General features: G+C 37.8%; 2 protein-coding genes, 1 long non-coding RNA gene and 1 pseudogene across 12 annotated transcripts in view; 3 read left to right on the forward strand and 1 right to left on the reverse strand.

Moving 5' to 3' along the window:
- The first annotated feature begins 2,570 nt into the window (after positions 1 to 2,570).
- FNTB (farnesyltransferase, CAAX box, beta) lies at positions 2,571 to 84,549 on the forward strand. The gene is made up of 12 exons (XM_001378056.4): positions 2,571 to 3,537; positions 21,273 to 21,337; positions 39,397 to 39,469; positions 40,498 to 40,589; positions 54,582 to 54,728; positions 54,835 to 54,918; positions 68,098 to 68,184; positions 69,346 to 69,475; positions 71,828 to 71,960; positions 80,423 to 80,534; positions 81,707 to 81,821; positions 82,900 to 84,549. The coding sequence occupies exons 1-12, from the start codon at positions 3,391 to 3,393 to the stop codon at positions 83,023 to 83,025; spliced, it is 1,311 nt and encodes a 436-aa protein (XP_001378093.1). The 5' UTR covers positions 2,571 to 3,390; the 3' UTR covers positions 83,026 to 84,549.
- LOC130456325 (polyadenylate-binding protein 4-like) lies at positions 3,548 to 32,229 on the forward strand (annotated as a pseudogene).
- A 13,783-nt stretch (positions 84,550 to 98,332) lies between the features above and the next one.
- Positions 98,333 to 130,753, reverse strand: MAX (MYC associated factor X). Of its 10 annotated transcripts, none has more exons than XM_007473044.3 (6): positions 129,921 to 129,945; positions 129,488 to 129,559; positions 128,706 to 128,732; positions 120,906 to 121,013; positions 101,112 to 101,241; positions 98,333 to 99,896 (listed from the first exon to the last, which is right to left on the reverse strand). In XM_007473044.3, exons 2-6 carry the CDS (start codon positions 129,521 to 129,523, stop codon positions 99,709 to 99,711), a joined length of 489 nt encoding a protein of 162 aa, XP_007473106.1. In that variant the 5' UTR covers positions 129,524 to 129,559; positions 129,921 to 129,945; the 3' UTR covers positions 98,333 to 99,708. The 10 variants fall into 10 exon arrangements, 6 of the variants coding, with proteins under 6 accessions (XP_007473106.1, XP_001369674.1, XP_007473107.1 ...); XR_008915000.1 differs by lacking the exon at positions 129,921 to 129,945 and adding an exon at positions 100,531 to 100,615 and having other exon boundaries at positions 99,672 to 99,896; positions 101,112 to 101,235; positions 129,488 to 129,797; XM_001369637.4 differs by having other exon boundaries at positions 101,112 to 101,235; positions 129,488 to 129,956.
- LOC103095107 (uncharacterized) overlaps positions 130,017 to 144,179 on the forward strand; it is a 22,643-nt gene continuing 8,480 nt past the window's right edge. Inside the window, exons 1-2 of the long non-coding RNA XR_001626224.2 lie at positions 130,017 to 130,184; positions 132,323 to 132,413. This is a non-coding gene — a long non-coding RNA (uncharacterized LOC103095107). The remainder of the gene's footprint in view (positions 130,185 to 132,322; positions 132,414 to 144,179) is intronic.

Below are 144,179 nucleotides of genomic sequence, written 5' to 3' on the forward strand. Positions count from 1 at the left end.
AGAAGGTATTTAAGCTGATTCAAAGGCTTTTGAGAGGTTTCTCTTGGCTCTTTTTGGACTTCCATTTTGGAGCAGGCGCGTCTCTTGCATGATGTGAGGTTATTTTGTCTAGGCCTCTGGCCTAGGCACATGTTTCTTACTTGTATATTCTTTAATCTTTAACCTTTAAAAAACCTCGAGAAACTAATTTCTACCTGCCTCAGATGCCTCAGTCTCCTAGTCTCCCCTAAATTTTAACTGTTACACCGTAAGAGCATTCATTGTCTCCCTTGTTCGGATAAAAGACATGTTCTTTTATAACTGCTTTGGTGGTCCTGTGTTTCTCTAGATTGACAAGTCTAACTTGGGATAGGAACCAAAAGGAGAGGTTATTGGGGTGATTTAAAAAAAATTATACATAGACTGTACTAGATCAGTGATATTGAGCTTAAATAGAAAAGGGACCCCTAATTATATATAATGATCCTTGAAGGCTGAATATTAACTTAGAAAACCAGGTATTAGATTGAACTATGTTCTATTATATTTTTATTTATTCTGTTAAATATTTCCCAATTAAATTTTAATCTAGTTTGGGCAGCACTCAGAAGTGTTAAATAACATTGAGACTAATACTTCTAGATGAGGTGACCTCCTAGATTGTTTAGAATTCTGATTCTACAATAGTAAAATTGGGTCAATTGGGCAAAGCCAACTAAAACAATGCTAATTGTTCAATTCATGTATTTCCCCCCCTTTAGTCATAACTGCATTGTGCATACAGGGGAAAGTACTGATCTTGCAGTAGGGAGACCTAGAGTGAATACTAAGTCTAAAAATTACTAGTTGTTTGGCTATAGTAAAGTCACTTAATCTCTCTGAACTATTTCCTTTCTCTGAACACAGGTTTCCTCACTTATAAAAGTGGATAATAATACTACGCTGTGTTGTAAAGTATGCCTTACAAACCTCTTTTAAAAACACTAAATATGTTTTTAAAAATCATTGTAGTTAAAATCAGAGGCTAATATATGGATTAGGAAAAACTTCGTATTAACTATTCTTGATATCCATACCACATACATAACCTTAACAGTTGTTCTCTAGAACACAAACGGTTAAAGTACATGAACAGAAATCAAAAGAAATGATCAACAACTTGAAAAATGCTCAAAATCACTTATAATCAGATAAATTCAAAATCAAGTAACCCTAATGTGCCAGATGGAAAGTGCTTTGAATATCTTAAAACATATAAAAATCTGTTATTTTTGATGATTAGCCTATAGCCATGATGGCAAACCTATGGCATACATGCCAAAAAGGGCATACAGAGGCCTTTCTGTGGGCATACCTGCAAGTCACTTGCTAGAGTTTGTTACTAGAAAACCAGAGGGTCTCAGGGTGGAGCTGTTCCCCTTCCCCTCTCCATGTACCTGAAGACATTCCTCACTTCATTCACCCCTCTGCCTAGCAGCCCAATGGGAGCTATACCTCCCTCCCCTGTGTGAAGTGAAGTATAAAGATTAAGAGTAATATTGAATTAATTTTTTATTTTGCTCTAAGTTGATTTTAATAATAGTATTAAAGAATACTTGGAGTATTTGAATATTAATCTTTACAAAAGGGCTGGATGGGGTGCATATGGCACTGGTTCTGGGGGGGGAAGGGGTGAGGCACAGCACAAAGTCTCTAAATGGTTCACCATCATTGATCTATAGTCACTGGTGATAACTTCATTCCCTGAGCTTTTTACTGTACTCCTGTTGACCTCAAGCAATATTTATAGAGCAACATAAGGGTGTGCTGGTAAGTGTTTAACAATTTGAGCTCTCCAGAAAAAAATATAGGCAGACATGTTTAAGTTTATTCTGCATTAGCAACACTTTCTTAAGTCTAGACAGTTAATAAAACAATAAATTGAACCTTCATTTGTAGTGATTACCAATTTCTACGGTTTAAATAGTGACATTGAAAATTTAACAACCCTGAGAGCTGGCACCAGAACACCCCTGTTAAACTAAATGCTGGAGTCTAATTCCCTTCTGATGCAATTAGGAATTAGTTCAACTGTTCCTGAAACAATTTGGAGTTAAGACAACAAATTATTAAATTGTTCATATCCACAAATTATTCATCACATGGAGCGTGGAATTAGACATGTTAGAATTAGGTATTACACAATTCCATTTCTGGAATTAGGTAAGAATAGCCTCACTCTGGAATCCATTAGATTGTAAATTTCTTGAGGGCAGGAACTGTCTCAAAAGAAAAGAAAAAGAAGGGACTTCCTTCTTTTTGTATTCTGGAGTTTAGCACAATGCCTGGAAGATAGTAGGCCTTTAATTAATTTTTATTGATGAGTGTGGTTTTAAATTCTACCTCTGATACTTGCTAACCATGTGACTTTGGGTAAATTGTCTAACCTATTGTTGCCTCAGTTTCTTTATTTGTAAAATTAGTGTTGGATTAGTTTAATTCTGATGTCCTTTATACTTTTAGGGCTAGGATACTATGAGTTGATGAATTAAGAAAGTTACTGACAGTCAGACAAACAAGGAAAAAAATTCACAGTAACATTATTTGTAGTAACAAAAACATGGAAACAATATGTTCCCTGTATTTGGAGAATTCCTTAACATTTATATGAGAATCTATGGAATGTAAGGTGAATTACATAATGTACATGAAGGTAATCGAATACTACTGTTCCATAAAGAACAACAAAGATGAAGAATTCAAAGGAACATGGAAATAATTGAAAGAAGTGATGCGGAGTCAAAAGAACCAACTTTACAAAGATTGCAACAATGTAAATGAGGTCAGCCTGGAGAGGTAACAAAACTCTGGGTAAGTATTCCTACCGTGTTGTTGAAGTTTAAAGACACAACTCTTTTTCCTGTTAATAGAAGACAATCAAATATGGCTTGGTAGGATATTGTTTGGGAAATATCTGTTGTGTCCAAACAAAAAGTATCAATACTCTACATAAAGAGACCACTGTCTAGGTATGTAATAAGTATTATTGTTATCATACAACTAGGTAAAGATTAGATCTGGTCCGGTGGAAACTGAAACTCCTCTTAGCCAAACCTATTTGAAACGCAACTCTAAAGTAAGTGGTTTTCTTATCCAGACCCCTCTTAGCTCTAAGCATATATTGCAGCAGCTTCCTCCCCCCTAAGGAGGGCGGTAACATCCTAGCTGCTCGCCTAGGGAAAAAATGTGTAACAGTATGCTTCTTAGCGGAGGAGGGTGGGGAGAGAGGGAGGGAGATTCGCCTTCGGTACTTTCTGGCTGCCTCCGCTTGCCGTAGCTCACTCGGCCCGCCTGGGTTTCAATACGCTACGCGTTGCAGTTTGACGAGGTTGGGTCTTGTCCGCCGCCAGCTGTTTTTTTTTTTTTAAAGCCATGGCTGCTGCAGCTGCTTCTTCCTTTTCCTATTTCCCTTCGCCCCTTCCCCCAGCCTGGTCCGAGTCTCTGTACTGCCTGAGCCCGGAGCACGTGCAGGAGCGGTTGCAAGACGACGCGGTAGAGACGGTCACCTCCGTGGAACAGGTGAGGCGGTCGGGTTTGGGGGAAGCTGAGGCCCAGAGGCTTCTGGGAGCAGCAGTTCGGCCTTCCGTTGGTGACCGCTGCTGAAGCACTCCTAGGGACTACCATTCCCACAGTGCATCGCGGTGGCCCTCTGCTTGCCATCTGCGGGGAGCGGGTTCCCAGTGCCTGGGGCCGGGTGGGCTGGGGGAGGGGGGGTTGGCATGGGGTGGGGAGTTGGAAGACGACTCAGGGCTACCAGGAGTAAGAGGTTAACCCTCCTTGGAGTCCCCAGAATGAGGTTTAGGCGAACTCCTAGGAAGAGTCAAGGGTCAGATTCCCCCCCCTCCCCCTTGTTCCCATCTTCTGGAAGCACCTGGAGGGTTTCTCGGGGTGTTCGCACCCGTCTTCCTCTATTCCTTCGTACCATTCTGTGTACCAAAGGTGGTGGTGGAGGCTGGGGCAATCAGAGTCCTTTTCTTCCGGACTCTGGCGAATTTACTTATATGAACCACATGTGCCTGACCATGGCCCTGTCTCATCCACCTCAGTCTAGTGACCCTGGTTTGGGATGTTTTATTCACGGGACTGAAGGCTTTGTACATGACTTTTTGTTTCTTTGTGTCTTATCTTTCCTCAAGTTGGTTATTACTAAAATTTTCACCATCTGGTGACCAGGAAAAACAGACTGGTTGATTCACTTCAGCAAGGACAGAATAGCATTAGGCTGCTTTCCAGAACCAGGCTTCTCAATACCGTCGGGGAAACCTTCCGGATGAACCTTAGGGGGATCAGCTTTGTCATTTAGATCTGGGTTTGGGAGCCTGAGTTGAAGTGAAATTGCCCATTTGCAGAGACCTGAAATCTTTGGTGAGTACACAGGAAAATACTTTAACTGAAGAGATGAGTCCAAGTATTTTAGTGAGAGAAATGAAATCCTTCCCATTTGGATTTCAGTTGTCTAGAGCACTTAGAGGATTGTAAAGATTAAATCTCCCAATAATGACAGGTTTGCCCATATTTTAAAATTTCCCTAAGTAATGGATTATTGGAACTGATTGTTCAACTCTTTTATATACATACAGACATATATGTGTATGTATATATATATATACACACACACACACACACACTTTAGCTTTTAGACTCCAATACCACCTTTTTGGTGTTGCAAGAAAAGGATTACAAATGAGAGGGAAGTCCATGAAGGTTGTGGCCAAAAAGTAGTCTATAGAGAATATAGATAAGATAATAACAGAGAAAAAGAGATCAATATGTTAGAGCACGGAAAAGAGATATTAGGGGGAAAAGATAACAAATAATAAGATTTTTTCCCTCAATTGATAGGCATTTTCTCTCCTTCCCACCTCTCCTTATCCCCTGTGGGTGTGAGAGAGAGAGAGAACCTTATAACAAATATGCAATGAGTATTTTGTTCTGTATATTTAATCTTTTCCCTCTCTTTCTGGAGGCTAGTAGCATTTTCCATTATCACCTCTGGAATTGTTATTAACAGAGGTTATAGTAATAATTTTTTAGATTTATCTCAATGAATCCTCACCGTGTTTAAATGGATAAAGGGACCTAGGAGTCAACATTTGAGTTAATTCTCACATCTTGATACATTTTTACTTTGTTGTCCTGGGCAAGCCTTTTCAGGGCCCCAGGTAACTTTTTAAGAACAGTGTTACATATGTTGTCGATCTGCACTGTGAAGGGTATATCATGAGTTGGTATTTTAAGTCTGACCCCAAACATAATAAGATCTATGTTTCGAAGTCCAGTGGTCTTTTCACTAAACCATGTTTCTTCTAGGTAGATACATTATTGGTCAGTGTTCTCTCAGGTACATTTCTATTCCTGCTGATTGTTTGAAGCTTCTGCTCATCTTCTTAATATGTTTAGGCATGTTTTTTCTCAGTTCACATATGTGGCTCCTACATAGCAAAGGCAAGTTGGTTCTTTTGTTACTTCTCATTTTATTTCTGCTCTAACTTGAAGGAGTTGGTAGGACAAAAGAATAGCTCTAGTTGTAAGAGAAAGAATGCTAATGGGGAGGGGATGGTATCTCACCTTTGTGGATGGCTTTGGTCTTTTGATTGCAGATCTTCATATATTGACATTAACTGAAAATTTACTCAATTTGATGCTCTCGATGATGGTAACAAATTGGTGCTTATTAGTAGTTCTCTCTACTATATGCGATGCTGTATTTTACTAAGAAAATATGATGTTTGAAGTGAAACCAAATAATGTTTTCTAAAGGCTGTCAGTACTGATCTCTCCTTTTATTCTTTTCCCCTCCTTTTATCTTTGCTGATAATGGCTCCCTTCTTAATGTAACTATCTGGAATTCATCCCTTTATAAATGCTCTGTGACCCAGGGACATAGGCTCATACTAGGACATTCACATTCTGAGCCAGGTATGAAACAATCAGTCAAATAGTTGAGTGTTTACTCTGGGTAGTGTTAGCCACTTTAGGGTCCTTTTAAAAAGCACAGAAAGGCTGTTATGGGATTGAGGGATTAGGTTTGTTTAGTTTGGTTTTATAGGGCAGAATTAGGAGCACTTGGTAGAAGCTGCAGAGGGTCATTTTTGTTTGTTTCAGATCTACCTCATGATCTGGCTGCCTTAGGAGGTATCAAGTTCCTCTGTCACTGCAGATTTCAAGTAGAATCTGGATACTCCTTTGTTGAGAATGTTCCAGAGGGTATTTCTGTTTCAGTGTATATTGGACCAGAGGACTCCTGAGGGTTTTTCAATTCATATATTTTGTGATTAGGTGATTTCAGCATTCTAGGAGCTTATATTTTATTTGGAAAGATAAGACTCATACACATAAAACAGTCAGGGATTCTTTCATTGTAGCTTTTTAGAGTTAGAAATGACCATACTGAGATCATCTATTTCAGAGATGTCAAAAAGGCAGCCTGAGGGAGGCATTGAAACCAGAGCCAGAACCAGATTAAAATATAATAAGGTAGTATTTAGCAAAAAATTAGCACATAGGTAAGATTAATAGAGTTTCTAAGTCAGTATGTGGCCCACCAAGGATCCCTATTTATAGCTTAAGGCCCTGTTTCTGATACCACTGATTTAATTCATCCCTTATTTTATGAACGGAGAAACTAAAAACTCAGAAATTTATTCATTCACAAACATTTATTAAGCACCTACTTATATGTCAGATTGCATGCCTGGAATATAGAGACCCACATCACTCCCTCTATTGGTGCAATGACATGTATACATATAACTAAATACAAAATATATACAAAGTAATATTGCTGAAGTTGGGCAGGGCATAAGAACTGGGAGTATCAGGAAAGGCCTTTTGAAAGAAATATCAGTTGAGCAGAACCTTAAAAGAAGCTAGGCATTCCAACAGGGGAGGTGAAGAGGAAAAGCATTCCAGACCCAGGGAGCAGCCTTTATGAAGGCATAGATATGGAAGATGGAATGTCATGTGGGGAGCAGCAAGTAAGCCAGCTTGGTTAGGGCGTAGAGTGTTCGAGGGGGAGTAATGTGTGATCTGCCTGGAAACAAGCTAGAACTAGAATTGTGAAGGGTTTTAAATGCCAAACAGAGGAGTTTGTATTTTATCCTAGAAGCAATAGGAAGCCGCTGAAGCTTTGTGAGCAGGGAAGTGACATAATTAAATTTATGCTTTAAAAATACCAATTTAACAATTCTGTGGAGGATGGATTTTAGAGGGGGAAGCTTGAGGCCAGGATATCAGTTAACAGATTGAATTGCAGGAGTCTAGGCCAAAAGTGTTGAGGGTCTGGTCTAGGGAAGTTTGGGAAGGAATTGAAGGAAGTGAACAGATGTTAGAGATAAAGAGATGGGCTTGACAACACATAATGATTGACAGAGCATGAGGGCTGGGGAAAATGAAAATGAAAAATGTTGACTGTCAGGTTGCTGTGCTGACCTGAGTAATTAGAAGAATGGTGGTGCCTTGGAATAGACAGGAAAGTTAGGCTAAAGAGTGAGTTTTGGGAGAAAAATACTTTGTTCCATTTTGGAATCGAATTGTATATGCCTGTAGGACATTGGGTTAGAAATGAATGAAAAAGCAGTTAAAATCACTTAGAAATAGGCAACTGGTGATAGTAGTGCCCTGGAGAGATTAGAATTAGATATGTAGTTCTAGGATCTGCATAGATGTGATAATTAAGCCCTTGGTTACTGGTGAAAGCCTTGAAAGAAAGAGAAAAGGTTTAGAGGGAGAAAAGAAGGCCTAGGATAGATATTTGGGTGAAACCCTATTTTTAAAGGATAAGACATGAATGATGGATGATCCATTGAAGGTGACTGAGGAGTGGCCAGGAAGTTAAGAGAAGACTGAAGATAGAGTAATATTATGAAAACTTAGGAATGATTGTGGATTCAGGATGAGATAGTGATTAATAGGGTCTGAAGTTGGAAAGTTAAGAATGAGGCCTGAGTAAAGGCTGTTAGATTGAACAATTACAAGATGTGGCTTAGGGGGAACTAGAACTTGTCCGTCTACTTCCTAGACAATACTTTTTGGGGTATTTGATTAAAAAAAATTTTTTTCAAAAGAAGAAAAACAAAATTCTTGTAACAAATCTGTTTGAAAAACAAAAAAAAAAAACAAATATGTTTGGCCAAGCAAAACAGTTCCCGCATTGGCCCTGTGTAAAAAATATGTATCTCATATTTAGACCATCAATTTCCTGCCAGGAGATGGGGAGCATTCTTCATCATCAATCCTTTGGAATCATTGAGTCAATTAGCATTAATCAGAGTTCTTAATTCTTTTTTTTTAATAATTTTTTTTCAAGCAACTAAACTCACCTCTCACTCAATTAGCTAAGAAAGAAAAAATATAAAGCATGACAAATTCCTGCACTGACCAAGTTAAAAATTTTTTTCAATCTTGATTCTTTAAGAAAGGCGTAGTATGTTTCATCATGAGTTGTTTGGAATTGTGATTGGGAATTGCATTGTTCAGAATTCTTAAATCTTTCAGAGTTAATAACATCTTTAATAGCATTTTGTCATTGTATGAACTCTTCTCACCTTACTCTGGATTTGATAAGGCTTCCCCAGGTTTCTCCGAAACCTTCCCACCCTTTCATCATTTGTTATACCACAGTAGTATTCTACACAGGTATTGACCATAATTTATTTGGCTGTTTCCCAATTTATAGGTGCTCCATCTGTTTACAGTTCTTTGCCACCTCAAAAGTAGGTGCTGTAAATATGACTAGCCCATTCCTAAATCTATACCCCTCCCCCCACAAGTACCCTTTTTTCTTTTCTTTTCTCCAGTAAATCTCTCTCTGTGTTGCAAAATGCTTCTTATGTTCCTTCTTTCTAGTTCCTAGTGATTGAGAACTAATTCCCTGTGCCAATATGGGTTGGGAAAAAGACTCATGAATTTTTTTTTCCTTAGACTTCATGTTAATGACTTGGACTGGTGTGTTTTCTAGATCTAGGAGTTATTGGAGAGATCTGAGCTTTATTTCTCCTGCTCTTCTGCCATTTTTGCTCTGACCAAGAGAAGGATTTGTTCCCCCTTCTTAAAGTTGTTCATTCTTACAATGTTGTTATTGTATAACTTGTTCTGATTCTTCTCACTTTTTTCTATATCAGTTCATATAAATTTGTTTTCTGAAACCCTTTTTGGGGGAGCCATTTTAGACATTGTTAAGAATAGAAAGACTAATTAGACTTCTCTCCTATTTATATCCAATTAGTCACTAAATCCTCTAGTCCTAATTCTACATTATCTCTTCACCAGGCCTCTTTCCCTACTATATCCTATTTGAGGTTTTCATTTCCTCTCTCTTGGACTGTCCATATTCTCCTAATCTTTCTTTTCCTGCCCCAAACCCCTGTCTTACACATCAAATTAGCCTTTCATCAAGTTGCTACATTGTTCGGCCTTACTGGAAAAGTCCAAGTTCAGGCCTACTGAATAAAGTCAGGTGCCTTAGCCTAGTCCTCAAAGCCTTTACAATTTGGCTCCAACCTACCTTTTGAATTTTATCTCAAACTATTCTTCCTTTTGTGCTCTATTCTCTAGCTAAACTGAATTACTTTACTATCCTTTGATCAAGTTGCACATTTTCCTATTTCTGTGTCTTGGCCCATATCATTTGCTAAGCCTAAAATGTCATTCTTACTCTTTCAAATTGATTGAAATTAGCAATAGAGACAAGCAGGACAGTTTTGAAACCTACAGGTTAAGCTTATATACTTAAAAAGAAAGGATAGCTGTGCATAATAAATAGCTGCAACAATCTTTTTCTATTCAGTTATGTAAAGTATCTGTTTTATTTGGTGTATATTAAATTCAGAATAAAACAAAAAGAAATCAACTGTCTTTAACTAAAGGCCAACTTAAATACCGCATTTAAATAAAGCTTTTCCTGATCTGAACTAGGAATCTCTCCTATGATCACTCATAGTACCTTGTTCTCAAAGCATGATATACATCTTGTATGCTTATAATGATCTATTTTGTATTATATTTATGTTTATGCACATCTTTTCTTCTTTAATTGTAAGTTCTTAATATTTATTGAATGAATTAGGTTTTTGGGGGGAAGGGCAAGGAAAGAAGCAATGAAATATTAAATTCTCTGAGACTAATGGAGATAAGTTTGTATTATAAAGTATTATCTAAGTGTTAAAAATATATCTGTATTGCAATAGGCTTTCAGAGAGAGGAATAGTCACTATGGGGGAAAAAAGGTAGTTATAACAGAATACTAATAACTAGAGGAATTGGGAAAAGCATTTTGTAGGAAGTGGCCCTTGAGGTGAGACTTGGAGGAAACCAGGAGTTCCAAGAAGTACAGATCATTAGAGAGCACAGCCAAACTGGTTAAATTGCCTGTAGACCATGAAGGTTTATACTCATCATTTCTTAATTATAAGGTTTTAGCCTATTTTTTCCTTTTCAACTCTAGTGAATAGCAAAATTACTTAAAAAAAAAAGATAAACTGACTCTTAGACAGCATCTATGCTTTCCAAAAGAACCTTCAGAAATAAAAAGTAAAGGGGGGCAACTAGGTGGTTCAGTGGATTGAGAGCCAGGCCTAGAGATGTGAAGTTCTAGATTCAAATGTGACCCTAGACACTTCCTAGCTGTGTGATCCTGGGCAAGACAATTAACCCCCCTTTGCCTAGCCCTTACTGCTCTTCTGCCTTAGTAGAATACACAGTATTGATTCTAAGTCAGAAGGTAAGGGTTTTTTAAAGAAAAAAAAGAAAGAAAGAAAAAGTATAGAAAGGAACTGGTAGTTTCTGAGGATGTCAATGACCTGAGATCAATTTAAAATATCAGCTATGAAAGCAGAGCTTTTAGAAGTTGTAATTCTATATTATTTACTCTTTTTCAAATAGTGAAATGGAAAGTATATCATATTCCCATTAATTGGCTTTTCAGAGGAAAACTATTTCACAGACACAAACTCAAGTAGTAAGTTATGCTGATTAGGTATTAATTTACAATTCGATTAGATTTCTGAATGATTTTGAAGAAATCATTTGGATCTCTAATTTTTCAATTACATAGATACTTCTTAGCTTATGAATTCCTAGATATGAGAATGAGTAGCTCCTCCCCACCAAGATGAGCAGAAGCAGTTCTTGCCTCTAGACAAAGGTTTACCTTAACTCATTTTTTTTATCAAATTGTATGTTCACTGACCAAGGGAAATAGGAGCACTGTCATGTATCACTTTGTTCCAGTGGGAAAATGAACTCTCAGTTCCCTTACAAATGAACTTTTATAACTTTTTTCCCTAACTTGAAAATTGTATGTTTGAGATGGGAAAGCTTAGTGAAGAGAAATGAACAAGTTTTATTAAATGCCTTCTATGTACCAGACACTATGCTATGTGTTTTACAAATATCTATCTTATTGAACCTCACAGCAATTGTGCCAGGTTGGTGCTATTATTATCTCCACTTTAGAGTTGGGAAAACTAAGACAGACAGATTTTAATGACTTACACAGCTAATGTTGAGGCTGTATTTGAATTCAGGTCTTTCTGACTCCAGGCCCTGGCCTCTATCCATTGTGCCACTTACTTGCATTCTTGAGTTGTAAGGTTCATGAAATGAAACACTTTGGAATTCATCTATGAAAGGTGTAGAGTAACTAATATAGTTATGTCTTTGTTTATGAGATAATAATTGTAATGAGTCTTGGGACTTCATTTTACATTTGGATTTGCTCTCAAATAGCTTGGGAGTTGTTTAACCTCCTTACCTTTTGTTATCTTCACCTTTGCCACACAGGAATTGTGTCTTCCATGTGTTCCATTCTCACAATCCATGCCTTTGAAATTCTAACCATAACCCTTCTATCTTTCAGTTTCTTCCAGTGCCTCAGGTCTTTTAAACCTGTTTATCTTCACTGTGACCTCCAACTATTCCACCCCCTTCCTGCTTTTTTTTCTCTGCCTTTATTTTCTTCTCAAAATCTTAAACCAGTTCAACTTTATACTGTACTAGATCTTTTTCTTGGCACTGTTTATGCTTTTCCAAACTCAGTCCTGAGTTACGCCTTCTAGCCACCTTCTTAGCTATTAATCTGTTTTAGACGAAGTCCAAAATACAACTGTTCCAACTTGGCTCACTATAAATGTGTTTGTGTACACACACACATATATATATTATTTAGTTTCAACCATGCATGCAATGGTGCATATCAGTACTTTTATTTTGATCTGGTTAATTCTCCACCAAGGGAATCTCTTCTTATCTTTCATCTTTATAAGCCATCTAGATACTCCCTTTTCACTTCTTTTCAGCAGATCAGATCAGTATACTTTACTGAAAAAATTGAGGCCATCTTTAAGTTTCCTCCCCTCTCCAATTAAAATCAGTTTAAAAAAATCACTTTGATACCATTCCTTCATCCTCTGCTTGCTAATACCAACCTTTCTACTTGTACCCTTGATTCTATCATCTCTGGTCTCTTTTTGCCCCCCACCCCCACCCCATTCTTTGTCTTTCCATAATTTTCACCTCTTGTCCACTGACTCCTTCCATATTCCCCTCAAATATGTGTTGATCTTCCTTATCCTTAGCCTTCTTGTGACTTGTTAGTTGCTCCCAAACTATTGTCTTATATCCCTTATCCTTTTCACAAATTTCTAGAAAAACCATCTACATTTCATTGCTCTACTGTATCACTTCCCATCCACTTAGAGAAGACCCTTGAAATTTGTCTTCTCTGACACTTGAATGAGAGTTTTCTCTAAGGTCAGCTGTGCTTTTTAAATTTTTGAGCCAATCTTTTCTCAGCTCTGATTTGCCTTGACCTTTATGTAGCATTTGGCACTTTCTAATCCCTTGTTCAGAATACTCTCTTCTCTCAGGGTTTTGATTACATTCTTGGAGTTTTCTTCTTACCTGTTTGATTCACCTCAGTCTGTTTTGTAGATTTGTAATTTATTCATTCTCTGTTCTTGTGGAAATCCCTAAGGTCCTGTCCTGGGTGTCTGTATGCCTCTCCATTTTCTCATTCTCTCTCCAACTTCCTATTGTGATTCTCTATCTATCATCTTAAATTTAGGCATCTCAACATGCCCCAAACAGAACTCATCTGTCTCCCTAATCCCACTCTATCTCCTAATTTCCTTATTTATTGAGAGTACCACCATTCTTCCAGTCATGAAAGCACATATGCCAGCAAAACTGAAAATTCAAAGGAAGTGTCAACAAAAAATATGAAGTTCTCAAACTAATAAAACAAGAGATAGATCTTAAAAGTCAAATAGAACAGTAATGAACTGAAAAAGAAAAAAATACTGGACTGAGTGGATTTACAAGTGAATTCTGTCAGACACATAAGGATCATTTAATTCCTATGCTAAAATGTTTTTTCTCAAAACTAAAGCCCTTTTATGATACAACTATGGTTCTAACGCTCAAATTAATGAGAGACAATGAAAGAAAACTACAAGCCTTTTATACTGAAGAATACTGAAGGGGGCAGCTAGGTGGCTTTGAGAACCAGGCCATAGATGGGGGGTCCTGGATTCAGATGTAGATTTCCTGTGTGACCCTGGGAAAGTCACTTAACCCTCAATGCCTAGCCCTTACTACTCTTCTGCCTTGGAAGCAATACGCTGTATTCATTCTAAGACCGAAGGTGTGAGCTTATTTAAAAAAAAAGAATGCTGAATCAAAAATTTTAAAATAAAATCTTCAGCAAGAATCTAGAGGAATAAAGTGAGAAGATTGTGACCAAGTTAAAATTTATTTGGGGGATGAAAGAATGGCTCAAAGTTTACAAAAATAATTGGCACAGTTAATCATATTAATAATAAAAGTAAACTCACATAATTTAAACTGTACTTAAGGCTAAATATTAAAGTATATTAAAGTCTGTATTTTATAAAGTATATAAATGAATTAAGTATATTAAAGTGCACATAAATATATATGTTTAAAGTCCTCTTAGAATCAATACTGTGTGTTGGTTCCAAGGCAAAAGAGCAAGAAGAGCTAGGTCCACTGCCATGGGCATGCCCACTCTGGCCACACAAACCATCACCCCAGCAGAAAATTTGACTAGAGTTTATTACTAGAGTCAGAGGGACTTGTTAAGGCTAGGATGCTCCCCTCCCCCTCACCTGAGGACATTTCTTACATCACCCACCCCTCTAAAAGGTTCCTTGTCACTGGGCTAGGCAATGGAGGCTAAGTAACTTGCTGAGGATTACACAGCTAGGAAGTGCTTGAGGCCAGATTTAAACCCAGGACTCCTGTTTCTAGACCTGACTCTCAATCCATCAAGCCATCTAGTTGCCCCAGCCTCTTTAAAGTATATATTTAAGGCTCAAAGCTAGTATTATTTATAATGATGAAACACCAGGAACTTTCCTAATATAAGAGTAAAACAAGGATGTTACCTCTCACTATCATTTGACAATTCTAGAAATGTTTATGATAGCAATAAGAGAAGAAAATCAAAGGTATGAACATCAGTAGAATCATTTTTTGCTGATGGTATCAGTGTATTTAGAAAATCTAGAGATCAGCAAAGAAACATTGAGATGATCACTAAGGTAATAAGATACAAAATTAATATGCAAAATTTTCAGTAGTCCTTTATTTTGAGTGCTAATAAAAATTGAGAAAAATATAATAGAAATTCTACTTTTCTAAGCTGCAGTACATTATATAGCAGTTAAGCTACCAACTATATAATAATTCTATAAATACAACTACAAAACTCTTTTCTTTACAGAAATAAGGAGATTTAAATAATTGGAAAAACAGTAATTGATCATGGTTGGCCTCAAACAAGACAGACTATTCCAAAAGTCTAAGTACAGTTTTAAGCTATTAAAGCATAAAATGATAATGCTATCTTAATTTGCTAATTTTGTTGAGGTGATACTTTTTAGAATTAGACAAGAAAATTAAATTTATTTGGATTTTAAAAAATGTATAATCTCAGTAGAAATTCTGAGGGAGGAAAAAACTAATGAATGAGGCATAGCATGACTGTATCTCAGAGGAATTTGTGATGCAGTAATCATTCAATTAGGGGCAGCTAAGTGTTATAATGGAGAGAGCACTGGTCCTGGAGTTAGGAGGACCTCAGTTTAAATCCAGTCTCAGATATTTCCTAGCTTTGTGACCCTGGTCAAATCACTTAACCTTGTTTGCCTCCGTTTCCTCATCTATAAAATAAGCTGGAGAAGGAAATGGCAAACCAAAGTTTTTAGTGATTCTTTTATTTCCATCAAACAGTGTTTCTGGAGATGATAAAGGCTGACAGAATCTTCTGTGTAGTCAGTATCATTTTGATTAGAATGATTTTTGAAGACTCTGCCCTATAACTGGAGGAAATGGACCTCTCAGCCTTTTCCTATTGGCTATTGTTAGGTAGCTATTAAGTAGTTATTATGTTGCTCTCCCTTAATAACTTCCTTTTGTATGTTTTTTTTTTTTTTGCTGAAAATGAGATTGTACAGAATTTGTAGTAAGGAACCATGGAAATTTATGTGATTTTATTGGAGCCTTAGGGAAAGACAGCAGTTTTGCATTAGTGTTGTAAGAGTTTGTCTTGAAATGTAGATTTGAGTGTTGGAGTATTGTGTTCTAAAGCTTTTGAGTTGAACTTCTTTTGAAGTTAGTCTCTGTGACTTAATTTCCCTCCTGTAAGTCAGCAATCAATGAGTAAATATTTACTATGTGCCGGGTACTGTGCTAAGTGCTGGGATTTACAAAAATGCAAAAATGTAATCTCTGCTCTCTGGGGATCCCTGCTTTTCCTGGAGCTTCAACCATGTTTTTGCATTTCTTTAAAGGAATCTTGTAAAAGGGAGAAATGAAGTGTATTCTACACATTCAGGACAGTCGGTGAAAAGATGTAGAATTGAGAAATGGCATATATTATATGCCTATTATATAAATGGCATATATTATATGCGTATTATATAATAGGCCAGTATTGCTGGATTGTAGAGTATGTGGAAAGATTTTTTTTTAAATGTTGTTTAATTAGTCAATTTAGAACATTATTCCTTGGTTACAAGAATTATATTCTTTCCCTCCTCTTCCCCTACCCCTTCCTGTAGCTAATGCACAGTTCCACTGGGTTTTACATGTGTCCTTGATCAGAACCTATTTCCATTGTTGATGTTTGCACTGGGATGATCATTTAGCATCTACATCCCCAATCATATCTCCATCGACCCATGTGATCAAGCAGTTGTTTTCCTTCTGTGTTTCTACTCCCACAGTGTTTCCTCAGAATGTGGATAGTGGTTTTTCTCCTAGATTCCTCCAAGTTGTTCTGAATCTCTGCATTGCCACTAATGGAGAAATCCATTACATTTGATTGTACCAGTGTATCAGTCTCTATATAATGTTTAAGGAGGAGAATTTTTTAAAAACTAAGAAAAGTAGAAAGGGATCAGGTTGTAAAGGACTTTAAATGTTAAACAGGATTTGCTATTTGATTTTGTAGATGATAGCTTTTAGAGTTTTATTGACTGGGAAATGGGTGGGTGGGGGTTCTCCTTTGGAGAATCTCTTTGACAACTGAGTAGAGGATGGACTAGACTAGGGACAGACTTGAGACAGGAAGACTGAACCAAAAATTGTTGCTGTGTACACACAAGAGATCATGAGAGGGAGCAGCTGGGTAGCTCAGTGGATTGAAAGCCAGGCCTAGAGAAGGGAGGTCCTAGGTTCAAATCTGGCCTCAGACATTTCCCAGCTGTGTGACCCTGGGCAAGTCACTTGACCCCCATTGCCTAGCCCTTACCACTCTTCTGCCTTGGAGCCAATACACAGTATTGACTCCAAGATGGAAGGTAAGGGTTTAAAAAAAAGAGAGAGAGAGATGATGAGAGCATGAAGTATGGCTTGACTAAATGGAGAGAAGGCAAAATATCCAAGAGATATAAAGTTAGAAAAAACAAGATTTGGCAACTTATTGGATATGTAGGGTAAGAGTGGAAGAATATGACATGACATGTTATGGGCATACCAGGTGACTTTGTGGATTGGATTGTTGTACTCTTGATTGTTATGGGGAAGTTGGGAAGAGGAGAAGACTTGGGGGCAAAGATAGAGTTCTGTTTTGAACTTAAGATGAATATGTCTATGTGACATCATATTTTAGATGTCTAGTAGGAAGCTAGAAATGGGAGACTGGACATAGGCATAAAGATCTAGGAGTCATCTACATAGAGATGATAATGGAACTCATGGAAACTGAGGAGATTACCAAGCATAGAGGGAGAAAAGAGGATCCAGGATAGAGCCTTAGAGAACACCCACAGTTCAATTTGGGGTTCCCTCCATTGGTATGATACGAATACTGTCTGACTCTTATTTTAAATAGTGTAAAAATATATTATAAGATAATAGAATTTAAAATATGAAGATCATCTAGGTGCTTCTCATTTTATAAATGAAGAATCTACTCTTCAAAGTTTCTCATTATCTGTTGCAGTTTGTTCACAGTCATGCACCTCCCCATTATCCTCTTTGTCATGTTTATTTTTAATTCTTTCAAGATTATTGTGGTTTATGTCTGACAGCCATATAAAACACTGGTAGGCTATTAACATTGAAAATATATCTATAATATACATCTATATATCTATGTAGACCTTTCCCATGACTTGTAAGGTCATTAAAGGAATATTGAAATTTCCTGGAGGTATTCCAGGCCACCTTTTCCTCTTGTTTTAACATTGGACCAAATTCATTGTCCTTTTGTACTGTCTAGAGGTATTGGTGGCATAGTGGATAGAATGATAGGCCTAAGGGGAAGCTGGGTAGCGCAGTGGATTGAGAACCAGGACTAGAGATGTGAGGTTCTAGGTTCAAATGTGACCTCAGACACTTCCTAGCTGTGCAACCATGGGCAAGTCACCTACCCCACTTTGCCTAGCCCAGGGGTCCCCAAACTATAGCCTGGGGGCCACATGTGGCCCCTTGAGGCCATGTATCCCACCCCCACTGCACTTCCGGAAGGGGCACCTCTTTCATTGGTGGTCAGTGAGAGGAGCACTGTTTGTGGTGGCGCCACAAAGCATGGCCTTGCTCACGTACAGTGCTACTTCCAGTGACATAATAGGCATTGACACAGGTAGACCAGAGTTTAAATCTGGCCTCAGACATTAGCTGTGTGTGTGATCCTAGGAAAATTATTTAACTTCTGTTTGCCTCAGCTCTCTCAACTATAAAATGAGCATAACAATAACATCTACCTCTCAGTATGGTTGTATCATATGAGATAATATTTGTTAAAAAGCACTGAGCATGGTGCTTGGCTCATAATAAACACTATATGCATGCTTATTCTTTCTATGTTCCCTCTTCTTTCCTAAGTATTGTCAACATGGAATCTAGGAATCCCAAACTTGTGGCGTAATGGGATCTGATGAACCCCAAGTTTCAGGACTAGCTTATAGGTTGGAAACCTCAAAGCTTGTCCTTGTTCCCTTTTCCCATGGGAATCTACCCTGAAGGGAATCCCAGGCTAGCAGTTTCAGACTGAGTGGGGGGGACCCTCAGGAGAATGACAGTCTACTTCAGGTGGGAGCTAAGCCCAATCCAGAAGACTTTTCCCAGTATATCACACCCTCCTTCCTAGGATCGAACTTGGGACCTTCAGCTTGCGAGACTGACAAGCTGCCTATAGTGCCAAAGAGTCACTGGACTTCAAAGAGTCACTGGACTTCGGATTGGGCATAGGTCCTGCCTGAAGTGGATTGACATTCCCCTGAGGGTGCCCTACTCAGTCTGAAACTGCTAGCCTGGGATTCCCTTCAGGGTAGATTTCCATGGGAAAAGGGAACAAGGACAAGCTTTAGGGTCTCCAACCTATAAGTTAGTCCTGAAACTTCGGATTCATCAGATTCCACTAGGCCACAAGTTTGGAATTCCTAGATTTCATGTTGACAGTAAGTATACTTACTGGTGGACAAGCTCCATAGGTGATCTATCTGATTGTATGTCATAATATTGGTAGTAGATGTGTTATATGCTTGGCCTTGCCTGTGTAGATGGTTAGGCTAAATTGTTTTAGTGATTATAGATTTTTTTGAGGAGACTGCAGTGTGACTCATTTAAAATTGTTTAAAGGCTAATGTAAAAAGATGAAGTAAAAGTAAGGATTTTTTTGTTCTTTCTAGTGAAAAAAGATTAGTATATAGTAACTTTTCTGAAATGCCTTTATTGGATTGATTTTATGCTAAAAATGAGTCCTGTTCTTAGGATAACCATGAATATATAAAACTTAAGAGAAAGAAGAGCAGTTATTTGTTCACAACAAAGTATAAATATTTGTTTTGAACTATAGATCTAGAATATTCAGGTTATTGTTGTAGTTCAAAGCTTGAAATACTCAAGTGTAAATTAGTTACAAAACTGTTTTGAGTTACCACTAGCTTGTCTTGAAGAAAGAAACAGAAAATCTTAAAATCTTCAGAGAAGGTACACAATGTTGCTCAGATAAATACTACTAGACATTTTCTTCTTTGAGAGATGAAATATGTTTGTATAGGTATGTACAGCTATATCTGTATAGCCTAGAAGTAAGCATCTCCTTTATTTACCTGCCTTTGGGTCTAATGTTTGACAGAAAGGTGTTTTTTTTTTTTTGAAATTTTATTTAATTAATCAATTTAGAACATTTTTCCTTGGTTACAAGAATCATATTCTTTCCTTCCCCTCGCACCACCTCTTCCCATAGCCAACATGCAATTCCACAGGGTTTTACATGTGTCCTTGATTAAAACCTATTTCCATGTTGTTGATGTTTGCACTAAGGTGATCCTTTAGAATCTATATCCCCAGTCATGTCCCCATCAACTCATGTGATTAAGCAGTTGTTTTTCTTCTGTGTTTCTACTGAAAGAAAGTTCTTAATGAGGGAGAGTTTCTTATTAGAGAATTCTAAAATGTGGGCTTTTTATTGGAAGCTTAGATATGTTTGAATGTAGAGCAATGTAAAGCTCAGCTGTTTATGTCAAAGGTGTCACTTTGGGCCCAAGTGTGTAACTCAATATATATATGGCTTTAGGGACCAATTTCTATTTGAATTTGACTATTTTACACTAGCCTTTGGATGGTTTTAAATGAGTATATAGATTCAAGTTTTTTCTTTTCTACTTAGTTTTGTTTCATTCAGTTAACATAATATGACCTTGTAATATATACTAAGCAAATTTTGCTTTTGATCCAATTTAGCTGAATAACTGCCCAAGACCTTTGTTCACTCATCGGTATTTCTTATTTTCTTTTCTATATCATTCAGCTTAAAGCCCCTTGGGAACCCTTTGAAGCCATATCTAATTACTTTTCCCTACCTGGGGAAGTTATAAATTAGAGAAAAAAACTTAGAGAAAGAGAGCTCCATTTAGGTTGGTGCTTTATATCAGTCTGCGAGGTGCTTTTTTTTTTTTTTGCTAGATAAAATTAAGTAAATGGGAAATTTAAGACTGGACATCTCTAACAAGGTCAGTCTAACTTACTGATGTTTTTTGAAGTGTTTTGAGTTTCTGACACATCAAATAGGTGCGTGTTCAAGTGATTTCAAAACAACTCCAAAGCTAACTGTTTTAGACAAGGAGTATCAGATAGAATTTGGGACCATTAACCCATGTATAAGGATCCCCTATGGTGCATAATGACTTGAAAAACCATATATTAACATTATGTTATGTTTGTATTTTAGATATTTCTTAATTACATTTTAATTGACTGCACTCTGGAATGTTGATAGCAGTATTATTTGACACCTCTGTTTTAGACTATTCATTTCAGAATATTCTTGTTGTTCCTCCCCTTAACTCAAAGGCAATTTGTATTATTTAAAGCAACTTGAAAATATATTTTTGAAGTTACCCTTAGATAAACTACTACATTGTAGTTTTTCTAACTACATAAGTTATAGTTAGCTTTGGAATTTGTAACATTTCTTGTTACAAAGATCTGAAAAGTTAATGTTTAGTAGGAGTATTGTCCTAAGTGGAAACGAACTCTTTATTAATCAAGGAATGTTTGTTATACCATAAATGTACGTGTTGTCTCCCCAGCTAGAATGTAAGCTGCTTGATAGGGATTCTTTTACTTTTGGCATTTATCTTCAGCACTTCTACATAGTCCCTGGCACATAGTAGATTCTTAATAAATACTTACTGATTGATTGCTATTGGCAGGAACTCTCCGAGGCAATAGGATATTGACTTCTTATGTTTTCTTTCCTCCATCTCCTGTCTCTTTACTAGGCAAAAGTAGAAGATAAGATACAAGAGGTCTTCAATACTTATAAGATCAACCATCATGTGCCAAGGTAAGATATGCTGTTGGATCTGGAGAGGAAACCCAGTGAGTGATTCCTCCTTCTTTATAACTTGTCCTTTTTGATCTGGGGCAAGGGAGGGACCAATGTCTCTGTTATCATTATTAGTTCACTAATATTTATTGACCCCGTGACTACTGGATGACCAAAGCCTCTGTAGTTCTGCTGGTGCTAAGGATATTTTCATATTTTTCTTGTCAATAATATGTTTGGAATCTAAATCCAGTAGTGGGTTAGATGTATCAAAGGACATGAGCAATTTTGTAACTTTTCTTGCAAAATCTATATTGTTTTCCAAAATGATTTTCAGTTTCTATGCAGTGAATTTGTATGCCTTTTACCCCTATATCTGCAATGAGGCTGAGTTTTTGCTATTTTTATTGATGTGAAGTAATCTTATGGTTGTTTTCATTTGGGCTTTTCTGCATTAGTAGAGATTTTAAACACTTAAAAGAGGTAACTGTTGATAGTTTGCATTTCTTTTGAGAATTTTATGTTCATTTCTTTTGATCACTTATCAGTTGGGGAATGGCTTTTTTCCCTACAAGTTGGTGTTAATTCCCTTCAGATTTTATCAGAGATGTTTAATTCTGATACTTTTCTTCTTGTTTTAGCTGAATTTATTTTATTTGTACAAATTTTTTTTAATTTTATATGATTGGTAGGGTCTGTTTTGTCTTTTAAAATATGTTCTATCATTATTGGTTATAGATTCTTTAAGCCACAAGAGAGAAGGTTATAGAATCTTTAAGTTATAAGAAGCTCTAACTTTTTCAATCCTGAAACTTTACATTTAGCTTACTTACTTCTCTGGAATTTACTATAGTATGTGTTGTAAAATGTTGGACTAAATCTATTTTCCAACAAATTGCTTTCCAGTTTTCCTAGAGGTTCTTATTGAATAATAAAAAACCTCTTTCTCTAATATTTTATGTTTTTGGATTTATTGAAGACAAGACTGTTGTATGAATTTCCTTGCGTATCTGATCTATTTTATTGATCAATGTTTCTATTTTTATTTAGTATCTAGACCCACATCACCTCTCACCTGGACTATTGCAGTGGCCTCCTAATTGGTCTCCCTGTCTCAAGTCTCTCCCTACTCCAGTCCATCCTCCACACAGCTACCAGTGACTTTTTAAAAGTGCAATTCTGACCATGTCACTCTCCCACTTAATAAACTCCAGTGGCTCCTCATATAAATTCTTCTCTTTGTTTTTTTAAAGCCCTTCACAACTTAGCCCTTAACTCCTTTTCCAAGTTCATTATATAGTGTTCCCTTTCTAGCACTCTGTAGTTTAGGAAAACTAGCCTTTTTGCCATTCCTCCAAACAATATTTTTTCCTTGATATTCATGCACTCTCTCTGAGGACTGCATTTTTTCCTTACTACCGCTTCATAGAATCCTCTACTTAAAGAATTAGCTACATGAAACCCTTTTCTGATTCCTGCAACTGCTAATGCCCTTCCTCTCTAAACTATCTTGTATTTATTTTGTTTTTATTCTGTATATACTTACATATGTATATATTGTCTCCACCACAAGAATGTAAGCTCCTTGAGAGTAGGGTCTGTTTCATTTTTGTCTTTGTATCCTCATCGCCTAGCACAGTGCCTGGCACATCATAGGTGCTTAATAAATGCTTGTTGATTGATTGATAATATTGCATATTTTTGATAATAAGTGTCTTATATAATTTGGGATCTACTTATGCCAGACTCCCCTTAATTTCTACTTTTTTCATTATTTCTCTAGGTGTAGTTAACCTTTTCTTGTTCCATATTAATTTTGTTATCACTTTGTTCAATTCCTTAAAGTATACTGTGGCAATTTGATTTAGCATTAAAGCTGTAGATTAATTAATTTAAATAGTATTGTTACTTGTACTATATTAGGACAGTCTAATCATGACCATTGTATATGTATTCATTTTATCTCTGTGAAAATTGTTTTGTACTTCAATTTATACAAATCCTGTGTGTGTGTGTTGGTAAGTTAATTCTTAAATAATTAATGCATTTTGATCCTATTTTAAATAACAATTCTTCCCATAGATGATCTTAGTGGTAATATTTGGAATGCTGGTGATCTTTTCTGTATTTCTATTATATGCTGCTAAACAATAATAGTTACTAAAGATTTTCAAGGCCCTTGCTTTACATCATCTCATTTGCTGAAGAAATTGCCTTTTTTTTCGTTTGCTTCTCTGATTCTAAATAAACTGTCATCTACAAATAGAGATAATTTTACCTCCTTTTGCCAAAGCTTATTCCCTTAAGTCCTTTTTGTTTTATTGTTATGTCTCATATTTCCTTTACCATGTTCAATAAAACAGTGATGATGGCCAGCTCTATTTTATTCCTGATCTTATTGGAAAAATCTTCCAATATTTTCCCATTATAATGGGAATGGTAGCTAAAGGTAGCTCACAGTTTTAAGAGAGCCTCTTGCCTTTTTTTTTGCTTTTTATTGTTTTAAACATAAGTTCTATTTTATAGAATTTTTTTTCACTATCCATTGATCATTAATGTGATTTATTATGCTACTTGTTTTCTTAGTGTTGAACCATCATTGCATTGCTGGCATAAATAATTCCTTGTTTTAATGAATTTTTTTACATATGTTACAGTAAATGTTTGGGGGTTTTTTGCCAGTATTTTATTGAATATCATTAGTAGAGGCATTGTGGCATAGTAAATAGCTTGCTGATCTTGGAGTCAGGAAAACCTGGATTCAAATTCTCACTCTTACATTTGCTAGGTACATAATAATCCTTGGTAAATTATATAACCTCTTAGTGCCTAAGAATTGATAGAGTAAGCTCCCATAGGAATAGATTCCCTTAAGTCACAGAATCTATTCATGTTCATTAGTGATATTATTCTACAGTTCATTTTCTGCTTTATTCCTCATTATTTTGGGAATCCAGACTATGTTTGCTTCATTGAGGTGTTTGATAAAGTATTATTTCTCCTTTTTGTTTTGAGAAAAGTTTCTATAACAAAGAATATATTGATTTTAAAAATATGTGATAAAATTCATTTGTAAATCTGTATGAACTGAAAGTATATCTTGAGATTGAGTTATTTATGTTATCTGCTTTGTAATTTTTGAGTTACTTGTGTTCTCTCATGTTTTAATACTTAAATTTTTTGAAGATATTCATCCATTTCACTTATGTTTTTCTTTTCATATAATTTAGTATAGTGGTTCTTGATAATTTTTCTCCTCTATTTATGGTAAATATCTACCTTTTCATTTTTCCTTTATTTGGTTTTTTAAAAATTGATTCATTTTGTATTGACTCAATACACATTTCCTAAAAAATACCCTACAAGACCCCCTTACAAAAAATATTCCCTAAAAACACACAAAAAATGGATATTTTCTTTTTGTTTCTAATATTTGTTCATTCTTTTTGGATTAAGTTATCTGATGTCAATCTTCAAAAAAATAACTTGCATATTATTTCAATTTTTTAAAACTGTCACTTCTGTTTGTTTCTTATTTGTCAAAATTTCTTGTGCTTATTTGCAGATGATTAATTTTTAAAAATAAATTTTATGCTTTCTTTTGTTTTTACATAAGCCACACTTCTTACTATATCCTTCCCTCTATACCCTTATAGAGAACTATCTCTTACAACAAAGAATAAAAAAACAAAAACAACTCTAGTTAAGCAACAATATTTAACACATTGAAGAAGTATTCTTGACTTTATCTGTAGTGTTCCATTATGGTACTGTGGCACTGTGGGAATGGATAGAGGTGCCTTTTTACCTTTCTTTTTTGGTGCCAAACTTGGTATTATAATTTCATAGCATTTAGCTTCAGTTGTTTTAATGGTGTTTTTAATTGGTAGTTTCCATTTACCTTGTTGTAGTCATTGGATAATTTATTCCAGAAGTCCTTAAACTGTAGTCTGTGCTTGCTTAAAAAATATTTTGATAATTATTTCAACATAAATTTCTTTCTTTCATAATCCTATCTAAAACAGATATTTTGTACATTTAAAACCATTATTTTGTGAAGGGAACCATAGGTATCACCAGACTGCCAAAAGAGAATCCATGACAAATAAAAGGTTAAGAACTCTTCCATGTATGTTTCCCTGATTCTATTTACTTCATTTTATATCCATTCATATAAAACTTTCCATGAATATTGAGAATTGTATTCATTATTTTATCATTAAAAAATAAATACAGTAATTTTCCAGTGCATACATATGTTTAGTGATTCCCCTATTGATGGATATCTACATTGTTCATTGCTACAAAAGTGCTGCTATAAGTATTTTGATGTCTAGGGTTAGAATCATTTATTCTTGGCTTAGTAGTAGAATGTCAGGGCCTAGGGATATGACATTTTGGTCATTTCTTTGCATAATTATAAATTACTTTCTAGAATATTTGAACCAGTTCATCACAGCTCTACCAAAAATGTTCATCTTTATATAAGTCCTCCAATATTGAATCTTCTATTATTTAGTCATCTTTGGATGGATAGAATGATATATAATAGGTAAAATGTGGCAGCTTAGACTTATTTTGATTTTCATTCTCTTTGTATCATTGATTTTGAGCATTCTTTCATATGATTTATAGTTAATTTTTAGCTAATGCTTCTTTGGAGATTCATTAACATTTTGGAAAAATGATCTTCTAGGGAATTGCTTTTGTTCCTATATATTTCCATTAATTGCTTATATCTTGAAGATCAAATCAGATCAGATCAGACTTGCTACATACATTTTACCCCTTTGATATAGGAAATCCTATCCTAGGGGCATTAATTTTGTGGCAAAATTTCATGGAAATCTTTTTTATTTTTTTGTAATTGCCTCTGTTCCTTATTTGATTATGAATTTATTCACTATCCAAAGCTGTTAAAGTTATATCATCTGATTCTGTTCAGTTTTTTTTTTAATGGTATGATCTTTAATATGTAAGTCACATAAGAGATTATTAATTTGCAGTTTTTTAGGCTTTTAAAAAATTACATGTACAATTCATTAGTCCTTTTTTCTCATTTATTAATGTTAATGTTTAAGAATAGATATTTTCCTTTAAGTATTGCTTTAGTTGTATTCTACACATTTTGTTGGGTTGTTTCATTATTATTAGTAGCTTTAGTATACTTTTAAAATTATTTTTGTGGTTTGGTCCTTTACCAAGTCATATCTGATGACATTTTCATTTTCCATTTAGATCATCTTTTGTTCATATTTCTTTTGTTTTTTTTGTTCATCAGTTTAATTCAACAAACGTGTTTGCAATATACGAGGTACTGTATTAAGCAGTGGGAGCACATAGACCAAAAAAAAAATTCCCTACAGAGCTCAAATTCTCCCAGGAAAATACAAGTGAATTTGATAAATAACTACAAGACAATTTCAGGACGGGTAGGGTATTGATATCTGCGGGGAATGAAATAAGACTTTCTGTAGGAAGCAGCCCATGAGCTGAATTTTATTTTTATTTTTTTTATTATGAAGATATTTTATCAATTACATGTAATACATTTCCACATAAGTTTCCTGAAGTTAATATGATCCAAATTATCTCCCTCCCTTCCCTCTTCCTTCCCAAATCTGACAGGCAATTTGATCTGGGCTATATATGTATTATCATTCAAAACATATTTCCATCCTGATCATTTTTGTAAGAGAATAGTCATATAAAACCAAAAACCCAAATAAACTAAAGTGAAAAATCTCATGCTTTGATCTGCATTCTTATTCCAACAGTTCTTTTTCTTTAGATAGATAGCATTCTTTGTCTTAAGTCCCTCAGACTTGTTCTGGATCATTGCATTGCTGAGAATCTATCGGCTATTGGCTATAGCTAAGTCTATCATAGTTGATCATTCCACAATATTGCTGCATGAGCTGAATTTTAAAGGAAGAACGTTCTAAGAATCAGATGTTCATACAGAAAGCATTCCAAATGGAATGCTGAGGTAGGATTGTTTAGCAAGAGAATAGAGCACATGAAAGGGAAGTAGTATGAAATGTCTGGAAAAGTTAAGCATGGATTATAGAGAGCTTTAAATGCAAGGCTTAGGATTTTGTATTTTATTCTAGGATGGTATGGGAACCAATTGAGATAAAATAAAAGTTATATTTATTGATATACAATAAACCTTGTAACTTTTTAGCATCTTCACAAAATTTCTTAATGTGAAATGTTGCCTGAAACCCCTATATGCTGTGGTACTAAGGTCACAAGGTTTTGATAAATAATCTTTAATTCTTCACAAAATTACATTTGTTCATATTGAATATTAAGTTTAACTTTGAAACAGTTTTTCTAAGTAGCCTTCGTTATAGTTCATATGTTTTCAATAAGGATGTTTATTCCCATCCCTTAGTTAGGTTTCTTAACTTTTCATGTTGCTTGGTGTTAGGTGGCATTGCAATATTTCATCTCCATTTGAGAATTTCTGTAATTTTAGGACAATTCTGCTTTTCAGTATATTAATGTACATATCAGAGTTCATATATTCCCTCAGTAAGGAAAAATCTTCCAGGTCCAATGGAATTAAAAATTAAAAACAAACAAATAATTTTTGTGTGTGAATGTTATCTTCTGACAAAGGTGACCAGATTTTGTTGAATATCTTCTAACAGTAGTTTTGAATAGTAAAGTAAGATCCATCAGTGTCATGAATATTTTGGGCAGAGTTAGGTTGCATGTCAGAAAGCCATAATAGGATGGGTTAGAGCAGTTTATTGATGTTCATAGACAAGCAAAGCTTAGTAAGTTATGAACAGATAAACAACAGTTCAAGTCAGGGAAAAGTCTGCATGAGATCGCCCTCTCTTCTGCTGTCCTATTTGGCAACATGCCCAGTGGTGGCCTGGATGAGCAGTAGGATAGGGAGAAGGCCCAGAGCTACTGATGACTTTGGTTGACATGGGATTTTCAGACAAGGGGTCTGCTGTGGCAGTTGGGATGGGGGCCATATGGATAAGGGAACATAGATCAATAACCAAAAAAAATCTCTTTCTCTTAAAAAGGCATTTCTTAATGAATCAGAATGACCTAATCAGGATGACAAATGTGAAATAACTGTGTTGAATCAGTAAGTTTGCTGGAGGGTTTCAGCAGCAGTTCTAACTAGAACTGGGTTTGGCTTTAAGCATACTGGATTTTTGGATAGGAGCTAGGTTTGAGACAGCGGGGCTGTCAACTCCTTTGACTATTCAGTCAGTATACCTTTTCCACCGTTTATGTACACCAGTCTTTGCATTATTTTTACCATAACAAGCACTTTTTTCTTCATCACAATGGTAAGCTATCAGTTGTTTTTTAATTGATCTTGCTGTTCAGGAGGATCTGTCCTTTGATGGTCTTTGCTTGATTTTTGAGGAATGATGAGGTCAGAAACTAAATTACAATCAGTTGAGAAGTTTTGGGAGATAAAGAAATGACTAGATAAGAAATAACTTTCTTAAAGTTTGAATATGAAGGATAAGTAACCCTTAAAGATAGAAAATTCTTAGACATGATGACAGTAGAATTCAGAGAAAGAACTATTAGATATAGAGAAATTGAAAATGAGAGGAAATAATTGAAGGAGAAAGATTCCAGTAAGAGTGCCAACTCTAGAACTAAAGGACTTTGATTCAAATCCTGCTTTTGACACTTTAAAATTAACAAAGTCACTTAATACCTTTGGATCTGTTTCCTCATCTGTAAACTAAAGGGGGTTGGACTAGATGGCATCTGAATCCTATCCAATTTTAGTTTCATGAGTCTGAAGTGGAAAAGTAGGAGATCAAGGGCACAAGTAAAGGGAGTTGCACATAGAAAGATAGAGACCCTCTTCTGGCTGTGCCCTTCAGTTTGTTGCTCCAAAGCTCCCCCACCAAAAAAACTAAAAACCCCCAAACTCCAAATGAATGCTGAAGAACCAATGCACAGAGCCCCCCCCCCCATGGATTGGGAGCTTGGCTTGAGACCTCCAGGGCCAAGAAAAGAGACCTTTACTCCACTGCACTTACCTGCCTGTGTCTCTCTCTCTGTCTTGTCTCTGTGTGCTTATCTTCCATTTCTCTGTGCTTGAGTTACTCCTGGTAGGGCTCAGGGTATGGGGGGTGGGGAGATGAATACTGCTATCAGCAGTGACCCCATAGCATCACTGTATGTCAGTTACTTGCATTAAGATGTCACCAAAGCCTTGCCTGAGAAGTTTAGCCCTCTGGGCCTGTGCTGTCCATCCACGTCTGCATGGACATGATTACCTGGTACTCCCTTGGGTATGCCTATGTCATATCTAGAGTCAGTAGATATTGAAAGTGCCCTGGATACATGAACTTTGATATAATTAAAGGCAAACCAATCTTTTTATGTGGTCTCAGTAGGATCCTTCATTGAGGAAGAATAAATCCATAGACAACAAGACACTTTTTGACCCCTTTTCAGCATTTTGAAACATCATGTCCTGCAAGCTGGTGTGTAATGAGAATAGTTTTAAAGGTTACATATTTCTGTTCTTTGAGACCCAGGATTTAGGATGCTACAGATAGGGCCATTGAGAATGGCATGTTTCTCAATGACAGAAAAGTGTTCCTTGGTAGATTCAAATTAAGGAAAATGAGCAGAGTTGGGAGCCAAAGCCAAGGAATTCACCAATGTTTACATAAAAAATTTTGGTGATAACATGAATAATGGAAGCCTGAAGGAACTTTTCAGCAAATATGGTGAAACTCTTGAGTATCAAAGTGATGACTGACAGTGGAAAATCCAATGGCTTTGAGAAACATGAAGATGTCAATAAGACAGTTAAAGAAATGAATGGAAAAAAGACATCTCTGGGGAAATGGTATTTGTAGTGTAGGCACAGAAAAAAAGTTGAACACCAGGCTAAATTTAAATGTAATTTTGAGAGGGAAGCTGGGTAGCTCAGTGGATTGAGAGCCAGGCCTAGAGACGGGAGGTCCTAGGTTCAAATCTGGCCTCAGCCACTTCCCAGCTCTGTGACCCTGGGCAAGTCACTTGACCCCCATTGCCTAGCCCTTACCACTCTTCTGCCTTGGAGCCAATACACAGTATTGACTCCAAGACGGAAGGTAAGGGTTTAAAAAAAAATGTAAATTTGAGCAGCTAAAACAGGAGAGAATTCACTTCTACCAGGGAGTGAATCTCTATATTAAGAACTTGGATGACACCACTGATGATGAAAAATTAAGGAGGTAATTTTCTCCTTTTGGATTTGACCAGTGCCAAGATGATTCTTGAGGATGAGTGAAGTAAAAGCTTTGCCTTTGTCTGCTTTTCTTTGCCTGGTGAGGTGACCAAAACAGTGACAGAAATGAATAGGCTCATCATGGACTCCAAGCCCCAGTATATTGCACTTTTCTAAAGGAAAGAAGGGGGAAAAGCCCACTTAACCAACCAGTATATGCAGTGTATTGCAGGAATGAGAGCCCTTCCTACCAATATGATCATCAGATTCAGCCAACTTCCAGGGGATATACTTCATGCCCCAGGCCAAGATTAGACCTCCTTATTATGCTCCTAATCAAATAGTCCAGGTGAGATCCAGTCCATGATGGCAAAAAGATGGAAGACCTCAAGGCTTCCAAGGAGTGCCAAATACCATTTGCTAATCTGGGCTACACCCAGTCTTCACCACCTGACCTGACTCCAGCCAGTAATGCTCAGGATTCATGAGATCTTCCTACTATATATACCTCAGTGAGTGGGGGTGCCCACTGCTTTGTAAAATTTATCTTCTAGACCAGTGATGGCAAGCCTATGGCATGAGTACCAAAGATGGCATGCACATGGACAACTTCCCCACACACACACACACATTGTTACTAAAATGGCAGAGGGACTCAAACGGAGCTGCTCCCCTCTCCCTCTTTACCATGCCTGATAGCATTTTTTTCACAATCACTCACCCCTCTTGCTCAGCAGCCCAATGGGAGCACCTCCTCCCTCTCCTGTCAGGGGTGGGGGGGCGCAGCACTCCATCTCTAAAAGGTTCGCCATCACTGTCCTAGATCCTCTATAGCTACCCCTGTACCTAGAGTTGTCCCTCCTAACAAATATACTACAAATTTACAAAGCCCCCATCCAGCTATCCATCCTTTTCAGATACCTCAGGAAGCAGTCTATGCACAAGACCAGGAGCCCCTGATAGCTTTCATGTTAACTGCTACTCCTCCCCAGGAACAGAAGCAGTTGCTGGGAGAGTATGTATTCCCATTGATTCAAACCATGCACAATAATTTAGTGGAGAAGATTGCAGGTATGCTGCTAGAAATAGATAATTCAGAACTGCTACACATATCAGAATCTTCAGAATCCCTCTGTTCAAAGGTGGAGGAAGCCATTGCAGTAGTACAAGCTCATCATGCCAAGAAGGAAGTTGCTCAGAAGGTGGCCATGTTTGCTGCTACCTCTTAGACCAGAAAAATTGTATATCTGAAGCTAAATAGCCCCTTCACTCAACATGTGGAGATTAAAATTCACTGGGTTACAACCGGAGCAATAGATGGCAGAAGAAACTGCTGCCATTTATTGTGTGTGTGTGTGTGTGTTTTTCCCTTTGGGAAAAATCAATTTGAAAGGTCAATTCTTAAAAAATTTAAAAAGTTTTTCAGTGGTCAAATACAGGTTTCTTGTGTGTGGTCTGGATCTTGTTAACCCGTATTTTAATTTTTCCTCTTCAAAAAAAGATTTTCATACAGTATTTGTTTTGGTTTCTATTGTGAATTGGTTTTATTTGAAGTATCCAGTTTAAAGAGTCTAAAAAAAGTATTTCTCAATAAAGAATTAAAAACTCCATTAAAAAAAGAAAGATGAAGATGGAGGCCACTTCTCTAGGTACTAAAGCAAAAAACAAGATCAATATTGGTAGATTTTGAGAGAGGAATAAGGAAAAAGAGGGAGTTCACAATGTAAGGCTTTCATTTCTCAGTAAAGTATATATAAAAAGGACTTCTGCTGAGAGGGAGTGGTAAAGTCTCAAGTAAATAAGAGGAAGTTTGAAGCAGTCATTGAGAAGCGAGTACCAGAGAGTAAATCGGAAGAATAGAAGAATTTGTTGTATAGTGTTAAAGGCCCAGGTGAGAAGAGAAGTTAAATATTTAAATTTAAAATGCTGGTGGTATAACTTTTTTTAGCAACTTTCAGCACCACCTGAATTAGGAGCAGAGAAGGTAGATGGTGCAGGTAACCCAAAATTGGATTTGGCAAAGTAGAAAGAGTAGTAGCATAAAAGGGAGAAGAATTTAAGGGTAGAACATAGTAGACAGTTTAAAAGATCAACCTTAGAAGTAAGACTTTAGAATGGAGGATAATGAGGTCAGAACAGAAGCGATGGATTAAGAGGTGGTATGTTTGTGGTAGGAGGGAAAAAAAGGTCTTATGAAGATGAAGAATAGAGAGAAGAATTGCAGAGGTTAGATCACAGAATTGGTATCACATATGACTTTCTGTAGGTGACTGAGGTCAAGTGAATATGTAGGTCATGAAGAAAGAGTTGTTGAATTGGAAAGCTAGGTATTTGAGAGAACATCAGTATGTATATTGAAGTTTCTTATTATGAAGCCATGGGATATCAGTGTGTATATTGAAGTGTCTGACTTCAGTAAATAGGGTCAGATTTCCCAGCCCTTTCTACTTTGTCAATTCTTATGTCTGTTTTCTTGAATTCCTTCAGTAATATGATTTTCAGTCTTTTATGGGATCTTATATATTTATCGTCATTCTAAACCACTGTTATGATTACTGTGCTATGTCCAGCCTGCCTCATTCTCTCTTTCTGGAGATTTCTAACTTTCTTTTACTTCATTGTATTAGATCTTTTTTCAACTTACTCATTTTTTGGTCTTTCAGATAATGTTCCCTCAAGGTATTTTCTTTAACTTTTTTTTCCCTTTCAACTGCTTTTTGTTGTTTTATTTGGTGCATTTGTCATTGTTTTGAGGTGATACAGTAGATTTAGGTTTAGTAACAAGTCTCTCTCCCCAATTCTTTTCAAGCCATCAAAAAAGCAGATTCTAAAAACACTGATAATATGAGTAAATGAGAATATCAGTGAAACAATGGAAGCTCTTCATTTTGGTCTGTGTGTTTCAAATGCACAGAGGAAAACATACTTTTTCTACTTAGTAAAAGATTTTTAAAAAATCAGCCTTAGTAGGATAATATGCAGATTACTATTTTTAAAAAGAGAATAAGTGATTTTCAGATAGAAATAATTGAAGTAACTGATGGGAATTCTTTAACCCACAATCATTGAAATTTTTTTTTTATGTGTTGAAATCTGCTGAGGAATTATCTCTGTAAACTCCTATCAGTATATTTCCAAAGCAGTTTCTAGATCCTCAGCAGGTTTCCTCTGACTTTGAACCTGCCATTGACTTCCCAGCAAAATGTTTGCTTGGAATTTTTACTGAGGGATGGTGAGGCTAATCAATGTAAAGCCAATTGTGTAGGAAGGATTGAGTACATCTTTTTATGCTTTCTAAAATTTTGTATAGGAACAACCCAGGAGATGAAGGAATTTTGGAAAGGTATATAATTGAAATTGACTTAATAAGATTAGATTGTTCAAGTATGGTGATAGTTCTGGGAAGTGTCTTTGGAATTCAAATCTTCACACTTCTTTTTAGTTACAGAATTCTGAGGAGCATTGTGTAGAATCACTCTGGGACCAAGTCTTGATAGAAATTTCCTTAGGTTTTTGATTCATTTGACAGTGACAGAGAAAACCCTAGGCAGATAACTAGTGGGGTAAAATGGCAGAGAATAATGGTTTTTTCTCAGAAGAGGGAGAGTGTACTAATTGTTCTCCTGAAGTATGCTTAGTATACCATGGAAATGCTAATAAAAGGTGTCATTGAAAATTAAATTATGAAGACTTACTTGGAGCAAACACTTTCATCAGTAAAGATACTCCCTCTGTTTTCACTTCTGACTCTTCTTTATCTTTGGGGGGGTTTTTTGGTTACCTCTTAACTTGAAAAGCTATTGGAAGCAGATGTATGAGGGCACTATACTCTCCTTTATGGACTTACCACTTTTGCTGAGATAAAAACTGAACTAAGTTCCTTACCTCTTCCTTTATTATGTCCCTCATTTTGCTCTAGTTAGATTCATAGAACCTTAAACTATGATGAGCCCCTTTGGGATCATTATTTTGAAGATGAATTTTATAATAATATTTGATAATAGGCATCATTTCTCTTTTCTGTAGTCTTAACAATCTAATGGTATGTAGCTCTAATTCTTTTAACAATTTCTATTACAGACACTGAAGGTACTACCTTACAAAAACCTTACATAATTTTATTATTGAAGTAAGAGTTAGATCTTAGTGATTCAGCACCTTGAATTCATCCTTAAAGCTTATTTTTATTTGCCATAAATTCTAGGAATGGAATACTAATCTATTCCATCTGTGAATGGGATGGGACACATTCCAACAGGTTTCTGGTCAATATACCAATATTGATCAGTTATCAAGGAAAGCTACTGGCTACAACAACAAACAAACAAAAAACTTGACTCTATGGCTTTAGGTTAGCAATTAGGAGTTAGGATTCCTGAGGGGTAGTGACAATGGAAACCACAAACCTTAAGGAAATGCTCTTCACTTCTATGAAGAAATTTATTTAAAATGGAGAGAAAGACATAGAAAATCATTAATGGTTTCATCATTGGAATGAGAAAGGAAACTAGAGTTGAAGAGCCAGAAGCCCTGTCAATTGTGGTCTCTAGCTGGTTGTATAGTGAAAATTGTGGGTTTTGCAGTAGAATAAAGTCTCTGAAGATAGGATGCTGTTGACTCATTACCCATATATGTTCTCCAATATGACTTCTAGGTGTTTTTATTCAATTTAACAAGCATTTATTTTTATCATTTTTATTCATCTTTTGTTTTTATATCACCTTCATTTCTTAATGTATCCCTTCCTCTTACTTTCCCCTTAAAGCTATCCCTTATAACTATTTAAAAAGAGGGAGAAAACAGTTCAGCAAAACTAACCAACACACCAATTAAGTCTGATAGTATATGCAATAATTCCCCACCTCTGCTAAGAAGGTAGGGAGGTGAATTTTCTTAATTCTTCTCCAGGCCCAAGTTTGTCAACTAGCATTTATTAAGCACCTACTTTGTGCCAGGCTTTGTGCTGGATGCTGGGGATACAAAGACAAAAATGAAACAGTCCCTGCCCTCAAGGAGCTTACATTTCTACTAGGGGGAAACAACATGTACACAGGTAAGTAAATACAAAGTATGGATAAAATAAATACATAGTAGTTTTGGGCGGGGGTGGGGGGAGGAGGGAGGCTGTAAGAGGGATGTGTTGAGAATACTAACAACTGGAGGAATTAGGACAGGTGTCTTATAGAAAGTGCCTCTTGAATGGGAGACCACTATGTTGTGTATATGGGAAGGAGGAAGTAGTTTATTTGTCTGAAATGTGGAGTTAATGGGGGAGAGAGGGGAGCAATGTGTAATCAGGATGGACACATGGGCTAGACAGGTGCCAGAGGGGGCTATTCCCTTTCCCCTCTCCACATGCACCTGAGGATATTTCTTTCATCACCTGTTACTCTTCCCAGCAGTCCAAGGGGAGTGCTTTCTCCCTCCCCTGTTTGGGGTAAGAGGGTGGGGCTCATTTGTGGACTGAGAGTTACCATTTGGCCACTCACTCTCTAAAGATTGCTGGGCTAGACTAAGGGCTTTAATTACCAAACAGGGATTTTCATTTTGTCCTAGAGGCAAAAGGGAGCCACTGAAACTTCTTAAGCAGTGGATGGCTATGGTCTATATCTATGTTTCAGGAATACTAATTTGGCAGTTGTGTTGAAGATGAAATGGAATCAGAAAGGGCTGAATGTTTGCTGGGAAATGATTGAAAGGGTTCATGCCAGAAGTAATGAAGGTGTGAATTAGAGTGATTGTGAGTATGTATAAAGAGAAGAGAACAGAGTTGAGAGATACAGTGGTAGAATCAACAAGACTTCACAATTGATTAGGATGTGAGTAAGAATGAAAGGTTGAGGATGATTCTTGGGTTCTGAACTTGCCTGGGTGAATGGAAGAATGGCATTTTCCTCGACACAAATAGGGAATTGGAAGGAGGTGAGTTTGGGGGAAAACATAATGAGATATATTTTTGATGTGTTGCTTAAGAATCTGCCTGAGGGCCATCCAGTTGGAGATGTCCGGCAGCCAGTGGGGAGATGGAGGACTGGAATGCTGGAGTGAGATGAGAACTTAGATAGGTAAATTTGGGAGGCTTCTATATAAAAGATGAGAGTCAAACCCATCTAAAGGAGATCACCAAGACAGTAGGATATAGCACAAGGGGTAGGAAAGAGATGATTAGTCTCCAGATGAAATGATAAATGATGGTCTGATAGGAAGGGAACAAGGAATAAGTAAGTCTACAGATGAATTGGATAATGACGGTCTGGTAGGAAAGGAACAAGGAATAAGTAAAGTCATTAAAACTCTGGGAGGAGAGAAAATAGCCATAAGAAGCACTTCCAAATATAGAAATAACAAGAATTTTTTGCAATAAAGAGATTATTTGGTAATTTTGGAGGGAATAGTTTTCATTCTGGTAGATTCAGAAGTTGAAAAATGAATGAGAGGGGGATGGTGAGAAAGCAGGGATAGAATGCAGATAATTGCCTAGGAGTTTGGCTGTGAAAATGAGAGAGATAAGGGACAATGCTTTGAGGAGATGGTAGGGTCAATTGAAGTTTTTTAAGGAATTCAGGTTGGGCATATCTGGCCATTTTTGTAGGCCCCAAAGAAGGAGTCTATTGATTAGGAGAGGTGATTGAAAATATTGATTAGGAGAGGTGATTGAAAATTTTAAAAAGAGAAGAAATAATCAAAGGACATTCTGCTGGAGGAAATGAGATCAAGGGATAAGCAGAGGAGCTTGCTATGTCTAAAGGGTCACATCTGAGATGGGAGAAAAGGAAAGAAGAAAATGCTGAGAGGATTTTAATTTTTCAGTAAATGGGGGGCACAATTTGTTGTGAGGGGGAGAGGAGAGAGAGAGAGAGAGAGAGAGAGAGAGAGAGGTTTGCCTGGGAAAACAAGGAGTAGGTGTCATGACTAGAGATTATGGAGGAGGGTTAGAGAATAATTTCAGGAGAGATGAAGTACAGAGAGACAGGGAAGGGAGTGAGATGTAATGGTAAAAAAATTTATATCTTTTTAATTATGCATAGTGGCAGTCATGATGAACTCAAGGGTATGACCATCTCCATGAGTGTCTGAGTGGAATGAAGTAAATGATGAGAACTGAGGACATTGATGACCTGGGAGTCATACGCCAACTTGTAATTTGAAGCCTATGGGCAAGAATTTTGAAGTGGGTTAGAATATTTTGAGTTCAGCACTGAACTGGAACTTATCTGGATAGACCAGTGGTGGCGAACCTATGGCACGGATGCCAAAGGTGACACACAGAGTGCTCTCTGGGCACATGGCTTCACCCTTCTCCCCACACCAGTTTGTTACTACAAAGGCAGAAGAACTCAGGTGGAGCTGGTCCCCTTCCCCTCTCCACTGTGCCTGATGACATTTTTTCACATGTCCCATGCCTCTGCCTAGCAGCCCAATGGGAGTGCACAGAGGGGAAGGTGGGCAGCTCACAGGCAGCAGAATTGGAGGGGACTAGAGCACTCAAGCCACTCCCCTCCCTATCTCTACACTCACTGAGAATATTTTTCACTTCACCTGCCCTTCTGCCCAGCAGCCCAATGGGAGTGCTTCCTCTCTCCCCTGTGTAGAATAAGGGGGGGCAGGGCATACCCAGCATGTGTTGGTGGGGTGGGCGTGGCACTTGGTCTGGGGGAGTGGGATGGGGGTGGGGTCTGGCACTCCATCTCTAAAAGGTTAGCCATTACTGGGATAGACCAATAGACCTGAGTGAAGTGAACCTCAAGAGAGAAGTTGCTAAATGATGGAGGCTAGGAGAGGGTTTGGAAGTGGCAATGAGGGGTGCTATTCCTTCTGTGCCTATTCCTTCTCCTAGACAGTGTTTGGGAGCCTAAGAGAAGTATTTTCAGTACTGGAGTGGATAGTCTGGGATGCAGTGTTTTCTTAAGAGAACCACATACTTCTGTGGTTATAGAAAGGTGTAAGGTATGTGAGAAGAAGAGGTCTAATGTGAAGGACAGTTTGTTAACTATAGAATGGAGGTTCTGTAGGACATTAGAAAGAGAGGGGAGAGTGATATAGAGACATAAGACAAGTATGATTGCAATAGGTTATGAGAGAGTAGGGAATGGTAGTAGGAGGAGAAAACTCTCCAGCTAGTCAGGCTCTGAATTTCAGGGATTCTAACTGGAGAAAAGAGCTTGCTAGCTATAGGACAGTGGACTGTTTGAGATATTTAATGTTGGTCTTTTATTTTTTATAGTTTTATTGACTCCTTTTATTTTTTATAGTATAGTCCTTTTCCCATAAATGCTCCTATGTCTCTCCCTTTCTTGAACTCTCCCTTGTAACAAAAGAACATAGCTAAGTCAAATAGTAAAACTATCTCCTGATACAACCTGCTTCACCTCTAGTCCTTCACCTCTGTTCTTCTGAACCATGATTGGTCAATCCATTCAATCTGAATTTTGTTGCTCTTTGGTGGTGTTTTAGTTTATATTTTTGTAGTTATTTTATATATCATCATCCTGGTTTTTCTGCCTTCATTCTGCATCAGTTCATATAAAGCCTTTTCTTATTTCTCCGACTTTTTTGCATTCATTATTTCTTGGGCCACAATAATATTTCATAACATTCATGTACTACAGTTTGTTCAGCCATTCTCCAGGTCTTCCCTGATACCACCCTATGATATACACCAACCTTGATGGGCACCCAGTTTATTTGCTTTTTTTTTTTTGCTTCCATTAAAAGGTTAGCTATAAAAGGATTAGGTTATTTACTCTATGAACTTAGTGGGATGAGGAGAATATGTATATGTTTAATTGTTGGGGGGAAGGGTAGTCATGTAAAGCCTTCTGTTAAGGCTTATTTATAATAAGCTCTATCTTTCCAGACTTATTCTGCATCGAGAGAAGCACTTCCATTACCTGAAAAGAGGTCTTCGACAACTGACAGATGCCTATGAGGTAAACACATTTGTTCAAGAGTCCTGAATTTCAAACTTTCCCATTGACCAGACAAGCCTCTTGACCCTCTTACCTACTCATAACCTCCTTCCCAAGGCTGTCTAGTGTACTATAGTGTTCTTTTTGTATGACTGTCACTGTAGTACTCAGATGCCTACCTCCTTTATAAGGTGAAGTCATGTTGGCTATCCCCTTCCTTTCTTCATGTAGCTCCAAAAGAACATGGGTTCCATCTGATCTGGATGTCTTTAGGTGCCCTGGTTTTCAGATTTAAAAAAAAAAAAGGAGTAGGAACCTTTTTGATGTCCAACTAAATTTATATAGCTATAGCTGTATTATAGGGCTTTTGACCCTTCTATTATCTTTTTCTTTGGAATGAGCTTGTTTTATTCTATTAAATATTTGAAATACCTTTCTGAGGTTATTTTTTTTCTGTTGGGTCTGTTCAACAATAGCATTTATTAGTAGGTGTCACCAAATACAGAAAACTTCCTTCTTCCCCCTGCCTCCCAATGCTCCCAACAAGGTTACCAAAGAGTTTTCACCTTCCTTTAGCCCTTTGTTTTAAACTCTTACCTTTTGTCTTAGAATCAGTAACTGAGTATTGGTTGTAAGTTAGAAGATTGTCAAGAGCTAGGCAGTTGGAGTTAAGTGACTTGCCCAGGATCACATAGCTAGGAAGTATCTGAGGTCAGATTTGAATCCACGTACTCCCAGCTCAAGGTTTGACTTTCTATCCACTGAGTCACTTAGCTGGCCCTCCCTTAGTGTTTTGAGTTCATTTACTTACTGTTGGTTGAGGACCTATTTGGATTTAAGGTGGAATCCATTATGACATTATTCCTTTGTTATATTAGCTCCTCATCAAGGTCATACCTCTTCAGAGCCATTCTCTTTCATTCCCTGATTTTTGTCAGTAAGATACTCTGACTTATCCTTTACTAGACTGCCTGGAGTGAGATGCCACCATGTCAGCAGTGTCTTGAAGTAGTTTGAATTAAGAGATGTGTTTTCTTTCTGTCTCACAGTGTCTGGATGCTAGCCGCCCCTGGCTCTGCTATTGGATCCTGCACAGCCTAGAACTGCTTGATGAACCCATTCCTGAGTCTGTGGCTTCAGAGTAAGTTTGGCGTTGGGCTCCCTAAATTTGGTTTTTGGACTTTCTTTTCTGAATTTTATTTAAGTTTGGATTTTTTTTTAAGTGAAGAGATGAAATTACAGAAGAAATTTTTGTCTTCTCCTTGATATTTAGGAACTTTATGAAATTCTCTTCCTTTTCAAAGGCCCAGTGCGAATTTTTAGGTAGTCCAAAACTTAAAATCCAACAGAAGAATTTTGGCTGATTCTCTTGACCATTTGGTGTTATTTGAAAAGTGAATCATCATCAGCTCTGATAATTTAAGTAAAGAGCCATAATCTTAGTTGAAAATAGGTAATGAGTTTCCCTGTCACTGTCAGGGATATTATAATAGAGATTATTATATGAAGGAGATTGAACTGGATGCCATTTATTTATTTAGTTAGTTAGTTGAAAAATGATTTTATTTCCTACAGTAAGTCTACTTCTTAGGAATTGCATAATTAACTAGACATCCACTATAGAATCTACCCATCCCCCTCTTTCTTTCTATTATTAGATCAAATCACCGTAACAGATTTTGTAGCATGGGAGAAGCAATTGCAAAAAATATTTGCATGACCTTTCAGAAATCAGTGCTAAATTTGGGGCCAGAAAACTGCCCCAAATTTAGTTCATTGTGATGACTCAACCAGAAGTAAGTCTCATTCTCTGGTCTTCCCTGATACCACCCTATGATATACACCAACCCTATACTGAATGGTATTTAAAATCAATCAGCATCCAGGACTAGTTTAAACTCAGAGAGGACCCTTTCCCAAGGGAGCTGTCAGAATAAATCCCGCAAATTCCTTCCTGCTCCAAACCTTCAGGATATATCAGGAGCCAAACTGAGCCTTCTAAATCAAGGATCTTTTGAACTTGTGATTATACAGTGATGCCCTACGACTGATAGTATTTTCTCTATCTTCTTCCCTTTGAATTTCTTGGTCAAATTAACTACATGGTGCTTCAAGGTTATAAACTGTTCAGTTTTTCTGTTCCTTAAGAATTTTAAACACTCAGGAATAGGTCCTCTTTGATTTTTCCTTCCATCATTTATGAGATACAACTTTCTTTTTTATTTATGCGATTTTTACATATTCTAATCTGGGTTAATATTTCAAAATAGCTTGAAATTCAAACCAGAAATATAAATATAAACTAAGTGCCAAATTCAGTGATATAAGGTAGTCAGTAATATGCCACAAGTATTTACTGGCTAAATTCTTCCACTCAATCTTTCTCCTTAATCAATTCCATTTAAGAGATGAGACGGAGAGGTTAATGCAATCACCTAGGCTCGGGTCCACTACCTCCCTTGGAAACCCTTTATTAAAGGAAATCATCCTAAAGTCCCTTTAAGATTCACATGGCATTCCTGGCCTTTGCCACATCTCAAATATTCAGAAAGTCAATAAGAAACATAACTGGTCACAAGTTTGAATTACTTGTTGATACAAGACTACTCTGCATTGCCTTGTCCATAGGCTAGACCAACTTTTGTGATTAAATTTCTGAATAGTCTCTGGAGAGAGTTTGAGTTCTTCTCATTTGCAGAAGAATTTTGGGATATTTCCTCTTTTGTTTTCACTGAAGGGCTGGGTTCCTGGTATTAATACTGGAAGCTCCTCTTGGTCTGAATATCATCAAGGATCTGTTGCAATTCTTCATCTTCAAATCTACCCTTTAGGCTTGGAATCAGAGCCTTAGCCTCCTCTGCTGTCTCAAGACAAAGATTTGCCAAACAAGCCAACTCAAATTTATGGAGCTTCTTCTGGAGTAATAAACTCCAAACACTATCAATGTGGTAATAACCTTGCTGGTAACTAAACATAAATAGTATACTGGTGGGCAAACCCCTCTGGGAAAAATTCATTATTCATGATTTTCTTAAATGCTCTAATGCATAATTGGAGTGTGAATTTTACTTAGTGTTTTGTACAGCTGATGTTTGATACTTTTTATTAACATATTCCAGGGGCAGCTGGGTAGCTCAGTAGATTGAGAGCCAGGCCTAGAGACAGGAGGTCCTGAATTCAAATTGGCCTCAGACACTTCCTAGCTGTGTGGCCCTGGGCAAGTCACTTAACCCCCATTGCCTAGCCCTTACCACTCCTCTGCCTTAGAACCAATAGACAATATTGATTCTAAGATGAAAAGTAAGAGTTAAAAAAAAAAAAGAATATTCTCACTATTTGTATTTTGAAGAAGAGATGAATTCTTCAGTCTTGAGAGGTCTTAAGGATAAAAAGATGAATCAGGAATTCTATCTGGTGCTTGCTTGTATTGATCATGGTGAGAAATCACACTTTCCTTTGAAGAACCCTCATAGTTTTATACTTTTAAACTGAGAAAGGACTGTTGGAATCACAATATGTACTCTCTGAGATTTTGAGTTATCAGGCTTCTCAGGAATGGAAATGCTCTACAGCCAGGTTCATTTTTATGCATCAAGTGGGCCAGGCAGCTGTGCCAGGATACATGGAGCCCAGCCGGTGCCCTGGCCTAGGTCACATTGTCATGCCAGAAGAACAAAACTATACATTGTCTCATTCATTCTTTCTCAACAATAACCTCCCATTCTTAGTTTCCTGGGTGTAGGGTGTCTTGTGATGAATGCGGATGGTGGGGATAGTAAGGAATTACACTTTGAACAAATCCTTTCTGAGGGGGAATAAAACAGTCTACATTGTCTCCACCATCATGAGGATGCTGTGGGCCAAATTTCTTTTAACAGTGGAAGTGGAGTTGGCAGGGCTTCTGAAATAACAAGAATTTATTTGTCAAAATAAAATTATTTCCATTTGCTTTTAAAATACCAGGTTGTGTATGTGAATTCAAATGGCAGTGAAGCACTGAAGAGGAGCACGCTACTCTGTATATGAAACAAAAAAACAAAAATAAAGATAAACAAAAAAAAATCTATCAGACTTTGTTGTGAATTTCAGATGGAGTGAGTCAGACCAGAGCAGAGTTTGGTTTGAATTAAGGAGATAAAAGAACAGAAAGAACTATTGTAACAGAAATTTCAAGTATAAATTAGACTTGAATTTTTTTTTCTAGATAGCATACTTTCTGTTCTATAATTAATGTGCAAAGTACTTAGCTCCTCCTAGGAAAATTAGTAGTAGAGATGTTCCTTTGTGTTGCTTCTGTAGCCCAGGCCAACTAGAGTGATAGCAACATCATCGACCTGGTCGAATTTCAAGCCATTTTAGGTTTGGCATCTGGGAATTGCTACCCCACAACTTCCTCATTACCTTTAGAAATGGCTTTTTGGAATGAAAATTACATAGACATATTAAGAGTTGTACACACTTTCCAGTAATGCATTTTGTTTTGATCTAAGAAGGGAGTTACCTGGTTTATATTTCAGTGAATGAATAAGATATGCATTATCCTGACTGCCTGATCTGGAAAATTGTGTGTGTGTGTGTGTGTGTGTGTGTGAGAGAGAGAGAGAGAGAGACACAGAGAGAGAGAGAGAGACAGAGAGAGGGGGGGAGAGAGATTTATTCTCTCCTTATTACTATTTTAATTAGAGGAATGGGAAAATTTCAGATTATTAATTTATGTTTATGATTTTGTATGTAAAAAAATGTGGAGCAATGAATTTAGTTTTTAGTTTTTATTCCAAGTGAATAGTAGCATTGGGATTGGGCTACAATTATACCTATTGGAGAGTGGCTTTTATTTGCAGGATTTGTTCCTGCCAGAAACAGTATTTTTCCTCTTAAGTTTATATTTTGTTCACTATTAAGCTTCTGTTATGTTTTAATAACAACTTGGGTTCCCTCTGGTGGTCAGCATTGGTCTTGTCAGGTCCTGGGTTTGGTGAACAAAGATAACAGGACCTGCTGGTAGATTAGAACATATATCCTATTTTTCAAGGAAATGTTATCAAGTCATAATGCTATTTTATATATATGTATGTATATATAGTTGTTTAGTTGTGTCAGATGCTTTGTGACCCCTTTTGGAGTTTTCTTGGCTGAGATACTGGAGTGGTTTGCTATTTTCTCTTCCAACTCGTTTTACAGGTCTTTTACAGAGGAAACTGAGGCAAACAGGGTTATGTGACTTGCCCAGGATCACATAGCAAATAAATGTCTGAGGACAGATTTAAATTTAGGATTTCCTGACTCCAGGCCTGGCACTCTAACCACTGTGCTGCTCCTTTATTTATATATATTATAGGTGTGTGTGTGTGTGTGTATAGTGCAAAATTATTCATATTTGATTTTTTAATCATTTTGTCATTAAAGAAACCTTTGTGTCACTAGCCTAGGGTTACCAGTTGTGTAGGAGTGGCACTGTTTTGAAGTAGTTTAAAGAACCATGGTCTAAAACCCAGATCAGTCAAAAGCATTTATTAAGCACCTACTATGTATCAGGCACTATTCTAAGCACTGAGGATACCAAGAAAGGCAAAAAAGACAATCCCTACTCTTAATGAGCTCACAGTCTTATAAGAGAGAGTTGGGCAAAGCAGAGAGAGAATATGCAGATAATGATTGACAAACAAGACACAGGGTGAATTGAGAGTAGCCTCAGAGGGAAGGCACTAAAATTAAGCAGGACTTGGACAGGTTTCTTGCACAAGGTGGACATTCAACTGAGATTTGAAGGAGTTCAGGAAAGCCAAGAAGTGTGGATGAGAAGGGGAAGTATTGCAGGCCTGGGGGACAGCCATTGGAAAATCTTGGAATAGATAAATCTTATGTAAGAATAGCAAGGAGACATTGTCCCTGAATTAAATAAAGCCTATGTGATGGGAAATGAGGTGTAAATAGTCTGTGAAAGTAAGAAAGGGTCAGGTTATGAAAGATTTTAAAAGCCAAAAAGGATTTTCTATTTGATCCTGAAGATGCTGGGGAGCTTTTGGGGTTTATTGAATGGTGGACTTGATATAGTCATACTTGTGCTTTAGGAAGATCAGCTGAGTAGAAGACAGATTGGAGAGGGGAGAGACTTTAGACAGGGAGACCAACAAGGCGGTTATTGCCATAGTCTAGGTATGAGGTGCTAAGAACCTGTTCTAAGGGTGGTGGCAGTATCAGAGAAAAGGGAATTATATTAAAGATGTAGAAAGGTTGATTGAATCTGGGAGTAGGATGCAGTGAAAGAGTGTGTGAAATTGAGGATGTTACACACCTAGATTGCATAAAGATACTGAAATAATGAAGGGCAAAACAATATAGCACTATGGACTAAAGGAATAAACTTATTGGTCACTGGAGATATGCTTTTGGTTAAAGTTAATTGGGGACTGAGGAATTTATGTTTGAAATTTTGAAGAAAATATGTGGGAAAAATTAAACAGTTTTATTATCAGTTTGGTTGCTCATTGGTGATTTGTTTTGGTCACATTTCTTGAAGACTTCTCTGTAAGAGAGGGATTATGATATGGGTTTATTGAAGGAGGATCCTCATTAACAAGAATATGGATCCTTGAAGTATTGAAGTATAAGTAAAGTAAAAGTAAAAGACAAAGAGTTCAAGAATTTTAAGTGTGTAATTTTGAGATGCTATGTATGTTCACATTCAACTCAACAAATGTCAAAACATTTAGCAGTTTTCCAAATGGAATCCTAATTGTCACATCTATTATGATAATAGTTAATATTTCTATAATACCTTTAAGTTTCTCATATTACTTTAAAAATACTATCTCATTTTATCCTTACAACAAGTGTGGGAGGTTGGTGCTATTGTTAACCTATTTTTTAGCTGAAGAAACTAAGGTAGTCATAGGCTAAGTGACTTGCCCAAAGGTCACACAATTAGCTTATAAGTGTCTGAGCAGCAGGCAACATCAATAACCAAATAAGACTGGGTTAGTCCAACAATCATTATGAAGAGAGCTCAAAGAATGACTATCTTTGTGAAAGGTCCCTTTGGTTACTTCAGTAATGTGAGTGATTTGATACCACCTTAATTGGTATAAAGATGTTTTGAGAAAGTCATTATTTAGAGAGAGTAAGATGTCTTAATTTGTCTTGAAATTTTGTTTTCTATTTAACAAGTTTGTTCCATTTCATATCAATCCCAATAATTCTTTTATTTTTATTAGAAGTTTTTAATAATAATTCTTACTGGATTATTTCAGTCAGCTAATCTTAAAATCTGTCCATCATTTCTATGGTTCTAATCTACCTCTTCTGATTTTTCTCTATATCACTTAGATTATGGACATAAGATTCAAACACAGTACTACACAACTTCTAGCATCTGTCCTCTCAAGTCTATTCATACCACAACTACCCTAGTTGAGATCTTCATTATTTCTTGCCTTGGCTGTTATAATATTCTACTAAGTTCTTCTCACAGCCGCCAAATAGTTATTTGCTCAAATATAAATTCATATTTAGCTTTTAAATCTGTTCACAATCTGACCCTATCTTATGTTTCCAGTATCATTATACCTTACAACCCCTTCACAGATACTACAGTCCAGCTAACCTAGTCTTCATGTTGTTCCTCTAGCAAAAAATTCCATGTCTTACCTTCATGCCTTCCTTGTTTGGAACACCCTCTTATTCACCTTTACCTCTTGGAATCACTAGCTTCCTTCAAAGTTCATCTCAAGTACCAATTGTTTGTAAATCCTTTCTTACCTATCCTATCCACTAATACTTTTCCCCCTAAATTATCTTGTATTTATCCATCCATGGGTTACCTGTCAGTAGATTATAAGTTTCTTTTTTAAAATTAAATTTTATGTTTTTCAGTCAGTGGAAATCTTTCTCTTTTAACTTGTTTATTCTGATTGAGAATGAAAGATAAAACCCTGTTAAATATGCATATGTGTGTGTGCATACATGTGTGCATACACATATATGTTTGCACTCTTGAGTCCATCACCTCTTTCTCAGGTTAGGTAATAAATTTCATCATGATTCCTCTGGGGTAGTGGTGGTTCATTTTGTAGATCAGAGTTGTTCCCAAGTCTTTCAAAGTTGTTTCTGTTTTAGATTATAAGCTACCTGAGGGCAAGTAATTTCATTTTTTATTATTGTCTGTATTTCCCAGAACCTAGGACTGTGACAGACATACAGTAGGTGCTTAGTAAATGCATATGTATTGATTGGCTGATTGATTCCTTTGCCTCTAGTCCTTCTATAGAATCCATCTTCTATAAAGTGGTGAAATTAATATTACTAAATCACAAATATGACCATTTTATTCCCATGCCCATAAAGTTTAAGTGGCTTCTTATTGGGTCTGAGATAAAATACAAACTCCTATTCATCATTTAAAACCCTATTCAGCCTTGTTCTAATATGTCTTCTAGGCAGATGATGATGTAGTTCTCTTTACACATACCATGTTGTGGTCAGACTAGTCCACTTGCTTTTCCTTCTATATGACATTCAATTACCAATCATTTGAAAAATACTTGTTGGGCCCTTTGCTGGGGCAACAAACACAAAAGACAGTCTTTGCTATCATGGAGTTTGTATTCTATTGGAAGTATGCAACATGTTCACAGATTAATAAATACAACATATATACAAATTCAAAATAATTGAGAGGCAACAACTTTTTACTTGGAAAATTAGGAAAGAAGTTAAGACTTTAGGTGAGCTTTGAATGGTGCTCAGAATTCCAACGGGCAGAGTGGCAAAGGAGACCATTTTAGTCAGTCACTCAGTAAACATTTATTAAGTGCCAACTGTATTCCAGGCACTATATTAATTGCTAGTGATACAAAAAGGCAAAAGACAGTTCCTGCCCTCAAGGAGCTTACAGTCTAATATGGGAGCGACAGCATGCAAACAAATATACACATAGATTGCTTTGTATTAGCCTGCGCTCAGTCCCCCTACTTCCTGTCCTCTTAACCCTCCAACTTCTGACTAGCCAACTGAAATGATCCTCTCCAAAGTTATCCATAATCTCATAATTGCCAAATCTAAATGGCTTCTTCTTAGTTCTCATTCTTCTTGACCTCTTTGAATTATATATTCAAAACAAGTTAGGTACCAAATAATAGAAAATAACTAACAGAGGGAAGACCGTAGAATTAAGAGGGGTTGGGGAAGGCTTACTGTAGAAGGTGAAATTTTATTGGAGATTTAAAGGAAATGAGGGAGTTGTAGTAGAGGAAGGAGATTGTTCCAAACCTGGGGAATACCTAGAGAGAATGCTTAGAGCTGAGAGTCATTTAGGACAAACTGCAAAGGAGTGAAGGCAGGAGCTTCTCAGAGGGCAAGGACAACCCTCAATCACAACCAATAGAGACATAAGGATTCACTTGGATCTTCACAGCAAAAGAGATGGCTCAGCCATGTCATGGGATTTGGAACATTGGCTGAAAAGGTTTTCAGGCCATAGCAAAAGTGGTGCCCTTTGAGAGGTACCCTTATCCCCTAGCATACAACCTGGGCTCTAGGCACTCCTTCCAGAGCATTTTGGATTTAGTTGAGTTCTGTCCCACATATCAGGGTAACTTGATGCATATGGAGCCAGGAATTTTGTAAGAATGGTATGGAATCCCTCATGTTTTAGATTGGTTTCTCAGCCCTGATATAATAGGCAGGAACCAAGTATAATACAGGACATGGAAATTTCTTAACACAGACATATGCTCCCTCTTTGGACCTGTATTCAAAGTCTTTCCATGTTGGTACAAGAGGTTGTACTCCACTGGTAGAGCCTCCAAGAGCCCAGAGTCTTTGCTTTGCTAGGGTTTCACAGGGATGTTCACACATACATGTATAGACACATGCATAAAATATGTATATCTTTATCTGTATGATGTAGATGAGATTCAATATATGTAGACCTTTGTCAGCCAAGCTCATTTAGTGAATTTTATGCCTTTGTCATCCCTCAATAGACCACCAGCTTATACTTATTCTAATTTGCTTTGCATTTGTTTTACTCTGATCATTTCCCTAACCTGTTTTAAGTCTATGTTGGACTTATTTTCCTCTTTTTAGAGGTGTAAGTCATATGCTACTTTGATATTACTTTCATAGATGTTAATGAGTATATATGCTTTCAAGTTTCTCATCCAAAGGAGAGGACCTAAGTCTAACCAGTAATTGTGTCTCACAAAACCAATGCTAAATTATTGGTATTTTCTCTAATAATATGATCTTGTAAGCAATTATCTCCCATTTTTCAACCAAACTCCTTGAAAAAGTAGGCTACATTCAATCCTCCTACTTCCCCAATTCTCAGCCCTCTGATTTCTGACCTCAGTCAACTGAAACTGTCTTCTCCAAAATTATCAATGATCTCATAATTGCCAAATCCAAAGGCCTTTTAAAAATTCCCCTCCTCTCTGAAAAGTTGACTACTATATTGCTTTTCACACCATCTTTCCTACTTAGTAGACCAGAACTCCTTTCCCTGGCCAACATTCTGCATATTTGTCATCTCCTCTGTTAGAATGTAAACTCCTTGAGGACATAGACTCTCACTTTTGTATTTATAGTTTTATTACATAGAGAAATCTTTGTAAATACTATTCATTTATATATTTTTCACTCACATCTATCACCCAAGTTCAGTCATCATTTCTGGCTTAGACTATATACCTGTAAAGCAGAAGTCTAAACATGTCACTTTCCTGTTCATTAATTCCAAGCCTCAAACTCTACCTTTTATCAGGAGTCTTTCTTTCCCCCTCCCCTTAGTGTCTTCATCAGGGTTAGCTTATATTTTTTTGTCATATATATGTAATATCTGTATCTATTTATGTACATGCTATTTCCCCCATTAGAATTTAAGCTTCTTGAGGCAAAGTCAAAATATTTATTTTTTTTTATTTTATTTAGCACAGAATAGTATACATGTCAGATCTTTGGGAAAGGAAAGACTTTAAAACCAAGCAAGAGCTAGAAAAAATCACAAAATGTCAAATCAATAATTTTGATTACATCGAATTAAAAAGGTTTTGTACAAACAAAACTAATGCATCCAAAATTAGAAGGGAAGCAACAAATTGGGAAACAATCTTCATAACAAAAACCTCTGACAAAAGGTCTAATTACCCAAATTTATAAAGAACTAAACCAATTGTACAAAAAATCAAGTCATTCTCCAGTTGATAAATGGGCAAGGGACATGAATAGGCAATTTTCAGTCAAAGAAATCAAAACTATTAATAAGCACATGAAAAAATGTTCTAAATCTCTTATAATCAGAGAGATGCAAATCAAAACAACTCTGAGGTATCACCTCACACCTAGCAGATTGCCTAACATGACAGCAATGGAGGGGATGTGGCAAAGTTATGACATTAATGCATTGCTGGTGGAGTTGTGAATTGATCCATCCATTCTGTAGGGCAATTTGGAACTATGCCCAAAGGGCACTAAAAGACTGTCTGCCCTTTGATCCAGCCATAGCACTGCTGGGTTTGTACTCCAAAGAGATAATAAGGAAAAAGACATGTACAAAAATATTTCTAAGGGGACAGCTGAGTACCTCAGTGGATTGAGAACCAGGCCTAGAGATGGGAGGTCCCAAGTTCAAATCTGGCCTCAGCCACTTCTTAGCTGTGTGACCCTGGGTAAATCACTTGACCCCCATTGCTTAGCCCTTACCACTCTTCTGCCTTGGAGCCAATACACAGTATTGACTCCAAGACGGAAGGTAAGGGTTTAAAAAAAAAAAGTCATAGCTGTGCTCTTTGTGGTGGCAAAAAATTGGAAAATGAGGGGATGCCCTTCAATTGGGGAATGGCTGAACAAATTGTGGTATATGTTGGTGATGGAATACTATTGTGCTCAAAGGAATAATAAAGTGGAGGAATTCCATGGAGACTGGAACAACCTCCAGGAATTGATGCAGAGTGAAAGGAGCAGAACCAGGAGAACATTGCACATAGAGACTGATACACTGTGGTACAATCAAATGTAATGGACTTCTCCATTAGTGGCAATGCAGTGAGCCTGAACAATTTGGAGGAATATATGAGAAAGAACACTATCCACATTCAGAGGAAAAACTGTGGGAGTGGAAACACTGAAGAAAAACAACTGCTTGAACACATGGGTCGAGGGGGATGTGATTGGGGATGTAGACTCTAAATGATCATCCTAGTGCAAACATCAACAACATGGAAATAGGTTCTGATCAAGGGCACATGTAAAACCCAGTGGAATTGCACGTTGACTTCGAGAAGGGTGGGTGGAGGGGAGGGAGGGAAATAATGTGATTATTGTAACCAAGGAATTAAACCCTTGCTTGAGAAAAAAATAAATAAATTTTATTTAGTCAATTTAGAACATTATTCCTTGGTTACAAGAAGCAGAGTCAAAAATAGAAGGGTAGGAAGCAGTAAAATGGAATACCACAGAATTACTTCAAACACATCTAGAAAATGTGACAGGCTGAATACTAATGGAGAGATCCAGAAAAAGTCTCAATTAGTGGTCTGTCTAGGCCAGGTTGAACTTTGTCCATAGACCAAAGAAGTCTGTGGATATTGGGGAACAGAGTTGGTCCAGATCATGCCATGTAAGTATCTAGGGAGAGTCTGTATACAAGGGCAAGAGGAGGGCATAGACCCATGCAGGGGAACTGCAATCAGGACAGGCATGAATTCGTAGCTTTGTTATATATTAATCAGTTTCAGGTCATAGAACCAGGTTCCTTTAATGGAAAGAGGACTTTGAGGCTTTTCTGATGCAAAAACCAGAGCTGAGTAAGAATTTTGAAATGTGAACACAAAGGTCATGAGAAATCTTTAAAAATTTTTTCCTTTTGGTAAATGTACCTGAACATTGGGAAGGAGCTGTATGATTGTGTAGAGCTAACATTTTTACGGGAGGGTGGGAAGGAGAAGCAAGGTTTATTGTTGCTTTTTTTCCCCCCAGAACTATAATGGCTTCAAAGGGCACTGAGGAAGTTAAATAAGAGAAACATAAGTCTTGGGAGTCAGTTCTGTTCTGAGGGTTCACAAAAAAGGGGAAAAGTGAGAACACAAAAAGAGGGATACACTGGAGTAGACAGGAGAAAGAAGGGAAGATTTTGCTATTTCTCATAATTGGGGTGCATAAAGAGTTCTACAAATATTGAGGAAAGAATTAGCATTAGATGAATTTCATTTTTTACCTGAAATGGACAAAAGAGGGTTGAAAATAAACATATACACTCGTACATGCACACAAACACAAAATTTGGTGTAGAACTTCAGACTCAAAGCAAAACAAGTAAGGATGAGTTAGAAGAAGTTGTTAGTTATATAGTTAACCAGGCAGTTATTAGCCACAAGCAGAGAAAACTCATCCTGATCTTGATGGTAATTAGTAAAAGTCAGGGAAAAAAACCTAACGTCTAAAGGGGACACCTTAGATTGTCTTAGATAATTAGGGGATTGGCCAAACAAATTGTGGCATGTGAATGTAAGGAGATATTATGTGCCATAAGAAATGAACTAAGAAATTATTTCAGAGAATCCTGGGTAATATGAAATGACACAAAGTGAAGTGAGCAGAACAAGAGAACCATTTATACAAGGATAGCAGCATTGTAAAGAAAATTAACTTGGAAAAACTTTAAAAACTGATTAGTGTAGTGATGAACTATGGCTTTCTAGGACCTAGGATAAAACATGAGAGAGAAGATGGACCCAAGATGCTGACACATATATTTTTGGATACAGCCACTGTGTGGATTGGCTTTATTTGATTATGCTCATGCTACAAGGATTTTTTTTTCTTCCTCATTCTTTCTTTCAGTTTTTAATGGGGTAGTGTTGGTTTTTAAATTAATAATAAATAAATGTTATATTTTATAAAGTTTTATTAATAATAATTAAAACAAAAGAACTGCCTGACTTCAGCCTGGTCACAGATCCAAGAGAGGAAGAGGGAGGAGTTACAGCCACTTAAATACAATCATGCAAAGTGCAGGAACTCAGGAAAAGGGAATTTTGGGAAATACTAAGGGACTTCTGGGGGATGACGTCCAAAGGTTCAAAACCTCCATTTATACAGTAGGGATGGGAGATGAGTAGGGAATTTTAAAATGCCAGAATAAAATAGTGATGGTCGAAATTTTAAATTAACATAAACATTTTAAAAAATAACTTGGAGTTTTAGTGAACCACACATTTAGTCAACAGTGTAGTATAGCATCTAGAAAAGCTAATATAATTTCAGTCTATGTTGAGTCAAAATCCAGGGAATTAGTAGATTTGCTTAGATCACATCCTGAGTATTGGGTTCAACTTTATATAGAAGTATAAATGATCTTTGAAGTCTCTGAGATTTAAACTGGTAATGTTTAGCTTGGAAAAGAGGGAACTTAGGGGATGCTTAATAGATGTCTTCCAAATATTTAAAGTGTTATATAGAAGAAGGATCTGATTTGCTTAGCTCCTGAGGGTAGAACTAAGACCAGGCCCAGGCAGTATAAAGCAGAAAAACATTAATTCATCATATGGAAAAACTCCTTAAAGGTTAGAATGATTAAGAAATGGGATGGCCTTTATGTAGAGATCTTCAAGTGGAGGCTAGATGACTACTTATCAGGAATAGTCATTGAGATTCAAACTTTGGGCAATGATCAGACAAGATAAAATCTCTTCAAATTCAACAATTCTATCATACTCCTTTTCTAGGTAGGTCACTTTGGTTCAGATAAAGAAGTATATAACCCAAGAAAAAAGATAAAAAAAGATAAGTGGGTAAACAAGGCCCCCTTCCCCCCAAAGTTGATACTATTGAATGAATTCAAAGTCTCTAGTTCTAAGGGAAAAGTTTTCTATTCTCTGCCCTTATTTTGTACTCCTTCCTTTTGTGGGGTAAATTTTAAGTGTTGGCTAGCATGTTCTTGCTGGCAGAATCTTACAGTAGAACCATGGATCTAGTTTGCTGAAAAGATTCTTACAATGGGTTAAGAAAAAATAAAGCACAAACTCATTTATTCCTCTTTGAAAGCAAATAAACAAGAGGGTAAGAACTGCTTCTCTTGGTTCATTGTCTTTATTTGTACACATTCTGACTTGCTCTTCCCTTTTGTCATTTATAGTGTATGTCAGTTTCTGGAGCGATGTCAAAGCCCAACAGGTGGCTTTGGAGGGGGACCTGGTCAGCACCCACATCTTGCACCTACATATGCAGCAGTCAATGCATTGTGTATCATTGGCACTGAAGAGGCCTTTGATGTAATCAACAGGTATAATTTGGCTTAGCAGAGTCATGAGTCCCAAAACAATAGGTTTGCAGCTGCTAATACCATTATATTGGTTCACTAAATTGTTCTTTCTTTTTTTGTGTCATAGAGAGAAACTCCTAGAATACCTCTACTCCTTGAAGCAACCTGATGGTTCTTTTATCATGCACATTGGAGGTGAGGTGGATGTCAGGTGAGTTGGTGATGTGTTGGGCCCCCAAAAGAATGGAATTAACGAGGCTTTTTCATAGCTTTGAAATCTTGTGTACATTTAAGGAAGTTGTTATTTAGAGTCTTCTAAAGCCTTCTAATTGGGGTTCGTCATCCAGATAAAGAGAAAAGAAAATTGTGAGATAGAAAGAAAAAAGATCTCTCAGTGGTGTAATGTGAGAAGAGTGATAGTAAAAAATCAAGGAGATGAGCAAACAGCAAAGATGTAAAAAGCTGAGACTAGTCAGTGTTGAAGGGGCGCAGAAAGATAGGCACACATCGTTGATACAGTTGTGAACTGGTCCAAATATTCTTGAAAGCAATTTGGAATTATGCTTCTAAAAAGTGACCATAAAATATTAATACTCTTCTACCAGAGTGCTTACTGTAACACATTTGCCCAAGGAGGGCAAAGATTTTTGTGGTAGCAATCAAATAGATACCTATAGATTGGCTAAAATAATTATGCTACATTGTATGAATATAATGGAATGACTGCAGAATAAGAAGTAAATTCAGAGAAGTGTGGGAAGACTTGTGTGCACAGATACAGAATGAAGTAAGCAATGCTAGAAAACTGCACAATGACGATAGCTTTATGGAAAAAAGAGCAGAAAGAACCATAAAGCTTGAAATTAAATGTTGTAGTAGGAGGTTCCAAGATCTCTTACCATGGTGGTCTGGACTAGCTAATTTCCTTTTTTTACTTTTTTCTAATTACATACCACCACCAAAAAAATTTAACTAAAATACATTTTAAAAAATTATGTGTAAAACCCCAAATTCAATTGTTTATAATTTATTTAAAATATGTAAATTAATGAGCATGAACATAATATAGCTGTTAATGTTTGTTTCCATTTTATTTTCTAAAAAAAAAAATCACAACTGCTTTAGCAATGTAATATTAGACCTGTTTCTCCATGTTCCTAGCAATATTCAATTTAATCACTTTAGCCCGTCTGGTTCTCAGTTAAACATATATTACCAGCATCGTATTTTGTTAGATTGGTTCTTGGGCAACAGAGACAATCTGTTACCAGAACCATACTCTTTACATAGTTCATGTCCTTAAAAGCTATTGAAACTGTCCTAAAAACTTATCTCGGGGAACTAAATATTCTGGCTAAGACTACTACCTAGAGCTTTATTTACTAAAACTGGGTTATTAGTGGACTCTTCCCTTAAGTGCTCTATTTAGTATTCAAAGTCCTTTATAACTTAGCTCTGTCCTAATCTTCCAGTCTTATACCTTACTCCCCAATCATCACTACAGTGAAATTGGCCTTCTGGCCATTCCCCAAACAAGACAAGACCCATCTCTTGGCTCTAGTTATTCTCTTTGGCTGTCCCCTGTGCCTGGCATGCTCCCTTTACTCAGACTACTGAGTTCCCTGGCTTATTTTAGGCCCCAACTACAATCCCACCTTCTACAAGAAGGCTTTCCCAACCCCTAATACCTTTCCTCCTGTTCATTATTTCCTATTTATCCTGAATATAGCTTGCTTTCTATATTTCCTAGTCTATGCAACTTTTATACATGCCCTTCCTTTAATTCTTGTCTTTGTCCTCCCATAAACATTCACAGATCCCCCTTAGCATTCTGGAGGCTTTCTAAATTGTTTGACATTATATGGGAACAAATGGAGGCAAGAGACAGTCCATCTATTACCTTTCATCCCTGGTATGTGACCAGCTATATCCTTTTCCACTTCTAAATCTTTCTGATATCCTTGACCTTGGCTTTTGGTGTGCAGTTCTTATTCCTACATTGCCTATATCCCAAAAAATATATCTCAATTTATATTCAGAGTTCAATGCTTCTCTATGAGGAGATAGGTAAAGTTTATTTCATCATGAGTCCTCTGGAATTGTGATTGGTCATTGTGTTACAATTCTTTATTAATAATGAATCTCTCCATTTGAAGTCTTTCTATGTTCTTTGACCTGCAAGTTTAATTATTCAGAAACTGTAATATTCCATGGTTCCCAGCTAGATAGTAATTTGGGAAGAATATAGTTGGATTTTTCTTTGTAAAGATAGTTTTATTTTACAAATTATATGTAATAACAATTTTCCATATTAATTTTCTGAAATTATATGATCCAAATTGTCTCACACCTTCCCTTCTCTCCCCCTTCCTGGAGTTGGTAAGCAATTTGATCTGAGTTTTACATGTATTGTCATGCAATACATATTTCTATATTGGTTATTTTAAGAGTATAAACATAAAAAAAAACCCTTCAAATAAAAATCCAAATAAAATAAAATGAAAATTATTATGCTTTAATCTGTATTCTGACTCCAACCATTCTTTATTTAGAGGTAGATAGCATTCTTTGTCTTAAGTACTTCAGAAATGTCACAGATCATTGTATTGCTGAGAATGTCTTTCACAGTCAATCATCCCACAATATCGCTGTTACTGTGTATAATGGTCTTCTGCTTCTGCTTATTTAATTCTTCATTTGTTCATGTAGGTCTTTCTAGCTTTTTCAGAAATCATCCTGTTCATTATTTCTTATAGCATAATAGTATTCCATCATCATCAAATATATCACCACTTGTTCATCCATTTGCCCAATTGATGGGCATCCCATTAATTAATCACTCTTTGCTACCACAAAAGACTGCAATAAATATTTTTATACAAATAGGTACTACCCCCCCCCCCCTTTTTAAATCTCTTTGGGATATAGAAAACTAGTAGTAGTATTACTGGATCAAAGGGTATGCATTGTTTTATAGTCCTTTGAGCATAGTTCCAAATTGCCCCCCCAGAATGGTTGGATCAGTTCATGACTGTAAGGGGTAAATTTAGGGTTGAGACTGAATATATTTTTAGTTGGTTGCCAAGGATTTAAATTCAAAATCCCAATGAAATACTCAAGTCAGAATGGAATTTTATGATGGTTTATTTACAATAGAAGGAAGAAATTAAGAATGAGAGAGAAGGAAAGGGAATTGATCTTCTCTGGCCTGATCTAGGTCAGGCAGGAGTTAAGAGGCCTCAGCCAAGGGGCCTCTCCACAAAGTCAAGGAAAAGGGAAGTCAGCCTTATAACTCACCACATGACCGGCTAAAGGAAAGCAGTCTGAGGTCTTACACTGAGCTCCTCCAGGGTCAAGTTCCACAAAGGGTCCCTCTCACAGGAAGTGATGTGAAATATAAAGGCAGTTCTTTATATAACTTCCTACGTCTCACATATACCAATGGTGGTTTAAACTTGGCTTAGGATGGCCCAGGGAGTCAGTCAGTTGTTTCTGATTTGACACTTGCTAGCACACACGGGTCATAGACCTTCCTCCTCCACACTTAATCCTTAAGTGGGGGTGTATACATTCTTGATTGCTAGAATTCTAAAGACTAAACAGGGTAGAGTAAAATTAAAATTCACAATCCCCCTTGATAATGATTGGGGGACTAGTCTCCCCAATTAATCATTAAACATAATCAACTTGTTACCTCTAAAATCTTCTAACTACAAGTGCATACACAATTTCACCTTCTAAGAGGAAACTACAATAGTTAGAGAAAAGAGGGAAATAGGAAAGAGAGACAGCAAAACCAACCAATGTTTTGCTGGACGCATTTACAAAAACCAATGGGGGGCATACGAGTGTACATTAAAAATAAATGTTCAATCAACCTCCAGTTTAATCAATTGCACTCCAAAGTTCATTATGGATCTTCTTGATGTAGTGTAGGTTTTTCAGGCATCTTTCTGCAAATAGTTCATTCTCTGGATTTTAGGAGTTAGCAAGTTTCTTTCCTTGAAGATCTTTCTAGAACAAAAATTTTAAATCTTGGATTTTATGAAAATATAATCCCCCCTGAAGAGGGTGTTGAGAAACACTCAGTTCAGCTCAGGATGCAAGGTTGAGTTATGGGGTATGTGAGACAATTATCAAAAGAAAAACAAAAACATAAAAGAAAAAATGGAAGAAAAATTAAAGGAGAAAAAAATTCAAAATCAGAATCAAAATATCAAAAATCTATGTATATAAAATTTTGAGTAAGCAAGAATAAATTCATAATAGGCCCTTGTATTAGGGTTTAATAAATTGTAACAGGCCCTTGTATTAGGATTCAATTAAAGTAATTTCTATCCCACAAGTCTGTAGGACAGAATGCAGTAATATTTCACTTACTCATTTGTAGCCAAGACTACAGGAAGTTGCCATACTATAAGAGAGAAAAAAGGACCAGATTTTTGTGTGTTGTAGGGAAGTGTCATTCCCTGGTCTGATTTTATCTTCATTCTCAGGGATGGGGGAACCAGGATGATAGCCAAACTTTGGTACTTGTCTGTGAGTATTTCACAAAGAGTATGGATATAAGGGAGTCCTGCATCTTAACGTATGTCAAGCGCCGCAACCTCAAATCTCACACTAGGTTCAAGTCCTCTTGTATTGGCTTAGAAATTCATCAGTCCCACATGGACTGGTTTGGTCCTTGTTGACCTTGTGCTCCTTGGCACTGTATAGTGGCTCTTTTGTTCCCTTCTCCTGAAATTAGACATAATCATTAATCACAGTCCCATAACATAACATTTATCAATAATGGCAGGTTTCCATAGTCTTAAAGCTTTGGGGTATGCATTAATATTATAACAAGTATATATATTTTAACTTATATTACTGCAAAATAAAAAATATTGATTGTATGTACCTCAAGTATAAGAAATGAGAAAAGGGGAAAAAATCAAATATTCTAATTAAAATAAAAGAAGAGCAATAATAAAAAGTAAAGAAAAAAAAATTCAGGAATTCAATGTGTTCCCCAAAACAGCATCCACTTGTCAATGGATTATTATCTCCAATGCATGTGATAGGATACAGTCAATCAGTTTTAATAGAAAATGTTCTCTTTACATGTGAACAATGAATCCAAGAGTCCTTCTCTCCAATTTTTATGGATATTGGAGTACTTAACAATATTTGGAATGACCGTTCCCAGGAAGGCTGAGATGCTCCAGAAGGCTGGAAGCTCTTTATATACACCTTGTCTTCTGGATTCAGGTCATGAAGTGAAAAGTCTACTGGTCCTGCTTATACTGCAGCTCCAGATTCGTGGAATTCACACAGTTTGTGCTGTAATTCCTGTATATAGGAAACAATAGAAGTATCTCCCCCTAATAGTGATGTATATGCAGGGCAGAAAGGCTTAGGCTGTATAGGTGGATGTCCAAAAAGCATCTTGAATGGTGAGATGTGTAGGTCTCCCCTAGTCCTGCTTCTAAGATAAAATAGAGTCAGAGGGAGAATTTTAAATGGGTCTCAGTGCATAATTTGCCAATCATAGTTTTAAGTTCTCTGGGCATTCTTTCAGCTTGGCCTGAGCTCTGGGGATGATGGTACATGGTACATGGAATTCGGGAGTTATCCCCAAGCAAGAATATATCTGAGTTATAACAGAATCAGTAAAATGACTTCCCCTATCTGAATCAACTTGTGTTGGCAATTTTCTGGGATCCCCCATGCTGTTGGGGATTTTCACCCTAAGTACAGGATGGATGAGCTCCATTTTTTATATATTGTTGTTGGGCATTTTGTTGTGCATTATAATTTGCCTCATTTTGAGCACTGTCATTATTTTGATTGGCATTCCGATTCCTATAGTTATTATTTCTAAAGTTGTTATTATAGCTTTTTTCCCATAGCCAGCTCCTACAGACCATCATTACATGGTCTCTCCACAATAAAGGCATGTTAATGATTTATCTGAGGATTCCTACAAAGGGGCTCTGGTCTCTCCCTTACTTTTCAGTTGTTCTTGTAACCTTTCAATTTCTTTCTTTAAGTCTTCCACTGACTTATTGTTTTCCTCATGTCTTTTTGCATGGTCCTTATAAACATAGACTGCTACTTTCCTCAATTCTTTGAAGTCCATAGAGTCCCAATTAGGACAGCTAGTTTTAAAGTATTCTTTTACCACTGAACAACAATTCTCAACGAATTGTCTATGTATTTGTCTAATATCCCTTTCTCTGGACAAATCAAGGTCCATATATATATTTCCTACTTCAATAAGTCTGTCCATAAACTGAGAGGGAGTCTCATCAATTTCTTGTTGGATTCTTTCAAATTTTGACCATGAATCAGAACTATCAGAGCAAGCTCTCATGGCTGTCAATAATGCTTCTCTGACCTGATTTAGTTTTGTGTAATCTAGTTCAACAATGGGGTTCCAGTGTGGATCTTCAGTTGGCCAATAATTTGCTCCCCTACCTCACTTCTGATTAGCCTGAGAGATTACTTTATTTTTCTCTCTGTCAGAAATTTTTCTAATAAATTTTCAACATCTATCCAAGTGGGGTCAGAAGTTTTGAATATGTTCTCCAATTTTTTAATAATTAATATTGGTTCTTCCTCAAATGAGGGAAGGTCTTTCTTGAATTTTTTTAAATCTTCAGGGCTGAAAGGTGTATGGTGTTTTATAGATATCAAGTCCCCATTTTTATTAAAAGTGGGTACTTCCTTTAATGGAAATAAACTTCTATTTGAATTATCTGGTGTTTATGTCTCTAGGCTTCTTGCTTCATTTTCAATGGGGTAGGTAAGAGAAGGGGAAGGGGAGGGCAAGCTGAGGGGAGGGACTGTGAGCCTGGAGTGCCAGAAAGATGAGAGGTAGGAGAATTAGGAGAAATGAATTGGGCAGGTTGGGAAGCAGCATTGTCTAGGGAAGGGGTGGGCTGGTTAGGAGTTGGGGGGGTTAAGGTAAGTGTGGGCAGGGCAGACAGCATGGGTGGCTGGGGTAGTCAGGGCAATAGGGTTGGGGCTAGAGGCATCATAGGAGGGGGTTGGGGCTAGGGCCAAGGGGGTGGGATAGTAGGTGGGGGGTGGCCATGGGAGAGGGGGTGGGGCAGGAGGTGTGATTGTGGGGAGGGGCTACAGCTGAGGGGTGGGGCAAGGGCAGGGCTATGGCTGAGGGGGCGGGGTAGGAGGCATGGGCAGGGGGAGGCATGGGTTGGGTAGTAAGGGGAGGAGGCTGTTGGGTATTGAGAACTAGGAGTCAAATTGTATGGAGCAGGGTGAGAGAATCTGATAATGATGAAGTGTGGAGAGATAAATCACTCTTTTTCTGGGATGTTATTGAGTCCCTTTTAATGCTTTTCATAAAAGCTACGAGCTCCCCCAAATTTTTCTCTATAAACTAAAGCCGAGTATTTTGTTCCACATATTGCTGAATGATAGAAGGAACAATTGGTCGGTTTGGCTGGAAAATATGTTTTCCAAGGGGAGACTGACATAATTCTCCTATTTGATTCTCTAGCTTATGTATGGTATTTTCCAGGTCTCTCTTAAAAATAGATACAATATTACAGCTCCAACAATTAAAATCCTAACCAGGAGTAGTGCGGCGCTTAACCATTGCCATAAGTTCTCTGGGATGAGCCATTTCAAAGAGACAAGGAATACTACATTTACAAATTTGGTCATGGTGCTGAAAAGCCAATTGTTAAGTAAGTTGTGTACTGGATCTAACCACATATTCCTAAAGTCAATCATTAAATTGCCTGTAATTTTGCCTTTTGTCAGTAGATGGCTCTACTGCCTAGGATCTTATTTTGTTGTAAATTTTCTTTCCTTTCTTTTGACTAGATGTTTGAGTGAGGTTCTATGCACAGCCTTAATCCAGTCAATTCCTCTGGGTGAAAGGGCAGATGAAAACAAAGCCTTTTACCTGAGACTGAGGCTCCTTTTAAAACTAAGTTTGGGATAGGTCACAAGCATTCTCTCCTTACCCTTCAGGCTAAAACTGCTAGAACCATGTGCTATGTATTATAATACCAACCTACTTTTAAAAAAGAGTGATTTGGAACTTTTTTTGTATGATTATTGATAGCTTTGATTTCTTCATCTGAAAACTGCTTGTTTATATCCTTTGATAATTTGTTAATTGGGCAATAGCTTGTATTTTTACAAATTTGACTTAGTTCTTTGTGTATTTGAGAAATGAGAACTTTCTCTGAGAAATTTGTTACAAATTTTTTTTCCAGTTTGTGGTTTAGGAAGAATATCATTGCTAAACAAAAAGTAGATCTTTGTTTCAGGAAGAAACGGAGTAATTGGAAGCATGAACAGGGTCCCAAATTTTATCTAGTTCAAGTGTCCCTTCCACCTTACGACTTTCCCCATTATGGTTTTGATATATTGTGTATTGGCTTAAGAAGTTGAATGGGAATTTTGGAGGAGTTTTATAGAAGCTATAGACAACCCATGATGGTTGGCATATGAAACAGAAAAAATTTAGGAACTCAGAAATGCATGAAATATATGCATAGTATTGTTTAATATCAACATAGTGTAAGAGGGAAAAGGGGTTAATTTTTTAAAGGACTTGATTATTTAAGAATGGTCACCAGGAAGTTAATTAATTCCAAAGAGATTTATTTTACAATTTATTTACAAAATATAGAGAAGAATGAAAAAGGAAATCAGAGAGAGGATAGGGTAAGATATCTAGCGCAAGCACTAAGTAATTTACTCTCGGACCCCCTGGCCAGGGAGAGTTAGTTACAGCCGGCCTCGGCAAAGCTGAGGACCCGGAGAAATCTCTCAAGAGGATAGGTCTTTCCTCAGGCCGGTCTCTTAAGAAAAAAACAGCAGTTGAGAGTCAGCTTTTCACTCACCATCTGTCAGTCCTGTCAGTAGATTCTTTATCAGCCTCCACTCCAAATCAAACTCCCAGTAGAGCTCCCAATAGAACTCTCTCTCATAGGAGGTTCCACTTCAAGTGAGAGTTCCGAGTTGAACTGCACTCAGGCAGTTGTCACTCCCTTTTAAAGGCACTTTCTTTTGCATCACTTCCCCTAATTTTTATGTCTACCAATCACAGTTGATGCTTTTGCTTTTAGGACTGCCCAGGGGCAGTCAGTTGATTTTGACTATAGTCACCCACTATTTCACACATGGGTCACAGGCCTCCCACTTAATTGTGAAATGGGATATTTATAACTTTAGTGATTAAATCTTAAAAAATGGGCATATCTCTCCACTACTCTTAAATAGGGTGTTTACACTTTTGGTGATTAAATCTAAAAAAATGGGCAGGGGTTACAATTTAATCTTCACAATCTGGGGAGAGTTAATTAATTTCATTGTTATAATCAGGGGAGAATTAAATTTAATCTTCAAAATAGTTCATCTTTTAATGCCATAAATATGCAAAATTTCTTTTTTAAAGTTAAAATAATTAAAAGTTAATTTGTTAAAAGAATGCAAATGCCAGTAGATGACACACAAAGCCTAGAAATGTGAACATATAGCCTTTGACCAAATACACCAAATTTTACAACAATGTACCCTATAAAAGACAAAGAAAGAAAGAAAAATTTTTTTCTCTGGTATGAGGGGAAGACCAAATAATTTTATGTTGATTTTCCAGATCCCAGAGGTACTATGCCTCTAACCTCTGCAATGTTGAAGGGATACCTATATATTCTCTTCTTGAACTCCACTTATTATTCAATCAGAGACATTGTGAACACACACACACACACACACACACACACACACACACACACACACATTCTGATGTACCAGCTCTTATTGCTCTGAACTACTCTTTGCATATTTTTTCCCAGATGATTTTTTAAAATTATTTTGTCTAGATCTTTTTAGTCATAACCCCATAGTAATTTGATAGAATGGCATTAAATATGTAAATTAATTTAGATAGGATTCTCATTATTATTATATTAGTATGACCTAATCATGAAAAATTAATATTTCTCTACTGTCTGATTTCTCCTTTGTTTTTGTAGAAACTGTTTTTTAGTTGCATTAATATCAATCCTAAATATATCTTGGGAGGAGGACATCATATATTTAATAGTTTTTTTAAATGGATTTTTTTCCTCCTATATCCTCCCTCCTGGGTTTGGTTGATAATATGCAGAAAGCCTGATGATTTTTGTGAATTTGTTTTGTATTCTGCCATTTTACTGGGGTTATTATTTCAGTCAATTTTAGGTTTACTTTTTAAGATTTTCTAAATAAAGCATATGTCATTTGCACATAGTAACAATTTTGTTTTCTCTTTGATTATATCCAATTTTTTAAAATCTCATTGCTCCAGCTGTCCTTTTTAGAATTATATCAAATAATAGTTGTGACAGTGAACATACTTGATTTACTCCTTAGCAGATCTTTTCCATTTTGTATCCTTGTTATCCTCTCTTCCGTTTTGTCCTTAAATCTTCTCAGGATGATCTGGGTTATGCTTCTTTCCAAGCTTTCAATTAACATATTTCTTCCTTGACCACTTCTTATTATTTTGTGAGGTGATAAATGCTCATATTCTACCTCATGGTTTTAGTCTTATTCTCAATACATATTTAAAATCATTGTATGATTTTACAACTATATTCTTTTCTTCTTCTTTTTTTAAACCCTTACCTTCCAGATTAGAATTAATAACACTTGTAACTTATCAGTGACTTCAGGAAACTCATAATGTTTTGATTCTAAGTCAGAAGAGCAGTAAGGGCTAGGTAATTGGTGTTAAGTGACTTGCCCAGGATCACACAGCTAGGAAGTGGTCTGAAGCCAAATTTAAACCCAAACCTTCCTGACTCCAAGCCTGGCTCTCTATCCACTGTGCCCACCTTACCATTTAGTTACATTTTCCTCTTGTCTTGATTTTGCTTCTGGCAAAAATATAAAAGTCCAGTTGCATGCTCTCTTTGTTAGTCACTAGTCAAGGATCTTACATTTAAAGTACCAATAGGAAGTTAACATTTATAACTGGTTCTAAAACTAGAGAATTCTTTGAATTTTCTTTTTCCTTTTCTGCTATAACCACTACCAGTTAGGGTCATCTGTATCTTTTGTTGTTTCATGGGTTACTTTGGCTAACATTTACCTATTTATCTAGTGAGTTGACTAACTTTCCATAGGCTAGTGCTCCCAAAACAGACATTCTGTCATCGCAACTATTATCAAAGTTTTTCTAATATCTACCAGAGTTTGGGGTTTCAAAGCCTATGCCAGCAGGAAGCAAATTCACCTCTGTACTGCAGTAGGGCATTGTAGATTCCTTTATAGAAATTTTTCTCAAAGCTAAAAAGTTATGTCTAAGTGACTTTTCCTCTTTGTTCATGAGATAACAATCCTGCAGAATTATCCTTTTGTGTATCAGATGGAGATAATAAGATTAATATAAAGAGAATTGAAATTAAAGAGATTAGAGGAAAAGTATCTAGAAATTAGTTTACTTTGAAAAAGTATGAATGGAATAGACTAGAAGCTGACTATATTCTTGGGAATTCTGCACCATGCTCAGGCGCCATTGACATCTATTTAATAGCTGTGCATATTAGATTGGCAACTGATGACATGAATTGGGATAAAAATAAATAATTTATAAGGCATTTAATAATTCACAAGGCACTTTTCCTTACGTATTATCATATTTGTTTGCTTTTGTCTGGACTTTAAATAAACAGATTGTATGTATATTGTTAATAATCATATGACCCATGGTACTGTTACTCTGCTTCTTCAATTTACTTCTGTGCTGATGTATTGTATTGATGGTATAGTATTCATTTCTATGATTGATAATTATGAGCAGGACAAGTGTTAGAATGTGTGTATATGTATGTATATTTGTGTATAAATGAAATATATACTTAAACTGTCTGCAAAACTTACTTGCTAAATACTAAATAGTATGCCCCTATCAAATAAAATGAAAGCCTTTCATTTTACTTCCCTTTTCCCTTCTTTGGACTTCTATATAAATAGGAATTGTGGGTGTGATTAGAGGAATTATTTTCACCAAAACAAGGTTATAGAGCTGATGACTAAAAGATTGTATCGGAAATTAGAGATTGACTATGGAAGTGTACTATGACACTGGAGCAAATGGAATAAAGTATGGTCATGGAGGGAATTAGGCCAGACTGAAGTGTTGAAAATTATCCCACGTCAGTTTCTCTTGGAGAGACTTTTGCTTCTTTTAAAATTTGAAAGCCTGTAGTCATCTAGCTTCTGGCCTAATGCCTCAACCCTTACAGTCGATCTTCTGACCAGTTCCTCTTGGTCTGTGGTAGTTTGTTTTTCTCTTTGAAGACCTTGGTTTTGAAGGATGATATGAGTTCTGTTACAACTGTGGCATCCCACTGGTCCTTTCAGAAACTCAAAAAAAGGATCCCAAATAAAATTCCAGCTTGCTTGAAAAGTTTCTGAGACCTCACTTCATACTTTCCCCCTTTCCTTACAGCTGTTTTATTCCACTGAATGGATTTCATCATTTGCATCTTTGTGTAATAACAATTATTCAGTAATTGAATATATCGTATGTAATAGAAAGCAAAATTCAAAGTATTGATAATATCTAATGTTATCTGGGAGGAACTAAGGCTATTTCTGTATTCTTTTTTCTGGTGCCTTCATGTTTGTTTGTTTGTTTTTAACCCTTACCTTCTGTCTTGGAGTCAATACTGTGTATTGGTTCCAAGGCAGAAGAGCAGTAAGGGCTAGGCAATGGGGGTTAAGTGACTTGCCCAGGGTCACACAGCTGGGAAGTGTCTGAGGCCAGATTTGAACCTAGAACCTCCCATCTCTAGGCCTGGCTCTCAATCCAATGAGCTATCCAGCTGTCCCCTATAAGAGTTTTTTTTTTTTTTAAATGGGTACAGTCATTCTCATACTGAATTCCCTTGAATGACACAAACAAAATAATGAACATTTACAAACTGGTTCAACTAAATTTGGTAAAAAATATTTCTGGTGTTAATATTATGATTTCTTCATGTTATAGACTAAAACTATTACCAAAATTATTCTCTCAGTAGAATGTAAGCTCAATTAGGACAATAACTTTCTGTACTTGAATATCGTTTACCCTTAAGAAATATATTTTGAATTATAAGGTTGATGACCTGGTATCAAGTCATTATAAATCACCAAATGAAAGGGTAAATTCACTCCTAAGTGGCATGGGTTCAAAACCTTTATTTCCCCAAATGTAGATTTGCTAAGATTAAGGTGAGGAGAACAGAATGCCAGACTTCTGAGAACCAAGTGGTGTGGCAGATTGAGGATTGGCAGATAATTGCCACTTTCTAGAAAGAGAATCAGAAACCCAGTGAACATTACATGGGCTTTTCTCTAGCATTAACAGTCTGTCTCTTTCTCTCGGCTTCCTCAGAAGTGCTTACTGTGCTGCTTCAGTTGCATCCCTAACTAACATCATCACACCTAAACTTTTTGAAGGAACTGCTGAATGGATAGCAAGGTAAGAAAAGCCGTAAGCCATTTTATGATTTCACATAATTCATTAAACAAACTTTTATTCTTGACATTCAACCTTAAGGCAATCCTGGACAAGTATAGAGAAAGTTTATGCCTGTTTTGTTTCATGTGCTTGATCTGCATTTTGAAGGCATCAAGGGGATTCTAAGAAATGGAAATGAAGATGGGATGAATTCTAGGCATGGGGGATAGTTAGTGCCAAGACATGGACTAAAGAGCAAGAGCCATGTTGGGGTGTCGGAAGAAGTAATAGTTTTGAACATTTTTTTCATTAGTTTTGGTGGAAAGTTTTCTAATCTAATGGGGAAGATGGCCCACATAAGAAAGTAGTGGTCAGAGAAGTGGTGGTGTTATGGCCTGGGAAGTCATATAGAATGAATGTAATAGGGCATTCAGTTGACATGCCTTTTTCAAGAGGCAGTTGTGGCGTTAATTGGATTATAGTTCTTAGTAAGAGGTGGAAAGGGGGTGACAGTGAGGGAAGTTTTTAAGTGCAGTGGAATGGTGGAAAATGACCAAGAAGAAGAGAAGACTGTCTAGTTACTGGGATTATAGAGTCCCGTGACATCCTCCCTCTTTCTGACCTCCCCTCCACCCCCCCATCTCTATCCCTCCCCTTCTTTCTTCTTTTCCCCTTATGTCTAAGGCAGAAAAGTGGTAAGGGCTGGGCAGTTTGGTAGCTGGAAGTGTCTGAGGCCAGATTTGAACCCAGGCCCTTCTGATTCCAGGCCTGGCTCTATCCATTATGCCACCTAACTGCCCCAATATTATCAATATTGCTAACTTCTAAACTGTAACTATTATATTTAATCTGTGTGTTCCCATTATTTGTTTTATTTAAAAAAACACTTTAGTTTCTTTATTGATTCTAAGGCAGAAGATGGGTAAGGGCTAGGCTTTTGGAGTTAAGTGATTTGCCTGGGTCACAAAGTTAGGAAGTGTCTGAGGCCTGACGTGAATCCAGATTCTCCTATCGCCAGGCCTGGTTCTCAGTCCACTAAGCCACCTAGTCCCTTCCCACAACCCTATCCCCCTCATTCCATTCTTAGAAGAAAGGAAATTTATTTTGTGAACCTACACATAGTGTTGTCATCAATTAAGTGTACCTGACTGCTCCTGTATGTTTTATTCATTCCCTTTTTAGGTGTCAGAACTGGGAAGGTGGAATTGGTGGTGTGCCAGGCATGGAGGCCCATGGTGGCTATACTTTTTGTGGACTGGCAGCACTAGTCATCCTCAAGAAGGAGAAATCTTTAAACCTGAAGTGTTTGTTAGTAAGTACCTTCATAGGCAATCTCCAGCTCAGTGCCTTGATGTTGAATCTTATTATTCAGTCACTTCCAGAGTAATGATGGACTATGATGAAAGCTAACAAAACTCTTGTCTTAAACTCACAAACTACTAGTCTAAGGATCTCTAGTAAGTCTAAATTTTCAGAGCAAGGGCTAACCCTTCAGGTGGAACAAATGAAAAAGGTGCTAACCTATTGGCTAGTTGTTGGAGATGAGAGTGAAGGTAAAGAGACCTTTGCCTTCAGTCTCAACTCTTTTTCTTTCCTGTTTTGCATGATATTATAGTATTTTATAGTACTGGATAGAATAAAGGGTATGTTTATATGAATTCCATGGAGAATATTTGGCTGGGCTATTCAGGATCCTCCCTGAAGACATCTGTCAGTGAGCCATGATATAATTCCTTCATGCTTACAAGTCTGTAGCCATAGTCTAGTTGGTTTTTTTTTTCCTTAGAATATGAAATGTGTCAGTAAAAGTAGCCAGAGGAGACCATGAATTTTTCTTTTACAGACCAAGATTGTTATGCCATGCATATGCAGCACCTTACATTTCAGTGAGTATTATGAGTACAATTAAGATGTCAGGTAACTGCATTCAAAATGTGGCTCTTTTATTTTCTTAAGAGATATTTATTGGACTTGGGGCCTCTGGCAGTATTCAACCTGAAATAATCAGCTACTCAGGTTTATAAATTCATCAGAGCATGGTATAAGTACTCTGCTAAGGCTTGATGCACAAATATCTACACACTCTTGAGCCATAAAAGGGAATGAGTTCCTTTTTTTATTTTATGGGGAGTAGAAGTCCTTCAGAGATACCAGCAGAAGAATTGCATTCATCCTCAGGCTCCCTTAAAGGAACATTCACAAATAAATGACCTTGTGCAATGGTTTGAGGATCATCACACTCATAATTCTGATCAAATGACATGGGGTACAAATATATCTCAGGGATCAGAAGCATGATAGTAGTGGATGTTAGCCATAATGGTGCTATGTTTAGAGAAGCATCTCTGGAGCAATTAGGACCCTAACCATAAGAAAGTTTTTATCAATTAAAATAGAATAAAATCTAAAAAAAATTAGACTGGGCCTAAAATAATTTAAAAAAAGAAAGAAAACCTGCTGGGATACACAAGAATCTGAATTAAAATAAAATGGGCACCACTTCTCCAGTATTAGTATTTATTCCATTTAGATTAAATTTTATATCACTACGATTCAGTGTATTGACATTGCAGATGGTCTAACCCTGTGCTACAGTTTTTAATTCTACCATAGGATCATGGGTTGATTGAAGTCTGAGACTAGAGGAGTCCTTGAGTACTTATATAGTCTTTCTCTTACCTCTACTTTAATAGAGAGCTAGACATTAAATGATTTATTTTCTCCCCTTTCCATAATTCTAGATCTCCAGTGAATTCTTTTGCTTTCTTGATTTAGTGTCTGACTAGCTCCAAGGTTTCTTGTGGGAAGAATATCCTGCAGCCTATTTTTCATGGCCCTTTGACTGCTCTGGGAATGAATAGTAATATAGTTGTGCAATATTATTGGGGAGAAAAAAGATAAAATGACATTTGATCAGCTGTCTGGTTGTATTCTCTCTAAAAGCCAAGACCCTATCTTTAGCTTAGCAGATATGTAAACTTAGAAATTAGATCTCAGTTGAATGAATGATGTTAAGAGCTCCAGAATAAATTATTTTTTAGTTTCAGCTTAATGGACTTCTTTTTTTGGAGATCAGTGGAGACAAGACTTAAAGAACTATTAGTTCATTGTCTATACTAATACATTTTGTATTCATTTCTGCTACTGACTTGCTAAGAGAACCTATCTTGGGCAATTTGTTTTCTATTCAATCTTCAGTTTTCCTAGGTTCCAGGTGGGAGTGGAGATACTTACTCAATGTAGGAGAAACTTGAGATAGCTAAGATGAAAGAAACAGGATATTTTTAAATAAAAGGATCAGGTTAGTTAGTGGAAAATGACAAATCACAAGCTTTTATTTCCTTACACCTAAATTTTCATGTTAATTAACATGTTAGCTTGATGCTTAGCCTAGTTAATCTTCAAAGGAGTTGGTCACAGCCTTAGGAGAGAAAGAAACTCCTGACTCTTGAGGCCATTCATTGATAAGTGAAGGCTTCTAAATTATTTTTGAAGTTTAAAAGCTTCACTCTCACTTTGAAGGATGAGATGGTGGGGAAATCTCTACGGTCAGGATTCTAAGAAACTACTTCTTTCTAAGAAATAGCCAATAGAAATCACCTATCCCTGGATCTTGTCTCAGCTACAGCCTGCGACCCCCCTCCTTTTTGTTTTTTGTTCTCAGCAATGGGTGACAAGCCGGCAGATGAGGTTTGAAGGTGGATTTCAGGGCCGATGCAACAAGTTGGTGGATGGCTGTTATTCTTTCTGGCAGGCAGGGTTACTGCCACTGCTCCATCGAGCACTGCATGCTCAAGGTGAGTACAAGATGCAAGTGAGTTGCAAAGTTGCCAATGCGAGAGAAATTAATAAGGTTTATAATCAGTTGAAAGGTCCATATTGTGCTTTTTAGGTGCTTTGACATGCTATATGCCTACTTAGATATAGTGACTGAGCCTAAGGAAGTTGTGCCTTGAGGAATAGTAAGAATGGATATTACTAGATAAAGTTCTCAAATTGTCATTTGAACCTCACAACAACTCTGTGAGGTAGTTATTGTAGATATTAGCATCTCTTGTTTACATATGAGAAAACTGAGACTTAAAAAGGTTAAATCACTTGCCTGTGATTTCTTATCACTAGTTAGTATCACAAAGCAGGATTTCAGAATTGGTCTTCCTGATTCCATTTGTAACATTCTAGTTAATAAACTCTGTTGGTTCTTGTAGTTTGAGGAATCCAAACTGTGCTTTGATCATTGCTGCTCTGTGTAAATTTAAAAAATTAATATTCAATACTCCAAGTATTACATTTAATCATATTTATTAGTATTTAACTTGAAGCAAAAGGAAAGCAAGGGGCTAGAGCACGGGTCCCCAAACTTTTTACACACAGGGAGGGCCAGACTATAAAAACCTAACTAACTCTAACCCCAACCCCAACCCTGACCCTAAGTCTAAATGGGCAGCAGTATACACAGTGCAAAATCCCCTCCCCCAGATCACCGCTCACCATGCTGATGTCTTCCATTGTGCAGCCACATAATCCTTTGCACGGTGCCTCATCCTAAGGTGCCACACAAAGGATTATGTCACTGGAAGTAGTACTGTACGTGAGTGATGCCCGCGCTTTGCTGCACTGCCACATACAGTGCTCCTCTCACTGACCACCAATGAAAGAGGTGCTCCTTTCAGAAGTGCAGTGGGGGCTGGATATATTGCCTCAGGGGTGCTGTAGTTTGGGGATCCCTGGGCTAGAGAAACAGCTCACCAGCCTCACACGTGAAAAAGAGAGAGGGAAGGAGGCATTACCCACAGCTTACAAACAATAACATAACGACGCTAACATGAACAAAGAGAAAAGGATTCTTGGGACAAGAAAAGAATTCTGGGAGATGGAGTCCAAGGGTTCAAGATTTCTAATTATACATCTGAATTGACTGAAATAGAATCATCCACCTTTCTAATCTACACAGATGATACTACTGGTGCTGGTCCTCTTTCCTCTTTATAAAGTACTATAGCATGTATCATGACAATTTAGTTTCAAGCAACACTTAGTTTTGTATAATGAGAAAGCCTGTACTTTGTGGTCAGATAAATGAGAGAAAAGGGAAAGACAGGTTATTTTCTCAACAGATGTTTAAGTAGTAGAGAACACAAATGTCATGACCTGCAACATCTCTTTCTGTTGATTAAAACTGGTTATGTAATTGTTTTCTTGCTATTAATAATTTTTAAAATTCAGTCAATATACTTATGATTAACATGGTGATGTGTTAAGATATGTCAGGGAGTATAGGTCTCTTAAAAATGCTCCAACAAATTTCTAAAAATTCACCAGAAGAAATAGTAATAAAGAAAACATAAGAAAAATAGCTCTAAGCTCCCCCATCCAATTGTTGCACAAATTGGACTGCCAGGATCCTGGAGACAGATCCTGAGTGGAGACAAGTTAGAAGGCATGGAAGTCCCAGTGCCCAGGCAGCCATAGCAGGAGACTAGGCTAGAACAGCAACCAGGTTGCATGTTACTAAAGAAAGGCATGCTGGAGCCATAGAAAGGAAACAAGTTCATTGTAGCATCTGGGCAGTGATATATCTGGGTCTTGCAGGAGACCTGATTTTTAGTGCAGTTAATAATAACCTGTTGAGAATCATTAGCTAATTCTTGGTTCTGAACTGTTCAAGGAGAAGAGAGAGAAAGGGTTGAGGAACCACCAGAAGACTGAGCCATAAGCCAGGGATATATGTACAGGGTGGAGTTTAGTCTTAACCATTTGACAGCAGAATCAATGCCATCCAGATTATAGAACAGAAAGGGTCAAGCAGGGTCTGACTGCATCTAAGTGTATAGGAGGGACCAGGGTTTTTCTTCAGTACAAAACCCTAGCCCTACAACTAACTGAACAGAAGTAAATGCTTAACATGTTTAAAAAAAAATAAAAGAAAAAATACTATAGATTGAAAGAAGCCAATGGGATAAATCTAGAAGAGAATCTCAGAGCAATAGATAGGTTAGCCACCAGGACTTTGAGAGTGCCTCTAAGAAATGAAGCCAGCGGGAAGGGAGGGAGGAAGGGAGGGAGGGAGGGAGGGAAGGAAGGAAGGAAGGAAGGAAGGAAGGAAGGAAGGAAGGAAGGAAGGAAGGAAGGAAGGAAGGAAGGAAGGAAGGAAGGAAGGAAGGAAGGAAGGAAGGAAGGACATTAGAAGAAAAATTGCAAGATAGCTTAAGATAAAAAGTTGATAGAGACAGGAGGTCCTAGGTTCAAATCTGAACTCAGACACTTCCTAACTGTGTGACCCTGGGCAAGTCACTTGACCCCCATTGCCTAGCCCTTACCACTCTTCTACCTTGGAGCCAATACACAATATTGACTCCAAGACGGAAGATAAGGGTTTAAAAAAAAAGTTGAAAAACATGGAAACAATAGACTATGAAAAAGAGAATGGAGCAATCAGAACTCAGTAACTCAGAGACAATGAGACATATTGAAACAAAATCAAAAGATCGAAAATGTATGTGTATCTGCTGTCAAAATTAGCTGACCTGGAAAACAGAATGAGGAATGGAAAGTTAAAATTCATCAGAGTCCCTCAAAACCACAACCATTCAAAAGATCTGGACCACCATCTTTCAAGAAATCATAACACAAAATTCTTTAGTTCTGCTAGAGCCAAATGACAAAGTGAAAGTAGAAAGAATCCACCTGTTAACCATCTGAAAGAAAATGTATGTTGAAAAAGCTCATAAATGTCGAAGCTGAAAACCTGAGTCCTCTGGTAAAAGAAAAATATTGCTAATTGTCATAAGGAAAGAATTCTAGTATCATGGAACTCTTACAGTCAGAATTATACAAAACCCAAGAGCTACAAAGCTGAGTATTTTTAACCTGCTGGGTGAAAAAAAAAATGGACTTTTAACCATTATAGACTTTTAAACCTTTCAGATGAAAAGACCAGAGTTGAATAAAATCTCTTGAAATGCAAACACAGGAGACAAAAGAAACCTGGAAGAGCAAATTCATCTGAGCAATATGAAAAGGTTAAAAGATGAAGTATTTACATTCAAATAGAAAGAGAAGAGATGTGTCCTTTCAAAATGCCACTGTTTTCTGTTGTCATGGAGGAAATAAAAGACAAATGTAGGGCCTGGGGTTGGCCTAATTCCTTTCTGTTGTTTATTGGAGAGGAAAGAAAACTGGAGAGAAGATACACTAAGGATGAAATAAGAAAGAAGAGGAACTTCCTTTTTTTATGAGGCTAAATAGCTGTGTGGATGAAGTGCTAGGCTTGGAGACAGAAGACCCCAGTAAAAATCCTTCCTTAAGTGCTTCCTAGCTGTGTGGGGGGACAAGTTACTTAACATCTCTGACTTTTAGCTTCCTCATCTCCAAAAAATGAGATAACACATGAAGAAAATTCTCTATAAGAGAAGCCAGTGGAAGAGGAGTTTTTCAGTAGCTTATTTTAACATCATCATGTTTCTTTCAGGTTCTAGTGAAAAGGGAGTATTTTATTTTAGTCAGACTAATTGGAGATTGGTACATATGCTAAAGGAGTGACTTTATCAAAAATCCTTTCTAAATTGGACTCTAAGTAAGATACAGATCTTTGCATATTTTCCCTCATTCTTTTATATTATTGTGTCCTGTCAAGATTTTACAGACAGAGATAGAGTCCTTAGTAACCTCCAAATCCAGGCTACTGACCATGTTTCAATCAGAGGTAGGTATCGTACTTAGTCCTTAGCTTTTTTTACTTTAAAATTCCATTAAAAATTTTTTTAAATTCCATTTATTTATTTAATTTAGAAAATTTTTCCATGGTTCCATGATTCATGTTCTTTCCCTCCTCTCATTTATCCCCCCCCCCCCCCCCCCCCCCGCCATAGCCAAAGAGCACTGGGTTTTACATGTATCATTGTTCAAAGCCTATTTCCATATTATCAATATTTACAATAGAGTGATCATTTAGAATCTGCATCCCCAAATATATCCCTATCAAACCAAGTGATCAAGCAAATGTCAGTTTTGTTTCTGTGTTTCTACTCCCAAAGTTCTTTTTCTGGATGTTGATAGCGTTCTTTCACATAAGTCCCTCAGAATTGTCCTGGATCACTGCATTGCTGCTAGTAGGGAAGTCCATTAAGTTCAATTGTGCCACAGTGTACAACATTCTCCTGGTAAATTTCTTAACATTCATTTTTTAAATTTTGAGTTCTAAATTCTCTTCCCCCCATCACTTCCTCCTTTTTGAGAAGACAAGCAATCTGATATTAATTATATACGTGAAAGACATGCAAAACATTTCCATATTAACTATGAAGCAAAAGAAAACACAAATAAGAAAAATATGGTTCAATCTACACTTTCATCATTTCTCTATCTGGAGGTGGATAGTATTTTTCACTATATATCCTTGGAATATCTTGGATAATTGAATGGCAGTAATATTGTAAAGGCAAACAACTATGAAATACTTCAGAATGCTAATCAATTTAATTACCAGCCATGATTCTGTTAGGAGTAAAACTTATGGTTGGACTGAATATGTTTTTAGTTAGTCGCCAGGGATTTAAATTCTAAATCCCAATGAAATACTTAAGTCAGAATAGATTATGGTGGTTTATTTACAGTAGAGAGAAGATATTAAGGAAGAAAGAAAGAGAGGAAAAGGAGAGAGATACCAGGCAGGAGTTCAGAGGCTCCAGCCAAAGGGATGGGGGGAGGGCAGAGGATTAAATCTAGCAGGCTTTCAGCCACAAGATCTGCTCCAAGATGAGGGGCCTCCTCAGAGGCTTGTGCCTCCAGAAAAGCCAAGGAAAGGGGAGTAAGCCTTGCACTCACCACGTAATAATCTAAGGGAAGCAGTCTGAGGTCTCACGCTAGAGCTCCTCCATAGTCAAATTCCATTGCCTAATCCCTCTCACAGGAAATGATGAGAAATATAAAGATGGTTCTTTATGTCACTTCCTGTGTCTCACATGTACCAATGGTGGCTTAAACTTGGCCTTGGATGGCCCAGGGGGTCAGTCAATTGTTTCTGATTTGTCACTTGCTAGCACATGTGGGTCATAGATCTTCCTCCCCCACACTTAATCCTTAAGGGGTGTATACGTTCCTGGTTGCTAAAATTCTAAAGACTAAGCAGGGTGGAGTAAATCTAAAATTCACAATTCCAAAAGATTCATGATGAAATATTCCACCCAGTTCCTTATATAGAGGTGAAGAATTCAGAATGTAAAATAAGACCTTTTTTTTTTGACATGGACAATGTAATTTGTTTTGTTTGACTGTACATATTTATAACAGGGATTTTGCCCTCCATTTGAGAATGAAAACATTCTGAGGGAGAGGTCAATTTCTGTTGATTGAAAAAAAGGTAATTAAAAATAAAAATAATACCATAGGCCCATTAGCATTCTTCAGTGGAGAAAATTCATAATGTCAAATTTTTTCTGGCAGTTTTTATATATATAAATATATGTGTATATATATAATTTTTTTTGTAATTGATTGCTTTTATTTGTGTGTGTGTGTGTGTGTGTGTTTTTAAGGTTATATCTCCATGTTGTTCATCTTTGTAAGTGAACAATCCTATAACCTCAAAACATATACCCAAATAAGTGATAAATTATATATTTTAATCTGCATTTCTACTCCAACAGTTCTTTCTCTGGATATGGAAAGCGTTCTTTTTCATAAGTCCCTCAGAATTATCCTGGATCGTTGTATTGCAATTAGTAGCAAAGTCTAACACATTTGATCATTCTACAATATTGCCATTACTGTGTACAATGTTTTCCTGGTTCTGCTCATTTCACGCTGCATCAGTTCATGTAGATCTTTCTAGCTCTTTCTAAAATGATACTGTTCATCATTCCTTATATCACAACTGCCATAAGATACCACAATTTTTTAGCCATTCTCCAATTGAGAGATATCCCTTTACTTTCAGCAGTTTATATATTTTTAAAATTACATGTAAAACAAAAATTTTGAGTTCCAAATTCTCTTCTCTCTCCTTCCCTCCCTTATCTTTCTCTGAAATCCAACTAGATGTTGATTTTGCATGTATTGTCATGCAAAATATATTTCCATATTAAGTGTGTTGCAAAAGAAACTTTGCACAAATATAACCAATGCAACGAAAATTAGAAGGAAAGCAGAAAACTGAGAAAATATTTTTACATCAAATATCTGGTAAACACCTCATTTCTCAAATACATAGAGAACCGAATCAAGCTTAAAAGAATATAACTTATCACCCAATTGATAAATGGTTAAAGAATATGAAACAGCTTTGTGGTTCCCCAGGCTCTTCCTTCAGCATCTTTATCATCTCCAGCAACTATTGTGAGGGAGACTGGGTTTCATTTGTGGGGCCATAGAACAGGGAGATTTTCCAATTGTGTCTGAACACTGTGGGCTTGCAAGGCCTGAGGGACTGGCAGTTTTCAGATGAAGAAATCAAAGATATCTTTAGTCATGTGAAAAAATGCTCTAAATCACCATTGATTAAAGAAATGCAAATTAAAATGTCTGAGAGGTACTATCTCACATCTATCAGATTGACTAGTATGATAGAAAAAGAAAATAATAAATGTTGTAGGAGATGTGGAAAAATTGGGACACTAATACACTGTTGCTGGAGTTGTGAAGTGATCCAACTTTTCTGGTGAACAGTTTGGAACTATACCCAAAGAGCTATAAAAAGGGGATAAGGACCAATTTGTACAAAAATATTTGTACGTGATAGTAAATAATTAGAAATTGAGGGGATATCCATCAGTTAAGGAATGGCTAAGCAAATTGTGGTATATGATTGTAGTGGATTACTATTGTGCTATAAGAAATTATAAGGATGCTTTCAGAAAAACCTGGAAAAACTTACTTGAACTGATGCAAAGTGAAGTGAGTAGAATCAGAACACTGTATACAGTAACAGCAATATTGTACAGTAATCAGCTGTGAATAACTTAAAGCTACTCTCAGCAATACAGTGATGCAAGACAGCTCCAAAATGATGAAAAATGCTATCCATCTTGAGAAAGAACTGATGAAGTAGGAATGCAGAATGAAGCATACTATTTTCTACTTTATTTTCTTCTTGGACTTTAAAAAAATATGTGTCTTCTTCCATAACATGACTAATATGGAAATATGTTTTGCGTGACCACACTTGAATAAAATAGCAAATTGCTTACTGTTTCAGTGACAGGAGAGAGGAGGGAAGGAAGGAAGGAATTTGGAACTCAAAATGTTATAAGTGAATGTTAAAAATTGTTTTTACATGTAATTGGGAAAAAATAAAATATTTTTAAAACAGACACTAAAACAACATGAGAAAAATAAAGTTAGAAAAAGTATGCCTTAATCCTTATTCATATTCCACCCATCCCTCTCTGTAGGTAGATAGGATTTTTCATAAGTCCTTTGGAATTGTGTTGGATCATTGTATTGCTGAGAATAGCTAAGTCACATTGTACTGTATTGTTACTATGTACAATGTTCTACTGGTACTTCACTTCATATCAGTTCATTAGTGTCTCAATTATTCCACATCCTCTCTAATATTTGGCATTCTCTTTTCTGTCATATTAGTGAATCTGATAGGTGTGAGGTGGCACCTCAGCTGTAAGCACCAAAAACTTTGAAATGAATTTGTGTTTTATTAAAACAATATTTATTTTTGAAAAGTCATTATTTATCTGCATTGGAAGCTAAGACCAAAATGCAAAAACAAAACAACTCCTAATCCTTTTAGAGAGAAAAAAAAACAATTTTAATTAAATAAATTAAGACTTTATTAGAAAGTAGAGAGATAAAAATCACATTTCTTTCTTCTAAGAATTCTTTCTAGCTAATTAGAGCTGAGTGGATAAAACCAGTATAATTTACTTAGACACAGAAGCACTAAAAGTTTCTTAAGAGGGCTAGGATGAAAGATCCTGAACCAGCCTCAAGTATAAAAACAGATTAAGTAAGGTAGGATAAGTAACATCAAAACATGAAACTCAATGAAATTCACTGCCTGGAAGGAACTATGATATTGGATTCCTCACCAAGTTTGCTGTTGTAATACCAAGGACATGAGTGTGTCTCCGCAACAATGGACCCTATTTGGTTCAATTTAGGCACCAAAGAAGATCTGGAGTGGGCTGGAAGTGAAAGCAATTATGCTTCCTTGGTACCCCATTTTTAAGGTTGGGCCAAATTATACCTTTTACTGGAGTCAATTTGTCTGATTTAATTTAGACTTTATTTTCCCTTTCCATAGGTGATCCTGCCCTTAGTATGAGTCGCTGGATGTTTCACCAGCAGGCTTTGCAGGAATATATTCTTCTCTGCTGTCAGTGCCCTGCAGGGGGGCTTCTGGATAAACCTGGAAAGTAAGTTTTTTTGTTTGTTTGTTTTTGACAAGTAAGTTCTTTTGACAGAAGGAAAATGGAAATTCTGAAATCATTGTATGCAGTTAGATGACTTCCAATGATGGGTGTATGTCCAGCATTTTAGAGGCTGGTATGGCATGGGACCTAGTTTCTTCTGGTTCTCCCTCAGTGCTTTAAAGAAATAAGAGTCACATTTTAAATCCCTCAATTCCCTTAATCCAGATACTACTTTTGGCTTCTATCCTCTTCCTGAGACACAACTAAATATAAATATTCCATTTCCACCATTAGTGTCCAAAGAGCTAAAGCAGAAGTAGACTGTTTTAAAAGAACAACAGGATTTAAAAGCTGATGATTGTAGCTAACAGATTGTAATCACAACAGCTAATTACAGAGTTGATTGATGATAGATAACAAATATAAGTATGCCTTTATATATTATAATTAAAAAGAAAAATCTTGAAACCAATCATGCCACTATTTTCCTTCCTTTTACCTTGGCCAACTTGCTACTGATAATTAGGCCCCCAAGGGAAGTTCTACCTCAAGACCACTAGTACTTGGCAGGTGGTCAGAAAGGACTTTTCCTATTTCTGGAGAGCTTATTTTTAATGAGTAAAAATAGATTATTCTAGTGTTGAGCGTATTTCTAAAGAGTTTTTCTTCATAGTCCTTTCTAAGAGATATCTGTAATAAATATTCTTATATAAATATTTAAATATTTTTATTTGTATAAATATATATAATTATTATACTATTTATATATTTTATATTTCTATGGAATAAATAATTGTTGAATAGCCTCATTGAGTGGAGATAGAATCAATATCTGCTGAGCAGAGTGCCTAAAAATGAAAGGATTTCCTTAAAACTATTTGGGAAAATTTCCATTTTCTGTAATTACCTGGAAGGAGAACAAGGTTATGAGAGTGTAAGCATTCCCAGAATCTTTTGTATTTGTTGTCATATTCAGTGTATTTGATTTGCCTGTTATCTTGAATTTGGAATCTTTAGATAACTGTTTGATCCTAAGAAAAAGCCTGTGCTCACACATGCATGTGTGTGTGTATGTGTGTATATTTATAATATAAATTGCATAGATAGATAGCCTTGTGTTGTTGGACTTTTTCTATAAAGGGAATTTTCCTACTCAACAGTATTTTCCCCCCTAGGTCGAGGGACTTCTACCATACCTGTTATTGCCTCAGTGGATTATCCATAGCACAACACTTTGGCAGTGGAGAGATCTTATGTGATGTGGTCTTGGGAGTGCCAGAAAATCGCTTGGTAAGATGGGAGGCCTCTTACACCACAACCTTAAATTTATTGTGTTCTTTGATCCACCATAGCACTGAGCCTAGGGCCTAACCTAGAGCTTACCCAGAAAGCTTAATGCAGTGTTGCTGAGAATAGTAACTTTTAATTTCTAGAGCTGGTTCCTTACTATGGAAAGAGCTCCCCAAACTTGAGTTTCTTCCTTCATTTATGTGGGGTGATTTATTTAGATGGTAATCTGTACAGACTTTAGCTATCTTCCTGTTTTGAATGTTTGAAAGAACCATAGTCTAGAGAAGAACCCAGTTGTAGCACACCCTATATAGCCTTTTGTATCTGCTGGTTTATTTTGTAGATGCTTCCCTTTTCCTGTTTCTTTCTTTTTTTTTAATCAAAAATTCATAGTTAGTTATTGTAGTCAGGTCAGCCAGCAAAAAATCTAGGAGACTTGGAGGAATCAGGCTGATAACAATTGTTGCCTGTAGTGAAGCAGTCATTGTATCCTCAAAGATCCTTAATGGACTCAACTAAGGTTTCCCTAGTGCTAAAATTCAAGTATGTAAAATTATATAACCATTACAAATTTGTATAAAATCCACATAAGTTGCATATTCCTAGAAAGATTTCCTTTTTTAAGTGATTTTTCAAGTTAAGAGTTCCATTGCTGTTTTTAATATTGCTGTTATATTTTTTTTAATTATGCCTTTTAAATTACCCATTCTTATTGACTTGAATCATTTGTACTGGCCAGAGTAAAAGTAAATGCATTGAGCTCTGATCATAGGCTCATAGCAACAGATCTAGCACTGGTAGGGACCACAGAGGCCATCTGATCCATCTTCCTCATTTTATAGGTGAGGAAACAGAAGTCCAGAGTGGTGCTTCAAAGGTTAGACCCTTAGGTAGGATTGGGTAGGGCTCATGGGAGATTGGTGAAAGGCTGTCATTTAGAGAAGACTTACCCAGAATGACACCCTGCTCCAGACCTGAGATTTCAGTTTTTATCTCAGAAGGAGAGACAAGAATATGAACATGTACTAGAACGCCTACAAAAGGAAGTAATACTTGTGCCTATTCCTCTTTTTTGCAGCAACCTACTCACCCTGTGTACAACATTGCACCAGATAAGGTGGTCCAGGCCGTCATGTATTTCCTGCAGAAGCCCATCCCATGTGTGGAAGAGGAGGTAGCAGCAAGTTCTGCTGCCACTGACTAAAAGACACCGTGTCCCCTCCACTCTGTGTCCATCCACTTCCCTGGTACACAGCTTATCCACAGTGTACACAGTGCTGTACAAAGCCTTAGCTACCATGGAGCTCTATTTTTTTCCCTTTCTTAAAACACAGCTATATGTGTGTATATGTGTATGTGCATGCATACACATGCTTGCATGTCTGTACACACACACACACACACACAAATGGTCCCAGGTTTCAAGAACATTGTGTTTTGTCATTGTTCTTTTTATGCCTAGGAGGCCAGCCAGACCAAAAACCAACTGGCCCATGTGAAATCACTAATCAGCTTTGGCCTAGTTATGGTGTGCTTGGGGAGCACTGCATGCTGAGAAGGAAGCGGTCTCCTTCCTGTTAGCTTCCTAAGCCTGGACAATTGTATTTAAACTAATAATGTATGTGAGTATTTTAGCATCAATTGCTGCTGTTTCTGCTTGCACTCCACTGTAAATTTGCCAGGAGAGATGCCCTTCCAGGAGTAGCAAATAAGCCCCCTCTGAAGCCATGGGATCACTTACGGTCCTTTTAAGATGTTTTCCCAAAAAACATGGATAGGGACTCCATTGATAGCGAAGCCCCAGTGTATTTCTTTAGTTGCTCCCACCTGCTGCCCTAAATCCCAAGGCAAGGGAGATGCGGTGGGAAGATCTGTGTCGTGTCTCCCTGTGGTTGGTAGAGACTGAAGCCTTCTTTCCCATCACCGGAGCCTGGGAGCTTTCAGTTCCTCCCCAAGGCCACTGTCGCACTGATAGGATTTTATTCATCCTTGGGTGCTATAAAGGAGAGCTGGGAGACCAGTGCGGTGTGGGAAACGAGCCTCCAGCTTACATCTGCACAGCAAGAAGAAGCAAATCCCCGTGCCTCGCTTCCCTCCCCTTCCATCATGTATCTTTAAAACAACCTGCATCCAGGAGGGAGTCTCTGCATTAGGGTGAGGTCCCCGGAGCCTGTGACATTCCGGGCATCACCCTTCCCCCAATCCCTTCAAACTCCTTCCTTCCTCCCTGAGAAGATCCACCCTCCCACCCCCAGGTTAACACTACTAAGTCTTTCACTTTAAATCCGACCCAGGATTCCTGGTGTCCTCCCTCTCGTTGGGTCACAGAAATGAGGTTAAAGCCTTCGGGACAGAGGCCCTTATGTGGGCAGTTAGAGTAGCATCGGGCTGGAGAGAGCTCGCGCTGAGGGGAGGCTCATGGCCAGTTGGCGCCCGGATGCCTGTCCATGCTGAACATCTCCACGTAGTCACCTCATTCAAGGCTGCATTGTAATTTGCCTCCTGACTTGAAACCCATTTGCTGCTGCAGTTAAAGTGGAACTCATCATTACTGACCTGGACTTTGCCCAAACGGCAGTGATGGACGTTGGTGGGGTGGCTCAGAAACGCAGAATTAGGAACTTCTGCTGTCAAACTCTGGCCATTTTCCACTTCTCATATCCTATTGCTTTTGCTTATTGGGCTATGTATTACCTCCTTTAGATAATAAAATAGTAACATTTTTTTATTATGGTGGTATTTTTTGGCCTCTGCAAAAATAAGTAAAGTTGAAAGTTACTGGATCTTTCTTTACTGATCAGCAAACATTTATGTTATATACAAGGTAAGAAGGGAGCTGATGTTGGAGCCCCAAAGCCCTGAGTTCCAATGCTGCTTATCACATAGACCAGCGTTGTTACTTAAGTGGGCAGCTCTGAAGAAAACTAAGTGGCAGATAAGTTTACATCTGCGTTGGTGAAGGGGCTTTTCTCATCCAAAAATTCCACAGAGACCCAAATCACGAGTTCAGTCCATCTTCCAGTGTACAAGGCACTGCCCCAGGCAGGACAGAGAATATAAAGACAAGAGCCTTCCTTGGAGTGGGGCATGGTTGGAAAGGCAGAACAGAAATGAAAAGTTAGATACAGTAACACTTCGATGAACAAATCCTTTGAGGCCAAAATTCCTTTCCCTAGGATTCGTCTGGGTACGGAAGGGGGATTGGAAGACGGCTGCCCAGCTAAGGGCAGGGGACGATGGGACTGTCGGTACAGGCTTCTCGTGGATGGGGCAGGGAGTAGTCCTGGCTGAGCAGAGGGCTCAGATCACCAAACCACAGCGTGTGGGAGAGGCGGTGGTCCACCTGGCATTGGATGGTGGAGCCTTTTTGGAAGGGGAAGTTAAACCCAACCTGGCCTCAGAGGGCTCAGGAAAGGGAGGAAGGAAAAGAGAAAGCTTGTCCCATGGGGACAGAGCCAATCAGTGCCTTCGTAGTCATCTGGGTACCACCTATATATTTCACTAGTTACCTACTTTAAAAAAAAAAAACAACCCTTACTTTCTATCTTAGAATCAATATTCTAAGTTCCAAGGCAAAAGAGTGGTAAGGGCTAGGCCATGGAGGTTAAGTGACTTGCCCAGGGTCACACAGTTAAGTGTCTAAGGCTACATTTGAACCTAGGACCTCCTGTCTCTAGGCCTGGCTAGCCCCATCCACTGAGCCACCCAGATGCCTCCAATTGCCTGCTTTTTTGATAAAATGTGACATTGGAACATCTGTTTCTAGAAGTAAAGAGACTCGAGTGGAAAGAGTTCTGGGTGAAGGGACTGACTTCCTGGGACCAAGTTCCACCTCATCAATTTAGGGGAGAGACTCCATCTGTAAAATGGGAGCTCGGTGGGGTTGCTGTGAGGACTGAATTAGGATAATGTGTTTAAGTGTTTGCTAAACCTTAACTTAAGGTGCTATAGAAATCTCTGCTGACATTTGCAGTACTGAAAGAGAAGCTTCAAATAACAAGAGAGGCCACTGGGTAGTTCATGATTAATTGTGAAGACGATTTTAAGAGTTCAGAGAAAGGAGAGAACTGTTTCGAGAGAGATTTTGGAGAGGAATTAGGAACTGAACTGGATCTTGGTAGGATTTCAGTAGAGAGGAGAGGATGATATGTTTTTGTTTCCTCGTGGCTGCCGTTCTGCTCTAGATGGGACTTAACAAGGTTTCCCAGTTCATTTACATGGTAAAGCTCCCTGAATTCACGGTCTTTATCATTTCTGTATTTGTATCAAAAGCCGGGAGCAGTGTCTGGCACATTGTCAGCACTTAATTACACGTGCTTGTTGGGGCAGCTAGATGGATAAAGAGCCAGACCTGGGTCAGGAGGATGTGGATTCAAATCTGGCTCAGACAACTGCTAGCTGTGTGACCCTGAGCAAGTCACTTAACCCCAATTCCCTCACCCTTACCCCCTTCTGCCTTGGAATTGATACTTGTATTGATCCTAAAGCAGAAGGTAAGGGTTTAAAAAATAATAGTAAGTACTTGTTGATTGTTTAGAGTCAAGATGTTGCTAGATAAATCCTTTGCAAAATGACTTCTCCCCTCCCCCACTCACTGCCAAGTGGAGTGCCCAGGCACATGACAAGATCTCACCTGATAAAGAGAATGCAAAATGAGACTGAACAAAATGCATCCTTCTTACCCGTATGAACAGTCTCCTCTGACTCATCTTACTTGAGATCTCTTTCTGAGGTTCTCTTCCATGCCCCTGCCTTGAATCCTTTGCCTCTCTATTTTCACACATCCTGTTGTTTATTTGGTTGGTGTCTGACCTGGGCCTAAAACCTTGAATTGAAATGTTAACACAGTCAGTTAAATGGCAGCCCAGCCTGCTCCATTCCAAAGGCTGATCTCATGTGGGCAAAACAGCTGTCTCCATTCCTACCTTTCTCTGGGACAGTTCAAGAACTTGGGGAAGACTGCATCGCTTCCAGGCTAGCCTCGAGGAGTCACATTCACTCTATAGAGCGCCAGATGTCTGGGTCAGTCCAGAACCTCTGGTGCCAGTTCCTGCCTCAGAATTTGACCTTAAACCGAGTCTGTTATCAGCGATGGCAAAGATTGCTTATGAAGAGAAATTCAGTTGGCATCAGCGACTTTCACTCCCAAATTTCAGCCCAGTTCAATGTTCTCCTTTAGCCAAGTATCTCATCATTTTTGGTTCTGGTGCATGCCTACTATAATCCAGCCTCTCTCTATTCTTATCTTGTGACCCATAAATATAAAACATGCTGTGCGTCTCCTGTTGCAAATACCCTAAACTACTCTGGTGGTGTTTCTTGATTCAGGGAAATTTCTTACCCTAGTCTCAAAAGTCACGTTCCCATGAGAGTTCCTCAAGATAGGCTCAGCTCAGTAGACTTTGTATGGTTAGTGGTTCCAGGATATCAATTGCGCTGAGCCTGCAGATAAGGAAAATGCCACAGTGGTGGGGTAGGCGAATATGAATAAGTGAGTGTCCAGTCCAACCTCAGTGTTTCTCACAGTTCTTGCACAAGGCTGATTGCATTTTGGGAGCTAGAGTCAGGGTCGGGGCAGAATTTGGTGATATTTTATGCCTTGGGGTTCAGGCAGAATAATGTTAGTCCCCAGACAACAGCTTTTCTTGAAGATAATCTATCCCTTAAGTCTTCTTCGGTCCACATAGTTTCAGTTCCTTATAAGGTATGATCCCATCACTATTCTACTGTGGGTGTCTTCCCCACAGCCCATCGCAGTGTTAGACAACTGACTATTGGGAAGTTTTCCCTTGTATGAAAAAGTGAAATCTGCCTCCATAGTTACTGATTCTTAGTTCGCTACATCCTACTTCTTCAGTAAGATCACAAATGAAGTGACAGATATGTTTAGTTAAATAAAGCATTCCAAAAAATGTTGTGATTAGACCAGGAGCCCTGCTCAGTTTGTATAGGATGGACAATGCACTGTTACGTTTACAGAAATTATTGAGTATAAGAACTTTGGTCTGGCCTGCAACATTTGCTTCAAAACCATCTGAGTATTCTTCTAGTCACTTTGATGGTGGCCCACACCCCGCCCAAGTGCCGCCTAACCTAGAACACAATATAATGGGAAGAAAGATATTTGACAAATAACGAAGTATGTATGTGGCCCACAGGGATCCTTCCATCTGGATTATGTGCCCTCCTTCCTCTTTTGAGTTTGGCATTACTGACCATGGAACCTGGTTCTCCATAAGGGCTTTTTTCTTTCACATTCATTCATGGAAGCCAAAGTTAAGATGAAAGCAAGATAATTATTCACTATGACGAACTGTGAAGTCTTAGGTAACTGATTTAGTGAGGGGCCATTTGTTTCCTTTTTGACATCGGACTTGGGCCTGACTTTTTCTTAGGATTGAGACTCCAGCTTAATTTCCCAATAAGCCATGGGAAACAAATTGGGGCTGGCTGCCCACACTCTGATTTTCTTTGCCAACATCTGCATAGCTTTCTTCCCTCTTCCCTTTTACAAACATAAAACTGAAATGAGTCATTTGCAGTTGCACAGTATTCAGCCCGCTCTTTTTGACCACAGGCCCAACAACTGAAGGCATCTGTATGAAAACATTCTCTTCCATACCTTCAGTACCCCTGACTCTGGCAGTTGCAAAGGAGTTCCCTGCATTTTGCACAACGGCCAACTTTGTTAGCTTTGTGACTCTTATACCTTTTATTGTATGAAGTTTGTAGAATCTGTGCAAAGCCATATGGTGTTGCAATCTCTCTTCACATATCTAGGAAGAACAGAATTAGTAACAGCGTACATCAGTGTTAAGCCTGAAAACTCGAAAAAGGAAGATAAAGGAGGTATGTGTTACATGAGTATGATGTCCATATGCAATGAAAAAGAGCATCATAGATTCACAGATTTGGAACTGGACCGCACTTTAAATTCTAGCCCCCTTATTTTACTTGAAGAGGAAATTGAGGCAAAAGGGACTTGCCCAGAGTTTGTGTAATCTTTTAGGGGGTGCTTCTGTACTTCTGGTATTAAGTACAAACCATCTATCTGGAATGTTGTATCACGAGTCATGTACTAGTTTCTTGGGAAAGGGATATGGCAATTACCAAATTAACTCAGGTCATTTTTGAGTGAGCCTCTGTGACTCTAGGCAAGTCACTTCTCCAGGACCCAGTTTCCTTATTGATAGAGTGAGGGGTTGGGTGAGATGATCCCATTTCTAAATCTTATGATTTTCTAATTAGAGGAAATTGTGGTTGCCCCTGACTGGTAGCATTGAGTGACCAAGAATGAACCTAGAATATTTCAAGATATTACAAGACAAATGGGTCTTATAAGGAGAGAATGATGGCCAAATATACTTCAAAGGGTTGCTCCTGAAGAGAAAGACATGCTTCTGTTTTAGGGCCTAGCAGAGCCAGGTGTTCTGTGGGGACCATGAATAGGGCACTTACACAGTACTTTGGATTTTGCAAAGCATTTAAATATCTCACTCACATGAGTCTAGCAAGGACCCTGTCGATAAGGTATACTTATTTATGCATTCCTCTCCCAACCTGTATTTGTGTAGCTATTTCAAATGAGGGCAGGACTTAACCTTTACCCCTACTTTATCCTGCTCGGTGCAGCCCATTGTTCTTGCCTGTTGAGTTCTGACTTACACCCAATATGGTGACTACATGGCTGTAAATTGCCAGCTTGATAGCATGTGCCATCTACGCCACTGTGTAACTAAATGATAAAATGCCAAAGACCAGCCTCTGGAGACACTCCACCACCTTCATGCTAACATCACTTCATTAGGGACTCTTCATTAGGTCTGGCCATTCAGTCATTTCCAAATTCACTTAACCGTCTTCTCTTGATTATTGCCCACAAGGACAATATGGGTGGCTTCTTGTCAAATGCTCTGTTGAAAACTAGCATAAGTGGATTGGTGGAAAGAAGGGGAGAAAATGATTGGGATTTGGCCTCTGACGCTAATCATCTGTGTCATCTGAACTTGTGTCCTCGCCTCTAAATCTCACTGTATGTCACAGCTTGAAGAGCCCATAAAGACGAATCTTCTCTGGAACATGCCCAGCAGGAGATTGTGCAGCCTCTGCTGCCAGACCTCATGAGGAAGAATCAATTGCCACCCAAAGCATACGAGTTCACTGGATCTGGATATAGATAATAATTGAGGTAGTACTAGCCTCCCAAAGTTGTAGGGATCAAAGGGGATAGCATCTATGAGCTGTTTGGTAAGGTTTACAGTGCTATAGAAATATCAGCCATTATTATCAGTGTATTATCCTAGACCAGTGATGGTGAACCTGTGGCACAGGTGCCAAAGATTGTGGGCATGCAGAACACTCCCCGCTCCAGAGTTCCTAACTAGAAAGTACTTTCAGGGAGCTGCTCCTCTCCCCCTCTCCACTGTGCCTGAGGACATTTCTCACATGACGCACCCCTCTGCCCAGCAGCCCAATGGGAGCACTTCCTCCCTCCCCTTTGTAAGGTAAAGCAGGGGTGGGGCATGACACTGGATCTCTAAAAGGTTTGCTATCACTGTCCTAGAGTAACCTGGCTTAAAAAAAAAAAGGTATAGTCTGGAAAAACTAGCTCTTGATAAAGTCATACTAGCTCTTGATGATTGCAGCCTTTATAAATTTGATATAATTCAATTAAATAAGCATGGATCAAGCATGTGAGAAGGTACTGCGCTAAATGTTTGGCATACAAAGACAACCCCTGTTGACTGGTCCTCACCTGTAGCTGTGAGCTCCTTGAAAGCAGAGGCTGTCTTTTGCTTTTCTTTGGATCCCTAGGGTTTTGCCCAGTGCCTGGCACATAGTAAATGCTTATAGTTTACTAGATACTTAGAAATACTGACCATTCTCAGGCTAGTATGGCGCAGTTGCAGAAGTTCTCAATTTGAATGCATGGGTTCAAACCTTGGTGCTGCCACTTATCACCTGTCTGCACTGGGTAAGTCAGTCAGCCTCTGGGCCTCAGTTTTCATTATCTGTAAGATTAGGAGTTGAACTTCTAAGTTCCCTTCCAGGAACAATCTGATCTTCTTGGACATGTATGATCTTTTTGTCAGGAATGAATTATCCTGTCCTATAGTTTGAAGACTTCTCCTTTTTGGAAATCAGAACATTTATCCTTCTTGCATCCTGTGTGGCACCATCTTAAAAATCGATGTCTTAGCAATCTACATCTGCATTCCATTGAGTGTCCTAGGAGGAAATGCCAATGCTCCCAGTAACTTAAATGCTCTCCACTATCTCTTCACAGTTTCAACACCCTTTTAACTATTGTTCTGTTTTTGTGAATCTGAAAGTCATTTTCTTTAGTAGAGAAAACAGAAAATTAGTATTGAGTAATTTTGCCTTCTGCATGTTGTCCATTATCATTGCCCCCTCCACCAGGGGAGATCTTTGTTGATCCTTCCAGGATCTTCCTTTTTCTTATAACTTAGCTTTAAAAAAAAAAAAACCCTTTTTGTCATTCTTATTTGATAGTGGTCATTCAACAAATATTCATCAAGTCAGCTCTGATCCCTACGCTGGGTGTGAGGAAAGCTCTGACATTAGATGACATCACCTGGCTTCACAGAATGTGTCCAGATATTCCAATACATGTCACATTATACATGAAATCGCATTATAAAAGTGTTCTGCGTCCTCAGGCACGTGCACCCATGTAATACTGCTGTTCTCCACATCCGCCGCCATCAGCCTGGGAGTGCCACTGATTTCTAGAGAGCTCAGCCTTGGATGGGTAGAGGCTTTTAGGGAGGAGCCTAGCTATAGACTCTGAGCGAAGGGCCAGCCTACCAGAGCTCAGGGGCAGAGTAAAGGGGGCTCAGGACCCAGGCTTAGTAGGCCCCCACTTCCTCCCTGGCCTCTGATAAGCCTTGCGCCCAACGTCACCTAAGGATTGGCTGGCGTGGCTCTCCAGGATTGCTGTGTTGGCATGAGATATTTGTTGAGTTGAACCACCTAAGGTCACATGGTAGTAAGAAAGTTTCCCAACTTTTTTTCACCGTATCCAGTTTTTTAGTACAACCCCTTATGAAAACTGTTCAAAGGCACTGGGGTGGGGGTGGGGCTGCGGAAGTCCTTTCAGTCTTAAGCGCACGTGGGTACACACCGCCATCTTTTGTGGGCTGAAGTGCTCAGGCTTACGGATTTGTACGTATTTGAGGTTGGAGCTACTGAAAGGGATAAAACCGCGCCTTTTCTGCTTGCTGGACGAGCTCCACAGGATGGACAGAGCTGACCCCATGCCAACCCGGATCCCTTTCCCCAACACATTTCCCATACGTGGCTCTTACTGTTGCTCGGTTACTTTTTTTTAACCCTCACTTAAGTATTAGTCCCAAGGGAGTGGAACGGTTTGGGCTAGGCCACGGAGGTTGTGACTCAGCCAGGCTCAGTCACACAGCGAGGAAGGGTCTGAGGTCAAATGTGGACCCAAGACCTCCCCTCTCTCTTCCGGCTCCCTAGTTAATGAGCCACCCAGCTGCCCCTCTAGCCCCTGGGATGTCACTGCTGTGCTACTCATGCTGGTGACGGAGAGAGGCATTAAGCAAGGGAAGCCTGGAGCCTTACAGAGTCAAGGAGGAAGAGGACTAGCAGCTGTGGGCAGGAAGTTGCATTGTTTGTGGCCTGGGAGGCGGGGCGGGTTCCCAGCTGTTGCCCAAGTCATCATGAGTGTCCTGGCTTACAGGGCTTACCGCCAGTGATTCTCCCTCCCGCAGACACACACGTGTGTGCCCTGAGAAAGGGCACAGGGCCCTGCGGGGACCCTCCCAGCTTTGGAAACCCGAGTTCCAGTAGTAACTGCCACCTCCTGGCCTGAGGCCCATCGAAGAAGAGACCTTCGCGGTGGGAGGCAAAGCCCTGGAGGCTCGCGTTTACAGGCCTCCACTTCTAAAGTAGAAAAAATTGGTTGTAGAGCGCGCCCTGCGGCATGATCCTGCCCAAAGGGGACACAGACGCTCCCTGACCCCGGAAATACTCCCAGGCCCAGCTGTGGCTTATCATGTCTATTACTGGGTGTAGGAGAAAACAGGCCCAGCCGGTCGCAGACGCCCACAGCCCTACCGGGATGCAGGAGGGAGTCGTGGGCAAGGCCAGTGAGTCATCGGGAGCTCTGCCCCGGACCTCGCCCCACCCAGCGACCTTTTGTTCAAAGTCCCAGTGAGAGACTTCGTGGGACCAGGAGGAAACCTGGACCCTCAACAGCGGGATTCGCTGCCCGCCCAAGAGGCCTTGAGCCTCTAGTGGTGCAAAAGCTCCGGTCTTAGTGGGTGAAATATGAAAATAATATAACTGAGGCTTTCATTTTTAAAGGGAAGAAAACACTGGATTTTATGGCAGTTAAGTCCATTGAAAACAGGTAGAAGGAGGGTAAGGAGGTGGCTAGAAGGCCAGGCCTGGAGACAGGAGGTCCTGGGTTCAAATATAACTCCCGACACTTTATAGCTATGTGACCTGGGCAAGTCACTTAGCCCCAGTTGCCTAACCCTTTTCTGCCTAAGAACCAATACACTGTATTAATTCTAAGATGGAAGGTAAGGGTTTAAAAACAAACATGTATAAAAAATTTAATATCCTGCCAGCTTTTAACCTGAAAACCAAGCTTACCATAAGTTATTGGTATTTTCATCAGTACTTAGCACCTCTTTCCCCAGGGATCTTAAAAGCATTTAGCCATCACATCACCATATTGGTGGGGAAAGGGAGAAAATGAAATTTATTAGCTCCATTTCCAAAGAAATACATTTTCAGAGGTTTACTTGCCAGAATCCTAAAGCCAAAAATTAAACTTGCTGATGAAACCACTTGACCAAGCGGTTGGGTTTGGAATGAAAATATTCCTTCAATTTTAGCTTGGTATTCCAACTCCTCTTAATATTTTTGCAACAGGTTTATGGCATTTTGGAGGCAGGTCACCCTCATTCTCCAGTGCCGAAGTGGGCAGGGGGGAAGCCATGTGTCCCCAGTGACAAAGCCAGGCAGCCCACAGCCTCAGAGCCACCCTTCACTGAGGGGTGAAGAATCTGTAAGGGTAGAGACCATAATTCCTCTTGGATGCTCCAAGCAGTCCAGTGCCTTCAACAGAGACTTGTTAGTCTAGTTGAGGAAAGATTTGAACAACCTCCCCTGTTGGAGGATGCCTTCTTGAGGCTGTGCCAGATCAGCATACAGTTAAATCTTGACCAATCAGAATATTTGAGTGGGGAAACAATGGGAGAGATAGACAGGTATTCAGTAACTCTGGTTAAGGAAACATTTTGTGTTATTTTAAAATATATGAAGTGAAAGGCTTGTATTTGAGGTACTGTCATTGTTTTCAAACCTTTACCTTCCATCTTACAATCAATACTGTATTGGTTCCAAGACAGAACTGTAAGGGCTAGGCAATGGGGGTTAAGTGACTTGCCCAGGATCACAAAACTGAGAAGTGTCCAAGACTGGATTTGAACCCAGGACTTCTCCCTTCTCTAGGCCTGGCTCCCAATCTACTGAGCTACTCAGCTACCCACCCAAATACTATGTTAGGTGCTAAGGATAGAAATAAAAAAATCAAGATGTTTTCATATTCTAATCGTGGAAGGTAATACATAGAGGGTCCCCTGCCTGTGGTGGGTTAGTATTAGATGGAAATAGCTTAGGCAAAGAAAATAGCAGGGATAGTTGATTGGCTAGGCCTAGAGGATCCTGGGGAGTAGTGAGTGGTAGGGTAGGGCTCTGGGATATCTCCAGCAGAGGTAGGGAACTAGGAGTCAGCAGTGCTGGCAGTGGTCTCTCTGATTCTCCTTGATGGGATCTTGGCAGTGGAGAAATGAGTGTGGGGGTAGAAAAGGGTCATTCTTCAGAGATTCAGGATAGTTCAGTGCCTTGGGCGTGCGGGGGGGTGGTGGTGTAGGAATAATTTCAAACAGATTTTTAGGTTAGGCATGTACTAATTAGCTGTGTCAATGTGCAAAAAAGCACAAATATGAGTGTCATTTGTTTCTCCTATTCCCTGAGAGCAAGAAAAAAACTGAGAAATTTAATATATGGCCCAAGATAGGTTCTAAATTTTCTTTATTGTATTATAAGACAAACATAAAGCCCTTTGCTCCTTTTTTTTTCTTCTGCCTTGTACAGCTACTGTTTTCTGGTAAATAATGCTTTTTAGAAGCTGTACTGGTTCAGAGGCAGCCTGTTCTTTGTGCCAAGGAAGCCAACACCCAGTTCCCTAGGAAGCAGCACACCAAGAAACTGGTGAGCACTACAAAGGACTCAGAATTAGTCTAGTTTGAGATTGTCAATTTTCTTAAGGGAGAGCCGGTTCTTGCGCATCTGCATCCTTGCTCTGCATAAAATCGTGACTCACTTGATGCTTTCATTCTCAGCTGGTACTTCAGAAAGGAAGTCTCCAGGTTTCTCCCTTCACAGGCCTGACTTAAATCCCTTGGTGATTTAGCTGCTCACACCATCTATCATGTCATATTTCCTCATAAATGGTATGAAATAACAGAGTTCAGGAAATGTAGCTCTGTCTTCCTTTCACTCACCTCATAAACTGGGGTTCTCAGAACAGTCAGTGTATTGATCCAACTCAGCTATTGCTCTCCTAATGCAAGGCTTCCCATAAATAAATTCCTAGCTAATATCCACTACTAAAAACTCCTAACGTTCACTGAGTAGTGGCAGGTCTTTGGGGCGAGACAGCAAAGCACCACTGTAAGCACTGTCCAAAACGTCAAAAAGGATTTTGCTGGTCATTCCAAACCAAATTATCTTCTTAGTAATCTTTTTCATTCCAGTGCCTTTATTAACCAGTGCTCAATTCTTAAAGCTCAGGAAACCCCTTCACACTCCCATAAAGAGGATAGCAGGGTCTGGAACAATTTTCCTATTTTATAGAGGGCTTGATCATGTGCCGATTCTGGATGAAACTAGGTGTAGATTTCAGCTCTTTATTCTTATTTGAGAGAGGAGGGTCTGTCTCCTACAGCCTCGTTCTGAGGTTTATTTTCAGCTATTTTCTTTAGCCGCTACAGGAAAAGCAGGCAATTCCTTGCTAAATGAATGTAGCATATCTGGAGCTTTAAAAATGAGGCCACTTTAAAAATCTGTACTCCCAGAAGCATTTATAGTGGGAGAAAATGTCAAGTTCTGCTTACCACTCACCACAGAAGGAATAATCATGGCAGAAAGCCCTGAACACTGCACTGATTATAGTCAAGACAAGGACAGAGGAGGCTTTTAATAAGGACCTTCAGTGAAGCCATCTGCTCATATTGGCCAAGCAAACAAACAAGATGTTAGACTTTGTTAAGGAAACTATCAAGAAAAAGTGCAAACAAGCCAAGTATTCTAATGTTATATAAAAGTTAAGCTACTATCCACCCACTTTATCCTGTGGGAATATATTCATTCACTTTCTAGAGATACAGAATAGACCTAAGAGTGCTCTGAGGGCTTTTATTTAATTCTGCAGCTGGGTCAGGCATATTTACATACCTCTATCTAGTCTGGTCTCAAAGACCTACAGACCAACATACTAAGTGCTTAAACTTGTTGACAGGACATTTTTGCCTCATTTGCCATTCAGCCTCATTAATACAAGTTCAGCAATCCAAAGATTTTATTTCCTAGTTGTGTTTTTCTCTTTCCAGCACCATCTCTCAATGAATTACACCAGCCTAACAGTTAAAATGTCTTCTGTGAGGGCCAACCCGCTATGGTTCCTGTTACTTTTCAGTCTCACCTAGTCAACTCCTTTTGGGTGACAAACCGAAATCTCAGTTGTGTCAATAGTTTCTATCCCTTTTCCTGTCTCCAGTAAGTCAGAGACTGTCACAAACGGAACTACTAGCTCACCACAGGCTTTTGTACATCTTGTTCTCTCAATTTGGCTTCCATTCCAATAAGCAAAGCATTGGAATTATTTTCGTTCATTTGTATTAACTGTATTGGTCTAAACTCAGTCTGTTAGATTATTTCCTGTATTGCATCCTTTAATGTAGTAACACAAGGCCCTTAGGTCATGAAACACTCAACTTTTGGCTCCTCACTGATTCCTTACTCCAACAGTACAACTATTCTGGCAGCTGTTTGTTTCCCTCAAGGTGATCATACTTTTACATTTTAATTTATTTATTGTTTTATTAGAATAAACATTTACTTGAGTCTGTAATCTAACAAATAGAAGCTGGAGAGAGATACTTTAGTCTCCACCTCAACCCCTGCCCCCCAATGTGTTCCTTCATCACCCCCTTTCACTTGATGTAGAACCATCAAGTCTGACAACACAATTCATGGTTGCTTGATGAAAATTCCCATCTTTGAATTTTGAGGCCTCAGCAATCAAAGAGAAGTTGCCCTTTTTAGCCCTAGAAATACCTGGAGCCACCATTAAGCAAACAGCTAACACCAAGCCTAGCTTTTTCCTGTTTCCCAAGTCAGCAGCAGTGAATGGCAAAACATTGAATTTAGAGCCCAAGGGCCTCCACCACTTCCTATTTATTTGAGCAAATTCTATAAGCCAGTTTTCTTACTGTAAAATGGGGTGCTTAAAACAGGATCTTTAATATCTGTTGCCAGCTCTAAATATCATGACCTTACTTTAAGGTTAAACAGCTTGTTTCTTAACACAAATCTCAGCTGTGATCTCACAAATCCAGCTGTGCCCTCAGTGTCTTAAAATTTTCTGGAAAAAGAAGGGTGCTGGTGGGCTCGTGATCAGACTCTGGAAGGAACCCAAGACACCATCTTATCCAACTTGTACTTGCCCTGCAGTCTCTGCAGGTCAAGAGGTATTAGCCCAGTTCATGTCTGAAAGATTCTAATCATTCTGAATTTCTTTTCTTTATATCAGACCCAAATCTCCTTTTATGTATTGTCTAATCATTGTTTCCCTCTGGATAAGGAGAATAAATCTAATCCCATCCTCCACACAATAGTCCTTCAAATACTGGAACACAGCTATCATGTCCCTACCAAGATGTCTCCACAAGTGAAGCCAATCCAGTTTCTCTAATTGATCCATGTAAGTAGTAGGTATGACATGGTCTCAGTATTGCTACTTGACCTTCTGGGATATGTGTTCATCAACAACAGCTTTCCTAAATGAACTCTACAGCCCAATCCAGTTCTCTGAAGCACCTCACTTTTGAGAAGAGAAGGCTGACTTTGTTTTAACAGGAAGCAATTAAATTATATTCATTCTATTACTCTTTCAGTGTTGGGAAAGGTAGTAAATTCTGAATCAGTTTCTCTGACCAACAGCCAGCTGACAAAGTACCTGATGATCTCACATACGTGATTACCCACTCTGAGCTCAGTCCACATAAGAGGCCTTAGCCTGTAAATAATTTATTGCTCATAGCAATTATCACCACAAAACTATAGAAGCAGATTAAATCTTCAAATATGCATCAAGAAGAGACAACAGTCAAAAGTTTGCAATATTCCCTGAACCACCTCATCTTCATAAGGTCAAGAAGACATCACCACACTAAGGATAAAATAAGTTTTTATTTATAGTCTTATAGTAAAGGGGAAGCCTTAACTTGCAAGACAATTCTTCAGCAGTATGTACAACATACTTTTTATTTCCATGGAATGGAATTAAACATGGACAGAGACTACATAGTACACACTAGAGATCAGCAAACGCCAGAACAGGGTAGGTAGAGAACAAAAAATAAAATAAAATAAAATAAAAAGAAAAGGAAGAAAAAAGGCTTAACACACAAACCCTTCACAGGAACCTGTTGACCACAGCCAGAACCAGGGCCAGGTCATATAAGGGAAGAGAGGTCCCAGAACAGAAGGGAAAGAAACAGAAGGGGCCTGAACTAGTCTGTGGTTTTTAGTACCAGGTAAGATGCTCTTGGTATATTTATATACAAAATCAGTTGGCTCTATTTCTTAGAAACACACACAAAGGAAGATTTGATCATTACTTTATGAATCTGTCGCTTTGCAATACCGACTTCATCAGAATAGGGATAGTCCACTTGGATTCAAATTTCAGTAGCAGGAAATAAATATCAAAACATCATCACTGGCCCTTAATACAAAAAAAATGCACTCCTCCCTCAACCCTAACCCTCCCTTCTCCATTCCCTCAGTTCCCCACCCCCCCAACCCTCCCAAATCGATCCCTTGGTGGCTGAAGCTTCCCTACTGCAGTCTAAATACATACCACACGGTGTCACATGACCCTCCTGAAGGCTGGCAACTCCAACAAAAAATAAAGCTGGCCAAACTTTCCAACTCCATATAGCTCACCCAAGACACCAGACTGCATAGATGTCCCTACTGACCCTCACCACCACAAACTCCCTACCAACCTGACCCTTCACAGCAGGAGTGATAAATAACAATTTTTTTTAGGAAAAAAAATTTTTTTCCTTAAAAAAAAAAATTCTGGGTAATTCTGATTATTCCAAACAGGTCATCTTCTAAATGTTGAGCAGTTCACAGATTCACAAAGTCTATCAAATGAAGGGTGGACAAGGAAGACGTAGGGAAGGGACAAGAGAGACCTGTGAGCAGAGAAGTCATCTGGGCAATAATGCCCAATAAGGTGAGAGGAGCTGGCTGGCTGGGGAGGTCAGGGGCAGCGTGTGCTCAGAGGTGCGTCCGTCTGTCCTCCACAGAAAAAGCTGCCAAGTTGGGATGTTTTGGTTTAAAAATTTATGGTGAAGGAAGAAGGTTGCTGAAGGGAAAAGGCAGAAGATGAAAGCTGCAGTCCAAGAGCTTCTACTTTAAAAAAAAAAAAGAAAAGAAATAAAGAGTCTTTAAAACAGCTTGGAGGGGTCTAACGATGAACTGGGAGAAGAGACGATGGAGGAGACAGACAGTTTTTATTGCTGGCCTGCTCTGTTTAGCTGGCCTCCATCCGGAGTTTCTTTCTGCTTTGGGGCTCTTCAGGCTCTGACTCAGAGCTGGAATCTGAGCCCCCATCGAAGGCAGAGATGGTGCTGCCCTTGGCATTGGTGTAGAGGCTGCTGTCTGAAGAAGAATAGTTGGTCTGCAGTTGGGCACTTGACCTCGCTTTCTCCAGTGCACGGACTGAAAGGCAAGACAAGGACTGTGTTAAGGCACTCTGGAGGCTAACCAGAAGTGATGGCTCAGATTCAAGGTCCTTTGTGTTCTTCCTAAGGGTCTAATCCCTGAGGCTATGGGTAGTTCAGAAGCAGTACTCCCCTCCAGAAGATGTCCCTCCCCTCCCAAACAATTCTAGAGAGAAGGCTTGCAATGTTATTGCTATTAACCCTGCCACAGAAGCACAGTGCAAAGATAGGAGTATGGAGCTCCATGTGGAATCCAGCAATAAAATGACACAAAAGTAGCTGGGATCTCCACCAATGGCAGTCTTGACAGGGTTAGAAAAGATTGCATCAGTTCTGATTATATCATCCACAACAGCAGCAAAGGATGACATGAGCACCAAAGAAAAGTTTTGGTCAAGCCCCTTCATAGGAAAGACTCTCTTAATGAAAATCTGAGCCTTCAGAAGCATCTCAATACACATGGTACCTGAGCCCTTTGACACATCCCTCACATGCAGGCTGTCCAGCTTGGTGCCTCCCCACCAATACCTCCCACTTCCCAGGCCCCCAGCTCAGCTTGTCTGAGTCTGGAATGCTAAGAACCCATTTTTTTTTTTGGTTGTTGCATTTTTCTAACCCAAGTGGTTACTTGCATTTCCTTTTACTTGCATCTTCCATGAGGGAGGAAGAGAAGTGAATTCCCCAGGAACAAAGAACTTGATCAGCTCTCGCTTTCCCCTGTGGTTATAGGAAAAGGCGGTTGTGAGCATTTGATAACAGCAGGGACCTGGCCCATATGCTGCCCTGATTGGACAATTATTTACACTGGAATGGGCTCACTTGTTACCGAACATTTGTGAGGCTTTGGTACTTACACAGTATATTAAATCCAAGGACCTCAAAGTTATTAACAGACAGCTGGTGCTGCCGACTGCTGACAGAGCAAATTAGACAAAGAATTGGGAAAAGATTGGCTCCAGTTCAGAAAAGACACAAAAACTTCAAATCCAGGGTCAACCTCTCTAGACACCCCTACCTCCTCACAAGCTTATGCTTTGGACAAGCAACACAAGTTCCTTTCTCAGGCCCTATCACCCAGACATTTAGTTCTTTAGATCCAGGTCTGAGGCTTATTAAGCTTTCCACAGGTGGTTTTGATCCCGGCGCAGATGAGACGGCCCTCAGCTAGCCAAGGCAAAGGAGGGCCAGCTGCCCCAGTGCCTGAGATACTCACCTTGTTGCTCTAGTAGAGCATTCTGCCGCTTGAGGTCATCAATATCCTGCTGGTGTGTGTGGTTTTTCCTTCGCATATATTGGATGTACTCTGTGGCTTTATCTAAGATTTGGGCCCGGGATGCCTGTTGCAATAGTGAGAAAAGCACAGGGGACAAAATAAAGACCTAGTCCATGGTAGTGATGAAGGAAACATGTCTTTCTGTAGCAGGAGTAGTGGCAGCAGCCCCCCCCCATAATGACTTGTAGTTCACTTAAGGATCTCTCCATGCAACTGAGAAACAATCCCCAAGGTCAGCTGTATCCAGGGTACCATTTAATGATTAATCACTTAGGATTACTGCTAGAGCCTGACCATACTATGGCAAGCCTGGGTTCCTTAGTATATAATGTAAAAAAGGAAAGCCAGACCTGAACTAGAGCTATTTTGGACTGGGAAAGCACACAAAATAGTTCTAATGAGTTTTCAGGGCTCAGCCAAATGTTTAGAAGGGCATGATTATTTTTATACAAAATATACAGTAAGCAATGCTGCCCCTTTTCTACACTGTAGTTTCCATCGTTGTCTGAGCTAATAAGAAATCAATTTTGTCAAAGTATAAACAGCCTATTAACATAGGGGAAAGGCTGGAAAGAGGGGCATGAAAAATCTCAGAAAGCAATAAATATTCTTTACCAATGTTATGGGGTAGCCTAGACATTGCCAGTCCAGAAAAATGAATTAGCAAGCTAATGAAATTGACATCAGGTAACTGTGCTCCAGGTGTCCAACTTGGCTAGGAGGTTTCTTTTAGATTGCAAACACTGTCAGAATTATTCAAGACTGGTCTTGTAGGCTGCTCTCTCACAGAACCTAATTTAAACTTGTGGCACAGTGCAAAGACAAAGAGAAACACTGCCCAACAGAGTGCTCACTCCTAGTAATGGAAGACAGGAATACTTACTTGGACAAAGTACTTTGGAAATCCAGCAGTATAACTTATGTAGGTATTAAACATCCAAATAATTAAAAAAAGAGATGGGATATGGATCACCTCTCACCTTGCCAGGTTCTCAAAAATTAAAACTTCTAATCAAATATTGACAGGGTCAGTTTAGAACTCCTAAGGTTGAGTAAGAGAAGGATTTTATAGGGCATGATATACATTAAGTTCTACACTTGTGTCTGGTTTTCCTGCTATAATATCCCCAAAGCTATTTATTACCAAGTAACAAAGACTCGATGCATGGTATTTTAAGGAATATAAAAAATGTCAAAATATTGTTCACATTCCTGAACTCAAAATTTTGGAGAGATATGTGTACATTCTCTCTCTCTCTCTCTCTAATCCCTTTGCTGAACTCCAGGCCTGCACCACAAACTGCCTATCTCCAAATGGAGGCCCCACAGGCATCTCAAAACACCAGGAACTCATTATTTTTGCTTCAAACACTTTTCTTTTGCCTAACGTCCTTATTCTTATGGAGGGCACCATCATCAAACTCCAGTCATCTCTGACTTTCTTCTTTCTCTGTCCTGCCTCAAATTCAATTAGTCTTGCCTCCACAATATCTTTTTGATTTATCCTCTTCTTACCACTGTCATGACCATCATCATTACCCCTTCTGGCACTCATCCACTCTTACTTAGATGAATGCAAAAGGTCTTCCTGCCTTAAATCCACTCCTTTTCCTCAAAGCAGCTAAAATGATATATCTGAAGCACTGTAAATTTTACCATACCACCACTCCTTTCCTTAATTAAGAAGTTCAAGCAGTTCCTTTTTGTCTCTTGGATAAAATGTAAACTTTTCTGTTTGGCATTTAAAGCCCTTTACATTCTGGCTCTTGTCTACCTTTCCAAGATTAGTATAAATTATTCTCCTTATATTTTATATTTCAGTCAGACTGGCTTTCCCTTGCACACAGGCTGTTCCTCAACCCTTGAATGTATTTCTCTTCTCTTTAAATCACTAGTTTCCTTCACAGTCCCATTCAAATGACCTCTTCCAAGATACTTATCTTGCCGATCTCTTTCTAGCCTGCTAGTGCCCCATGCCTTCTACTCTCAGGTCACTTCTTTGTATCTACTTTTCTTTGTACATGTAGTTTCCTTTGAATAGAAGTTAACCTTCTATTCCTAGAACCCAGTACAGTGCCTGAAACAGAGCAGGCACTTAATAAATACTTGCTAGATAAATGAACTATTATAATACAAGTATAAGTATCATATAATAAAAGGTACTCAAAAGAATGATGTCAAAATCATACAAAGGTACCACCATTGTGTTGAATGCCTAGTAGACGCCAAATGAAAGAGGAATTCCTTATAGATAGTGAGGTCCTCCAAATACCCCTGTTTGTTGCTAACATTGTGTTGGTTGCATTGAGCTCTGTAGATCTTCCAAAATGAGATAATCATTTAAATAATTGAAATTATCTGTTTTCATCTTTTGTACTTGCTTCTATCTCTTGTTTGGTTAAGAATACATTACCTATACATAATAATTAAAAAAATTTTTTTGGTCTACCCATATTAAGAAAAACAAGAGGAAGCTAGGTAGCTTATTGGATAGAGAGCCAGGCCTGGAAACAGGAAGTCCTGGGTTCAAATCTGATCCCAGATACTTCTAGCTGTGTGACCCTGGGCAACACACAACCCCAATTGCCTAGCCTTTACCACTCTTCTGCCTTGCAACCAATACTTAAATGTTGATTCTAAAATAGAAGTTTGGGATTAAAAAGAAAAGGAAAATCAAGTGGGTAAAGACTGATTAGTACCCAAACTATCATATGTGATTAGACAGAAAGCTCAAAGAGCTGATCTGTTGTACAGCTACCTTTGACAGAGGTGTTCCTGGACTAAAACTAAATAGAAGAGTTGGCTATATTAAGAAAAGGCACAATGCTTTTAATGACCCCAAGCTTCTTCCTGAAGAGTAGTATTCTTCCAGTGATGTCATATGGTATTCAATTAATGGAATGCTACTGTTGAAGCAACTAGGAAGCATATTGCTAAGAGTGCTGGGCTTGGAACCAGGGATACCCAAGTTTTCAAATATGGCTCTAATTATTACTAGATGTGTGACCCTGGTATATCAGTGAAAACTAACTGCCTCAGTTTCCTTCCTGGTAAAATGAAGATATTAATAATAGCACCTACTTCCCAAGATTTTTGGGAGGATTAAATGAGGTAATATTTGTAAAGCATTTATCACAGTTCCTGGTGCACAACAGTCATTTAATTTTATTTATTTTATTCTTTTCCTTTTCCTTCCAAAGGATCATGGTAAATTGCATACAATAGGCTACAATGGACTGCCAATCAAGAAATGCATAGAATAAGTTACTACAAGATGTTATCAGAAAAATGACTGTAAAAAAAGGAGTAAGGAGACAGCCATTGCCATCTTTGGGCCTCAGTTTCCCCACCTGTAAAATGAGGGAGATGGTTATCTTTAGAAGTTCTTTGCAGCTCTAAATCTATGCTCTTATGATTCTTGCATATTACTGAAACCTGTACAACATGAAGAGAACCAGAGAAAAGACTTCAGTGTATAGTGGAAAATTTATGGTAAGACATTGATAAGTCATACAAGATGAGAAGACATGACTGAATTGTGATCTTCACCAAACACAGAAGTAACCAGATCAATGAAATCACAAGTCCTCTGAAGTTTATCATGAATGGTAGAAATATAGGAATTAGGACTACAGAGAAGAAGGGACCTCAGAACTCATCTATTCTCTTCTTTAAAAACTCCAGAACTTCCTGAAGCAGCCCATTCCACTTCTAGAAATCTCTAGTTTACAAGTTTTTTCTAATGTTGAGCTGAAATTTGCCTCTCTAGCTTCTACTTGCTGGCCGTATTTCTATCTTCTGGGTCCATGTTGATAATATCTAGTCTTTCCATTTGACAGAGTTCTCTTCCCATAGTTAAACAGTCCTAGTTCATGCAAGATGCTGGAATGGCATCTTTACTATCCTTTTTTTTTTATTCTGTGGACATGTTCCTCCATCTTGTTAATGTTCTTTCTAAAATGTGGTGCCCCAAACTGCACAAAATCCAGATGTATTCTCACCAGATATTTGGTCTGGCTCTTAGAATTTGCCTGCAGATTCCATCTCATAGATCTAATACATCCCAAAATATGAAGTTCTGAATAAAAGCCCCAACTGCAAGTTAACTTGTTTACTATGCCTTTATAGATAGAATATTTTAAGAGTATGTGTAATCTTGTGAAAATATTAAGAATTAAGGCAGAAATTTAGGTTATTAATAAATTTGTCATTGGCCAGACTTGTTTTCCCAGAATCACGGAACCCTTTATCCATATGCTGCATGAACATCTGGATATCTAGATAATGGCCATTTGCATGGTGAGATGAACCCCTGGGCCTCTAGACACAGGGAAATTCGGACAAAATTTCACAAACTCCAACCAAGGTCATAGGAACACATGTTCAATAACTTTATAGTCAACCAAACTCTTCCTTCTATCAGTTGCAATACTCAGTTATCTCAAAGCATGTATAAAGGAGAGGAAACAACAGCTAACATCTTTTCTCCTCCCCAATCTCTGCCCTAGAAACTCTAAAAAGTTAGAAAAACTGGTGAGACAATTCTAGCCAAGATAAGAGCTTACACGGAGGTAGACAGCCCATCTCCTAAAAAAAAAAAAACAAACACCCCCCCCCCACACACACACAACTTGAAAGCCCCAATTTGGTCAGAAACCCACTTTGTAGTCCTTGGAAGTCTAAGTGGCAGTGCTCAGAGTAGGATACCTCAAGCCCTAGAGCTATTTTTCTTTAGCATTCTGTCCTAAAATACTAGAGGGTCCTGAAGATCCAGTACTTTGAACTTCAATGATCCAGAAACCTACCATAGTATAGACACATCTTGCATGGTCAAGGTCAGCACAGGAGTCCATATAACCCAGGTCAAGTTCAAGTACAACCGACCACCCTAACTAAAGTATAGTAGGGAAGTGGAGCTTGGCCCTATTACAAAGCCCTAATTCAAGAATGAAGGGGAAAGATAGGAGTCAACAAAAGATATGTCACTATCAAGAATTATAAATCCAAAGTACAATAGGACTAATATCTCTGTTTCCCCATGACATGGGTCTCATCTTTCCTTCTTTCCTGCTACAGGGATTAGTTTTCCCTAAAAGCAAACCCTGAGCCTAACTGACCTGTTTTTCCTGAAGTAGTTTCCTACTCGCCTGAGGGCATAAAAAAATCTCACCCAGGTGGGACTGGTGCCTCTCAGAATTGGTGGTGCAAGGGATGACATAAGTTACCATATACTGACTTGATGACCTACTGATCAGATGTGCTTCCATGAGGAGGTGAAGGAGACCAAGTCTACCAAACTGAAAATAGTATCAATGTATCCTTGCTGTGTAAAGGCAAAGTAAACCTCCTTTTTGTTCACTATTAAATGACAAATGCCTCATTTCATCACAAAATGAAACCCGAACTAAAAGAATGCTGATATTAAGCCTTCTTCTAACACTACTTCCAAACGACACTAACAGCCACACCCCTCCCAGATCCCAATGAATTGGAAGGAAAATAATTAGCGTAGCAGAAAAAGTGGTAAATCTTAGCCAAGTAATGACTCCCTAAGAAATTAGACTAAACAAAAATCAATGACTCCATTAAGAAAAGAAATAGTAAAATAAATCTAAAGATAGAAAAAAATTAGAAGGAAATAAGATAAGCCACACCAACTGACTTAAAATACTATACAAGGCCCTGAACCTCAAAAATGCATGAAAGGCTTAATTCTGGGAGGTGGAGGTTAAGCACAGGAATCCAAGTGACCCAGGGTAGATCCTAAAAAGAGACTAGTGCCCTCCTCCTCTCCAAGTGTAGTAGGGAATCCTGGTCCTAGCATAAAGTGCTAATTCAAGAACTGAAGCTGGAGAGATGAGGAAACCAAATCAGTCAGTATAACACATTCTGTAGATCTAGACATGTCAAACATTTTGTGAGGGGAAATTTTAGGGTTGTGACAATCTAAATTTAACTGGTTGCCAGGGAATATCCCAAATAAAATACCCAAGTCAGTCTGGAAATTTTATGGTGATTTAATTAATATAGAGGGAAGGAATTAAGAGAGAGAGAAAGGGTAAAGGATTTCTCCGGTCTAGCCTGTGCCAGGGGGAGTTCAAAGACCTTCTCAGAAGATTAGGGGCTTTCTAAGAAGATAGTGTTTTGGAAGGTAAAGAAGAAAGGGATCAGCCTAAACTCTGAGAGAGTTCAGATACCTCACTTGAACTAGGTTACTAAGCTTCCCCCAGTATTGTATCAAGGACGCTCACCGCCTAACCCGGACAATAGCTGCTGCCATGCCAAGATGCCAAGACACTCAGCACGCTGCTGCCAGCCACCTCTCCATGAAAAGAGACTGGAGAGAGGAAGTGACACCAAATATATAGACTGTTTTTACATCACTTTCCTGCATCTCACATGTACCAATGGTAGCTTGAGCTTGACTTAGGATAGCCCAGGGGTCTCTCAGTTGTTTCTGATTTGTCATTTGCTAGCACATGTCTGTCATAGGCCATCCTTCTCAATACTTAATCCTTAAGTAGGGGTGTGTTTTGTTAGACTAAGCAGGGTGGAGTAAATCTAAAATTCACAATTTAACCTAGAGGAAGAGATACTCAACAACAATGTAAGCAGAGATTCAAAGGAGGAAAAAATTGGGATTTTCCATAAGAACTACATAAAGCTTATAATAGAAGCTGGTAAACTTACTCAAGTAACAGATTCCCTGAAACCACAATTGATGAAACAAAGACTTATGACAACATGAGACATTAAGAAGTATTAGAACCAAATCAAAACGCTGAAAAATTGGCAATGAAATTAAGACACCTAATATAAAAAACTGACCTGGAAAATGGGTCAAAAGGTCATTTAAGACTCATAGAACTTGGGGACAGCTAGGTAGCTCAGTGGATTGAGAGCCAGACCTAGAGACGGGAGGTCCTGGGTTCAAATCTGGCCTCACACACTTCCCAGCTGTGTGACCCTGGGCAAGTCACTTGACACCCATTGCCTAACCCTTACCACTCTTCTGCCTTGGAACCAATACCCAGTATTGATTCCAAGATGGAAGGCAAGGGTTTTATTAAAAAAAAAAAAAGACTCATAGGACTCACAGGGAGCTGCCAGACATGGTAGCTATGTAACTTTTTGAGAAAGATGGCAGCTCTAATTTTATTTTTATTTCTAAATGTGCATGCCATAACAGAAGCATCAAAAGAACTGTCAGTGAAACTAGGTTCCCTATTTATAAAGCATCACCTTTCCAAATATGTTGAAGATCAGTTTGCAAATATTGCTGTTTGCTAATGGGCACTGCTTTCATCCAAACCATAGTTAGTTATACTAACATACTGTCAGTATGTTGGTTGGTGCAAAGGTTTGTGCTTGAATGAAGAATGCATGGAAAACTTAGATTTGATATAGGTATTTTCAACATTTCTAAAATGTCAGAAACCAGCTCTAGATGTTGCATTTGTCTAGTATGTTTATAAAATAGATCTAAGCACCAAGAAAAGATTTTTAGCAGCCTATGTCATTACTCTCAGAGGTGAAATAAAATTATGTGGGGGAACCCCCCCCCAAACAAACAAACAAAAAAAAACCACAACCCAGATCTATTAGAATTAGAGAGCAAAATAAAGGTACAAAGAATACACCAATCATCTGCAGAAAGAACTCCCCAAAGTAAAAGTCCCATAAATATCAGTCAAAATTCAGAGCTTTCAGGATGAAGAAAAAAAAAGAATAATCAGAAAGAGAAAGTCAGGATCACATAAAGATCTTATGTCTTCCTACTATGAATTAGAAAAGATTTGGGAATATAATACTCCAAAGGCAAAAGATAGACAATCAAGAAAAACCTAGTCTGCAAAACCAAATATAATCATACATGGGAAAAAATCATTTTAATGATATAGATGACTTGCAAGCACTTCTGATGAAAAGACCAGAGCTAAGTAGGAACTTTAAAATGCAAATATAAGTCAACAGAAACCCAGAAAGGCAAACTTATTTGAGCAACTGCGAAGATGCTATATAAGTGTCAACCTTTTAATAAGTGGAGAAGAACATGTATCCCTTCCAAATTTTAATTCAAAGAGTATTGAGGGAGTTAAGACAGAGGATACAGGGTTGAACTGATTTTGTTCTGAAAGTTTTAAGAGAAAATAAAAGAGAGTAAAAAAGAATACAATGGTATAAAAAAACAAAATAAAAGGGGGGTCAAACTAAATGTTTCTCATAAATGGGATGTGTGAGGAAAGCATATAAGCATGTAAGAAGGGTAAGGGGAGAGGGTATCTGCCGGGATTTGGGTCCAGCCTTTGTCATGGCTTTGGGGGTCCTCAGCTAGGTGTGGCAACGAAAGTGTAAATGAATGATTGGAAGGCAGTTGGGAGTGTCAGCCTAGGCCAGGCTTTGCACAGAACTGCTTTGCCAGGCTCAGGGTTGGCTTTTACCACTCTTCTGCCTTAGAACCAATACACAGTACTGATTCCAAGACAGAAGGTAAGGATTAAAAAAAAAAATTGAGACTCAACTTCCATCAACCTCATATCTCCAGAGTACCTATGATAAAGCATATTACTTGACAAAAGAGTTCAAGAATTTGGGGTGTAAAAAGAGATATATTTCTAAAGTTACAGTCACTACTAATCTATTCAGCATGGCTATGCTTACTTCTTACTAGTTTTTTCCCCCTTCTGTTTTCATGGTGGAAGAGGGAGAAGGATCCACAGAAGAGAAGAGGTGAAAGTCCAGAAGGAAGCATAGATAAGCAGGTCAGCTTTGATTAAATTCTGCACTTGGAGTCCTCTAAAACTCTTTCCAAGTCTAAGTAAGTGATCCTATTACAAAAACATATTGAATGTATTATATATCTTAAAAAATGTAAGAAGTATGAAAGTCATTTAAAGTTTCATATATAATTTTTTTGTTTTACTTTGTATATAAAAAAAACACATTTCTTGGTGTTCAGAATAAAAAAAACACAGAAAGCTGGTAAATTGACACTGACATAGTAGAAATGCAATCTTTCCTTGTATATAGGAAGAAAAGCTGGAAGACATTTTTATGTCAATATAATTACTGAACTGATCTGAGATGAAGGTGTTGTGTCAGGGACAAATGGCTGGCATGAGAATTGACCTATAGACCTGAAATAAAACTTGATAATTAGTTATAAATATTAGTAGGATATTTAAGGGTTTTTTTTTTGTGTGGTTTTAGCTTTTGCTTCTTTGGCATGGCTTCTGGCTTACCCTAAAACTACCCATTTAGTGGGCATTTGTTACTAAATGGAAACAGGATGGGGGTGGGGAGGGAGTAGAAGAGTCTATCCATGAAGGATAGGAAGGATATTGTGACTAGGAGACTGATGACCTCAAAACTAAGCAATCAGGGCAAAATATATTGGGAATATCTACTTTGAATAAGACATTACATTTTGTTATGTTTTTTGCATTACACACCTTCCTCTGCCACTCTGGTGAATTCTGTGGACCCCTTTCCAGAAAAATGTTTTGATCAAGTTAGCTTTTAAGGCTAATACATAACACTATTGACTCATTTTTAGCTTACAGGCCACTAAAATCCCAAATCTGTTTCCCATGAACTGCCATCTTAGCATCTTTGCTGTTGATTATTTGAAGCCAAGTATATTATTTTACATTTACAGGAGATGAATTAGCTTTTTGATTGTTTTCTTTTCAGTTGCATCCAACTCTTCATGATCCCATTTGTGATTTTCTTGACAAAGATACTGGAGTGGTTCTCCTTTTCCCTCTCCAGCTCATTTAAAGAGATGATAAATATCTGAGGCCAGATTTGAACTCAGTGAAGATGAATTTTCCTGACTAAGCTTGGTGTTTTATTCACTGCACCACCTAGCTGCCCCAACTTTTTGATTACCTTAGATTTCAAAAACCAAAACATGATACAATATTTAGCCATGCTTGCGCACTATGATGAAAAATAAAGAAAACTCAATTCAGTAGGCCCAAATACTAATAGTGAGAACTGTTTGAAACTAGGTGTATTGCCTTGGGGAAATTACTTATCCTTTCTGGGCCTCGGAAAGCTTCTGTAAAATGAAGGCCTGAATCTGATTGATTTCTTTGGTCTCCTGTTTTAAAATTATGTGATCCCTATTGTCTGTGTATAGATTATCTCCAAAATGGAGGGCTACAGAGGCTTGTATGATCAACAAACTGGATGATTTAAAATGGGGCTTTTCTTCAACTCAATCACACTTATCCTTATCCCTCAGTGTTTCCCCAATGTGGTCCCTTAAACTTCCAAGGTATCTACTCTGAAATGATGTTGGCCCTTTGGAATAGTAATAAACCTAACCTTCATCCAAGTATCCAAAATAGCTGCTGCCCAGGTGCCTCTTGGACATCCCCCAATCCCCACTTCCCTAATCTATTTTGGGTGGGTCAAAGGAAGTCACATAGGAATGGATGGGTTGTCTTCTTTATTCCAAAGTCATTATGTCTCTCCCTCTTCCAAACTTCCCTATTATTGTTAGAGGCACTATTATCTTTCCCACCATCCAAGTTTATATTCTATGTTGTCTTAAACTCCACATCCATATCTTATCAGTTGTTATTCCTGTCCCTTCTACATTCAAAATATCTTACATTTGTCCCCTTTTTTCTGCTTACAGAAATCACCTTAGTTCAGGCCTTTATCACCTCTCTTTGCAACTTTATGAACAGTCTTCTAATTGGTCTTCTTGCCTGGGGTCTCTCCCCTCTTCAGTTCTTTCTCCCCATAGCTGTCAGTGTTAAGTTTGATCCTATTCAGTGTCTGCCTAATAACTTTATGATCAAACATGACTTCATCTTTATCTCATTCTTTTTTAATTACTAGTTTTGTTTAAGCTTTATAACATAGTTATTACTATAGTAATGTCTGTACATAATTAGTAATGAAGAAAATGGGGGTGGGGAAGAGGAAAAAGATAAACAAGAGTAACCTGATATATATATGTGTGCATATACTCTATCTACATAAGTTTGGGAGCTAGAAGGGACTTCAAATATTCATCTAATTTGATCCCACTCCCTTTACAAGTAAGGTAACCAAGGCCCAGAGAGATTAAGTAAGTACCCAAGGTCTCAAGGCCCAAGTAGCACAATTAGAATTTAAACAAAAGTGTTTTACCTCTGTACCTCACTGCCTCCCCTTATTTGTTTCTGATTAAGTCACTAGAAGGTAAGATCAAACATCTATTTAATCTTCTATAGGGTACACAGTATTATGTAGCTGTCAGTTGTGAACACTTTTTAATGATGAATAAAAAGTTTCAAAATGGCATTCTTTATTATAACTCAATTCCTCTTTATATACCGAAACAAAAGCAGTAAAATCTAAGAACTCAAATAGAAAGCATGAGATTCTTTTGAGACAAAAGATCTTAGCAAATTTTGTTGTTTGACCATTTTTCAGTTGTATCCAAACCAACTCTTTGTGATCCCTCCTAGAGTTTTCTTGGCAAAGATATTGTAGTGGTTCGCCATTTCCTTCTCAAGCTCATTTTCCAGATCAGGAAACCAAAGCAAACAGAAGTAAGTGACTTGCCTAGAATCACACTTATTTAAGTATCAGATTTGAACTCAGGAAGATAAGTAAGTATTCTTGACTTCAGGCCTGGCATTCTATCCACTATGCCACTTTGCTGCCCCTTTTAGCAATAATCAAATGACTTGTGTTTTCTCTTCAAGCTTTTCTATACTTTAATTCAGTTTCTCATAGGGACAAAACCTATAAATACCGAGAATGTTCAATTCTTTATAAGCAAGAACTCAGAAATCTGGCTTAGAGGATATAGTCTCTAAATGAACATCCCAGTGCAAATATCAACAACATGGAAATAGGTTCTGATCAAGGACACATGTAAAACCTAGTATAATTGCACATCAGCTGTGGGAAAGGGGGGGGACAAAAAAGGGGTGGGGGGGAGAAATATGATTTTTGTAACCAAGGAATAATGTTCTAAATTGACTAAAAAAATAATAATAAAAGACAAAAAATAAAAAAGCTAAAGAAATCTGGCTTAGAACTGAGAAAAAAGGCCATGAATTATTAGAATGACAATCCTTTCCAACAAAACTACAAGCTTCACAATGCACATCAGCATCCTACCACATATCAGGAATATATAGGAAATGCCAGTGTTAATTAATCCTGTCCACATCATCCTTCTTTAAAATATTTTTTTAAAATAACAAATTTCCAAAAAAGTTTTCCTAAGTTATATGATCCAAATTGTCTCCCTCTCCTCTCTCAGAGCTGGAAAGCAATTCAATCTGGGTTATACATATATTATCATGCAAAACATTTTTTTTTAGAACATCTAACAAAGATTTGAATTCAACAGAGAATGGAAAAAAATGACAAAAATGAAGACCTGCTATTATGATTCTCTTAACTGAACAGGAGATGCAAAACTTACCAACAGTTGTACAAGTGTTATGGTCAAAATAGAGAAAATAAAAGTTTGAATCCAGAAAGTATTACACTCATCTAAAGTTAAATTAGCTCATTATAACTATTAAAAATTAAAAAAAGATTAAAAGCTATAGTGAACAGAGTACATTAATCAGAATATTTACTCTATTTGTCAAACGTGGGTGTGTTTACATCTAAGACTTCATTGTTACATATTACCATGACACCTACAAGACCAAAATTGCTGTTAACTATCCTATCTGACCATAAGCTTTTGTCTTTCTACCTCTACTTCTTTAGTACTACAGATCTTCATTATAGTCTCCTTGATCTCCTTATTAATCTCAGTTGATCACCCTTCATTCTGATTTCATTTGCAATTCTTAGACAGTTTGGAATCTATGGTCAGAAATGTTTGAAAGTATTCAGTGACTTTAAAACTCTTCAATTCCATTTCTCATCACTAACCCACAAAAAAAGTTCACAACTACTTTCATTCTAGGCCTAACAATTACTTTAGAAAGTCCACTGATTAGGTATATAGCCTCAAACATGTCCTTTCTCTACTTTCAAGTCCAACCTTCTATCTATATCCTTACACTACTTAGAGAAGACTCATACAACTCAATTTCAATATCATATCCTCAACTCCTTTTCTTCATGTCAGAGCTGTACCTCTTTTGTTCCTCATCTAAGAGGAACAGCTTGTTTTCCACCTTGGAAGCATTAAACACTACCATGACCCTAGATCTCATTCCCTCTAAAATTTGTAATTTAAATTCCTCTTTTCATTCTACATACATATAAATATGCTCAATTGCCTTGGGGGGGAGGGGACTGACCTCATTCCTTTTATTATTCATCTCTTTATTCTCTTTCATTTTAAAATTTATTGAAAAAATTAGTCACATTTTCTATCCACTGAGCTAAAAGGAAAAAAGTAGGTTAATACTAAATATAGAGCATTTATATACATACAGTGGTATGGATGTATGCCACATATTCAGGTACAAGGAGCAAAGCAGTCTAGCAAGAAGGAAAAGAAATCTAGAAATATGAGGTTGTCTAACTATGAAGGGCCTGGAAAGCCACCCTGACTTTCATTCATTGGGCATTGGAGAATGAATGAAAGTTTTTGAGCAGAGGTGTTATCATGTACAAAACAGTGTTTTCAACAGATTTAAATAGCAATCTGTAGGATGGATAAAAGTGGGTAGAGAAACAAAACGTGAACACCAATTAGGAAACTAAGATAGGCCTTAAACTAGGCTAGTAGCAGTAGGGATAGAAAGAAAAGGGTAGTCAGTCAAAGGGTATTTAATACAAAGGAAGATTTTTAAAAATGATGCAATGCAGTTTAAGATGTCCAAGAAGCTAAGGAGATTAATAGGTCAGAGCTGGAGTCAGATATAACAGCAAAATCCTCAACAATCTGATACCAATGGGTCTTTCCATAATGATTATACGTTACTCCTCTTCTATGTTCTAACCAAATTGACCTATTAGCTATTCCCTGAAACTGACATTTAAGAATTTTAGAAGCTATAGTTTCCTTCAAGGCTTGGCCCCATTGCCCCCTAAAAAAAACCCCCAAAAACCCTTTACTAATACCCTCTACAAATTCCCTGCTACATATTGTATACTCCCAGTAGAAAGTTAGCTCTTTGAAGGCTGGAACTGTTTTGGTTTTGCCTTTGTGGCCCTATCACTTTGCACAGTGTCTTGCACATACATCTTAAACATCTAGCAAATGAATGTTGAATCTAACAGAATTTCATCTTCATTAAAAAACCCTGGCAGATAAATAGTACAAATATTATCTTCCTGAAGTTGGATTCTCACATGGTCAACATGAGTCATGTGAAAGGGCAGTAAGAATTTCAATGAGATAAAATGGGCAGGGTTGTAGTTTTTTATTTAATCCAGAACATACAAACACCCACATACCCACGTGTCCACTACACATACTATATATTCTTCCTCTCAGATTATAAATCTCCTTTGAGATTTATGGGCTCATGTCATATAGCTTTGTGTTCCCAAAGCCCACTACAGAATGCTATTCCTAATAGTATGAACTCAAATGGTTGTTGACTATTTAAAAACAGTTTTCTATTTTTTTTTGGATATTTTGTTTTTTCTTTACAAGTTTAATTGGTACTTTTTTTTGTACTATTCATCCCCCTCTATATATTCCACTGAACCCTTTTCTTTTTTCTTTTTAAAAACCTTCCATCTTGGAAGCAATATTGTTTATTGGTTCCAAGGCAGAAGAGTGGCAAGGGCTAGACAATGGGGGCTAAGTGATTTGCCCAGGGTTACATAGCTAGGAAGTGTCTGAGGCCAGACTTAAACCCAGAACCTCTGGTCTCTGGGTCTGGCTCTCAATCCACTGAGACACCTAACTGCCCCCTGAACCTTTTTCTTGAAACAAAAAAAATGAATTCACATTTACTAAATTTGATACACCTGGCACACTTTATATTTCTAGTCTCTACTTCTCTATCAAGAAGAAGTGTTTCATTATTTGTTCTCCTGGAGCAAAACTAGATAGTGATTTATTTTTTAAAGTATGACACTACATACAGTCTCAAGAATGCTTGTTGTTTATAACCAACATGGAAATGTTTTGCATGATTGCACATGTATAACCTATATAAAATTGCTTAATATTTCAGAGAAGGGGACAGGGAGGGAGAGATTTTGGAATTCAAAATTTTAGAAAATTAATGAATGACTACTGTACTCTCTCGTTCTAGAATTATTAAATAACACAACAATATGATAGAATACATTTGGGCAAGGCTTGTTGAAGCCTGTCCTTTCCTTTAGTCATATGAATGGGATTGTTGAAATGCAGCTCTTTAGTTCCATAGCCAACTTCAACAGGAGAGCAAGGTGGCAGGTTGCTAGGGGTTAACTTACAGTATGACAGCAATTTACCTCTACTTAAAAGACATATCAATAAGTGTACCATTTAATTCCTTACCAAGTAAGTAGGATGCAATATTAATGCTAATGAAACCCAATCATCAATGAACACCAGTATTTTTGAGGCAAACCCTATTTTTTTTGGTCAGTATCTAATACGAATAAGGTTTGCTTAGGTCAAAATTCATTTGAGATTTGCTTTTATAATGAATAGTATTGGTTCTGTCTTGATTAGCTGAATTTGTGTCCTAGCTCAATTTACTAAAAGCACAATGCATATAAACAGTGTACTGGACTCAAGAATAAACCTCAGATGAAAAGCACTTTGCAAAGGGTCAAAATTTATGCTTATTACATGGGGAGAATGGTATGGTCCAAATTAGCTACCAATAGTAACCTTCTGGAGACTTTATAAACCTCCAAAAATAACAATTATACATTCATCTCCATTAATGTAGCCTTTTGGGTTTTACAATCTTTGATTGATCCCTAACTCTGTAAACCTATACCCTACTTAAAACATGTAGCCAGGGTATTTTACAGAAATGTTATAGTGTAGGAAAATACAGAAAAATCTTATCTAACGCAAGAGCCTAAGAAAAGAAAACAGAAATATTCAAGTAGTAATTACATTAGCAGACATGATAATCACTTCGTTTTTTAAACAAAAGAATTTTGTACCCCAGGACTCCATTCCCCAGAATCCTACTTTCATCCTTATGTTATGTCCTTACGTTTTGGAGATAAAGCTTCTATAACCTGCGCCTCTTGGCTTTCTTCTTCCGCTTTTGTCATCTGGTAAAGTTGTTTTTACTCAGGCTTTATCTATTTCCTCCACTTCAAGTGATTATTAATAAATCTTATAAAATATATAATACTTGGGAGTTATTGGATATTAATTTTAATCTTACAGTGATCATTTTCAATAGGACTTCTTTACCAGTTGGGAAACAAAGGACCAATAGTATCTGGCTTCTGTATTTCAAGAACAGACTCTCTCTGTAAGCAGTCCCTGCCCAAGTCAAAGACCAATTCAATCAATGTTAATATCCACGTTATTAGAAAGGCAGTTCTGAGAAAAATTGTGTTGAAGTCCCAATACTTAATAGAACTGTAATCAGGTAAATGTTAAACATTGGTAAATGTTTAACAATTGGCTCTACAGTAAATGCCTCCATGATATACTTTAAAGTTGTATCTGCATTAATAACATATATGCAATCATTAAAAAAAATTTTAAATCCTTATCTTCTGTCTTAGAATCAATTGATTCTAAGGCAGAAGAGTGGCAAGGGCTAGGCAATGGGGATTAAGTGACTTGCCCAGGGTCACACAGAAGTGTCTGAGGCCAGATTTGAACCTAGGACCTCCAGTCTCTAGGCCTGGCTCTCAATCCACTGAGCCACCCAGCTGCCTGCAATCACTTTCTAAAGTCTAGAAAATGAACAAAACCCATAACAGCCCTGATTTGTATAATTTGCTAACTTCTGAGGGATAAATACCAACATTGAAAATTTAGTGATTTAACCTCTCTTATCTTCATTGCAAATTAGGGATATTACATACTATTGCTTTTTAGACAATGTATAATGGTATGCCTTGTAAATGTACAAGTATACACGTGTGCAAGTTATTACTATTTTAACCAAAGAATTACCTCTGGCTGCTCAGAGATTGAATGGAATAATTTAGAAGTGATTATCTAGCCTAGAAGTACTTTGCCTGAAAAATGCCCTCAAATGCTAAGAGATGGAGAATTATTAAACGATTTAAGTGTGAATTGTTATAATTAATATTATATCATTAAATCAATTGAAACAGGGATGTTCAAAGTTAGAAAGAGACTCAGGGACATCTGGCCTAAGCTATTGCAGTTATGCTGCCAGAAGTTTACACACTAAAGACTTTCTTTTATAGCTGAATTACCATAAGCCAAATGAAAAGCACGTTCCTTTTCTTTGATTTAAATACCTTTTTTAAAAATTGCAACAATAGATAAAAACCTAGAAGCCTGATAAATCAATTTGGCCTCTCTGAATTCACTGTACATATATGAACAATACCCAAAGGGAAAAGGAGTGATGAGGTATAACACCTTTAAATCTGAAAGTTTTTTTTTTTTAATCAAATAGAACTAAGGGGTTTAGAGTTGTTAGTGTCAACTTCATTTACCCAGGTTTGCTGAGAAAATGCTGTGAGGGCATTCAACCATCTTTAGAAATAGAGCTTATTGATGAGGTTATGGTGAATAGCAAATGATTTCAGTCTTCTAGGCTACAAACTACTAGCTATGGAACTAGGTTCATTATTTTGATACAATACAGAAGGAAATTATGAGATTAATTTTTTCCCTCAAAGTTAAAAAAAAAGTATAATGTGCTATATATACAGAGGGACTGAAGTAAAAAAGGATTTTTTTTTTGTTATTAGGACTTTTGGGAGGATTTTTTTTCTATGTAAAAAATATCTATAGGAGATAAAAACAAAAGTGATTAAGAATTTGAGTCTCTTTATAGGTATTAGGACATTAGAGTTTCTCCCTTTATGGAACACCAAACTAGTGCTAGAAATAACACGACATAGGAATATTCAAAAGTTCACACATATAATAAAGTTTACAGAGTTTAAATATAAACTTTAAAATTTATGGATATGGTATAGTAAGATGCATGAATTCCAAATGACTCAGATTGGCATGTGATATTGGCATGTACTTTGTACACATGCACTTTGAGAGGGTGGGACTATCACCAGCTGCTCAGATTTCTTGGTCTGTCACTGAGCTGCACCCAGAAATGATATTGTTCAAGATAAATATCTTTACTTCAGGGCCAAAATCTAACTTGTAGAAAATTCTGGTTTCATGACACCAGGTAGTCATATGGCTTATTTACATATTCTTTTAATAAAAGTCAAACTAATCCATGGTTTAGTTTCATAGAAGACTGACCACATCTTAGAGGATACTTGCAGCATTCTAACTTCTTGAATACCAGTGTGAGTGTCATAAAATCATAATTAAAAAAGGCACAATAATTCCAAAGACACCCCAGCCCCTCAAATCCAAACTGGATCTTGGCTAAATGCAAAACCGAACTTCTACCTAAAGAAAGCTATTCAAATCATTCCTATAAGTGAAGGTTTCCTTTTCTTTTTTAATAACCTTTACTTTTTGTCTTAGAATCAATAATTGATTTCTAAGACAGAAAGAGCGATAAGGACTATGCAACTGAAGTTAAGTGATTTGCCCAGGGTCACAGAGCTAGAAAGTGTCTGAGGTCACAATTGAACCCAAGACCTACCATCTCCAGGCCTGGCTTTCTATCCATTGAGCTACCTAGCTGCCCCAGCAAAGGTTTTCTTAAAGAAATGCTTGTCTTGTGACTTTGACACAAGTCTTCTTTCCAGGATAATTCACTCTACTGAATTGTTATGATGAATTTACCTAGTTATAGTTTATACTGAAAATAAAACTTTGTGAAAACAGATGTTTTCCCCTCAAATTCTATGGCTTGACCCTCATCCACAGCCCTTTGCTTTCAAATATAGAAACAGCTGGTGATTGCCTCTCTAGGGAAATAATAATTTTTGAAAGGCCATCCAGTTTTTGAGGACATCAGTTTTCCTCTATGTCTCTCTCCACAAAGGAGATGGTCTCTGAAAAAGTTACTAGAATTAGGTTCACAGATGGCTCTGAATTTTTTCATTTGTAGGCACAAAGAACAATCATCAAGCACTAGCACAGTATTAAGTTTTGCCATTTTGGGTCCATCGTTAGGGTCTGAAAGGAAAGTATATGTTTGTTAATGGGTGAGTGTCTGTAAAAAGAAATATTCTCAAAGCATGATAGAGGCTCATCTTATGTAATATCTTTTCTAATTTCTAATTTTATTTCAGCCCTACATGATTCTTGGTATTTAATAAATAATGAAGTATCACCCAAATTAGTATTTCATAAACAGCCCCATTAATTTTCATATAAAGTTTAGTAGAGGTAAATGGGAAAAGGTAAGTTAAGCATTCTATGTAGTTTTTTGTTGTAAGTAAAACAAGAATCAAAAAATCTCTCCAGGAGAGAAGGAAAGGAGGAAGAGAATTTGAAACAAACAAAAAAAAGTTTAAAAAAATTGTTTTTACATGTAATTAGAAAAAATATATAAAAATTAAAAATAGAAAGCAACTCTGTCAGGCTTAAAGGCATAGACAATAAAATAAAACCAGTACTTAGTATATATGTACATACACAAAAAAAGAATCACGATACCATATTACCTTTGGATGCTTTTTCTTTCCAGGCAGATGAGACTCACTATGTCTGAAAGGGAAGTCAAACTAGGGGTATCCTATTAGCTTTCTCAATAAACTCACCTTCTCTCCTTGGAGTGATGGGACAGAGTCCCGCAAACTGTGAAAGCTATCTTTGATGTGGTCCCTGCGCTTTCGCTCCAGTGCATTATGATGAGCTCGTTTGTCAGCCTGAAAAAGAAAAAGAGTAAGCAAATCAGAACCAACATTTCCAATACACAGCACGAGAGGGACCAGGCTTTATTCCAGAGGCGTATGCTGTCAATGATGTCCCTGGCAACTGGACTAGGAAGCCCTGAATTGAAGGGGGGTAACTGGGTGGGGAACGGTCTCCAAACTAGGCCCTGTTAAGAGGCAGAAAAAAGGGTGAATAGCAGCAGGGTCTGTTGCTGGAACATCCAAGGCAGTTCGACATATCTGGCTCATGCACAAGTAAAATAAGTTATTCATGGGAGCAAAATGTGATTCTCTGGGAACAAGTCCTTTCCCCAACCTTCCTGATATGACAGTCAATGATTGGTAGCAAAAAAATTCCAAACAGACACAAAGTGCAATCATATCCACTACCATTTGCTTCCATAAGCTTCCCTTAAGATATGCCCAAAGAAAGACTAAATTACACACACTGTGCTTTTGCCTAAAAGAAGCCCATTATAGTGATTTTCTACTCTGTATTCCTACATGTAATATTCTCATTCGTGACCTTTTCAGGTTGTTCACAAGAAAGAGACCTCTGAGACTAATTGGGAAAACAAAATAAGGACCAAGATTCCAAATCTATTTAGGCTTCCTGATTCTTAAAACACATGCCAAGGGTTTCCCCTTCAAACAAGCTTGTGCCAGATATGCAAAGTTCTTAGATGGCAAAGCTTTCAACTTTCACGTGCACAGAATAAATGCTCCCTAGGCACCTGTTGCAAAACACATTTACTTGGCAGGATTCAAATACCCACAAATCAGTCTTTTTATCTTAAACCACTTGGAATCACAAACAAGAACAATCAGCTGAAGAGACATATAGAATGTCAATCACTGGGCTTCAAAAAGGGGAATGGCTTCAAATAGGAGAGATAGTAGAGGTTACTGTCTCAACCCAATTGAAAAGAGTTAGTTAAGCCTTATGATAGAAGGCAAGTGCTGTTACTACACTAAAGTAAGGATATAAATCATATCTAGGTTGTAAAGAGTTATAAAGACTTTAGACTGAAATTTTACCCTTAGCATACCAGTGATGCCATCGTTTATATAACTCCACTGGGTTGACCTAAAGAACAAAGTTATGTCCAAAAGGAAAGTACAAGTTAAACTTACATAGGGAACATCAAGAACTTTTAAAACGAGGCTGCAAAAACAATTATTCAATTAGGCATTGGAATGATGCACAATACCATACTAGGTCCTAAAAGATCTACTTTGCTGTAATCAGTAAGCCCTTACTTTATTTTTGTGATGTGAAAACATGATTTTAAAGTGGGGATCTAATAGGACTTGAACTACACATTCTCAATACAAGACTTGACCATTAAATGGAAAGGAGTGACTAGCATAAAAGAGGCAGCTATTACAACTTTAGTTACATCCTGATTCCTAAATACAGCATCTTATCTACTGCTCTAATTTAACTGAACACATGATTCCCATCACAGTTATGGACAGGGAACTGCCAGAGAACACAACTTTTCCTTTTCTAAGACATATGACTGGACAGGTTCTAAAAACCCGGTCACCTTGTTAACTAAGTAATAAGGACACTATCCTGAACCATAGCCATACCATAAAATATGGAAAAACCTTATGAAAACTACTAGACAACCTTAGTTGATATATTTAGGTTAATGATTTTTCATCTATTAGACCATCTAAACATATTGTATTGTCTAAGTATAAAAATCAAAGGGATGAAATAACATTTAGCATACAAATTTAAGAATTCAGTTCCTTCCTATTCTCTCCCCCTGCCTCCCTCTCCCCATCCCCACCACCTTTTCCTAGGACAAAGCTGCAAAGCCTAGGAGAGCAAACCAAACTATCTAAAGTGGCCAATACATTAGCTATTCAGAATGTAGCTGGCTCTCTAGGATCCTCTATTCCACTGAAAATATTATCTGCAAAATAAACATATACCTCTAGTCTTCAACAGGGACACACACTCAATAGCCCATGATTCTTCTGCTTATTACAGTATCCTAATTCCTGGCGTTCCTTCCATCTCAATGCTATTCAGTTTATAGGGCTGTACAAAGAAGCAACACTATGAAATAATCCATCCTGATCTTCTCTCTTTACCGCCACCCCCCCCCCCCAAACCAAGATTTCCTCTCATTCTTAGGAGAGCCTTACAAATATGTTAGAAATCAAAATGGACCTGATTTCACTAAGTTCTAAATTAGATAGGTGGAGCTAAGCACTATTTAAGACTAAAATCATCCCCATAATGCACTCCTCTCTTCCCATTCACTGAGCTCTGAAAGGACTCAAATGGACAACAAGCCTTTTGGTTGAAGAACTGTAAGTGAACTTGGCTTTCAACCATCAGCAGAAATCTTGGCTTGTCATTTGGGGAGCAAGCCAAGTTTGAAAAGTTGGCTCAACAATGCAGGCAGCACAGTTTGCTGCCTGGTAGAAAGCCTGGGCTGGAGACTGTTGTTTTCAAAGCAGTGGATGGAATTACAAGAGTGGTTCCAGGACCAATTTAACTAGCAGAAGAGAGAAATTAAAAAAAAAATCCCTGCTGCCATGTCCACCCCAAAATTGCCACACCTATCAATGGCCAAACTTGAAGCTCTTAGAGATGAACAAGATGAGGAAAAAGCCCTCTGCTAGCACTACCTATAATGCATGTTAGAAACACTCAGGACTAACTACACACTTCAAGTCACAACTAAGGCAAATATATACTAAATAACAGATCTCTTATCCATATTTCTAGTGGCCCAGGAGCCTACACAAATTCTTTAGGCAAAGCTGACAACTGTACTTGGCACAGATATATTCAATGTCAAATCAGGGCAGTCTGACAACACTGTCTACCATTCATCAGAATGATATGGCCAACTGCCAGACTACTACTGTTCATCAATGCCTTATTAAGTGCATTCACAGGCTGGCATTTCCTAGTTTATTAAGAAGGAAATTTCACCTTGGAGAGTGATTACTGTCAATGTGTGGCATATAGGTTTCCTCCATAGGTATGCACACACAAAATGTGTAAGGATGTGCACAGTATACAAAAAGTCAAATTCAGATGATCCTGTTGTGTGGGTAAAGATCTTTCATAAGGATAAAGTGACAATGAAAGTACCTTTCTTTAGTCAACCAAACTATCTAGAGGATGACAGTAAGCCCAGGGAAAAACTTACCAAAAGGTACCCTAGAGATAACTGCAGATGCTGCCTTTTCTCAAATAAACTGGATTCATGGTGTCTGCCAAAGTAGCATTCCTTCAGGCCATCCCAGGCTTACAAAAATACTATGGGATACTGAAGAGTGGCCCACAGATGCTCAACAGGAACTCCGGCACAAAAGAGCTTCCAGCTTTGACTCCTCTGCCAAGATCTTTATTCTTCCATTCAGTTCTCCTTCCACTGAACTTCCCACAGATGCAGCCAGAATAAAAATTTTCTACAATTTGTCCATCTATCCCTGACTCTAACAAGTACATGTTAAGTTGTTAAATGTTAAAAGCAAATGCCATTTTTTAAGCAATGTTGCTTAACTTGCAGCAAGGTTCAAACAGTCTGATGGATTCTGCTCAAAAGTGGGGGAAATATATTTAAATATTTCCTTCTGACTTTCTGAATATAGAAAATATCTTCATTCAATGTTCTCTATTACCTAGCATTACTTTTCTCTGAAAACAAGTAAATCATAGACAGTACAGAAAAATACCTCATCAGGTTGATTCCCTAAAACTAATATAGCTATACATATCTCCCCAAAATACAGGGAAATTGTTAACTTGCCTGACACAAGGTAGCAATCCACCACAACTCACAGATTCTTAAAAAATTTCTGAATTTGAGTTTAAGCTCAAAAGTACTATAAAATCCTGGTGAACCATCAAGAAAGTCTCTACTTTTAAAAAATCGATATCTGATTTCATCCATGTACTTACTACACTGTTGACATATATGTCTGGGTGAACAATAAGCATTCAGGAATTACATAGCTAGTTTTATGTCAGAAAATTAGTCTTTCTGATTCCAACGTGGATTTTTTCATCATGTTTTCTTCATTACTAAATTTATTGCAATAAGACTTTATGGCCTGGGCCTGTGATTTCACAGGGGCAGAAAAATCCCCTTGAGGAAATTTCCCCCATCTATATTTCTTTGTAACTGGTTTGCAATTTTAGAGGGCTCTAGAATACAGAGAGGTTAAGTGACTTGCCCAGTGTCACATAGCTAGTATGTGGCAGCTAGGCCTTGAACCCAGCCTGTCCTGATTCCAAGGACAGCTGTCCATTTCATACCACCCTGCTCCTAACATTAATAATAAATATAACTAGAGTTCAAAACTTCTTTTTAAACCCTTACATTCTGTTTTAGAATCAATATTATGTATTGGTTCCAGGGCATAAGAGTGGTGTGGGCTAAACTACAGGAGTTAAGTGACTTGACCAGGATCACACAGCTAGGAAGTCTGGTCCCAGATTTGAACCCAGGACCTCCCTCTGTGTTCAGGCCTGGCTCTTTATCCATTGAGTCAAAATAGTTGCCCCAGGGCTCAAAACTTTTAGAAGATCCAGGCACTCCTCTCAATTCTTAAGGGAGATACAAATGATATTATCTTACCTCAAAAACCTAGCATTATTCTGAAGTCTCCTGAAAGATTCAACCTGATCAACAGAAAATTCCAACCAGCAATGGTGATAGCCTGCAGTGATATAAATATACCAAAGCCCATAGGAAGAAAATATTAATTCAAGTTTCCCACAAGTTTATTTGAGAAAATAACTCTTATATTGAGTCAAAATATTAAGACAAAGCTAGAATACTTACAACTATTTGAAGGTAACTGCTTGTTGCCCAAAAATCCCAGTTTTTCCTTGAAACATGACTAGCACATTATAGATCATTTACTAGAAAAAATTTTTTTTAGAGCATAAGAAACATCTGGCTAGAACCCTGAATTCCTATTCAAACTGGTCAACTAGTCCAACACTGTAGCCATAATGCAGAAAATCACTTTTAAATAGGATTATAACAGCAAGGCACAGTTTTACCTTATTAATAGCAATAAAAGACCTATTCAGGAACCAATGACTGGAATTTCAGCACTGTAGTTACTCTAAAAAAGGCAGAGTATATCACTTTTGCCATAAAACTCATTCATTCTACTAACAAGAGTACTTTTCTTAGTTCAAATCTGAAACAAAGATCTGCTCTCCTTCCATCCTGAATACATTACAATTCTGAGAAGTATCTTGGAGAGGCTAACGTATTTCACATCAGAAATGGAATTGCACAAACCTGTTTTTAAACTTCTAGAAGATATGCTCCAATTGCAGAATGCTAAGCTAGCATGAAGAACAATTTCTTCTAAATACTTCCAGGTCTCACATACTTGTAATTCAGAGCTTAAAACCATTCCTATGGAATGTCACCAAAACAGAAAGAAAACAGAAAAAAAGAGTACGTGCAAAAAGTCCACATAGCAAATTCTTCCATTATTTAAACATTTATGGAATTAAAATAAAAGGAAAATAAATCACTTGGGATTCTTACCAAATGGTAATTTTTGCCATAGGAAATATTCTCCAAGTCATTCGTCTGAATTATTCAGATTATATTCTTCTAAGTCAAGCTTATTTTTCTACTAGTCTTTATCTTTTGCATGGATCCTAGAACATATTAAATGCAGTTTCACTTTCTCTTACAGTTAGCTTTATTTCCTGCTTCATGTCAGTCTCTTATGTCTCATGACAAAGGATTTTTATACCTGTAAAACAATCTACAAATAAGTAATTTAAAGCCCTTATAATATTGGTCCACATTAAACAATTCCCCCCCCTGCTATTCCAGCTTGATTTTCCTTTAGAAGTCAAGGTCTAATGCATCCTCCATCATGAGAAATTTCTTTCAATTAAAAAAAAATGCCCAGGCTTTGAGTTTTAGAGTACAAATTTGTTAATCATATGAAGGGGTATTCTTACTCCTCTACCAAGTCCTGACAATGTTTGTGATATTGAAAAACGTGCTTTTAATATATTTGCCTTTTCTTCATTCTCTTGTGATTGCCTTTGTACAAGATATTTGAGTCTCTGCAAGCCAAATTAAAGAGGCAAAAAACAAAAACAAAAGGATAAATTCTAGACACCTTAACACTCAGCTATAAACTTCTAGACAAAGTACTAAGATTAAATGGTTATGGTGCAAAGAAGTATATTTTAATCATTTCATGGCAATTTAAAATCAACAATCATGTATAAATCACTTGAAAATCAAAAAGGGTTTGAATAAGTAATCTCTCAACAAAGAAAGGTTTCTTGCTGAAAGATCATGACTATTTGTTCTAACTAGGAGTCTGAAAAGGAAGCATTTCAAGGACTTTTCCTGTCCTATTACACTTGAATTAGGGCCATTTTTTCAGATCACATCAAAGAAACTGAGGAGAAAAGTGAAATATTTTTTGAAATTTCACTTTAAAAAGTATAGTGTTAAAGTGGATATACTATATTAAGAAGATTTACAACAAAAAAATCCAAAATAAAGATTCTCTTTCATAAGTAATGCGAAATTTTTTGACAAGTCAATGTGTTAAACTGTGTGTTAAAATAAATTTTAAAACAGCAACCAAAAAAAACAAAAAAAAAACAGAAACAGTTTTCAGTTCTAATAGAACAATTACATCCTGGGGTTTCTCTTAATATGTTTTAAAGGCTTTCTTTTAAAGGCCCAGGTCTTTGGATAAGATTCTGACTCTTTGTTGCTCTGATAAAGCAAGTCTAATTCAGCAAGAATTTTGATTTTTAAAAAAATAATGATTATTCCTTATTGCTCCCAATTGTAAACTATCAGGAATTTTGTTGTACTTAATTCTCCCCTTTCCCATTCTAATCTCCCTTTGTTTTATGCCTCAAAAAGTCTTTCCCCCCACCCTACTTTATTAAATATCTTCAGGTTTCCACTAATTTTAGACACATATCTACATCAACTGAACCAAGCATTAAATATATTAATACAGAAAACCAAAGAAACGATCTAACACATTTTCTTATGTCTACCCCTCTTGCAAAAACTGCCCACTCTCATTCCTCTCCTCCACATCAACTCCAAAGCTCTTTTTCTTTGGTTTCAAAGCCTGCTTCAACCCATGGGCCTAGAACAGTGACATTCTGCTACTGTTCCTGTATGTGCAAGTTGTGGCTTTAATTTCTACATTACATTCTTATGTAATACTACTATGCTCTTTAAGAAATACAGTATTCATATAGCTATTCTCATTTTTGATGATCACATGTGCCTCCTCAGTAACAACCGGCATCTCCAAATACACTCTGGGTTGCTTTGCCTTCAAATAATGACAACAACTTAATTCAGACCTTCTTTCCTTTCCTGAATCCAAACTGTAGGCAGGTAGATCCCTTGAATTTGATCCCTCATGAATCAGATCCTTTCCTATGGACAAAGCTCCTCCCACTCACCTAGTCTCAATAGAACCTAACACTTAAGAATCTAGAATGATTAGATTGGCAACCCTTCTCCCCATCTAGAATCCCAGACGTAGGCCCCCACACCTCACCTCCAGCATTTCACAGTGCAGTTTACCATCATAACATTGAAAGTAACAGAACTCTCTCTGACCCCGAAAAGGACTAGAACTGAACGGAAATGAAAATGAAATGGAGAGAAGGAGACGTACCGCAGATTGAAACCTCGGTTGCTCTTCCTGGAATAAGAGAGAGAAAAATAGAAAATATAGGAGTTATTTTTACGCTTCACATTTAAAAATAAGAAAGAAAATGCCGGCGGTGAAGGAAGCAGGGGATGGGGAGTAAGCCCGACCCTCCTCCCTTCCCCCCAAGCCGGGATCCCCGAGCTGGCCTGGGGGGCGTGTAAGTCTGGTGCACCGCCCCTTCTTCCGGGATCCAGCCCAGCCAGAGGGGACAGGCTGGGGGGTGGGAAGTCCTAAATACCCCCATTCCTCAGCCCATGCCAAGGGCTAAATCCCTCCCCCCACTACCCCCCGCACACACCCTGCCCCAGAGAGAGAAGGAATACAGATCTTGGACGGGGTTGGAGGGGAACGGGAGAAAAGTCCTGTGAACTGCCCCCGTTCCCTGGATCTGGACAATGGGCTATGGAGTGTACCCCCATCCCGGCACCCGGGTCAGGGAGGGGGGTAGTCTAGTCCAGTGATGCTACCCTCCTCCCCTGCGGGGATAGAGGAGGGGGGAGAAGGGAGTGTTCCCCAAGGCCACTCCTCCCCATCCGGACTCCAGAGGCTGCGGTGGCCGGGCGGGTGAGGGAAGTGCCCGAAACGCGGCGGAGACGGCGGCCCCGTCTAGGCAGGGGAAGGGCGAGAAGGAAGCGGCCCGGCCTCCGCACGCCTCCCCCGCCCCCACACCGTCCAGTTCCGTCTCTGGCCGCAGGCCCCGACCCCCAGACAGACACGCACGGGAAGGAAGAAACCCCGGGACTCACGTCGCTCTCCACCTCGATGTCATCGTTATCGCTCATTTCCTACGGCCCAGGGAGCGGCCACTGCAGCGGCGGCTGGGAAAGGGGGAGGGGTGAAGGGGAGGGGGAAGTCAGGGACAACAACAAGCCGGGCCGCACACGCTCGCTCGCTCGCTCACTCACTCGCTCACTCACTCCCTCACTCACACACTCACACACACACTCACACACACACACATACACACACTCATACACACACACACACACAACAAGGCTAGAACCACCTCCTCACTGCAGCACCGGATCAACGGCGGCACGCACGCCCGGCCCCCCGCCCACGTGACCGGTCTCCACCGCGCAAGGGCCGCTGAGACTTGGAGTCCACTCGCCTTCAGCCGCCTAAGGGCTGAAGGTCCAAGAAGGACTACAAATCCCGTTAGGCAAGATCAACACTCACAGCCGCTCCGGCTTGTTGACGAGAGCTAGAGCGCCTGCGTGTCCCGCGGAGGAGGGAGGCAAAAAAGGGGAGCGTGAAGCCTTCTGGGAGTTGTAGTACTCGGCGTGGTAGGGGGTGGAGCGAGTTGTCAGGAGCTTTTTCTCCCAGAGCAGCCGTGGAGGCTCCTGGGTAAGGAGAGGACACGTGGAGGCTGCTGGAGCTCGGGGAGTGGAGTGGGGTGGCTGGGCACGCACGCCTTGCTGGGCAGTGGGCCTGCGGTGGAGGGTGAGGAAGTCTCTCACGCGTACGGCGCGGCGCAAGAGCGTCCTAATTATCTTACGTCGCCATGGTTTTATAATTTGCCTTCTCCACTGACTCATCCGCAGCGCGTTTCTGCGTCTAGGTGTAACCTACCTTGGGGCTGCTTGGGAGGAGTTCTACAGAAGAGAGAATCCTCTTGTGTAGTGGGAGACACAGCTTGTTTGTCACTAGTAGCGTATGGGCCCAGGCTTTTGGCGTGCGAGGTGTGAACTGCAGCCCGGAAGTGTGACTCTTCATTCCAGACCCAGAGTTATTTATTCAGGGTGAAGCTGTGAACATCTTTACAGTTTGTAGCTTGTCAAGGGAGGTCCAAAAAAATAAAGTAAAATAACAGACTCGGTGAAATCCATCCAGTTTTAAAATACAATAAAAGGAAACTGCCACCTTTATAATGTTTAGGATATTTAAAGTGACAGAAATAACAAATGAAGCTTGGCCCCAGAAGATGAGAAGGGGAAGCTAATTTGTAATTTGACCGGACTGCTTAGGTGTCAACCCGTAGTAAAAGGCTTTTAGTTAATATTCTGTCCCTCCACCCCCCATTGTTTTACCTGTAGTATATCCTCAGTAGTATGTAAACTAATTTGGTGTTGAAGGATCAGAATTGGAACTTCCCATTCAGGGTTCAGAATTGGAACTTTGAATGAGGTTAAAGGATAATTAAATAATGCAATTGACTAACTGTCTGAAATAATATATCTTGTAAAATTATTTGTAAAAATAAGGTTTAAAGGACCATGGGCTAGGAATGGAGTCAGTAAATCTGGGTTTGAAAAAGACTTCAAAATCTTACCTGTTTGATTCTTTAAGTAAAAAATTACCTCTAACGTCTCCTTTGGATCTAAATATATAATACCAATCTCGATTCCAGGGGGCTAATTTGAACCCTACACCTATGATTCCAAATTCAGGACCTTTGTCACTGAAGTTATGTTTGCCTCATTTAATTTAACACATATTTTATTAAATCTTCTGTGTGTTCAATTGTTCTTCAGTTGTGTTCAACTCTTCCTGATGCCGTTTTAGGTTTCTTTAGCTTTATTTATTTTATTTTATTGGAATAGTTTGCCATTTCTTTTTCCAGTTAATTTTGGAGAAAAGTAAACTAAAGCAAATAGGATTAAGGAACTTTCCTGGGGTCACACAAGCTAGTAAATTTGAAACTAGATTTGAACTCGGGAAAATTAGTCTTCCTGACTGCTGGTCTGAAATCTCTCTACTGCAACATCTAGCTTCTCTTATTAAATTTATGCCATATACAAAACCTAAACAGTCCCTTATCTTGAGGCTCACATAGCTCTACCAAACTTTTTAAAAAATAATAATAGCTAACATTTACATTGCACTTTTATGAGTAAACAGGCCAGGAAAGTTTGTGTCTTACCCAGAGACATACCTAGCAGCCTTCCAAGTAAATTAAGTACTTTTAAATAAATGATTAATCTACTACCATCTCTAGAAGTAGGAACTCAACTCAGAAACCTCTCCCAAGTGATGATTGATTTCTCCATTTTTAAACTGATTTCTCCCTGAGTTTTTTTTAAAAAGTGTCTAAATCTCACCTTTCTCTGATCCTTTGAACACCTTTAAATTTCAGCATGGATCTCACCGTTAACAGAAAACTGGAAGAGCAAATATTCTGAAGTATGAGTTCATACATTTTTTTCAGGGATGGCCGTCTAATCAGAACTAGATATATTTTTTAGTTTTTATTTTTTAATATTAGTAGAGACAGAACCTTCTATATAATGCAATGAAAGGTCCAAACTCTCCCTTACAAAAACAAATAAACTCTTAGAAATGGATGGGAAGAATGAATGAAAGTATAGTTTTAGACTAACCCAACTTTATTATAAGAAATAAAATGAATCTCCATCAAAGCCCCACTCTGGTGTCTCATTCTGGTATAGAAGTAGCACTAGATTTTCAGTTATTTCAACCTAGTACAAGATCTTATAGGTCTTATTAAATTGGAAATGCTCTAACTATAGGATTAGTGAAAGACATAATATGTTTATTGTGTTAAGACCAGACTAGTTTAAAGCTGTAGAGAAACTTGTCACTAAATAATTTACCTAGAATTAATTTTTTTTTCACTGCAGGAACCCACTATGCCATCTAAGTCATGGAGCAATTTTGATGTTCATTGGTAAGAGGAATACTGACACAAATCACAGACCCTGAAATACTGAAGTAAGTACACAGTGAGTGGTGAATGTTATCAATCAGATATACAAATAATATTTATATAACACAACTTTGAAGAATGCTTCTCCTATATCATCTTACTTGGTCCTCAGTCACAACAAACAGCCTTTTGAGGTTACATACTGCAAGTAATTTCCTCCTCTGTACAAAAGAGAAAACTAAAACTTAGTTAAAGAGATTCAGTGTCTTACAACTATTAAGTGTCAGAGGCAAGATTTGAGCTTGCAATTTTCTTTTTCTTAAATTTTTTTTTTGGTTACAATACTCACTTTATTTTCCTCCCTCCCCTCTGCCCACCCTTCCTGCAGCTAACACACAAGTTCATTGGACTTGTGTCCTTGAGCCCATCTTATTTCAATGATGTTGTTTGCACTAGGATGTTCATTTAGAGTCTATATCCCCAACCACATCCCTTCCACCCATGTATTCAAGCAATTGTTTTTCTTCCGTGTTTCTTCTCTCACAGTTTTTCCTATGAATGTAAATAGTGGTTTTTCTCATAGATTTCTCCAAGTTGTTCAAGATCACTGCACTGCCACTAATGGAGACGTCCATTACTTCAATTGTACCATAGTGTATCAGTCTCTCTGTACAATGTTCTCCTGGTTCTGCTCCTCTCACTCTGTATCAGTTCCTGAAGGTTGTTCCAGTTCCCATGGAATTCCTCCACTTATTCCTTTGAGCACAATAGTATTCCATCACCAACATATACCACAATTTGTTCAGCCATTCTCCAATTGAAGGGCATTCCCTTATTTTCCCATTTTTTGCTACCACAAAGAGTGCAGCTAAGAATTTTTTTTTGTATATGTATTTTTCCTTATTATCTCTTTGCAGTGCTATGGCTGGATCAAAGGTCAGACAGTCTTTTAGTGTCCTTTGGGCATATTTCCAAATTGCTCCCCAGAAAGGTTGGATCAATTCACAACTCCACCAGCAATACATTAATGTCCCAACTTTGCCACATTCCCTCCAGCATTCATTACTTTCCATTGCTGTCATGTTAGCCAATCAGCTAGATGTGAGGTGATACCTCAGAGTTGTTTTGATTTGCATCTCTGATTATAAGAGATATAGAGCACTTTTCATGTGCTTATTAATAGTTGATTTCTTCACTTAAAATTTTGCCTAATCATGTCCCTTGCCCATTTATCAATTGGAGAATGTCTTGATTTTTTGTACAATTGGTTTAGTTCTTTATAAATTTTAGTAATTATACCTTTGTCAGAGGTTTTTGTAATGAAGATTATTTCCCAATTTGTTGCTTCCCTTCTAATTTTGGATGCATTAGTTTTGTTTGTACAAAACCTTTTTAATTTGATGTAATCAAAATTATTGATTTTACATTTTGTGATTTTTTTCTAGCTCTTGCTTGGTTTTAATGTCTTTCCTTTTCCAAAGATCTGACAAGTATAATAGTCTGTGGTTCACCTAATTTGCTTATAGTTTCCTTCTTTATATTCAGGTTATTCACTTATTCTGAGTTTATCTTGGTGTAGGGTTTGAGATGTTGATCCAAACTTAATTTTTCCCATACTGTCTTCTAATTTTCCCAGCAGTTTTTATCAAATACTGGGTTTTGGTCCCACAAACACAGATCTTTGGGCTTCTCATAGACTGTCTCACTAAGGTCATTTATACCCCTAGTCTATTCTACTTATCCTCCTTTCTGTCTCTTAACAGTACCAAATTGTTTGATGACCACTGCTTTATAGTATAGTTTGAGATCTGGGACTGCAAGTCCTCCTTCCTTTGCATTTTTTTTTCATGATTTCCCTGGATATCCTTGATCTTTTGTTCTTCCAAATAAACTTTGTTATTTTTTTCTAATACTGTAAAAAAGTTTTTTGGTAGTTCAATGGGTATGGCACTAAATAAGTAAATTAATTTGGGTAGGATTGTCATTTTTGTTATGTTAGCTCATCCCACACATGAGCAATCAATGTTTTTCCAATTGTTTAGATCTAGTTTTAATTGTGTGGAGAGTGTTTTGTAGTTGTGTTCATAGAGTTCTTGTGTTTGTCTCAGCAGATAGATTCCTAAATATTTTATATTGTCTAGGGTGATTTTAAATGGAATTTCTCTTTCTAATTCCTGCTGCTGAAATGGGTTGGAGATATATAGAATGCTGATGACTTATGCGGGTTTATTTTGTATCCTGCAATGTTGCTAAAGTTGTTGAATATTGCGACTAGCTTTTTGGTTGATTCTCTTTAAGTAGACCATCATATCTGTAAAGAGTGATAGCTTGGTCTCCTCATTGCCAATTTTAATACCTTCAATTTCTTTTTCTTCTCTAATTGCTACTGCTAGTCTTCTAGTGCAATGTTAAATAATAGAGGTGATAATGGGCACCCCTGTTTCACTCCTGATCTTATTGGAAAGGCTTCTAGTTTATCCCCATTGCAGATGATGTTTGCTGATGGTTTTAGATATATACTATTTATTATTGTTAGGAAAGACCCTTCCATTCCTATACTTTCTAGTGTTTTCAATAGGAATGGGTGTTGCATTTTATCAAAGGCTTTTTCTGCATCTATTGAGATAATCATGTGATTTTTGTCAGTTTGCTTGTTAATATGGTCAATTATGTGGATAGTTTTCCTAATATTGAACCATCCTTGCATTCCTGGTATAAATCCTACCTGGGCATAGTGAATAACCCTTGTGATGACTTGCTGGAGTCTTTTTGCTAGTATCCTATTTAAGATTTTTGCATCTATATTCATTAGGGAGATTGGCCTATAGTTTTCTTTCTCTGTTTTTGACCTGCCTGGTTTTGGAATCAGTACCATATTTGTGTCATAAAAGAAATTTGGCAGAACTCCTTCTTTGCTTATTCTGTCAAATAGTTTGTATAATATTGGGATTAGTTGTTCTTTGAATGTTTGATAGAATTCATTTGTGAATCCATCCGGACCTGGGTATTTTTTTTAGGGAGTTCTTTGATGACTTGTTCAATTTCTTTTGCTGTTATGGGGTTGTTTAGGTAATCTATTTCTTTTTTTATTTTTTTTAATCTATTTCTTCCTCTGCTAGTCTAGGCAATTTATATTTTTGTAAATATTCATCTATATCACCTAGATTGCCATATTTGTTGCAATATAATTGGGCATAATAGTTTTTAATGATTGCCTTAATTTCCTCTTCATTAGAGGTGAGGTCTCCCTTTTCATATTGGATACTGTCAATTTGGTTTTCTTCTTTCCTTTTTTCAATGAGACTGACCAGAACTTTGTCTATTTTATTTGTTTGTTCAAAATACTAGCTTCTAATCTTATTTATTAAATCAATAGTTCTTTGACTTTCAATTTTATTATTTTCTCCTTTGATTTTGAGGATCTCTAATTTAGTCTTCATCTGGGGATTTTTAATTTGTTCACTTTCTAGATTTTTAATTTGCATGCCCAATTCATTGAACTCTGCTCTCCCTAATTTGTTAATATATTAACTCAAGGATATAAATTTCCCCCTGAGTACTTCTTTGACTGCATCCGATAGGTTTTGAAAGGATGTCTCATCATTGTCATTTTCTTCAATGAAATTATTAATTGTTTTTATGATTTGTTCTTTGTCTAACCGGTTTTGGAGAATTGTATTGTTTAATTTACAATTAATTTTTGATTTATCTCTCCATGTACCCTTAATAATTATTATTTTCATTGCATTGTGATCTGAGAACGTTGCATTTATTATTTCTGCTCTTTTGCACTTGTTTGCAATGTTTTTATGCCCTAATACATGGTCAATTTTTGTGAATGTACCATGTGCTGCTGAAAAGAACATGTATTCCTTTTTGTCCCTATTTATTTTTTTCCACATATCTACTAACTCTAATTTTTCTAAGATTTCATTCACTTCTCTTACCTCTTTCTTATTTATTTTTTGTTTGATTTATCTAGTTTGGATAGAGGAAGGTTCAGTTCTCCCACTAGTATAGTTTTTCTATCTATTTCATCCTTGAGCACCACTAGTTTCTCCTTTAGAAATTTGGATGCTATGCCATTTGGTGCATACATGTTGAGTACAGATATTTCCTCATTGTCTATACTGCCTTTTATCAGGATGTAATTACCTTCCCTTTCTCTTTTAAGTAGATTTATTTTTACTTTGGCTTTGTCAGATATCATGATTGTGACTCCTGCTTTCTTTTTATCAGTTGATGCCCAATAGATTTGGCTCCATCCTCTTACTTTTACCCTAGGCATATCTACCTTCCTCATGTGTGTTTCTTGTAGACAGCATATGGTAGGGTTTTGGATTCTAATCCACTCTGCTATTTGCTTGCATTTTATGGGTGAGTTCATTCCATTCACATTCAGAGTTACGATTACCAGCTGTGTATTTCCCAGCATTTTGATTTCTACTCCTAGTCCTGCCTTTTCTTCTATCACTATTCCTTCTACACCAATGTTTGTTTTTAATCAGTCCCCCTAGTTCCCACCCTTATTTTACTTCCCTTTCTATCCCCCTCCCTTCTTATTTACCCCCTTATTTTCTTTGCAGTCTTTTTAAAACTACCCTCCTATCCTCTCCCTCCCTTATACTGCTTCCCTCCCCACCAGTCTATTTGTTACCCTTCTACTCCCCTATAGGGCGCAAATCTATTCTCTGCCCCAATGGATTGGATTGTTCTTCCCTCTTTGGGTCAATTTCAATGCCCATAAGAGTTGAGTATTTCCTGTCTCCAACCTCTTTACCCTTCCAGTGTATTGATGTTCTCCCCCCTCCCACCATGAGCTTCTTTGTGACATATAAATTTACCCCCTTTTGTTTCTTTTCCCATTTCTCCATTTCTTTTAGTATTAACCTCTTTTTTTAGCTCTAGGTGTATATATATACATTTATATGTATTTATGCATTCATATATCTATATACCTATTTATGTCTTGTTATTTAATCCTATACAGTTTGTCACTGTTCCCTCTAAGTGTAATTCTTCTAGCTGCCCAGGTGATAGCAACAGTTTTTAGGAGTTACCAATAATCTCTTTTCTTAAAAGGATACATATCATTTTAACTTATTGAGTCTCTTAAAACAATTTTTTTTGTTTTTCTCTTTTTTCCCTCTTTTTTAATTACCTTTTGATGGTTCTCTTGAGTTCTGTGCTTGGACATTAAATTTTCTGTTCAAGTCTGGTATTTTCTTTACAAATTCTTGGAATTCTTCTATTTTGTTGAATGACCATACTTTGCCCTGTAAGAATATAGTCAGTTTTGCTGGGTAGTTGATTTTTGTTTGTAGACCTAGTTCCCTTGCTTTCCAGAATAGACTTTCCATGCCTTTTGGTCCTTCAGTGTAGATGCAGCCAGATTCTGCATTATCCTCACTGTGGTTCCATGGTATCTGAATGACTTCTTGGCAGCTTGTAATATTTTTTCTTTGGTCTGATAGTTCTTGAATTTGGCTATAACATTCCTGGGTGTTGTCAGTTGGGGATTAAGTACAGGAGGTGATCTGTGGATTCTTTCAATTTCTACTTTTCCCTCTTGTTCCAGAATATCAGGGGCAGTTTTCTTGAATAATTTCCTGTAGTATTATGTCCAGGCTTTTTCTTTTGTCATGGTCTTCTGGTAGACCAATGATTCTTAAATTGTCTCTCCTCGAACGATTTTCTAAATCTTCTGTTTTATGAATGAAATGCTTCATATTTTCCTCAATTTCTTCATTCTTTTGGTTTTATTTTATAGTGTCCTGCTGCCTTGTGAGGTCACTTAGTTCTAGTTGTTGTATTCTGGTTCTTAAAGACTGGATTTCATCCCTGGCTTTTTGGTCATCTTTCTCCTTCTGGTCTGATTTTCTTTGGAGGTCATCTTTCATCCTCTTTGCCTCATCTCTCCTCTCTTTGCCTCATTTTCAAGCTGGTTGATTTTGGCTTTCAAGATGCTATTTTCTGTTTCCAAATGACTTATCTTAGTTTTAAGTTTTTTTCCCAATTGTCTTCAGCCTCTCTTAATTGTGTTTTGAATTGCATTTTGAGTTCTTCCAAAGCCTGTATCCAATTCTCTGGGATTTCTGATTTTTCCTTTGCTAATCCCTCCCCCTCTGTTTCGTTCACTCTTTGCTTGTTACCTATACAGAAGCTATCTATTGTAATTTCTTTCTTCTTTTTCTGTGTTTGCTGATATTTACCCCCTCTTTGCTCCCCGTATTTGTCTGTGCTCTTGCTTCTCTCATTTTCTTGGTTTTGGGGCTTTCTGTCAGTCTCCCCTCATGGAGCTCTGTCAGATCTCTCAGTGCAGTCTCTGGGGAAGGAGTGTTGGAGTTTGAGCTTCCCTGTTCTCTGGAGGTTTTTGATTGGATTAAAGTCCAGCAGTCAGTGAAGGAGGGGTGTTGGAGGTTGGGCTTCCCTGAGCTCTGAGGACTTTTGATAGGATTAAGTTCAGCTTGGTTGGGCTGGATGTGTACTGAAGCTAAAACCTCCTGGAAGGCTGGAGCAATATGGAAGGTCTACACCTCTCTGCCCAGGTTGCCAGCTCTGCGCTCCCTCTCCAGCTGTTTTCCTGCGCCTGTTTGCCTCTCTGAGCCTGGCACAGCCCTGCCCACAAAGTACACCCTCCAGACCAGCACCTTTGCCCGCCCAGATGTTCACGCTGCTGCTGGAGGCTTAGCGCTCTGGAGGTGTCCTGGGACCTTCCTTCTGCCTTCCCCTTAACCCGAATGTTCTCAGATTCCAGTTTTTGGGTGGGGGGGGGGGAGTGTACCTTTTGGATTGAGTACAGCAGGAGGGTTCCTTGGCTCTGTCCTGTTGTTAGGTTTGATTTTCAGTCCTCTAGGAGCATTCAGTTTGCGATCAGTAAGGAAGGGTTTTCAGAGGTCTGAACTTCTGCTGCTTCTAAGTTGCCATTTTTCTGAGTCTGCAATTTTCTCACCTACCTTTCTGCTATATCCTTACTGCCTCAAATCTGGCCTCAGATACTTACTTGCTGTGTGACTCTGGCAAGCCACTTAACCCTGTTTGCCTCGGTTTTCTCACCTGAAAAATGAGATGGAGCAGGAAATGGCAAACCACTCCAGTATCTTTGCTAAGAAAACCCCAAATAGGGTCACAAGAGTTGGACATGATTAAAATGACTGAATAACATACCATACTACCATCCCAATGTATACCAGATTAAATATATTATAGTGTAATTTTGCTTTATTATGTGTATTTTTGGACCAGCAAACCATCACTCGTTAGGACAACATCTGTAATTTTTAATTATATCTACCTTGTGAATTAGACAGTTAAAATGTGGCCAGGTGATAAATCATTGATACCATGATTCTTCTGTGATTGTCAAGAGTTACTTGTTAGTTTTAAGTCTATCATTTTTCAAAGGCCTCATGGACAAGTTATCCTCTCCTAGAAGGTCAATGTGAGAATTTAGCATCTATCATCTCCTAGTGCTCAGTTTCCTCCCAGTTTAGAGCTTGTTTACCAGACTTAAGTCTCACCTGGTTGATAAGGAATTAATATTCATGTGGTTGATGGGAAATATATCCTCTAGAAACCCGACGGGTTGTTTTCTTAGTACAGTGTTATTATGCCAGATGCTTGATATCAGTGCAGATCTCTACTAATATCTTTCTGTGAAGGTTACTTTTTGGCATTCATGCCTGAGAACTTTTTAGTCAGTGTGGAGATGTGAGACTAGCTTCAAGTCCTAGTTTATTCTCAACCTTACTTGGGGTCCTTGATGTTACTTATTTGGCTCTTAACTTAAAAATCATTTTTTGTGACTAAAATACCAACAAAAAGTTTGAAATCAATTTATTTAAAATATATTTTATTGATACCTTTTGGCTTTATTTTTATTGATACATTTTGGTCTTTTCCCACCCACTCCTCTAGCATAAACTCAGCATTTTGATGAAGAAAAACAATTAAACTTATTTGATATTTGATAAACATTGATATTATCCAAGTTGTTCCTCCACTTTTTGGTCATAAGTGAAGAGGTTCCTCTTCAACAGGAATTTCATTATTATTATTTTGTTGTTGATGCTTTTTGTCTTTATAGCAGAGTACTTTTCCTTCCTCCTCTCCAGATGAGACTCTATCTTATGATAAAGGGACACAGATAAAAACATCCAGTAAGGAAGTCTTACCTAATAATATATAAAATATTCTAATGTAATAGTCCCCTATCTCTCAGCTATAAGGAAAGAGGTATGCTTCAAGGTCTCTTCTCTAGTATCTTCATTTTTAATAGAAAAATGTTAAATTATGAACTTATCAATCATCAACAAGCATAAATATTTCAATATACAGAGAACAGAAAAGAGGATTATATATGGAATTGAGCTTTTTTACATCCAGGTTTTTTTTGGTCTATGAAAATTTAAAATTGAAAAAAAAGATTATCTCTATTCTACACTTACTATACACCAATTAACATGAGCTTTCTATCTATAAAGAAGAACCAATGAAGAGAATTGTATGTGAAACCATGAATCTCCATTGTTAACAATCTATCTTGTAAAAAAGTATATAACAAATTCAATTTGTTGTTTTAACACTATTTTGCTTTTACACATGCCCTTCCAGACCAGTTTCTGTTAATTTATGTATATTTTCCCACATTTCAGTGATTTTTTTCATTCTTTGTAGCATACCAGGCATGTTAGCTTCTTGGAAGTAGGATTGATGTATTGATATTATATCTCGTATATTCATTTACCAGATACATGGTCAGATCACTTAATGTTCATTGTATGGAAAGGGATAGTCCAAAGGACTAGCTAAAGGATTAGCAAATTCCTGGGCTGGGCGTTGACAGCCACGGTGTCCTGGCTAGGACTACATTTCCTTACAAAGCAGGGTTGGATTAATCTCCTCCTCTTTGATTCCGTCATTGTCAATTCTACAAATGTAAAAGCCTATATCATGTCACGTATTCATTAATCACCTCCCACTTGACATTCCTAAGGTCCCCAATAAAGGCTGGTGAGTCTCCTCTTCTCTTCTCTTACACCTCTTACTCTCACAGTGTTTGCTCTCCCTCTTGTCTCTTACAATCTTGATCTTGCTGTGGCCTATTATGTTCCTCATGTCTGACTGACTGATGCAGTGCAGCTGCCCCGCACATCTCCCATTAATCTCTTGACCACCTGGTCCGTGGGGGATGTCCCATAGTCCTGTGTTCCACGCAGGTTCTCTTGTTTCTCATACTTTATATAACTTCTCTACTTGCATTCTCTTTTTAGAGAGGTAATTACAGAGCTCGCAACTCCCCAGATGTTTTAACTTGTGGTCTTTGAGTCTTTATTCCTGCATCTCTTGCCCTGACTGCCTTATCTATCTCACATCCATATTCCTCTAGCCTCCATTCTCCTTCTCAGGGCACCACCCACAGATAAATTATATAGGAACAGCTGGCAGATCCTATATTCTATGTTTTTGAACATCATTATTGCCTACTCCTCCCTCTCTGCCCTCTATCCAACTTCCATTAAAAAAACTGTAAACGAACACCCCCTCTTTTAGCAAACCAGCACAGAGAAACAAAATAAATATGCACATTGTTCATCTTCTGTTATCTGTATATCAATCTGTATTTCTCCCATTCATTAGCTTTTTGCACACTCTATAATTAATATTTTGGAGTCATGACTGGTCAGAGATTATACATTTATAAGTCTTTAATGGTTGTTTTCTTTATTATAGTCACCAGATAAACTGTTCTGGTTCTGTTCATTTTACTTTTATTGATTCATCCAAATCTTCTCAAATTTCTTTAATTAGGAGTAGCGAGGTGACACTGGGTCCAGAATTACTTAGATCTGAGTTCAAATTTTGTATCAAACACTTACTAGCTATGCAACTCTGGGCAAATCACTAAACCTCTATCTGCCTCATTTTTCTCAACTGTAAAATGGAGGTAAAAAGAGCACCTACTTTGAAAGATTGTTGTGAAGATCAACTGAGATAATATTAATAAAAGTCCTTAGCACATAGTAAGTGCCTGTAACATAGTAAATCCTATACAAATATTAGATAGTAGTAATAGTAGTAGCAGCAGCAGGAGCATTAGTAGCATCAACAAAAGTAGTAGTAAGTAAAAGAATGAAGTAGAGAATAAAGTTCTGCCAATACATACATAAATGCTTATTCCCTTTCCCTTTTCATTATATTCATATACCATGACTTGTTCAGCTGTTTCCTAATTGATGGGGATCCCCTTATTTCTCAGTTATTTGCTACAGAAAGAAGTATTACTATAGAAATTTTTGTAAACATAGGCCTTTTCCTTTCATCTTTGATCTTTTTTGGGGAATGAATCTAGAAGTATCACTGGGTCAAAGTTTAGAGTCTTTTTGAGTATAGTTCTAAGTTGTCCTCTAGAATGTCCAACCAGTTTCATAGTTCTACCAATAATGCCTTAGTGTGTTTGACCTTACATTTCCTCTGATTGGCATTTCCTCTTTTTTGTCATCTTTGTTCATCTTCTAGGTAGAAAGTGATTCTCAGAGTTATTTTAATTTGTATTTCTTATTAGTCATTTATAACACTTCTTCATATGGTCAGTGATAGCTCAGAATTCTACCTTTGACAACTGTTCATTCATATATATTGATCATTTAGTGCCTGAGGAACGGTTCTCATTTTTATGTATTTAGGTTAGTTCTCTGTATATCTTGGCTATTAGATCTTTAATCAGAGAAATATTGAAAAGGTATTTTTCCTAGTTAACTGTTTCTCTTCTAATTTTAACTGCATTGATTTTGCTTGTGAAATCTTTTCAATTTCATGTAATCAGAACTGTTCATTTTATGCTTTAGGATCTTTATCCCTTGTTTAGTTAAAGATTCTTCTCCTACCAGTAGTTAAGAAATGTATCTCCTTCCTTTCCTTTCCGCTTTGTTTATGATGTAACTTTTCATATCTTAAGTCATATATCCATTTGGAATTTATTGTAAGGAATGGTGTGAGAATATTGGTCTAACCCAAATATTTTTTAGGACATATTCTAGTATTACCATTTGTTAAATAGAGTACCATTTCCTTTGAGGTTGGAGTTGTGGGGTTTATCAAATACTATATTTGTTTCTGAATCTTATGTCACTATTCTGTCTCATTAAGTGACTTTTCTATTTTTAACCAATATCAAATAGACGGATTGATTACTGCTTCACATTATAGTTTAAGATAGTATAAATGTAGGCTCAATATTTTCTTACTACTTTTTTCCTAGATTTCCCTTCATTTTTATTTCTTCAGATAATAGATTTATTGGTATAACATTGAATAAGTAAATTAATTTAAGTAGATTTTAATTTCTATTATATTAATATGGCCTACCTATGAAAAATTAATGTCACTAATCACATAGGGCTGCCTTTGTTATTATACAGGGTATTTTATAGTTGTATTCATAAAGTCTCTATGTGTTTTGGTAGGTAGACTCCCAAATATTTTATATATTCTATATCGAATCAGATTTCTGTTTTCCTGTTGGATTTTGTTGGTAATGTATAGAAATGCCAAGAATTTATGTGAATTTATTTTATATCTTGCTACTTTGTATTATTTAATTTAATTTTAGTTAACTTTTGAGAGTTCTCTAGATTTCTCAGGTATCTCTTCCATATTGTAGGGAGTAGAAGCATACTACTCTCAGATCTAGAAAATCCATGTAAAATTTTTTCGTCCCTCTCTTCATTCCAGAGAAGAAGTCTGATTTTTTTTTTTATTTTTCTCTTATGGAATGTTTTTTATAATATTTGGGTTAAATATTTGGTCATATGCTTTGTAGGTCAATGTTG

This window comes from Monodelphis domestica, chromosome 1, assembly GCF_027887165.1.
Source record: "Monodelphis domestica isolate mMonDom1 chromosome 1, mMonDom1.pri, whole genome shotgun sequence".
Lineage (NCBI taxonomy): Eukaryota > Metazoa > Chordata > Mammalia > Didelphimorphia > Didelphidae > Monodelphis > Monodelphis domestica.

Bases quoted from the DNA above. Each gene is read 5' to 3' on its own strand.
- FNTB (XM_001378056.4), top strand. From the start codon at position 3,391: ATGGCTGCTGCAGCTGCTTCTTCCTTTTCCTATTTCCCTTCGCCCCTT. The intron at 3,538-21,272 runs GTGAGGCGGTCG...TCTCTTTACTAG, and splicing joins CGGTCACCTCCGTGGAACAG to GCAAAAGTAGAAGATAAGAT. The intron at 80,535-81,706 runs GTAAGTTTTTTT...TTTCCCCCCTAG, and splicing joins CTTCTGGATAAACCTGGAAA to GTCGAGGGACTTCTACCATA.
- MAX (XM_007473042.3), bottom strand. From the start codon at position 130,457: ATGAAGAGTCACACTTCCGGGCTGCAGTTCACACCTCGCACGCCAAAA. The intron at 121,014-130,313 runs GTAGGTTACACC...TTTCTTTTTCAG, and splicing joins TCCTCCCAAGCAGCCCCAAG to GCTGACAAACGAGCTCATCA. The intron at 99,897-101,111 runs GTGAGTATCTCA...CTTGCCTTTCAG, and splicing joins TGCTCTACTAGAGCAACAAG to TCCGTGCACTGGAGAAAGCG.